Consider the following 121,896-nt stretch of genomic DNA (forward strand, 5'->3'; position numbering starts at 1 on the left):
AGTGAGAGTGTGTGCGTGCAACATGGAGTTAAACTTTTCAAAGTGCCATGGTAATCTTCACAGCAACTTCACAGAAAGTTTAACTCCATGTTGCACACACTCTCACTTTTAATTTCTCGATAGCCTTCCACTTTGTTTATGTTTACAGCTGTAGTGCAGATGTATTAGTGAGGAGCAGTGGGGAGCATTCGAAAATCACGTTACGCATTCTGCCTTTTCAGCACCCAGAATCAAACCTATCATATTTTTTGATTCAAATAAAAATAATTATTGATAACACGTTTTCGCCATCCGTCAAAATAGAATTTTGTAGTTTGTCGGATAAAGTTTTTCGCATAAGAAATCCTTTTTTATCTTTCCGTACATTTATTTCCCTGACAATAAGAATTATTCGTGTGATTTGTATTGTACAACCTGTGGCCTGTCAGCTAATCTTGAGTTTGTGGATCTCGTGAAGTTTATTCACGAGATTCTAGACGCATCCGCCACCCTCCAACGGTAATCAAATTGCACAATGTGCAATGCACATGTACACAACCCGAAGAGTCGCAACAATGACATATTCGCTTAATCCGGCTTCCTTCAACGGTATTGGAACCAAGACCATCGTAACCGGAATGGACTCATCACCGGCACACCCGAAAAAGTTGGAAATTCAGTGGTACTGGCATCGGTGGAACTCTGCTGCCGGGCCAACCTTCTCGGTTTTGCTGATTATTCGCGATTCCCCAACCTCTTGGTACCCGATGGAAAACACTCGGTAAACGCCTTAACCTACTACATCAAATGACCGCATTCCTAAATGCTTTTTCCACATTTGCAGATCGCTACGTTCAACATGAGGCGGTGTTTACATCAGGTGCCATTCGAGCACTGTGAAGCTGTACAGGAACCGTACGTGCTGCAAAACTTGAAGAAGCAAAATAATGTTTTTGTGCTTATTGAAGAAAAATTAGGCAAATTTCAATGAATAAACCCCATTATTATTTCGATTCAAATATTAGTTGATTCAATTAAATTGCAATCTCAATCCGAATAAAAAATGAGTAACTTCAACAAAATAACGGATTTGTTTCAACAAAAATCCGCACTTTCTACCAAATTTTGGTCAGCAAAACTGAACGTAGGTTCAACAAATCCCTGATTCGAAACAACAAATTATCACATAGATGGAACTCCATACAACCTGTTAGCTCAAAAAGTGGGACGATTGTTCAGTTCTGTCACTGGTATAGTGGAAATTTGTCCACGCTTGTCACAGCCTACTCAGCATCAACAACTGTAAAATTTGAATCCATTATACCTCTTGCAAATTGACAGATCAAAACACGTATACCACTTGTTTGTTGACAGAAGCTTAGATTACAGCGATCAATCGTACGGAAATATCTGGAGCAACACGAGAAAAGGGTGGATAAGCATTTTAATAGCTGGAACTATTTCGCAAATTCTGAGCCAACAGTTAACTTTTTCTCAAAACTCGATGTGTAAAACAATAGCTCGCCTTCCCAGCTACCTTCTAACGCTGCGGGTTTTGTTAAATAGTGAAATGTTATCTCGGAATTTGCAAAATAGCTCTAGCTCTCAAAATGCTTATGAGCCCTTTTCAAATGTTGCTCCAGAATATAAAGTTGGAAAATCATGAGAGTATTCAGTAAAACTCGCACAAAAGTACCATGCGTAATTCAAGCATTCATTCATTAAATGACGGAGTTTATGCTGCTTTGGTGACGCGATTTCTTTGCTAATGATTCAATTTGTATGCTCTTCCTCAACAATTAAAGCTCTCCCTCGTGATTCACTGATAGACGATGGGTTAATGACGTCGTTGATTTGAAAATTGAGAGGAACAGATTTTAGAGCTGCGAATCCCCTCCTCTTCCCATATGTTTGTTCGATGTCAAAGAATTCAAGCCATGCACTACCTAAATACCTGTTTGCAAGCCATGATGAGCCATGATATTTGAAAATGCAGTTTTTAATGCACAGTTTTCCGGCATTTTTGAGCAGGAAAGGTTAAAGAATCGCAAAGACAAACGGCCAACACGAGAGGCAAAACGAAAATTCAAATCATGGAGTGCTGCGATTTTGTTTACTTGAGGCAATGTTTCAGTATACCAGTTTTGATCGGACGAGGGATCAATGCATATTTCATGTAGCCGGTGCATGATTAAATAAAATTATCAACGAAGATTTAACTTAAAACATTAGAAGCATGATTTAAAAAAATGATCGAAAAAGGATAAAATTTGGAATATAAGAAAACTAGCTAGAAAATTAAAATTTGGTTGTGAGTGATACAAATGCATATTCCGGCATTGCAACGTCACGAAATTTTCCACTTTTTGCGAAATATGTCTCGTATGATATTAAAACCAGTTCCAAATATAAATTTTATTACAGGTTCGGATTGGAAATTGAATTTTCTACAAGAAGTGAATATGGAAGTCTTTTTTAAGTTGAACTTTTCATTTGCCACATCGATCACTCCGTGACGATGCAACGGAGTGAGAAATAATTAAAATGTAAGTCCTATCAGTCAAAACGGGTCGTTTTTGTCGGTAGAGAGCGTGTCATATGCATGTAGCATAACATTATGAAAAATATTTCGAATAATATTATGAACAACAATCGAACAAATGATATTCTGCGCTACTATAAGCGTTCTTAAGAGATTGCGCACAGAAAAAGAAAATATAATTAGAATAAAATTGTGATCAACAAATGGGACCAGATTTAAATAAAATAAGGATTACTCACTATCTACATCTACTGACAATAATTATTAGAATCTACAGAACAACGACAACATCAAGGGATGTGTACTGCCGTTCTACGTTCTATGTCAGTTTTGGACGATTTTGACTTTATGATATTTTTAAGTTTAGTTTGAATAACACCAAATAACACCAAGTCTGTTGGTCCCATCGTAACACTTCTACGCATAATTGTCCCACCAAGTATGTTCTTACACGGAATCATTAGTTTTACTAAGCATTATGTCTTGTTTAACTGTTGTATAGCAAGAGAATCAAAAATCTGGAGTTTTTTTTTTGAAAAAGTCCTATAAACCAAATTTTCATTTTTTGCTTTTTGGGTGTTTTTGAATACCCCTGATTTAAGGCGGTTCTAAAAACACCCAAAAAGCAAAAATTGAAAATTTGGTTTATTGGACCTTTTCAAAAAACTCCAGAAATAAGGATGATAAAATGCTAATTGGGGTGATTAGGGACACACAGGGCGAAAAGGAACCCACGGGACAATTATGCGTAGAAACACAGAAATCCGTCGAAAAATTTCAATCGCGTTTTTTTCAGTTGCCCTTTTTTGAACATGGGACAGTTATGCGTAGAACGGCAGTGTATGTGTGTGAGAAATTGTCCAAGGCATTGTGCACATTGAAATCAATAATCGTAATCGGCTATGACATTATTTGGCTGGCCGAAAACATTGTTTTCAAATGAGGCAGATTTTGTAAAAAGAGTTCTGTTGAAAATGCTGCATAAGTTTAACTGCACGCCAAATTACTGGTAAGTCAAGATTATGTTCTCGATGGAAATAAATGCTGTTATCATAATTAAAAATAATTTTCCACTTTTTATAATTTTATGAAAATCGAAATATTCTAATTACATGCACTATGGACGACCCGCTGATGCAAAACTGTCATAAAAACTTGTCGAAAAGTTGTAGCTCTCCACCGCTAGAGGCAGCACCGTGCATATCCTCGTTTTTGAACCTGAAGTTCCACGGATGTGAAATTATCCACATTTACAACAACAAAATTCAAGGGTTGATGCAATACAAAGATTTTGCTGATTATATTCAACAAAATATTTTGTTGAATCAAACCTCACCCAGGCTGATTCTACAAAATATTTTTCTGCGTGTATATGTAAATTTTTATGTACAACACCCTTACCAAAAATCATGATTTTTTGAGTTCCAAATCCCACTTTTCATACGATTTTTTGAGTTCAGGTACTACAACCATAAAAATGGTTATATGGGTTGAACTGAAAAATTTGTATGAACAGTGGGATTTGGAACTCAAAAAATCATTTTTGGTAAGGGTGAACCGAGTGTAACGTCATGATTCGAATTCCCGGACGCTTCGAAACCCGGACACCTCATCTTGTTTTATCAATTATTTGGATATAAGTTCGCATTATGAATGTCAAAACTGTGTTATTTGATGAATTCTAACATCAACTTGCATTTAAAGTTTGTTTGAACGCTGTAGTAAATGTCAAAACAATAAAATAAAATTTTAAGATTACCGAACATGCGAAACATTTCACGTGAAATATTTCATAGGCGTCCGAAGTACCAGGAAGGCAAAGCAGAAATTTATGTTTTTGATTTTCTTAAATTGCAGCCATTTTTTATTTAAAATATCGATTGTTTTGATGTTAACAGCTTATTTCAGACCTATTCATAAGCAAAATCGAGTGTCCGGATTTCTAATCAGCTTTCAACAGTGTCCGGGATTCGAAGCACAACAAGTCATCTTAATTTTTAAATTCTAATGAAAAATTGTCAGAAAAGACATATTTTGCATGCATTCTCTTAAAACTGACTGTTAATACTACATCCTGATGATATTTCTACATTTCCAACTTATTACATGATTTTTTGCCAGCTATACTAAAAATAATATGGTACTAAGTGTCCGGATTTCGAATCATGACGGTACAACGGTGAAAAAAACAATTAAAGACCATAGACAAATCCAGCGAAAGCTCAACGCTGCTTTTTGATGGTGAGAGATTTGACAGCTCCCATACTAAATATCTCGATTTTCATACTTTTTGTTAATTATCTTTTAAAATAAAATACTTAACATATGAAAACTATATATTTTTGGTGCCCAAAATTCCTGCTGAATCGAATGGTGTACTTATCTCGATTGCAAATTTTTTGAGCAGTTTTCATTTTAATAATATTCTAGACACATTTTGTGCACCTAATCAATCAATACTTTTATCATAAATAATCATTTTATTGCTTAAAATTGAGTTTTCCTGAGCTCCCATATGCTAATACATGGAAGCTGTCATTTCTAACACCATTGGCCACCTAGCGGCCATTTCAAACTGCATTCATCTATTTCTTTGAACTGCAAAAGTGTAATGCTGATTCTCCGTGTGATCACTTTTTTCATTTTAATGCAATTTTTTTTGACAAGACAACATTTTTTCGATGGATCAACTATGGTCCTTTTATCTCTCCGGGTTTAAATGCCGTTGGAGAAAAGTATGGACCCAGATTTTTAAGTGAAGATGGCGGTACGAATGATGCACGCCTGAAATGTCAAAATCACGTACTGCCACTGTATCACATAAATATCCCATATGCATTTTCATCGCTTTTGAGTCAATGATGCAATTTGGCTGAAAATCGTGTGCTCTTTCAGAAACATCCAGTTCTTTGTTCTAGAAATCAGGAGAAAAACCAGTTTTTTAGCGAAAACTTAACACGTAGCCTAGTATGGGGTGGCACGTCAGTTCATCAGTGCATTACTGAAGTAACTTTTGCTCATTTTTGGTGGAGAGGTAGCTTATTAGAAGTACTTCCAAAATATGCAATAACCCAGAATGTACCAAAATGTACATGATGAATTTTGAAATGTTGCCGTCGATTTATGCGAACATGGGTTCAGGACCCAATGGAGCACCCGATTCGAATAGAGACCCTGAATAGGGAGTTTGCTAAATCGATCTGGCAACGTATGTTTTGAGCTTGGCAACACTGATAAGTTTTGCTGGGCGTTAAGGCAGCAGATGCTCATTAGGATACGTCAAACTCGTGTCTGTTTGGGTACGACAAATTCACTTCGACCAGTCTCCCTATTTCGGATCTCTAGATTCGAGTGGTAGAAATGACAGTTTTCCCATAAGGAATACATTGTAGAAAAAGCAAAAACTGCTCGCATGGAAATCTGGAGTTTTTTTAAAGGTCCAATAAACCAAATTTTCAGTTTTTTTGCTTTTTGGGTGTTTTTTATACCCCTGGCTCAAGGCGATTTCAAAAACACCCAAAAAGCAAAAACTGAGAATTTGGTTTATTGAACCTTTCCAGAAATCTAGTCATGGCAGAAATGTTCCATTATTATTATTTCTCAACTTTTGAACAAGTGGCCCACCATGCCCAACTTTGAGTATACGCTTTGAACAGATTACAGATTTGACATACATTCAACCCAAAACTGGGTAGTATTACCGTTCGTGAGCTACCGCGCGCGTCGCGTGAGTACCCTTGATTTTTTGACATTCAGACACTCAACTCTACCCTTCCTCCCATCATCCATCAGAAAAAAGTCATCTGAGGACGGACACGCAGCGTCAAAATTGCAATATTTTTCCGTTTTATCGCACATTTTTCGGCAAAATCCGGCCCGAGTAGTGCAAAATTCGTTCCGGCACGACGTCCGCATCATTTTGCTGGTACGGACACCCACCACAACCTCCGGAAAAGGTAGGAAATGAGCGTTTAAAGTTGGTCGTCGAGGCGTTTTCACTTTTTTCTCTTCCTTCGCCGGAGACATTTTTGTTTCCCGTCGTTGTCTTTTCTCCCCCGTGCCGTGCCACGGGATTGGGAAATTTTAGTGCGGCAATCTTCCTCCGGGGCACACGTCGCAAACCATTATGGTTAACAACATTATTTCCCCTTTTTGTTTCCCCCCAGCCTTGTTCGCTGGTTACAGGCCGCAGAACCGCTTTCCGAAACCCTCCTCCCCGGGGGAGAAAAGAAGACCTCGCGGGAACAAAGAAGCCACCGACTCCTCCATTTTTGCCAAAAAGGAACACGACCGTGCAGAGAAAAGAGGGCTGAAACTAGTTTTTGTGCATTGTGGAAGCCGGAGGCCATCGACGGAAGAAAAGGGTTTGCTGTTCCTTGGTGAGTGCGAATAAGAGTGAAAATCTGTCCAGAAGTGCTGGTGCGCCTCCCCCCTTCGGAGTAACGGGATTTCTGCCGTGGTGTGAATACAAAGTGCGGTGAAGCGCAACAGATTGTCAGCGGCAACAAAATGACGACGTGGGAACCGCAACCGGACGGACTGAACCAGATCATCACACTGCTGAAGCAGTCCCAATCGACGGACAATGCCATCCAGCGGGCCGTGCAAATGGTATGTTTTGTAATGAATACGTGATGCTGTCGATTTTTTGTTCTCTCTGCTCTCGGACAAATATTTGCATTCAATTGGATGATGGCTAATTTATTTACCTGCTCAGATGTTGTTGGAGCAAAAGATATGGTTCCTTGGCAAAATAACACTGTTTCAATTGAAATGCCTTGTTTTCTATTGCCTATTACAAATTCCACGGTATTTATGGATGATCCCATTGGTCCCTATACAGAACACTTTGTTTAACACCTTTTCAATCATTATTTAAAAGTAAATGTAAAAAATTAAAAAAAAAATAAAATGAAATTACAGGCCATGGTTTCACCAGTTGAATGAAAACCTAGTTTTTATTATACACCTGTCCAGTTGTTTTGCAATCATAAGTTTCCAAAATTTCTAAATATTGACGATTTTGTTTTGTGAGAAAAAAATGTTTTTGCGGTGCTGAACATTTAAATTTCATAAAAGTTTAAGCAAAAACAGCTAAACATGATTATTAATGCAGAAAAAGACGTTTAAAACTGTTTCGATTTGATTAGACTTTTATTTCCATTTTTCCATAGTTCAATTATCCGAAGGAAACATTTCCCAAAGCTTCAGATAATCCAAATCGTAGAGAACTACTCAATAGAATATCTGGATAAAGCATTTTGTAATATGTAAATCAGGCTTGCTTTTTTTCGAGAGGGATTATTCTCCTAGAGGACTCCTAGAGCCTTCTCACAGTAGTACTTTCTAAAGGCTGATACGGAAATCGGAAGGAACGCAAAACTCCATTAAAACGCTCAAGAAACGGTCAAGGAAGAGGCCGCGAAAAGATTTTTCTAAAAACGGTACAGTCATCCCACATATTCGGAACACCCACAAATTCGGAACACTTTTATGATAATTTGTCAATAACATGCCAAAAGTAGCTTTTCTGTCGACCTTACTATTTTTAGAACCCTCATTTGGACATTATCTTGCTATTTCACTAGTAAAAGTAGTACTTTTTGAATAAAAAACTTCATTCCAAGACTATTTTGTCCAGAGCAGCAAAACACTGCCTTCAAATGGCCTGTTTCATAATTGTGGGATGTTATTGTGCCTCCCACAATTACACAGTCCAACAAGATTTTGTCTCTGAGACGAGTATATGTGTTCCTAGTAGAATTTTGCCTGCTGAATCCGAATCCGGGTCCAGAATTGCTCCAAATGGTCCCAATTTTGAGATACACCCGTTTGAAATGTTAGTTTAGGCCAAAATTAGCTACTTTGTTGACTATTTTACAAAAGAACTATTGAATAAACAATTAAACCAATACATGTATCTTGAAGTTCACGTTTTCCCCTTTCTGAAACACCCCTGGTTTTTAAAATTTGAATGTTTCTACACATATTTATAGCCATTTTAAAATTAGAATTTGACTTGCATGCAAGTTGGAAAAACTTGAATGAGAACCAAATAAAAATATAATTTTAAAATGGCTATAAATATGCGTAGAAAAAATCAAATTTTAAAAACCAGGGGTGTTTCAGAAAGGGGAAAACGTGAACTTTAAGGTACATGTATTGGTTTAGTTGTTTATTCAATAGTTCTTTTGTAAAATAGTCGACAAAGTAGCTAATTTTGGCCTAAACTAACATTTCAAACGGGTGTATCTCAAAATTGGGACCATTTGGAGCAATTCTGAATCCGGATTCGGATTCAGCAGGCAAAAATCTACTAGGAACACATATTCTCGTCTCAGAGACAAGAAACATTTTATTTTTTGTTGAACTGTGTTATGGAACACCTGAATTTAACTGATATTTTCACAAAAAAAAGTTATCAAACCATGTATAAAATATCACTAAGCTTGAGTTTCATTGGTTTCAGTGTGTACAGTCATTATTTGGTAATAAATATGTACTCCTGGACAGATCCAAAGTTTGTTTACATTCGTAAGAAAACGTGTTCCGAATTTGTGGATTTCAAGAGTCAAAGTAATTCTTCAAAATCTTCATATAAAAGTTAAAATTTGCAGATGTTCGATACAGCATTCGAAAGATCGCAAGATAAGCTTTCAAATAAAGGTAAAAGCGAATCATTAAGTTCAATTATTGATTTGCTATGATTTTTTGAACATTGGCCGAACTGGAAACCGTTCCGAATATGTGGGATGACTGTACGCAGCTTAAGAACAGAAACGGAAAAGGCGTTTTACTTTTCTGCGCGCGGTGCTTGTTTGCAATATATTTTGCTAATCCGTTATTGACCAGGACCTCCAGAAGTTACATCCACGAGCCGTGGAAGATGATTGGGAGCTCAAAGGTCCCTATCATGCTGATCAATACCGGCGCCGGCCACGACCAGTGGTAGGGTCACGGGGAAGTTGATGGGAATGTTAGTCCGATACTTGAGTGATAGAGACCGCACAATTGACTGCATCTCTGACAAAGTATCACATGAGTTTTGAGGGGGTTTGTAGACAAGGGGTTGGAAACTCTTAGATCTATAATTATTTTGTTAACCAGTATATCAAAATATATGTTAGTATACTTATTATTTCCTTCCAATCGCCAGTATACTTACCAATATACTGAGAGTATCTTAATATACTAACAGTTTATTGCTGTTCGGTAAGTATACTAACAAGTATACTGGAATATCGTTAGTATACTCAGTATTCTTAAGTAATATTAGAGTTTCCAGCCCCTTGTTTGTAGATGGGTGTGAGGTCAGGATTCACGAGTGGCAGTGATGTGACGATGTGAGATTTAAAATTTTCAACCTATAATCAAAATGCTTGAAGCCAGGACCGTGGTGTAGGAGTAGGCGTGATTGCCTCTCACCCAGTCGGCCTGAGTTCGATCTCAGACGGTCCCGGTGGCATTTTTCGAGACGAGATTTGTCTGACCACGCCTTCCGTCGGATGGGGTAGTAACCTAAAGGGTTAGGTTGATATCTCAGTCCAGGTGAAGGAGTCGTCTCCCTGGGTCATGTCTCGGTGGAGTCGCTGGTAGGCAGTTGGACTCACAATCCAAAGGTCGTCAGTTCGAATCCCGGGTGGATGGAAGCTTGGGTGTAAAAAGAGGTTTGCAATTGCCTGAACAATCAAGCCTTCGGACGCCTAGTTTCGAGTAGGAATCTCGTAATCGAGAACGCAAAGGCAATGCTTTAGAGCGAATAATTTGATTTTTTGATTTGAATCAAAATGCTTATCGGTTGAAAATTTTAAATATAAGGCAGCCGGCCGCGGAAAGACAAATAATTGATTATATAAAAAGTTTTTGAATAAAAAAAGCCACTTTTTTAGATTTTTTGTTTTTTTTTTTTTTTTGTGGAAATAGCTTAAGATGTTACAAAAAAAATCACGAAACATAAAGGATGGAGCTTGGATATAGCAACTCTTCTAAAAAAATACAAAAAATCATTTACTAAAAACATTTTTTTCAAAAGTGCTCTAAACGTTAAAATTTTTCAAAAACCGAATACGGGAATCGATTTTTCAGTCATTTTTTAATAAAAGTTTCCATATTGACCACTGCACTAAGTCCAATCCTTGTGGAGTTACAGCGGTTTTAAAAATAAAAAAAATATATTTTAAAAAAGGTTGTTGGTGGTTTTTGCCAATTTCTATCAGCCTCGAAAATATTTTTACCGGAAAGCTCGTCCAATTTTTTAAATGCAAAAATATTTAAAACACTTAAGCCCTTCTCAAATGTCATTATCGGGTGAAACTGGTTGCATATACACAAAAATTGCTAACATGTATACATTTCATTGAAATCGGAGAGGGTCAAGAAAAAAGTACCAAAAAAAATCCTGTTTTGGGCTGGAATTGCTCATTAATAATTTTGAAAACTCTTAAATGCCTTGTGATTCTGTATCTCAAAATGCAGAATCATAATATTAAAAGGACGGACTTTGTAAAATGCTCGAAATGAAATAAACTAGAGGGAAAGCCCAACAATTATCATTAATTGTCTGGCAGAAAAAATTCAAACACAAATTTAGGAATTAAGAAATTGTGACATTTTTCGATTTAAATTTAAAAATTGAAAAATAAAATAAGATCAGAAATTCATAAATTTTAAAATACTAACAAACATAATTTAAAAAAAAATAAAATAGGTTAGAAAATTAAAAAAACCTATCATTTTAAAAACACAAAGAAGCAAAAATTTAAAAATCCAGGAATTGAAAAGTTTCAATGTTTAAAATTAGTTTATTCAAAATATTAAAAAAAAACTGAAATTCAAATTTTAAAGTAAAAAAAAATAAAAATTAAAAATTCTTTATTTGGAAAAAATTGAAATATTTTCTATACAGCAATTCCCCACGAAAAGAGCATGATTCGAAGAAAAGTTCTCCGATCGGGCTCACATTTTTTTTGGGGTTCCTTGGCCGAAATAATTAGACCCGTATTTTTTTTGTTTGGCCATTAGGGTGACCTATGCCGTGTTAGGGTGGTCCAAAAAATGGCAATTTTCGTCGATTTTCGCAAAAACCACTTTTTTTCCAAAAAATCATATCTCCGCGCCATTTCATCCGATTTTAGCTGTTTTAGACGCAAAAGAAAGATGATAAGTTTGGCTATTTGGGAAAAATAGTAAGAGGTTTCAAAAATCTAGCTTAACATCTGAAAAGGTCGTATGAAAACTTAAAATGCTGTTTTGAAGGTTTCGGGCCTATGTCTGAAAATATTTTTACCTGATCCCTCGGAAAATTTTATAAATATATCGAAAAATGGTGAAGTTATGTTTTCAATACTCTGAGATACGATTTTTTGCCCTGGGCCTTGTAAAGTCAAGGGGCATGATTTGATCCTAGTGCATTAGTTAAAATTTGGGTATATATTCTTTTTTATAAGCACTATGGACACCACTTCATGCTACGAGAACTCGCTTTGCCGCAGTCCCAGGGCTTAAGCGTTGGCCGATAAGCTGTCTTCGTGAACTAGGTAGTTCTCCGATAGTGAAAATATCACAATTGCACAAGACACCGCTGCTTCTGTGACTTTTTCACTATCACAATGTGGGATTTAGGTTGGGACTTCAGGATAGTACAATTGATTAGTTGCTTAGCATTAGCATTTAAAATAAACTAGTATCCTTTCCAAATCTATTTGACGTTGAAGTTAGTTGCAATTGTTAAGTAAGAGTAATGCTGTCAATAAACTTTGATTGATGTAGAATACTAGGCATTCTTTTATGTCCAATTTTCCATAGAGTCTCGATCAATCAATAATGTAATGATGTCGGGCAAAATTCGTTGATCTGTTGAACTAACGATTTTCGGATTATGGTTGTATCGACCATTGTTGCGAATCAAGGAACTACGGATCTTTTGACGTAAATGATCATTTCTTTTTCAAATCGCGATTTCTATCCTATTTGTATATCAGTTCATAATTTTCTATTGTTTTTGATAGAAGTAGTACTACAACAGTTAAAGGAAGGTTTAGTTTTGAACATTAAGTTTAGAGGATTTTAGATTAAAGTTTAGACTTTCAATCCAAAGTAGCAAATGAATATTTGGACCTAAAAATAAAAACTGAATAAGTTGGATTTATGAATAACACACAACTGTGCATTTATTCTAGAGTCAGGTCCATACAGCGTCAGTGCTTATTTGGTCGAAGTGTACTAATTCATTGGCAGATCTGATTCTAGTTGTAATGCACGACAAGACTACTGACGGACGTGACAGGACGAGGGCCCAGTTTAGAGGTTTCAACATCAAAGAACTTTTTTTTTCGAATCATGCTCTTTTCGTGGAGAATTGCTGTATAATTTTGAATGATTTTTGTTTTAAATTCTAAAATTAAAAATTCGAAAATCAAGCAATATTTTTTGATCGAAAAGAATGCGCAACTTTTATTGACCGCGTTCCGTCCGATCTCCATACCGTACTTAAATAAAAAAAATTGTTTTGGCCGGATGTGCTCAATGATCATATTTCGAGATGGATCTTTTAGAGGCCCTCCAAGCTGTTTTTTTTGTGGAGTTCGTTGAAAATATTGTGCACTAATAGCTGTTTCTTTACTTTCACAGAAACTGGAGGAACTAAACCAATATCCAGACTTCAACAACTACTTGATTTACGTGCTGACCAAGCTGAAGACGCAGGATGAGCCAACGCGCTCGCTGTCGGGATTGATTTTGAAGAACAACATCCGCATCCACGGAACGCACCTGCAGCCGGCCATCATCGAGTACATCAAGCAGGAATGTCTGCAGGCGCTGGGCGATCCTTCGCCGTTGATCCGTGCGACGGTGGGAATCCTGATCACGACGATTGCCAACAAGGGCAGTCTGCAGAGTTGGCCCGAGCTGTTGCCGACGCTGTGTGACATGCTCGACTCGCAGGAGTACAGCGTGTGCGAGGGCGCCTTCGGGGCATTGCAGAAGATTTGCGAAGATTCGGCCGATACGCTGGACAGCGCCGCGTTGAACCGGCCGTTGAACATCATGATTCCGAAGTTTTTGCAATTTTTCCGTCACTCTAGCCCGAAGATTCGGTCGCACGCGATCGCCTGTATCAATCAGTTCATCATCAATCGTACGCAAGCGTTGATGCTGCACATCGACACGTTCATCGAGAATTTGTTCCACTTGTCGTCGGATGAGGACCGGGAGGTGCGCAAGAACGTTTGCCGAGGGTTGGTGATGCTGCTGGAGGTACGAATGGATCGCCTGATGCCGCACATGAACAACATCATTGAGTATATGCTGGTGCGGACGCAGGATCCCGACGAGACCGCGTTGGAGGCGTGCGAGTTTTGGTTGTCCCTCGCGGAGCAAAGCATTTGCAAGGAGGTGCTGACGCCACACCTGAACCGACTGGCGCCGGTACTCGTGCGAGGCATGCGATATTCCGACATTGACATCATTATCCTGAAGGGTGACGTTGAGGAGGACGAAATGATTCCGGATCGCGAGGAGGACATCAAGCCGCGGTTCCACAAGTCCCGAACGCATACCCAAAAGGCCGGCAGCATGGGCGCGCAAGATACGGGTGCCCGCGCGATGGAAGGCAACGAAGAGGAGGAAGATATGGATGATCCCTACGACGATATGGACGATGACAGTAATCTGTCCGATTGGAATTTGCGCAAGTGCAGTGCGGCGGCTCTGGATGTGCTTGCGAACGTGTTCAAGGACGACTTCCTTCCGATTTTGCTGCCCATCTTGAAGGAGACGCTTTTCCACCAGGAATGGCAGGTCAAGGAAAGCGGCATTCTGGCCCTGGGTGCGATTGCCGAAGGTTGTATGAACGGCATGACGCCCCACCTGCCCGAGCTGATTCCGTACTTGATTTCGTGTCTGTCGGACAAGAAGGCGCTGGTCCGCGCAATCACCTGCTGGACGTTGTCCCGTTATGCCCACTGGGTCGTCAGCCAACCGCACGATCAATATCTGAAGCCGTTGATGGAGGAGCTGCTGAAGCGTATTCTCGATGCTAACAAACGCGTGCAGGAGGCGGCGTGTTCTGCGTTCGCAACCCTCGAGGAGGAAGCATGTACGGAACTGGTGCCGTATCTGGGATTCATACTGAAGACCCTTGTGTTTGCGTTCGGAAAATATCAGCACAAAAATCTACTGATTCTGTACGACGCCATTGGAACGTTGGCCGACTCGGTCGGAGTTCACCTGAACAAACCGGAGTACATTAGCATGCTGATGCCACCGTTGATCCAAAAGTGGAACATGCTAAAGGACGAGGACAAAGATCTGTTCCCGCTGCTCGAGTGCCTGTCGAGTGTGGCCACGGCGCTGCAGTCTGGCTTCCTGCCGTACTGCGAACCGGTCTACCGGCGGTGCATCTCGCTGATTCAGCAAACGCTGAACCAAGATCTGGCCAGCACGGCCAGCCCCGGACAGTACGAGCTCCCGGATAAGGATTTCATGATTGTCGCGCTGGATTTGCTGTCCGGTTTGGCGGAAGGTCTGGACGGGCACATCGAGTCACTCGTCGTCAGCAGCAACATTATGCAGCTGCTGTACCAGTGCATGCAGGATTCTATGCCGGAGGTACGACAGTCGTCGTTTGCCCTGCTCGGGGACCTGACGAAGGCATGCTTCCAGCATGTGCACCCGTTCATCGCTGACTTTTTGCCCATCCTGGGCCAGAATCTGAACCCGGAGTACATCTCCGTGTGCAACAACGCCACCTGGGCAATCGGCGAGATCAGCATAAAATTGAGTAAGTTTTTGTTTGTGCTTGTTGCGGATGATCCCATTTGCTGACCATTTCTTACTTTTTACAGGGGAAGACACAAAGACGTACATTCCGCTGGTGCTCACCCAATTGATCGACATCATCAACAATCCGAATACGCCCAAGACGCTGCTGGAGAATACAGGTAAATTTGTAGCAATATTGTTTAGTTTAGTTTAGGAAATAATGTAGGATATATTTGTTAATTGTTGTTACTTTTATGAAACATTTGAATCTGTTTGTTGTTATGTAATTTTTGTAAAGTTATTTACCCGTCTGAAAACGAATAGAAAACAACATGTGAAGCGACTTTCACGTTCCGTTACTAGTCTCAAATAATTAGTTAGATCTTTTGTTCAATAGATAGCAGTTCGCTCAGTTTAGGACCTTTATATTAATTTACTTTACTTTTATATAAGCTGGTGTATTATAACCAGCGTTACGGTTGAATGAAAAGTCTATTTGCCGGAAGTAAGAATCGGGTAATTAAAGCTCGGCTAGACAAAGGACCAGGAAGAATTACTTCAACAGTACAGCGGACAGGGGAACATGTCTTCCACGGGAAGAAACGTCAAGCCTTCCATTTAGAACGTCAAGGACAACATCGGAGCCAAGATCGTCGAAACCATGCAAAACGGTGTGCAGATGTTGAGGATGAAACTTTCCAGACCCATTCCATCGTACATCACCGTTTGTCAATACGCAGTGAATTTGATAACACTAATTTCAACTCGAAAAAAAATTTGACAGGTCCGAATGGTTATTCTCTAACATTTGTTGGAAAAATTAGGGCGGTTGGTCGTTGTAGCAGACAAGCAAAAATTGCCTGCAACATGTGGGAGTAGCGAACAGCAGGAAGTCGCACGGCAAGTGACAGCTCGATCTTTGTTTGCATCAGGACACTGTGGTGTAGTGGTACGCGTGGTTGCCTCACGCCCAGTCGGCCTGAGTTCGATCCCAGAAGGTCCCGGTGGCATTTTTCGAGACTAATTTTGTCTGATCGCCTTCCGTCGGACGGGGAAGTAAATGTTGGCCCCGGCTAACCTAGAGGTTAGGTCGAAAGCTCAGTCCAGGTGGAGGCAGTTCGAATCCCGAGGTGGATGGAAGCTAAGGTTAAAAAGAGGTTTGCAATTGCCTTCGGACACCTAGTTTCGAGTAGGAATCTAGCAATCGAGAACGCCAAGGCAATACTGTAGAGCGAATAATTTGATTTTTTTAAATTTTTTTTTTACTGTGCCAAGAAAAGGTATTGACTAATATAAAAAGGATCTTCGGATGATTGGCTGCCACTAATCATTTTTGATTCATTGTTTAACTTTAGCTGATCTGTCAATAACGGAGTAGCAACTCATTTGGCAGTCAACTATGCTTATTTATTTCACTGGACCTAGAAAGCCTTACAGGGTGGTTAGTAAAGATTAACATAAAAAGTGCAAGAATAGGAATAACCTCTATTTAGGAACATTTTTCTGCAATTGTAAAAACAAAATATAATCATATTTATTTTTCTAGAATCCCAGAATCCCCGTCTTTTCCGTTAAACCATTTGTATTTTATCTCTCTCTCTATTTTTGTTTATTTCTCTGTTTAGCAATAACAATCGGTCGCCTCGGTCTTGTGTGCCCCCTTGAAGTGGCTCCATCGTTGCAACAGTTTGTTCGACAGTGGTGTGTAACTAAATAATTTTTACGTTTTTGTTTTTCTTGAAACATAAACAACTCGGATTGTGCAACGCCGGCCTTTGTCACAATCGGAATTGTTTCTGTTTTGTTGTTTTGTTGTGTTGTCGCACCTGTTTACTTGTTCCTTTTCATTCGTGTAACTACCGTTCGCTGTGTTTATATATTGCCGTTTGTTGTTTGTTCCAACATGTAAATCGTCAAACCGGAAGTTAAATTAAATCCCTATTCCGTTACACTACTGAAAAGAGAGTCTTGTATGGCGCGTGCTCAACGCCTCTTCCTCGGGTGCCACTTTGCTGATAGTGATGCGATCGTTCACAGGTGCTCCTCTCTGCGCAACATCCGCGACAACGAGGAAAAGGATTCGGCGTTCCGGGGCATGTGCCAGATGATTACCGTCAATCCGGTCGGCGTTGTGCCGGACTTTATCTTCTTCTGTGACGCGGCGGCCTCCTGGATGAACCCGAAAACGGACCTGCACGAGATGCTGCAGAAGGTGGGTGGAATTTTTTTGTCACTACCTATTTTGGCAATAACTTCTTTTCAGTTTTGTTTTCTCTTCATACATTTCCCGTTTAGCCTCCCCCTCACTGAGGAAATGGCGATTTAAGCCGTGGCGGGATGAAATTCTCTTTAAAGCCTCATCAGGAGTTTGAAGAGAGTTTTGTCCTGCCGCAGTCCGGATTGATGTGTTGTGGCTTCCCTGAAGAGCTCTTGTAGAGCTCTTACTTTTAGATGTCCAATTTCCCGGAGTTACAAATTTCCCGGGAAACGGGAAATTTTCAGCAAATTTCCCGGGAAATTCTAAATTTATTGAAAATTGTTATGGTCTTTATTTTAATTAATATTAAGCAACGAAATTGTATAAGACATCAACATTAATGGTTTAAATAAGTGTGAAGATCTATTCACAGATTGACTGCATGTAAAAAAACATTCTACGACAAGAAAATGTATTTTGGTGTTTTTTGATGAGAAATTTTAAACATGCCTCTGTGACCAGTTTATTGAAATGAGAAAAAAAACATGCAGAAATTATGTTTTTCATGACAAATACTGGTTACAGCTCTTGAACAAATGGTAAAGCTTTTTACCTTCCTCACCTTACTGAGGAAAGGCTATAAAATCACTCGGAAAATGAACTTTTTAATTAGACCTCCTAGACCTACCTTCATTTGTACATATCGACTAAGAATCACCAGCTGAGCAAATGTCTGTGTGTTTGGCTGTATGTAGACATGTGTACCAAATCAATGTCACTGGAATATCTCGTCACAGGCTCAACCGATTTTGGCCGGAATGGATTTAATCGATCCGTCTTAACATTCCCTAAGTTGCTATTTAAATTCATGCAGTTTTATCATGTATTTAAAAAGTTATGTTGAAAAAACTGCTTCATATTAAATTAAAATTATGGTAAAAAGGGTGGTTTTTTCATGAAACCCTCACATGTTATATATTTTTAGAAAGCATATGAGAAGACCTTTTAGGTGGAGTAAGAATTTTCAAGATCTGACTTACCTATCTTAAATTACAAGCAGTTTAAAAATGGTCTGAATTCACATAACCTCAACTGGTCGGGTCTGATCGCCACGAAAAAGCCGTGTAGAGGGATGCCTTTTTCCTCAAAGGCCGTGTCTGTATAATCTTGACAAAAAGTCTGTAGGTAGTCAATTTTTTTACTCATCACTTATTTTTATTAGGGGAGATCCATCAACATGTGGACACTTTAGGGCGGTTGGAATCACTATAAATAAGAGGAAGACACAAACCACCTAAAGCGGTATACGCACTTCGGAAGGAACCGGTCAAGAAAAAAATCAAATGGGCAGCAGCGGCAGCGCAAGCAAGTCAGAGAGGGTGAAGAAAAGCCCCAAGAAATCGTTCCCTCTCCTTTGTTCTGCTGTTCGTGAAGCTATTTCTTGACCCCTTTCCTTCCGATCTGCATACTAGCCTTAAAGGTGGATTAAGTAACGTTTTAGTGTTGGTTTTACTCCAAACAACCCAATGTTTTCAAATATTTGAGCAAGCTTTGAATATATTCTTGCACGTAAAAAATCTAAATTTTAATTTGGAGGTAAGATGTTAATATTGTTTTGATTATATTACATCAATCTGTTGAAAGCTTACCGAATTGTAATAATTTAATACTCATTAGGCAAGATCTATTCCAAGTTGCCTTAAAAATTAATATTATCAGAAATAATTCTGATGTCATAATTTCTGATAATCTGATTAATTATATATAAACCAAACAATACATTTAATTTAACAAAATCATGTTGAGTTTGTTCATTTATTATTTTTTCGGGACCTTTAAAAAAAAAGTTCAAAGAATTTAAGAAATATATACTGCCCATGTTCGCATAAATGTCCCATATGCAAAAACAGCAAGCTGAGAAAAACGCATTTGAAGTTTGTCCCATAAATAAGGCTACGTGTTAAGTTTTCGCGAAAAAACTGGATTTTCTCCTGATTTCTAGAACAAAGTACTGGATGTTATAGGCTCTTTTGAAAGAGCACACGATTTTGAACCAAACTGCATCAAAAACTCGAAATCGCTGAAAATGCATATGGGACATTTATGCGATCAGGGTTAGTATACTTCCGCTTAAATTTCGGGAATTCCCGGGAAACATTTTTTTCGGGAAATCCCTGGAATCCCGGGACGGGAAATTGGATGCTCTAGATTGAACAAACCCGTCAACTGTATTCATGTTCCAGCATCTCCCAAGGAAAATGCACCAAATACCATAGAAAAACTTACAAATTTATGAATTCAGTATAAGCCTACTATGCTTTGGGATGTACCCTTCAATGTTGGTTAAAGAAAATTTTTAGCTTAAAACTATTTTTGATGCAATTTAAAAAATGTTTTTTTCAACTACTTTTTCAGAGTGCGTCGTTTTTGGTATGGCGATGTTATTTGACGTCCTTTATAAGACCCTTTCCTTACAATTGGTCGAAATCCATTCTAAAGCCCAAAACTAAGGGTGGCCCATTCTGCCCCCTGCCCCTGAATGTTTTTTTAGGTTTATTTCGATAAATAAAACATCGGTAACTTATGAACGTTTGTCTATCAATTATTTAATTCATTTTTTCATTAAATGATAAATTTTACCCTTTCAATCAATTCTGTTATGCATTTTCAACCCACAGATTCTGCACGGGTTCAAGACCCAGGTCGGCGATGAAAACTGGAGCCGGTTCGTGGAACAGTTCCCGCAGCAGCTCAGCGAACGCCTCACGGTGATGTACAGCATCTAAGTGGCGAAAGAACAGCGTTTCGGTATGTACGGAATTTTACAGCGTCGATTGTGCCGTCGCGAGACCAGCAAAAGACGGCTTAATTGTTCTTAAAACAAAACACAAACAAATCGAGGTAACGAAAACAAACAGTGACTAGCAAGTATGATGCATTTGTTTCTCAAAGTGGCTTAATTTAATTACTAATTGTGGTAATATCGAATTAATCGATCGCAATTCTGAGCTGTAGTTTGCCCAATCAAACGATTTCGATCGCAGAGGTCGAAACCGTTCTCGAGCGAGAGAAGGCTTTTCTTTTTACTATTTGGAGATTTAAAATTTGATACTGAATTAAGGAGTTTTCACTTCTTGTGTATTATTAGTTTATTGGTAAAATTTTCATCTACGTTGTGAAACACAAAAGAATAAATAGCAAGTTTTAAGCCACAAACAAACACATACACATAATCCAATCGTAAATATGGTAACACCATCGTTGTCTGCCGACACTCGATACATTTTATTACTACTTGTATTCTACTTTTGGTGTGGCGAGCATTACAAAAGAGATAACGATTCAATATCCTTCCTTAGAGTCCAACAAACACACACAAAAGATCCCCTTTTCCCCCCAACCTCAAACTCATCATTGTGAAAAATGGGAGCGACTTCTGGTGCTGCTTTCCGGCGAAAGAACAAAACTAACCAACAAAACAAAAACAAAAAACAATGGATTATAATTTTCATCACAATTCGACAAGAGCTTATAAACGCCAATGGTTTATATTGTGGTATATTTAAACAAAAAAAAAAAAATCGTGGAAAGCGAGAGAGATAAACACTTTTATAAACAATCCTATATGTTCCGTACAACAGTACAGTTCTTGATCTGTGTGACAAGAAAATGGGTGATTGCGAATGAGTGCATGAGAGTAATTTTCAGTTGACTAAATTAAACAAAAAAAAAAATCATAAAGGTTTGTCTCAGAATTTTGATGGGGTTAAATTTTGCTCAAATTTGTCCCTTGTCAAGATTCTGCGGTTAAATGTATGCAGTTTTAGGCCGAAAAATCGAAGCCTTCTAAAGAATATTTCAATTTCTCGGTTTTCAACGGTCCGAAACAATCGCTGAGTGAGCTTTCAAAAGGTGACATTTGAGCAGAGTGACGGGGTTTAAAGATTACCCCGTAAAAAATTTTACTGTTCTCGATCTGACGACACACCCTACGAAATCGGGTAATCAAAAACAACCAACCAGATTTAGTTGGGATGCGTCAGGAGTAAGATTTTTAGTCTCCCTAAGAAAAAGACCGATTAAATCGGGTTGAGTCAGGTTTTCTTTTAGTCACAGACTAAATCGGTAAAAATCGATTTTTTTAAACGATTCCGTCAGAATTCGTCGGCCGATTTTGAACACCGATTTTCCAGCAGACGCTTATGTCAAGATTACACAGAAGTCTGTTGCCTGGTCGGTCGATTCGTTTTTCTGGATTGACACTTCATCAGAAATAGAGCCCTTATTTAAGACAAAGTTCTTCGAAAAAAAGGAAAAAGTAAAAGTTATTGGTCTATTTTGACAATTGTTTGAGCTATCAAAAAAAAAAAATCGTATTCAAATGCATGGCTAGCTGTGTTTAGAGGTTTTGGTGAGCACCATCACTCGCTGGCTGCGGTTTGGTATAGTATTCGTTCACAATTCGTTTCGAGTTTATGAATCGGATAATTTGATCGACAATTGGAGATTGATCAGTACGTATTAATAATGCCTTTAAACTACCCATCACTCTGAAATCAAAACAATAACATCGTACAACCTTTTGAAAACTCTTTCTAGATAAAAGTGATATTTTAGTATGTATTCTTTGCCTTTGGAAACGTTCTGGTTATGTTACAAGAAAAAAAAACAAGTTTGGTGTATAAACTATCTATATAAAGGAGTTCTAAAATAAACAAATGCCCAAGACAACTAATAAAATAAAATAAACGGTAAGTTAAAGAAGCAGAAAAACATTTTGTACGTATCGGGAAATCGGGTCGCGTTCGCGTTCGTCGGGAAAATCGTCGTTGTTCGTCGTCGGGTCGGGTCGGGTCGGGTCGTCGGGTTTCGTGTTTTTATTAAGTTTCTTTTTTTCGTTTTCTTTTCGTCGATTTGTAAAAAAATCCACCAGAGACCAATCTATTTTTTGAACAGATACTATTTGAACAAGAAAGTTCCTGCACAGCAGCTGATTGATTGATTTTTTTTATAGAAGGAAATTAAACAGATAACCAAGAGATGCTATTATGAGAGATATGGTGCCATTAGATAGTTGAAATATATCATGGTTTAAGGATATAATAAAACATACACACAGAAACTGGAGAAACAAAACATTAAACATACACAAGGTCAAGCAAAAACTAAGACTAATCAAATTTTAAGAAATCGCCACAGAATGATATGCTGTAAACGGCGAAAACTAACTAAAATTGACTGACAGCTGTGCGTTAGTCACCAATGATTAACATTAGGTTAACAAATAAAAAAAAAATAACAAAGACTGAAAAGAGAAAACATATTTCCTCAATTTGAAACAACAAATCTCTTTGTGTTACTTATTTTTGATTAGTAGCTGCGCCAAAATTTCTACTTGTAATTTACAGACGAAAAACAAATCCGCACACGTTGAATAATATCTGTTCAATACACACAAACACTCACACAAACAAATTGTAACTGTTTATACAAGTATGGAGGTATCTCTTTTTGTTTTTCGTTCCGTATATTACAAATCGCGCGCCGCGTATCGTGTCGTTGTCGTCGCCGTCGTCGTATCGGAAATCGTCGCGTCCGTCGTTCCGGGAATTTAAAAAAAAGTGCGAGGTAATGGGCGATTATTTGGGCAATCAAAAACTAAACTGATCTTTTGGCCCCAAATGATAACCATCATTACCCGCTAGAAACAAATCGTCGCGCTCGGGAAATCTAAATATTAATATAGTAGGAAACAAAAAAAAAACAAATTTCGTATTCGCGAATCGTTCCGCCGAAAATCGTTGTGATATATTATCGTGTTCGTTCGTTGTTAGGAGGTTTATAATATTATTAGTTTCTTTTTTCTGTTTTATAGGTTTCAAGTTAACAAGTTTTAGTTTTTTTATACTCTTGTAGGGAAAACAAGTAAATCGCGCGTCGTCTATACAAAATCGGGTTCGTGTAACTTTGAGCATAAGCCCTGGGTTGTTGGTCCGTCGCGTTTACCACAATGAAAGGTGCTCTCGTAAATAATACTGATTTAAGATTTAGGGTTTATATCATGAAATGATTGTAATTTATAGCTAAAAACTTAAATGAACACGTTAGTTGATTTGTATGGGTCTGACAGTCTTTGAAATTATTCATCTGCTTAAAATTGTAAAACGCAAAATTCATCTTATTCGTTAAAGTAACATTAGGTTTAAAACCAGTTAATCTGTCAGACCAGATCATTCGTTTTATTTCTAACAGTTCGCTGCATCCTTTATTATATTTCATTTCACCATTTAATTCAAATAGCAAAAGTCACACTCAAAACTGCACTAGTTACTAATCCAGGATCAACTGTAGAAAATGCCAGAGATATGAGACATTATATTGATTACTTCACATAGTCTATACAAAAAAAGCAAACCAGCAGAAAGAACTCTTAAATCGTACGTACCTTAAATCAAGAACAAACAAAAAAGAAAACGGAAAACCAATCCACGTGGATTTGGTCGCGTCGCGTTTAATCGTCGCGGAATCGTGTGATCGCTAACTAAAAAAAACAAAACGTTTAAAAATGAAATAAAACTACTTATACAAGACAAAACAAACCAAGATTTATACACCCAAACGTGGGATCAACCACAAATATGCAAAAAAAGAAAACCATTGAATACAGTTGAAATTAAGCGCAAATTCGGGACCGCACCGTTTGCCTTGTGTCGAACAGTTAGCTTCGCCCTCCTATTGGTTCGCGAAGCTCTACCCGTTCCACACACGGCAACTGTTTTCCCGCAACAACAAAAAAAACCTAATTTTGATTGCTTGCAACGTTTTCTTGCCGCGCCTGGCGTGGTGAACGAAAATGGAGCAGCAAAAAAAAAAACACTGGCTGTATTGGTTAATTTGAGTATTACCAGCATCACCTCTTCGAAATACAGGCCGAACTATACTTAAATGAAGAAGTATAAATTGCTATTATAATGTAGTTAATATTATTACGAGAATCTAAGTGATGTAAACAAACCAAGTGTGTGCGCGAGATTGTGTGTGTGGACGAATAAATTTGCGAAACTGGAAACAAAAAGAAAAACAAAGTGCTAAGATTTTAACAGAAGTCTCTCAATAGTCCTTAAAACTCCCCAAATTCCTACCCAACTTGTGTAATCTACCAAATGTCCTGCAAACACCCAAAGAGAAAATGTTGCTCCTTTTATTCAATACTGTAGTAATTATGTATCAAATAATCAAATCAAAATCACACCTCGAACGGTTATAATAAATTCTACATTGTCACACATTGGCACTCACATCAAACACAATTACGCAGTGGTAGTTTCAAAATTAGATTGAATAGAGTGTAGAAAAGAAAAAAATACATCCGCGTTGAATTCATTTAAGTTCAGCAAACAGGTTAAATGGAAGATATCAAATAGAAAAAAGATGAAAACTTGCATGCTCAGTTACAAATTCAATCATAAATAATAGCTCTTCTCACTAGAAAATCAAACAGGTAGAAAAAAAACAATAGAAATTTTGTCAACTTCAACCGAAACTTGTTTAAAAATTTGGATAACTTTTAGAAGTAAACAAGTTCTGAGAATACATTCTAAACAAAACATTGCTAACTGCTTTTAATTTTTGGTTATGGATGACAGTCCCATCTTTGTTAGAGTTGAAAAATGTTCCGCGTATTTTACCTTCATCGCTGAGGAAAGGCTATTAAATAACGCGGAAAATAAATAAATTTTGCTTTTTAGATCCATCATCACGTATACACTTCTCAAATGGTAGATAATCATGTTAGAAACAACTCTTCCATAATTAAAACTTTCGGAAAAATCGTTTGCCAAGTTCCCTGGGTGTTTTTTTCTAAAAAAAAATGTTTTTTTTTTCCAGAATTTCACACAGTCTGCTCAGGAAAAAGGGAAAAATTTAAAATTTCAAATGGCCTATAGCATAAAGTGATGGTCTGTGGTCCAATAAACAAGTTAATGTATCGATTTGGTGTTTTAAAACCTTGATTTCACTTTCCCGGCAGCTTTTATGTCGAAATATACGAGTTTTTGTTTCACTTTTTTTTTCAATCTTTTCCCTCGGTATTGAACACAAAAAAAATCTCATCTGTGAAGATACATGCATCTTGTAGTAAATTTTCCACGATTGTCCATGCTCCATAGAAAAAAGTGTTTTTTCCTTGAACAATTGTTCATGCTGAGTGCTGACATGTTAAAAAAAATCCACGCGGTTAATTATTGGTCCTCTATAGTCAAAATGCTAAGTACTCAGTGTCATTTTATAAATTAATTTGAACACTGGAAGCGTTACCACTTCAAATTAGGCTTAAACTGCCGTTCTACGCATAATTGTCCCATGTTCAAAAAAGTGCAACTGAGAAAAACGCGATTGAAATGTTTCGACCGATTTCTGTGTTTCTACGCATAATTGTCCCGTGGGTTCCTATTCACCCTATGTGTCCCTAATCGCCCCAGTTAGCTGTGTATCACCCTTATTTGTGATCCTCTTGCTATACAACAGGTAAACAAGGCATAATGCTTAGTAAAACTAATGATTCCGTGTAAGAAAATACTTGGTGGGACAATTATGCGTAGAATTTCAACGATGGGACAAACAGACTTGGTGTTGTTTTTGATGAGTTTCCGATCAAAGTACCAGATTTTATGTGTTTTTCTTAAAGTACACATCAGACTAAACTTAAAAATGGCATAAAGTCAAAATCGTCAAAAACTGACATGGGACAATTATGCGTAGAACGGCAGTAAATGTCACAAAAAAAAAAAACAAAGAATGCTATGATGATTAAGATCAACTTTTTCAAATATTCAATTTATTTCTTCACAAACTTCAAGTACCTAGAATGTACAAAATTGCATCTGTGTTAGATGAGTGCTATACTTACTCTTCTAACACAAATGTGAACCTAAAGTGAATAGAATGTTTAATGACTTGGCACGGGCGAGACTACTGGAAAGTATGCCTCAAAATCCTCCACGTCTTGTCCCATTATCTTTAACATTTGCTACGATCGCTTTGGCATAAGAATAAGCCATTTCTGTCATGTAAACTAAACAGTTCCTTTTGAAAAGTTCGACTCTCATAGAACTGTGCTATGTATTGAGCAGTGTTGCGTTCCTCACGCGCTCGTGAGCGCTCACTTTTCGCTCATTCGTGAGGAGGAGCGCTGCGCGAGCTAGCTCACGTTTGCCCGCGCTCACGCTTGCTCCGATTTTTTTCAGCTCGCGTTTGCTCCACGCTCGCGCTCACGCTCATATTTCGCTCACGGAACGCTCATTTTGGACGTGTCGCTAAACATTTAACGTTTTTGAGAAAGTTTTTTTTTCAATTCTAGATGGAATTTTTGCGTAGCGCTGTGGAAATATGACTTTGTGAACAAATTTTATGATATATGAATTGGAATAGCTTATTTTCATCAATCATGTTTTTACATAAAAGGTTGGATTCGCAAGGGTCAAATAATTTTTTAGACATACAGTTGAATGTATACATATTTTAGAATTTAAAGGCCTTATTGTAGCAGAGAGGGGCGGAGGGGTATAGACGCCTAAATAAAAGGACCTGTAAACCTTAGAAAAACTTACAAAACAATGATCTGATTCAAGAGGATTTATGCTTTGGTAAGTTCGATTCAAGGTTAAATGTTTGGTTGATTAAAATATAACATTAAACTGTTTTTATGTACCTAATCAGTGTTTTGACTACATTTCCAGATTGCGAGTCAGAATGAGCTACCATTAAAAAAAGTTATTCCGTTTATCAAATCTTTCAGTGATTCAGTGATTAGAAACGGCTAATCATTTCTATAAGGTTAGTCTTTATTTAAGAAACATTTTAGAAAATAGGGTAACATTTTTGAAACAGTTCTATTTTAAATATATGCCTCAAAATTCCTAAGGGTTGAAATAACCCTTTTGACTCAAATCAAATAAATTGTCAATATTTTTCACCACGAAAAGGTTGGCTCGTCTTCCAATAAGTGGATTTTATTCAACATTTTCGCAACCAAACCTCTGAAAATATTCAATTACAAGTTATATATGATTTTTTGAACATGGATGATTGTAAAGGTAAGAACAAGATTGTCCGTCAGGCCTGAACGCAAACGCAAAATTTTGCGCCTGTCATCATAGCCTGCCAGTCATCGGCCATTGAACAAAGCAACCCCTGCAGATTGTTCGACTGATGGCCTATCTACAATCAATTAGCTTAGAACATCTAAGTAAAGTAGTTACTTAGGAAATTCTGCAACTTACGTTCGTCATCCACAATCAACTTAGAAAACTTGCTGGGCTGATATACGTTGCTATGCAGTTGTTTGTTTACCTTTGATATGGAAACGTCAACTTACCGTAGATTTTGAAATTTTCCAAACAAAACGTCAGTTTCTAATTTGATTACTTTTCCATTGTAGAAACTCAGATTCATTTCCATTGATTCAAATTCCTAAGCTAAGTGAAATTTTCTAAGCTAAGTGATTGTAGATAGGCCATGACAGTTGATGGAAAAATCGAACTGGCACAGCGTTCTGCGTTCACCACTGCGTCGAACGGACAATCTTGTTCTTAGCTTAACTGTTTAAAAGATTATTTAAAAGTAAATAAAATATACATAAATTGTCAATATTTTTGTGCATAACAACAATACAATATAGCCCAATATGGATTTGATTTGTGAACAAACAGTGCATCTCTTCACGTTACATTATGAATTTAGTTTTTTGTTCCTTGTTCGAAAAATGTCTGGATTTTAAATAGAACGTAAATTTCGGTTCGCTGATCAAATCCATTTCATTGCCTACTTTTGTTTGTTCGACCTCTTTCATGTTTGTTTTTGCTGCCTGTGCTAAGATAGTTCTAGAAACTTCGTTTCAAACAGGCAGATGCTTCAACAGGAAAAAAAGCTACCTACCAGCTCACCAGCTCACGTGAGCGCAAAACGCTCCGGTGAGCGTGAGCGAGCACGAGCTACCTGATAAAAACTCACGCTCCAGCTGGAGCTAGCAAGCCTTCCGTGAGCGCTCGCTAATTCGCAACCCTGGTATTGAGTGACACGAATAACATCAATCAAGGAAAATATTCTTTGATCCTGCAAAAGTATATCATCTGCATATGCAGGGCAGCTTGTTTCGTCCTTGCTGATGGAAATAAGCTTCCGGCATGCAACCTTTGAGTGTCATTAATGCGTGATGTGTGGAGGGAGGATGGACAAGGTAGGACATCCTTGTTTGACTCCCTGTGTTCAGTAGTTATTACTGTTTTTGGAGGTCGTTTCGGTGAGGCAGGCCGTTAGAATGCGGTTTATTAGAGAGGCATGCTTCTGACCACGGTACTGAACGCCTTTTGAATATCCAGGGACACCAAAATAGATAGCCTTCGTCTTTGCCAATGTATGACATACTTTATTCGCGGCCAAATGGATCTAAACATTTACGCGTCTTTTTTCTTCTGAGCAACAACTGTTGAGTCGCAGGAGCTTTGCAAACTATAAACCCATTGTCTAATCTAATCTAATCTAATCTAATCGAACACAAGCGCAGCCAGTCCGAAGAAAGCATCCGGGAAGAACTTATGGCTAGATTACGCCTCAAGTTCATTGCAGTACTTTCAAGTAATGATTGCAGTACTTTCGAGAACTCCCGAAATGTATTACACTCACTAAAGCGGCCCGGCCTACTGCGTTGCATTAACCGCAAGAGACAGATTCTATGAACGGAACCCACATTTCATGGAATCATCAGGGGAAGAAGAAGAAGTGAGGACATACCGTACCAACCACTTCGAGTTATTTATAGAGTATGATGTGTAGTGTGTGTAAGGGAATCGTTGGGAAAGGGATTGTTGTATTATATAGTAAATGACATTGTTACATTATTTCATCACTACGGATTAATTCACTCAAGGGTGTCAACCCCTCTGTGGCCGAGTGGCCAGAGCATCTGACTACCAATCCAAATCCAAAGGTGTGAGTTCGAATCCCACCTGATTCCATGTGTTTTTTTGTTCATATTCAAAGTTCAATTATAGTCGAAAAATTTCAAGGAGACCGGTCGGGAATCGAACCCGGAACCTTCCGCTTATGAGGCGGGAGTCGTAGCCATTAAGCCACGGTCTTTTGCAAACTATAAACCCATTGTGCAGAAAAAGTTAAAAACCAACCCAAAGATGTTTTGGTAATTTGTCAATGCTTCTTGCCGACATAGCAGCGGGCAGCGCTGCAGAAATTCGTCACTCTTTTGCGAAGATGTTAGCCGGTGTATTTCAGAACGCGTTTATCACTGATAGTGGAATAGCTGGTCTTGTGTCTCAATTTATTTTACCATTGGTGTTCCATAGCATAGCAGTACGCAGCCAAGGCTGGGTCTGTACTAAAACATGCAGTACGCAGCCTGTTTTTATATTTTTTATGGCTTCCAAAACGTCAAAACAATTCCACATATTTGTAACAGCAGCACTCTTTGTCTGTCACATCCAGTGTACTTCAGTGTCAGTAAATGGTTTCGAAAGAAAACAACAGATGTTGTGCAAGCCACCTTCGCCAGCTATGAGCGACAAATTGTCACAAAGTGCAAAAGTTTCGTAAAATATCGTTGGAGGTTTTGGATTTTCACTCGCTTTGCAAGTGATTTGGTAACGTTTAGGAGTAAAGACGAGCGTCGTCGATCAGCGGAAGCCCGATTCGTGAGCTGCTGGATGACACCTGCCTGAGCGCGATGTCCGCAACTCGCAACCCAACTACGCTGATGATCAGCAATGAGGAAAGCTTCGATTTCCTGTTCAAGATTGTTCTGATAGGAGATTGCGGAACGGGCAAGACCTGCATAGTTCAACGCTTCAAATCCGGAAATTTTATCGAAAGCCACGGCAACACCATCGGGGTGGACTTTTCCATGAAGGCAGTCACCGTGGATGGAAAAAAGGTCAAGGTATGTACAGAAATGTCCGCTGCTCGGTTTTTGTCTCTTTTCCTCGTAGTCATTCTAGCACCCTCTAATACAAGGGAGAAAGCATTTTCTGCTGTTGCTCTTACACCTTTCCCTCCCATCAGCAGCGCCACCAGTTTAGGTCGTAGAAGCGCGATAGTTAATTAGCATGATAATCGAGATGGCTCCCAAAGCGACCTGGGGTCATCGCGGGTTTATGTGTTCTAGGCATTAATTATGCAATTCCTGGCGGAACAGTTAGGGCATCACATCCAAATGGAAAAATCCATCATTTTGGTGGTTCTTTCTTCGTCTTTTTCACCTTGCAAACGCGATAAGATTCTGCTCTGCAACTCTCTGTTTACTTGTACCACCTATCTATGTACCAGAGGTTTGCGTTTTTCTGGTGTGCTTCTTCACCACGCGTGACGACTATTTGCACACAAAGGAAAAAAAACTCGCTGCAACGCTCCTCAAATCCCCCCTAAAGCGCAACCCAAACGCGAAATCAGGCGCGGATTAGCCGCGTGATCGCGTTCGTCGATTTCGAGATTTTCCCGCAAAAGCCGTCAGCGAGGGGCGGGGGCGGCTTGGAGGCCGTTGGACTTTGAGCCGTTGTGTTGCGGTGGAAGCAAAAGGATTTACTTGGTCGAAAAGTAGTCGTTGAGTCACACTCCTTTGAGTTCTTTTTATATTTTTTGGTGGTTAGTTGTTTTTTTGTTACTTACCGTGTGTTGGTCGATAATTGACCTAAGTGCATGATTTTATTTCATTTTATTTTTTAAACCTATGTGGTTGATGTGTACCGCACTTTTCTGTTCAATTGCAACGCCCAAACCCATGAGTGCTGTAAAGCGATGCGTTGGCATTGAATTGTAGTTCTACTGCGAATTGTGATGAGACCATCTTATCATCCTTGTAGTTCAGCCGTCCACAAAGTCACTACCAGAGGGAAAGGAAAAGGCACTTTAAGAAGATGACCTTTGAATAGAATGTTAACATTAGTTTAGTTTAGCCTTGTAAATGCCGGCCGGGGTCCTACATTCTCTCGGAGGACGCTGCCTTATTGTAGGTGTACCGACTTGAGCGTCAGGTTAGGTCGGTAGGTCATTCCCTGTATAGAAGTCGTCTCGCTGGATGTGGTACAGACACAAAAAAGCCGGACTAAAGCTTGCTTCGGTGGAGTCAACGGTTGGACTCGTAATCCAAAGTTGGTCCGAGGAAGAAGGATCCTTGGTGTAAAAGCGGTTTGGGTTCTCTTCCCATTCAAAAATTCTGAAATTCAATGGAGACCGCCAAAACCTGTGGGCTGTAGTGTTGTTTTTTCGCTTTATACATTTCTTTTGATTATACTCTCAATGGTCCGGTGCTTTGATAGAACGATTTGACTACGAGTTCCTAAAAAATGTTTTAATTGATCTAATGGATTTTTTAGCTTCAAATTTGGGATACCGCAGGTCAGGAGCGATTCAGAACCATCACCCAGAGCTACTACAGATCCGCAAATGGCGTTATCATTGGTAGGTTTTTCAGATTCCTACATGGTAGTAATCACAGAGTGTCTAGCAATAGATTACAAATTCATTGCTGATTACCACTGTGAAAGGCAAAATGATGTTGACCGATAGTTACAAAACAAGCTGTAATTGCAAGGAAAATGTCATGACTTTGAGTGTTTTTCAGTGTACGACATCACCAAACGTTCCTCCTTTCTGAACCTGCAACGATGGATCGACGAGGTGCGCCGCTACACCGCAACCAACGTGATGATCTTTGTCGTGGGAAACAAGAGTGATTTGGACGCCATTCGTGAGGTGGAGTTTGCGGAAGCCCAAACCATGTGCCAATATATTCCAGAGATCATGTTCGTGATGGAAACATCCGCAAAGGACAATCGAAACATTGAGGATGCTTTCATGACGCTGGCGACCGAGCTGAAGGTAGTGTTTTAAGATGTTAATACATTTTAGTTGTTGTTTTTATGAAAAACTTAATTTTAGCGGCGGCATGATAACATTACCACAGAAGATGTTCCTGATGGAATTACGCTGGGACAGGGGATGACCCTGTCGGTCAGCAATTGCAGCCTGTGTAGTCGGACGTGAATAGAAGTGGTGTTTTATCTTCTATTGTTGAATCTCTTGATGTGAAGTATGTTGGTATCACAGGTATAATTAGTGTACATAATTTAATTCTACGATGCTTTATAATATGAAAGTTGATATGTGACAGTTATATAAAAAGTTATATTTTATAAATAATCTTAGTTTACGAATCCATTTACGGTAAATCGTATGCCACATAGGAATAAGCAATTCAGTAAGCTAGAGGTGGACCTAATTAGACCAATCTTAAAATCATAATATGTAATTTTGTTCATTACGCATATTATTCACATCGGCTTTAGAGTGTTTAATGTGATATTTATGGCGAGTGTGACGCTACACGATTGGTGACTATCGCAACAATACAAGTTTATAATTGTAGAACAAAGCAATTTAATGAAATCAATAGCACTACTTACATCACTTCGAAATTAATAAAACGTTTTTTTTTTGTAACTAAATTTTCACAACCCTTATAACATTGATTTGGTCTCAAAAATCTGTTTAAAAAAATCTCAATAAAAATTACGTAATTATAAATTTCGGATGAACGAGCTCTAATCAAAATGTTATAATTTATTCGAAATTGTTAAAAAGAGCTATTTCAGCACGATATTGGTTTCTTGCTTAAATATGACAAACCACAAGTTAACTGTAATCATTATATTTTACTTATTTTGGATCCTGGCAAAACACTAATAAACGCGCACCAATCTTCCCGATAGCGACGCCGTTAGCTTAGTTCATCTCTAACAAAACACCTGCACGGTATGATTTTTGTTGTCGCTGATGATAATCTCACGATCCTTGCCCACAAACAAGCCCGTCAGCCAGTTGAACTTTCCCGGGGAATCACCCCGCGAACCCATAGCCGTTACAAACTGTCCACTCGGCTGGTAGACCAAAATTCGCGCATTTCCTCCGTCGCCCACCAGAATGAATCCACTCGGGTCCACGGCCATCACCTCCGGGTACTGGAACTGGCCCGGCAGCGAACCAATCTGGCCAAACTCGCGAATCTGCTCGCCCCGTTTGTTGAAGATTTTCACCCGACGGTTTCCGCTGTCCAGAACTATGACCGTGTCGTTGTAGATGGCCACGTCGGTTGGGCACTTTAGGTCAACGTGACGCGTCGGGGTTTTCGTCTGAGACGCCTTCAGTAGCTGCTCCTTTTGGATTCGTCCAAACTGGGACAGCATTCTGCCGGTCGTCGAGCTGATACACTGTGAAATCGAGAATGATTGAAAATAAGTATACACAATTAAAAATCTTTAGCTTCCCGGCCTGCAGCGAAATTATGTGAAATTATAGTTTGAATCAGACCAGGTATCAGGTAGGTGGTGTTAGCCCTCACACAGCTACCAATGACGGTTTCAATTGACGGTTTCAAATATCAATAGAAAATGAAAATACCTGAACTCGATCATTTCCAGTGTCACAGACAAAAAGCGTCCCACTCGGACCAGTGGCAAGTCCTTCCGGTGCTCTGCAAACAAATAAATTTAACTTTTGTGAGAAACAGACAGTTCTATCGATTGTATAGTTAAAAATTACCTCAAACGTCCCTCTTGATCACCCTTTTCGCAAAGTTGTCTAAGGAATGTTCCTTCTGCAGAAAATACAAAAATACAGTGCTTCCACTTGTCAGAGACAAAAACTTCCTTGGACTTTTGGTCAAACGTGATTGCGTTCGGGTACACCATTTTATCGTAAGAAACTCGTTGCATTACATCGCCATTAGTCCTGGAACGAAAAAAATACATTTTGTAAGACGAATCACAACATTCCACGTTACATGTATACTAACTTATTAACAACGAACAACATTTTGCTTTCTGCTCCTGCAATATAAAGTGGCGCTTCGTTTGTCTCGCCGTACATCCAAGGAGCCATTCCAACACCTGCTGGTCGGTGACACTTGTTCCACACCATTTTAGGTTTGAAAGAATGATTCCTAATTTAAGAATAAATGTGTTTTTGATAGTTTACTGATTGAATAATCATACATTGATGGAACTTACTTATAGAATGCTGTAATTGATTCACGCGTATTCAGAGGTGCACATTTTGACGAAATAACTTTGGAAGTCCCTTCAATCGTGCTGACTGTATTCGAAGACGTCCCATCAGCAATTGTATTGATAACTTCTATTTTAGAATTTTCCTAAAATGATCATGCATTTTGATATTCGTTTAAAAAAGTTATTCGTACCAACCTGATCGAACAAAATTATCTCCTTTCCCCACTGTGAAATTTCCTCAAACACAATCGAGACTTCCTTGTGGAAACTGAGAAACAAATCCACAAAATTATCATGCGTGTCCACTGCGCCATTATTGCTGCCCTCGATGGACGTTTTCAGGTGACGTATTTTCTCCATCACCAATTCGTGGGCACAAACGGCATCATTCATCACTCGGCGTGATTCGCCTGGAAAGTGAAATCAAACATAGTTTTTGATTCGTAATTGGGCTACTATTTGAAATGTACCTAGTAAATTTTGTTCGCACTGGCGCAGTTCTGTAATTTTTTCCTCATAATGCTCCTTGATACGCAAATTGATGTCGCTGAAACGAACCTGCAAAAGTAACATAGAAAGTGATTGTTTGAATAAGAAGGTATAACTTTCACTGTCGTGTTCTGAAATCTGGATGGAATGTTTAAACAACGCCATGTCTCGCTTTATCCTTTATGTATTTTTTTTATTATAATTTGGTAACACTTTTATCTTAGAGATTCGCAGTAAGACGCCTAATAATTCATAGTGTGCCATAAAAATTAAGGAATTAAAAAATCTATGGTAATTTCCACGTTCTACACAAAAAAAAAAAAATTTTTTATGGGCTGCTGTCCACAAGACGAGAGGGTCTGAAATTTCCTCAAAAAGTGTCCACATGGTTTAAGACCATCCTACGGTCACATGAAAAAAACACTTTTAGGATAATCAAAACTTTGGATAATCGAATCACGAAATAACAAATTCACACTGTCTTATTTTTTATCGTCGAGCTTAAGTATGACTCCTAAACTACTCTTGAGTGATTCCGAATTTTGAAAACCAAGATGGCTTCGAATAATCAGCTTGTTTTCATCGTTAATCTGTTAAAAAACTTTCTCTCACATGGACCGTTAAGTCAAAGCCTTCTTCGATGATTAGGAATCGCAACCACTGTTCTACAGGTATGAATTACGTCGGATCATTATGAGTCCTGGCATCTCTAAAATCTACGCACGCTAACTTTTGGAACAGCTCGAACAAAATCTTGGTGACGTTCCGAATTACCAACATGCATACCCTTCTGTGAACTGGCTTTCGCAATACCCAAGGAATTAAGCAGGGTGTCCTCTATCATCTGAACTTTGCGTACGCTCCAAAGAAATAAAACTTTGTCAGATCGTGTCCATCGAGCACTACGCTCATCACATGGCATTATTTCGTTTGTTGAACGTTACCATGAAAGATAGCCCGCCGTATGTATCACACCGTCATAGTACCGATTGTGTTTTATGGGCTAAAGGTGACGACTCTGGACAAATCATTGGTCAAATTGGGGTCACGTCCTTGTGGATGCCTAATGAGACACACATTTGAGACTAGTCGCTGGATTCTCCAAACTTTGGCCATTCTAGATTGGACGACACTGCTACAACTGGATGCATTGCATTACGCAGGGTATTATGCTTGTGCAGGTTATTCTGCTGAGTAACTCCGGTGAAGAAATGCTAGTAGAAAATAACGATAACGATGCAGTGTCAATCCAAATTATTTTCATAGATTTGCGCGTTGCCATCGCATGCCCTCGGCGTGACATTCTAGGTTCTTGAATCTTACGTCCCAAGTAGAGATGATGTCTACAAAGCTAAAGTTTTCTGTTGCGTGGAAGTAGCAACATGCCTATTTAAAAACCATTTCTGATCATTTTTTCCCATTTTAATGCAAACAAAAATTGACAAGACAACTACGAATGAACTGCCAAGTAGGATCTTTTCTGTCAAAAAGACCGTAATGCGAAGGTAATTTATAAAAAATTGAATTAAAAATCAATTTTAAAACCTTTGCGGTCGTACATAGGGTTATTATGCTTAGAAAAATAAGCTGTATCGCTGTGACAATACTATCCAAAATTAAGGCTTTTAAGAACCCCATTACTAATTAAGGTCAATGCACTTCCAGAACGTGAGGAACAATCTCCAAACCAAGTTCGGTCTTTAAAATATGTATGATTTTATGTGCATTACAATTGAAGATACGACCAATTTGTTTAAATCAAAAGTAACCAATTTTGATCAAATTTTACAAAAATAGCAAATGTTGCACACGGATGTAAAAAAAAAAAGTAATGCTCAAAATAAAAAGGCCAACATTTACCGTTACGTGTAAAAACATTTAGACAGACCAAAACTTATTGGATATTCAGGGCTTTCAAAAATTTCGCCAATAACTTTTCGGCTTTTTATTTCCATGCATTTGCTCGTCAATCAGCCTCAATTTCGTGCCGCCACCACCACCTTCGAATACGCCCAAAATTGTCCACGGGTTGCAAATACTGGTATGTCGTGGGACCAACTACAACACTCTTTGCGTTATATCCTGAGGTTTGAAATTTGCATTCGTAACAGAAAATAACGTCAACTTTGGACACGTGCTTCATTGTCCAGTCCAGACACGTGCCTGAGCGTGTTTGAATGAATTGGCTTTCGACAAAAACGGACCTGTCGCGATGAGCACAAACTGAAAGCTGATCATTTTTGATTGTTGGAGTTTTTACTAGAGGGCCTTTCCGGCGCTGAAACCAGCAACGAAATTAGTGCGAAAATATTTGCTAAATTATGTAATTAGTCTTTGTTTATAAAAACGTGTCAATTTGTGACAGAAATAGTTGAAATTATCTCACTCGAACAGTTTCACGATCGCGCACTGATAAGAATTCGCACACGTTCATCAGATTTGATCGGTTGAGTCTCTCAATCTCGAGCGCAAAACCGGAATCAACTCTCGCTTTCATTGGAGAGTTATTCAGTCGTTGATCAATTTGGCCACGGCGACTTTCGGAATTCGAGCTCGACAGACCCACAATCCATCAGAATGGTTTGTTTGATGTCTTTAGTCAGTAAAGTGGCGCGCGATAATGATTGATGGCAATTTTAGCCTTTTAGAGTCATCCGGATGATGGGTGTTTTAGCCAAGGTTATCTCTGCTCTCCTCGTCTCTTACCTTATAGTCGGTCATTTTGCGATCCATTTTTTCGCTGGCCGAGTTTAGCTGGACGTTCAGTTGCTGGACTTGTTTGGCGAGCTCGCCCATGTGCGTCTGCCAACAGATTGCGCATAAGGTCTGGAAATAATTAATTTGACAATGTTAATGGTCAGGGAGGACATAAGGATAAGTGATATAAAATAGTACCTCATCACTTCTCTCTCGTTTAAAAAAAATCATGAAAATATTCCCAAATTTCTTATAAATAATTGTTAAAATATTCACATTTTAGCTATTTGGGTGAAACTGTGCAAAAGTCCTAAATAAACAAATACAACTGTATCTTGGAAAAATTGCTCATCTTACCTGTTTGCAGTGGCCACAGTTTTGCATCCTTATGTTTCCAATAGTAGCACATTTGTAGCAAGACAGGTGCACTTCTTCCTTGGGAATCGACACAAGATTTTTTTAATATAATCGAAAAGTGATGTCACCTTGTTATCAATTCGCTTTTTCTAAATGGCACATACCTTTTCAATTGCAGCAGCAACAGCTGCCGTGGAAGGCATGCTCTGGTTTGATAAGGTTTGGCCGCGGCTCAAGACCTGCAGCACCGAATCGATGTATAAATTTGGTGGCAAATCTGTCACCCGACCGGAAGCGGACATCAGTTCGTGCTTTTCGTTGCATGTAGAACAAGTAATGTAATCTGGCGCAGTTTTGGTCATTAGTTGAGAAAAAAAACTTTCAGTTTTTAAAGCAATCCATTTGAATTAACCTACTTTTTTGTTCATGTTGCTGGACCATCGCTTCCAAACACGCAAGGCAAAACGTGTGCTGACACTGAAGCATCCTCGGCGATCTAAGCCGATTTTGGCAAATTGAACAAATTACCAAGACTTCCAGGGCACGCAACGAGTCACTGCGAATAAGTATTGTAAAGTGTTGATTAGCGCGTCAAATTTCCAACGATCAGCGGTTTATTACTCAGGTGAACTTCCGGGAGCGGATTGCTGTAGCTGCTCTGACGGATATTTGTTGTTGGCCGTTGTCACTTTCGATGGCTCATCGCCGTACAGTATAAGTCTGGTTGACTGTTTTGGAAACATGCTGGACTGAAATAGACCTCACGCGATCGCTGTTTGAAACACTCTGGGGTGGTTGAGGTAATGTAAGGGTCCAATTCTGGATGGTGATGTTTTATCTTATCGATAGCCATGTCGTTGAGGCTGTTTGAGTGTTAAAACACGAAACAATGTGTTAGCCACGGTATCAAGTTTTAGAGCAAAATAAATAGGTACTAGTAACGTCCATGAACTCGTTTTGTATAATTTAAAATATTCCAATTATAAATTCAAAAGGTTGACTTTTTCAACAATCAAAAACAAAACCGAAATTCGGAAAAGAATCAGAATAACCCTATCAGAACTTTTTTTGCGTCGTACTCTAAACTTTTGACTTTTTCGTAAATTTCCCAAGTAACCACGGGACACTAACAAATAATATTAAATCAACTCTATATCAAAATATAGTGTAAGCTTTTTACAGTCACATAACTCTATATCTCCTTATAAAGTGGGATAAAAGCTAAAAGTGGCGACGTATAGAGGTTATATACAGTAACACTGGAAATGTTGATATAGAGTAATGCTCCCAAAAATCAACAAAATACTACTTTACAGACTCTTGGGCCGTGTGATCAAAAAGCTTTTTCCAACCTCACACCATTCTCTTATCCTTTCTCTTACTTGGAGGAAGCTTTCTCAGCATGTTACAATGTTTTTTTTTTTGATGAAATTCTCCTCTGTAAAGGATCGAAATCAGTTGTTGAGTGTTCTCACCAGCCGATGCCATGCGCCAACCATCTGCCCTGTCGAAATGTATTTCTTGAGAGGAGATTGTAATCGAAGTGCTTCTAACGGACTACACTATATATTTTTGTTTCGTTAAAAACAATTCTGATTCTTCAGACCACTTTTGTTATTTTCGGAGCATTCAAAACACAACATTTTTAACATCAAAATCATGATTAAAATTTATTATTTTCAATTCTTCACTTTATGCACTAGTAACTGTACACTTTTAACACATTCACACCTTTATGCTGTTCCGCTCCCATCACGCGTTGGCCGGGAAAATCTGCATCCAGCGTCCCGTGTTTCCAGCTCGCCAACACAATTGTCTAATTGACATCCAAACATACCGAATCTGTGAAATGTTCGGTTATATAACTAATTAATGAAATAACATCATTATTAAACATTATTAACTTACAAACAAGCAGCACTACACAAATTTCCGCAATGTTTATGTTTTGCGAGTGAACGTTTCATAACACTGCTTCTGGCTGATTTAGTGGTCCAAAACATTTAAAGAAATGTCAAAGTTTCGAAGCATTTCTAGAAGTTGATTTAGAGTTATGGTACTTTAAATCTTACTCTATATTACCATTAATAGTGTTCTTTAATGTTTTAAAACATTATTGTGCTTAATGCTTTGGAGCTCTAAATGGCTGTTCTAAATGTAATTATACAGTTAGCTTTAATGTTTCAAGCCATAAATGTGTCAAAGCATTTTAAAAGACTATATAAAGTGTCTTAGCATCGAGAAAGCTTAGTTAGGGTGGATTTAGAGTTTTGATTTAGTGCATATGGTTACTTGGGTTGTGAAAAACCTCAATTTTCACTCTGGTTTATATCTCAATAAGACAGGAACCGCAAGTCGTTAAAGGTTGAACCATTGTAACACATTGTAAAGAAAATTGGATGCAGAGTTGATTGACACTATCCATTTTTTGATTAAAATAGTGTTTTACTGTATGTTGTGCAAATGAAAACTTACTGTACAATTTTCACCCTGAGGGCACATATTTATGCTTAATTTGGTAATCGCTTCTGCGTGCAAAAATAGGTCGATGGCCGAAATGGCGTTGCATTTCTAGGCGTTCAAAGGTTATGTGTGGTGAGTCACCCAAAACCTCTTTTAGGCAAATGGACCGACGTTTTACTTCCCCATCCGATCTTCTATCGTGACCAGGCAAATCTCGTCTCAAAAAATGCCACCGGGTCCGTCTGGGATTGAACACAGGCCTTACTGGGATAAGAGACTACCACGCTAATCACTAAACCCCCTCCCTTACATGCTACCGTCAAATGGGGTGAGTCGAGAATACAGTCTTAATAGCAGCAGTTTTTAGAGCACTTCAAAAGAAATGAAACTTGAAAACGAAGCACTGTTCTATCCGATACCAGTAATAAGGCTACAACAGCTGTTCCAATTCACCCCAGATAACGGTAGGAGAGAGTAGGGAGACTTGATCCCCTTTTTTGTATCGCATATAACTTTCTTAATTTCTCACTAAACTATGAAATTTTGCTTAAACATTCAACTATGTTTGTCCGATTAAATACCCTAATCAGATGAACTCTAGAATACTTTTTCAAACCCACCAATGCGCCGTGGTTTTCCTATGTAAATAAGACCTTTGAAAAAGTAAAGGCTAGTACGCAGATTGGAAGGAAAGGGGTCAAAAAACAGCTTTACGAACAGCAGAACAAAGGAGAGGGAGCGATTTCTTGGGACTTTTCTTCACCCTCTCTGACTTGCTTGCGCTGCGCTGCCGCTGCTGCCCATTTGATTTTTTTCTTGACCGGTTCCTTCCGAAGTGCGTATACCGCTTAAGCGAGAACTCTTCTAGTCATGCCAACATTAAAAAAAATGTTTCAAATCGGCATTTCTGAAATGTTAGGACTAACTTGATCCATCTTTCAACATTTTGAAGAAATCTTAATCAAAATGTTTCTTATACATCCAAACTATTGATTTTCTATAAGTTACAGCAATTTCACATAAAGCTTGTTTGGTTGTGTTAAAAACATAACAAGTTTAGTATGTTAAATATTTAAATATAGCTTTTATGAGGATAAATTTAACGTCTAATGCGTGAGGGTTTTGTAGTTGATAAGTTTATCAAACAATTCATATACAGTAGACTCTCTGCCTATCGATCATCTCGATGTCAATATTGCCCCAGCTGTCAATAAATTTTTCAGTCCCTTCAAGTAGCATGCTTTGATTTTTCGTTCTATAATTTGATACCTCTCGCTCTCGACGGTCCATTAAATATCGACAACAAAAGAGTTCACTGCATAAAAAAAAACATTTTTATGAATAATTCTTACGTGATTTTTATGCACATCACAACACAGAAAAAAGATCTCTTGGAGATTTTTTGCAGCACTTTTCAGAAAAATGTGTGTAACTCAATCCGAACATTTTTTTTTGGATTTTTTGTTTGTTTTCCACAATGAGTTTGAGTCAATTTCGCACAAAATTCTAAGCTATTTTTTACCCACATGCTGACGAGATCCAGTCCATGCAGGGATCAAGTCTCCCCACTTTCCCTTTCGCCATAAGTTGAGCACATTTTTGATATTTTGATGGCAGCGAGATACAGCCATTTTTAGATCACTTTAATGGATGAAATTGCACTTTTGTTGTTGCTTTAGGTCTGATATATCCGAAACCAATCAAAACATACCGCCCGTGTGGATCAATCGGACCGCGCACTGGGTTCACAATCTAGAGGTCGCCGGTTCGAATCCCGCGGCGGGCGCTCAAAAATTCTTTGTGTAAATATGGGTATTCGGCGCCGTCGCTCCGTGCCATACTTCCATACACTTAGGAGCCCAGGGCGGCGAAGTCCTTGATGAAAAGGAAGACACTAGTGGTTGGTTCTAGCAATGGTGGCCGACAGCTTTAAAGTCAACTTCGTTTTAATCAAAACATCCAAATGTTTTGTAGATTGGTTGAGCTTTTTAGCAGAATACATTACAATAAGGGTTGCCAGATAAATCTGGGAATGCCAGATTTTTCAAGTATCAGCCAGAATAAAGATTCATCCTTCTTTGTGCCAGATTTTGCCAGATTTTTCACCCCATTTTGACCATTTTTTTTATTAGAATGAACGAATTTAATTGAAAATAGAAAGAAGAAAATGTAACTTAAAGATTTTTAGGCTATAACATCAGTAAAACCATCTGAGTTTTTTTTTTATTTATTCATATCCTCTCTTCCCTTCACCATGCAGAATTGTTAGATTTCCTTCTGCCAGATTTTCCCAGATTTTTATTCGGCATTTTGGCAGATTTTTCATATTTTGACCTGGTAACCCTGATTACAATAGACGAATACAATGAGAATGAGACGAGTTGTCCCTTATACAGCGGAATTAAAAGGAATAACTCTTCTCTTTGTATTCACATCCAAATGTTGTGCAGTAACAAGGCTAAAAAAAGTGTCCCAATTCGCTCCATGTGTCCCAATTCACCCCAGATGACTTAAAATCTGAATTGTTACTAGGGTTGTGTAATCATCGACTTAAAACCGTGCTCTAAAATTCTTAAACGCGCCTGCCGACCTGCAGAAATTTTCAACCGTCTCTGCGCGGAACCACGCTGCTTTTGGCTGCGTACTCTTAGTCGAGTCTCTCCTTCTCTCTGTGCTCTCTTCTTATTCTCTGTTTAACTCTCTTTTGCTTTTTTATCACTGGCTTGTTTATGCTCCAACAGCATGCTTTTTCCTCCTTACATTTATAATCATTTTTATTCCCTCATTGATTTTAGTTTAGCTTTGATCGTTTAGCAGTGCGGTTGCATTTTTTGCATTGTCTCTCTTCTTGTGTTTGTTTGTTTTTCCTGGCGTGTGTGGTTTGGAGCCTTCTTGGTTTTTTTTTGTGGTGGTTTGGCGCGTGCGTAAACGGTTAGGCAGCAGCAGCCAGTTTCAATCGATGCGCCTGGGGCTGTAGCATTTATTATTGATGGATAATTTGCGATAATTCTTCTCGTGTGCAAAAAACAAACGAGAGTTTGGTTCCGGTGTAAGAATCGATAACTTTTGTATCGCCAGAGGTTGGCAATGTGGAGTGAAGTTTAAGGTTTAAAAGTGATCGCATAATTACATCGTGTGAGAATTCTAGCTGGTGATATTTTGTGAAGAAAATTCTCCTCAGAACGTCGCATCCAGGAATAGATGAAATCGTGCTAAAAAAAAGTGTAAGTGAAAACTGGATTTTCCGAAAGTCTGTCGCGCAGCACATCATGTCGTCTAAACGCATGGTGGCGAAAACGACGCGCGTGGTCTGTGCGCAAAAGAAAGTAAAATCTTCGCGCGCGGAATACCTTCTGCAGCCTGTCAAACGCACATCCGCGTGTGTTATCAGTTGTGACTTGAGTCTTCTTTTTTTTCGCTCTCCTTGGACATGAGACACCGATGGCCGATGGCCGATGGACACTGCCACGGGATGTTCGATCGAGAAGAAAAGTGAGACCATTATAGCATTGCATTGCAATTTCTTCGCTGCAGAGAAGAAGAAGAAAAAATCGCCGCAGCCGCAGCAAACTTTTACAGTTGATTGTCGGTGCGTTGAAACTAGAATGACGAGATAATTTAGACTCGTGCAACGGATTATCCAAAGATGCACTTGGTGTGAAGCAGATGAACTGACAATTTGGAGGACTTTAACATAGAGAGCCTGGATCTTCCTTTCCTTTGTCTTATGCTCGTTTGGTACCTCCGTTTGACAGTTCTCGTGCTTCGATTGGTACTTTTGGTTTGAGATGTCCGTTCTCTAATAAGATCCAGGCTCTCTACTTTAACACCTAAACCACGGGATTGAAACTCGTCTGAAAAATCTGTATCATTTTCTCATTCGGAACAGTGGCGCCACGTGGTGGTAGCTGCCCTGTTTATTACTCTGTGAAATTATCCATGGCCAATCCAAGGAACCAGAAGGTGACAACAGAAATGTCCGTCCAAAATAAGTGCTGCAAAAAAAATATTATTTTTAACAAATTTTCGAACAAATCAGCAACGAATTACAAGTTTGACAGTCGAACTACACTTAAAAGTTGGTTTTGTTATTTGTTTTTGCAAAACCGAATATTTTAAACGAATGTGTCAAAAAATATTCGTAATCCCTTTTTGTCTCTTGGTGGCGCTTTGTGTTAGTATGTGTGTGGTCTATGTTTGCGGACGTGCACGCAGAACACAGAACTGTGAGAACTAGCGGAAATGCTTCACTTTCTTCTGATACAAGTCGCCATATTGAAATTGCTTGTAGATTCATACCCGTGCCTAAACTCACAAACTTTTGCGTTAGAAAAATTCTTACAGTAGATTTGAATAGAAATGTGCAAACATAAGGATTTTCAAATTTGAATCAAACTTTTGGCTGGGAAATCACTCGTCTATGTATAATAGGGTGTTTCATCAAAACAAAAAAGTTCTCAGAATCAGGCAAACCGCGGTTCCCCAAGTAGAGGATACCCATAAGGACTCTCATGCCAAATATCAGCCCATTTGGTTGAGAATTGGCCTGTCCCCAGCGGGTTAAAGTTTACATGGAAATTACTATGGGATTTTTGTGCTTTTCGTTCAATCGTTCCTACAGGTCTGGGGACAACATGGATTCACTCGGAATAAAGACAGGTGAGCAATTTTCTACGGAATCGGTATTTTTTCTTCAATTTTAATTTTTGTATTTTTTAATCCGACTGAAACTTTTTTGGTGCCTTCGGTATGCCCAAAGAAGCCATTTTGCATCATTAGTTTGTCCATATAATTTTCCATACAAATTTGGCGGCTGTCCATACAAAAATGATGTGTGAAAATTAAAAAATCTGTATCTTTTGGAGGAATTTTTTGATCGATTTGGTGTCTTCGGCAAAGTTGTAGGTATGGATATGGACTACACTGGAAAAAAATAATAGACGGCGCTTTATCGAAATTTCAGTAAAGTACTTTTTGATTGCAAATTTTATATTACATTGAAAAATTAAGTTGAAACATTTTTGCGACCAAAATTTCGATTTTAAAAAAAATCAGTATTGATTAAAAAATTAATAACTCGGTCAATGATTTTTTGCACAACCTGGAAATTTCTGAAAAGTTGGCATTTTATGTCCTCTAAAACATATCAAAAAATAAAAAAATTAAAAATAGTGTTTTTTTGCAAATCAAGTTTTAGTGATAAAAAGTTAAATGAAAAAATCACCAATTTTTTTTTACCGTGTATTATTTTTTTCTAGTGTAGTCCGTATCCATACCTACAACTTTGCCCAAGACACCAAATCGATCAAAAAATTCCTTCAAAAGATACAGATTTTTGAATTTTCATACATCATTTTTGTATGGACAAGGCCAAATTTGTATGGAAAATTATATGGACAAACTAATGATGCAAAATGGCTTCTTTGGGCATACCGAAGGCACCAAAAAAGTTTCAGTCGGATTAAAAAATACAAAAAAAAACGAATGACCGAAATCTGGGAGAACTGCTCAGGTGTGTAGGGGATGGTCCAATGAACAAATTCCAGAAGGAATTATGGTTGTCCATTCTGTCCCCAAGGTGCGCATTGGACCGACGTCCGGTGTCTCCAGAATCAACGATTCACCCTTCAAATGTACGCATTGTCCTTAGTATGCTATGACGGCTAGGTGAAAATTACGACGCCGCATGTCAGACGGTGAACACGTGGCAGAGCATTCACTCATGTTTTGGCTCAGAAACATTCTTTAATGTAATAAAATTATAATTATTGATGTTCCTGTAACAATTTGAACTATTCTGAATAACGTAACATGATGATTTTGTAATAATAATGTAATCGATGCTTCTCCGCGCTGCGCGCTTTGGACAGGCCAATTCTCAACCAAATGGGCTGATAGTTGGCATGAGAGTCCTTATGGGTATCCTCTACTACACAGCTAAAAAAGTAATAATCCAGCTGCGTGTAAAAGGCCTGGGTGTAAAATAAATATTGCATTATTTTATGCAATTTTATGTAATTTTACACCCTGAAATATGTAGCCCGTCACTATGGGAAACCTACTTGACCGAAATGTCAAGCTGATATATGTGTTTATCCTTAGGGACCCCCAAAGTGTCCACGTGGTTTATGGATGGTCCCTTACTGCTTTTCATCGGTCTGATGGCCGAGTGGGCTAAGGCGCCAGTCCTTACTGTTGGTGCTGGGTTTGAATCCCATCGGTTGCAACTTTTTTTTTGTGTTTGCGAAAATTGTACATGCAGTGTGTAATATTAAGTGTTTATTTTGACGAAGGTGATGTGCAAGTGCATGCTTTTGCATGCGATTTTACCATCGGATTTTTTGCTGTGTAGGAGAACCTCGGTTTGCCTGATTCTGAGAACTTTTTTGTTTTGATGAAACACCCTAATGTATAATCCCAATTGACATATGGGTCATTCCCCCTGAAGCGGAACAGCATTTGAAAATTACCCTCTCCGATTATGCTCAAATTTGGCAGGGCTGTTGATACTATCAAAACATGCAAGAATCCCGAATTTCATCCAAATCGGACCACCCTCTCCATTTTTGTACCTCCCAAAAATCGACTTTTTGGTGATTTTTGAGCGAACCTCCTTGTTTCAAACGGCGATAGCTCAGGAACCACAAATCATAGAAGGTCAGTCTTAGACTAAATTTTGAAGGAAATTGGACGTAGAATCTATTTCCGTGATCAAAATTTTGGTCGTATCCCAAAACACACCAACTATTTTTTTATTTGACTTCATTTGACGAACAATTTTACATAAGAATCACAAATCGACAGAAATGAATATGTTTTGTTCCAGAGATATCGAATTTTAAAGTTTTTAGTTATTGAGATTACCTACATCAGCTTCATTCGCCGCATCTGCTAGAAGCACACAGGCGGGCTGATCAATAACTGCTACCTGGTCATTGATTGACATAATTTTTATCATAAATAATCTTTATCGAATTGGGCAAAAATTAACTTAAAACATTGTAGGAAACTGGTGTTGAATCACAAATGCTCAAAAAAATGAAGTGAATTTCTTTGCTAACCCACAGGGCATGAGCAAAAACTACACCCAGTAAAGGGCAGAATTGCATTCCGACCGAGCGAGCAGGAAAATGCAATTGACACATTCTCCGGCAATGTACACCTTAGGATGAAATTTTGAAAAGCGTGTATGAGCTATTTGGATATTTTTCCTCGATTCTAGACTACTTGAAGCTTCAAAAATCATGGTTTTCATTAATTGATCATTTGAATATAATTTTGTACAAGTTGGTTAAGTTATGCATCAATTCGTGATAAAATCATCGTTTTAAAACATTTTCCTAAAAACTCCTGGTTTTTAGCGAAATAAAATCCAAAAATTATTCTTTTGATTGCATTTTGTAGGTTTTTAGTTGTACTTAACGGAAATGTCATGGGTTTGCAGTTTATCTTAAGTTAAGATTTTTTTCAAACTAGTGTAAGTTTACCATTTTTTTGCGTTGCAACGTCACGAAAAAGGGACATTTGTTTATGTCAACAAAAAACTAAACATTCAATCATTTTGATATTTCGGATGCTCTTTGTACTTGAAAAGAGCTTTCAAATGCAACATAGAGCGACTTAATTGGTTGTCTAGATCCAAAGTTACAACAGGTTTAAGTATGCGTTGCAACGTCACGAAATTTTAAATCATATTGGTCACATGACAAAAAAGGTGTATGCGAAGTTGGTTGTTGAAGATAAAAGGGTACTAAATATTATATGTTTGTTATATAATGTTTCCGAGCATATTTACAGAAGAATTGTACATGGGTCATTCACAAATTCCGTCATTTAAGTTTGTATGCAACTCGAAAAACAAAGTATTTTATGAAACTTGTTGAACAAATCAAAATAGACCGATGTTCACAAGAGGGAAAAATTCTAAAACTTTCAAAAAAGTAATCACGTGGTTACTGGATGGCTCCTTTATGATAAACTGATTTACGTGAGGGTTCATTCTAATACAACGCAACGATTTTTTTTATCCCACACCCTTATGTAAGTCAAATTACAGAGAACATGGGCGGGCCAATCAATTCACATGTCCTTGTACTGTCTATTAATGTCTTATAATCAAATCTTAACCTACATTTGTTCAGCCTAACAAAAACTATGATTTATTTTGAAACTATAATTTCGTGACGTTGCAACGCAACGAAAAACCCTGTTTGCAAAAACAGAGCGTTGCAACGTCACGAAATGTAAGCGGTCTTTAAAAATCGAGGTTTAATTTTTTCGAAAAACTAATGATTGCATTCGATTTGTTGGCCAATTTTACACTAAAAATGGAAGAAGAACTCCAAATTTGCCGTTTAACAGAGCAGAGTTAATGGCGAAACATGAATTGGGTCAGGATTGAGAAAAAGTCACGCGTTGCAACGTCACGCTACATATCCCCTTCTCAAAAATAGAATATTCGCTTAAAATAATCTTTCAACATTGTTTCTTATAGGAAATTTAATGTACTTTCCGAATCTGTAATAACATATGTACCTACCTTTTCAATGTAATTTTTGAGTTACAGCCGAAATACTGAAAAAAGAAAAGTCAAAGCGTTGCAACGTCACGGCGGAATGTGTCAATTGATCTTGTAAGTAACACTAAATAAAAAGTGCACGATACATTATTGAGTAAAAACTATGAATTAAAATGAATATAATTGGTTGATACGTTGTATTCAAGTGAAGGACGATCACAAGCAGTAGGAAAAGGATGTCTGGAAAGTATAAAACTGAAAAATGTAAGAATATCACAAAGTTTGATCTGCAGCGAAGCGACTAATTCCGAATTATTTATTCGAATTATTTCGGTTGAGCCCGATCCGAGCTCTTTGGTTTTAGTTTGACCTTTTTTAAGTGAAACTGCTGGATAGTAAATAACTAAGAACTTTTAATTTATTTTATTTTTTCACATCTGAATAGCCTATGCTTGAATAATTTCAATTCTTATTTGAAATAATTGAATATTGCTCCTAATGCTTTAAAAACTCAACTTAGAATGTTTACTCTCAAAGGTTGATTTTCTCTATAACCAAAAAGTCATCCCACTGTAAAGATGAATGAGGTGGTTCAAAGTAAGAGGAGGATTTTTGCTATTTTTTTTCCAAATAGCCAAACTAATCATTTTTCTTTTTCGTCTAAGACAGCTAAAATTGGATTGAAAAATGACGAAAATGGCCATTTTTTTGACCACCCTAACACGGCGTAGGTCACCCTAACGGCCAAACAAAAAAAAAAATACGGGTTCATTTATTTTGGCCAAGGAACCCTCAGAAAATTTTTGAGCCCGATCGGAGAACTTTTTTTTTGAATCATGCTGTTTTCATGGGGAATTGCTGTAAAACAATTAAATTGAAATTTCGAGCAACGTGTTCCGAAGATTCGTGAATGATAAATGACAGGTTTTGGAAATGTGGAGTAGTAAGATCGACTAATTGTAAGGTCAGTTGCACCATAAAAATGGCCCATATCTGTGTGTCGTCCTGCTGCTTTTATAACCAATTTAAAAAATGTCTTTTAAATCTTTCCAAAAATTTTATTTTTCTAATGTACCAAACCACTGTTGTCCTGTTGTCACAGTTCAACGAACCGCCCTCCAGTCCGGAGAGATCCATTAATAACTTTCGTGTACTCGGAATCTGCACGTATCGTCACCATCCTTGGCGCGGCATCCCCTCTGTGACCTAAAAAATTTCGAGCCTCATTCCATTCCATGCAGCATGTAAGTACCATGAAATCGAAAAGGCATCTTCTTCCCCCGCCGAGCCTCGGTCCAGCCCGGTCGGAAGTAATTGAAAGCGCGTTTATATTTCTTCCCATATAACGTTTTGTTGTCGATCATGCTCACATACACGGTACATCTTCTCCTTATACATATATTCCTATAGACACATGCAATCATGGGTAAAATGATACATACCGCGTTGAACAAACGTTGCTGGCGCTGAACTCAAACCAGGAGGAAGGCTCAAGAATAGAGAACCTGTATATTAAGGAGATGGAGACTTGCACACTGTTGATCTCGGAATTAATTGTAGAGAGATTTTTTTTAAATAAAAGTTTTATTATTTTGGTTTTTGTTTTCGTTGTACTCTAAAAAAATACCTGAAAACTAACTTATAAAGCAACATTGATTTACACCAACCTTAACTTTGAATATCTTATGATTTTTACTATTTTCTTCCAAGCCATGTTTCATTTCCTTTTACCAGAGCCATAAAGGAGACGCGCAAAATTTGCTATGAAGTAAAACAAGTTTTATTACATATGAGACACTTGAACAAGCTGGACCCCAGCATCCAGTCCTTCCCTTTACCTTTCCCAACCCCCTCCGGATACCCAAGTACCGCCGGTCAGTGACTGGAAACCTTGACCCACCAGCAGTGGTGGCGGTGAGGCTTTTCTCCTGGCTACGTTAACACTTAGTCAGTCAGTCAGTGGGTTTTAACGAGACACCTCACGAAGCAAGAAGAAGAAGAAGGAAGCTAAGGAAGCTGTCGATGACGAAGAAGAGATTTAATTGATAGATCAGGAGACGAGCGTGGAGCTTCATAGAGAAGCGAAAGTGAAAAAGAAAGAAGAAAAAAGATAGAGTTGGGTGCGTCGTTTTTATTGATCTTCCTTACGCTTGCTCATTAGACTGACCGGCGGCAACGCATGTCAGTCCTGTTGATTCAAGGCCTCTCGCAGCAGTTGAATGACACCACAGGGGGTGGTTTATCCTTGAATTTAGGAATATTAGAAAGTCAATAAATATGGCAGATTTACTTCCGACTCTGTTCTTCCGACTTCTGTTTTGAAGTTTAAATGAGGTGCTTTTTTATTTTTGCCATTTTGTCTTCCTCACTGAGATAATCCTGCTCGAAAAATGAACTGTTTATGTGAACTTCGTAGAGCCACCTTCTTGTATAAAGAATCGAAAACTGAACAAATGTGTGTGTATTTAGGATGTAACAAAAATTACTTTTTGGCGGGCATTCAGTAGCTTGTTGCGGCAACGCCCGAGAAGTCACTTGAATATGAGTCTTTCCTTACCAAGTGACCACGCATCCGACATTGACCTTCACCAAATCTGCTCATATTTGGCATGAGGTTATTTTTCCCTTAAAACAAAGAATCCCAAGTTTGGTGACATTTGGTCAATCCCCGCTCCCGTGGCACCCCCTCTTTTCTAAGATTTTAGATCCAGATCTGATATTTCTGAAGTAGTTATGGGCCGAGGCTTATGTTTAATAAAAGTTAAAAAAGTAAACATTTTTTCATAAAACCTATTTTATCAGGTTGTTTCAATTAAACTAATTAATAAACAATTTTTGCAAATATGATTCATATACATCTTAATTTTAAGAAAGAAAAAGATGTGTTTATTGGATTTTTTTGTTTTGGGTAAAATTGTATTATAATATTTTTTGTCGATTGAAGTTGAATACGTTGATTTACTAAAAATAACATTTAAATTTCAAGTTTTTTTTAATTTGAAAAATCAACGAGACAAGATAAAATATATTGAAACGAAATGTGGATTCAAATCTTCTGTACAATTAAAAAATATTTTTACGTTGTACCTTTATTCACCTTAATTCAAAGATTTTACAAAATTGAAAAGTTTTACGATTGATGATATTAAAGACACATAAATAATTTTTCGTATTTCTTAGAATTATTGACGTTTATGAAAATAGTTTTTTTTGCTCTTTGATGTTATGACTCATTTTGAAATATTTTTTTATCTTAAAAATATTTGCAGCGATTTTTATTTCTAATATGATTAATTTGCTTTTTTAAAGCTTTTTTCCAGCAAAACATTATCACTGAAAAGTTGTTCGGAAAAAATAAATTATTTTTGCCTATCCATTTACGAAAAATCAATTTTAATCAAAATCCTCAAAAAGCTATATTTTAATTAAAAGTAAAATCAGCCAAAACTTAAAGAAATTTTAATTTAGTATTTTTTTTTGCAATCTTTTTGCAAGGATGACAAGAATAAAATTCAAAGAGTGTTTAAATGTGAAATAAAATCATTTAACAAAATAAAAAGGCAAAATCCAAACAAAACTTTGAATTGGCAACATTTTATGTCAAAAGCAAAACAAAAACAAAAAAAAATGTTTTGTTTTAAGGGTACACAGCAACCAAGGAAGTTGTTGTCTTCTTATTCTAAAATTGTTGAACTTACGGACCCAATCCTGAAATAATTTGATTGTAAACTATGACAAACGTTGTTGTAAATTTTTATGGAAATAGTAACTAAGGGAATGAATAAAAATTTAGGTCGAAAGTTCCCGTAGTTTTGAAGATACTAAAATTTCTGTAACAAAAATCGGGGTGCACAAGCTCTGTTTGATGTGCACCGTTAATATCTAAAAGATTGATCTCAAGATTATTTTTAAAATTAAAAAAATAAATATTTATTGAGTTTTTCATGAAGAGCCTTAAGGGCCGGTTATAGAACTATTTTGAAAAGCCGTCGCGGGCCAGATGAAACGGCTTCACGAGCCGGACGTTGGACAGGCCTGTTTTAGAAAAACCTGATATTTAAAAATGCATTATCCTACAAGAGTTTTCTTAACAAAACATAAACTTTTGCATAATCAATTTTGTAGAATCCTTTAATGTTTTATAAGTTACCGCAATTTCACATAAAATCTGTACGTTTGTGTTCAAAATATAACAAGTTTAGTATGTAAAATATTCAAAAACGTAAAATCTTCTATATGATTTTGTTTTTGAAATTAAATGTACCTATTGGAAAAAACATCAATTATTCAGATGAAACTGGCTCACGATATAAAAAATCGGTTTAATATGATCAATCTTTCAAACTGTAAGGCAAATTTTGTTGTTTATGCTGAATGTTACTATTTCGCTACCGCACATGGCAAAAGCTTTAGTACTCATGAGAATTATTTCATCTACTACAACCAGTTCTACAATTGTTCTCGCTTCAAATAAAAGAAGAAATAAAAGAAATAATTTGATAAAGTGGGAAGAAATGAGGAATAGGGAAAAATATAAAAATGATAAATAAATAATGATAATTTTTTGAAAATTTTATTGTAAAAACTCTATAGCATTTGCAAATAAACATTAAAAGTTCAAATTTTACTTAATATGGTTCAATGACACGGAGATCGGGAAAAATTAAAAATTGCCCATTAAATATTCCTTAAACAAAAAATAGATTGTTTGAGGTATTCATTATCTCAAAATCGTATAAACACCAGGTAGCAGTAACTGTTATTGATCAGCGCGCCCGAGTGCTTCTAGCAGATTCAGCGAATAAAGCTAATTTAGGTAATCTCAAATACTTAAAACTTTAAAATTCGATATCTTGGCAACAATAAGTGAATCTTATGGTAAATTGGCCGGGGAATATGATGATGAGGTCAAATTTAAAAAAATAAATAGGGCTGTTTTGAGATACGATTATTGAAAGTTTTCAATTGCGCAATACAGGTAGAAAAAATATTTTAATCTAAATTTTGATCACGGAAATGGATTCTACGTCCGATTTCCTTCAAAATTGAGCCTAAGAAATTGGTGGTTCCTGAGTTATCGTTGTTTTGCGTAAAAGAGGTATTGGGCGACTCACCACACATAACCTCCGGACTTCTAGAATGAGCAGAAACTTACAGATACCACAAAAGACCCGGGGGTCGTTGGATTGCTTTTTTTTGAGTTATCGTCGTTTGAAGATAGGAATTTCGAGGTCCGATTTGGATGAAAATCGGGATTTTTGCATGTTTGGATAGTCTCAACAGCTCTGCCAAATTTGAGCAGAATCGGAGATGATAATTTTCAAATGCTGTTCCGCTTCAGATGTAATGACCCTTAAGGTGTTAATAGAAGCATTCTACAAATCGTGATTATTTTTTAATTTCAATTTACTATTTCTGAACCATGAAGGACACTTCTAAGACCTTAAAATGTAAAGGGTTGACCTTTCGACCACCACTTACGGGAAAACTGACAAATACAAATCTCGTTTTTAAGTTGGAAAGTCCGGTATTGCTTAGCAAATGTTTTAGTAATCCATCATTTTTTTTTTTTAAATCAAGTCTTTCCTTTATCATCCTGAATCAAGAGGAGTTAAGACGGGTTGCGGGTCGGTCGGAATAGAAATATTTATTTTTAAATGTTTTACGGCAAATCCAATTGAAGTAACAACTCGTCGCGTCGCTAGTTTTTTTTTTACACATGACAAAAATATGCTTCCAACGGGACACATGACTTGATTAGTTTGATGTTAATATATTGAAAACTAATCGGGATATACCTCAGAACAATCAATGCTTTTGATGTTCTGAGTTTAATATGTTATTTTTCATCTAATTATCTTTCATCATGATTCAATCTTTCCACAGCCGGCTGTCTAAGAAAGAATCCTAAGCAAATTTTAAAAATCCATCAGCTAATCTAAAACAGTCTCTACGGCAGCATCCGATTGTCTGGCTTGTGAATAAGTCTTATAAAATAATAACCTTCATTTGAAATAAACGGGAACTGTCTCGACAGCAGCATCATTTCATTGGTCGCAACGCTTACTTAGAGCGTATCCTAGACCTTTTACCTTCCCAAAAACCGTCCTACTCCAAGCGAAACTAACTTAGGGGAACCGTGGAGATTTTCCCTTGTCCCCTAAAAAAGTGGTTCAGGTGGAGTAGGTTCTTTTCCCAGTTATCAATTCCTAGGCGACTTGGGCTTTGACAATCATCACACAACATGGCGAAATCCAGTCTGCAATCCGCTAAAATCACCGTCTCCTAGCGAAGCGAAAGTCCGGTATTGCTTAGCAAATGTTTTAGTAATCCATCAATTTTCTACAATGTATTGCGTTGGAGCCCAGTAGGCCTTGAAACCTGAAAAAAATATTTTTTAAATTTCATAGCAAAAATATGTGACTGGCCCAAATTAAAAGCATGCCCCCCCCACCAAAAAAAGAAAGGACAGTAACAGCAAAAATATGTTGCTCTAACAACTAAATAAATTAAATGAATACATGTTTTTGTTTTCAATTATAGTTTTATATCCGGCTTAATCAAATTTGTTCGCAAAACCCTAAGTGATAGCATAATACCGTCTTTTTGATACCCGTAACAGCAACTTTCTTTCCAATCCCGAATGTTTTCCATCATTGATAATGATAAATTTGCATGCCAATCACCTTCTAGGTAATTTGTGGACCCAACCCAACCCAACAGTTATTGCACGACGACACCAACGCGACGCGACGACGACAAGTGCGCCACTTTGTGATGTGAATAAATGATAGCATCACCCCCCGGCAGACAATTTGACTGCCAATCAGAGGCTCGTTGAACCGCGGAGTGTGGATTTGTATGTGACACAAGTGCCACCTTGCTTGATTTGTAACAATGATTGCCCGTTCACGCTGCAACGGGCACCTGTGTGTCTTTTACTTTTTAAATTTAAACGAAGGAGGTGAAAACTTTCGTTTGTCGCAAGATGGCATGCATGATGAATTTTAATCGATTTTTTGGTGAAATTGAAACCATAGCAAATTGTATGCATAACGCTTTTTAGCGATTGATTTTCAGATATGTACTCAAGCCAACCAACACTTTAAAAGCGATACTATGTCCGATCGTAGCGTCTCCATACATTTTGAACCCTAGATATATTTTCAGAATTTTCTCCAAAGGTTTCAGTCAATTTGGTGCATTCAGAGTTCAGATATCTTATAAGTATATTTTCTTTTAAAGAAAGGCGATAAGAAATTTAGGCATCTCTTAGAAAAAAAACGTTACTTAATCCACCCTTAGGTGGTTGGTGCCTTCCTCACATTCAGAGGGTAATGCTATCCAAAGAGATACAAAAGGGCGGACCTTTCAGTGTTCTATCAACTTGATTCATTATTCATACCATCAGATTGGGTAGTCAGATCTTCATAATTCAGGGCACTTATGTGCTTATAACTTTTGATAGGGTTGTCAGATCTTCAATCTTTTGAACTCGTTGGAAAAATCTTTTGATCACCTATCCATCGACAGGTCGCATGATAGATCCAGACAACGTTTTCATTGAAATATATGAGATCCGGCCTCTAAAAGTGCATAAATAACACTTAAGTGCGCATAGGGGAAGGTGGGGCAAGACGACCATATGGGGCAAGAGGAACAATCGCTCGTACGGCCGTAATTTTTACAATTTTGATTATTTCCAGTATGAGGAATTGTTGCTAGCAATGCAATTAGCTGATTCTACTACCACATAACCGCCAAAACGACGTAAACGCCACGGGGCATGAGATTTAATGAAGTTTTTTTCAAAACCTTTGTTTTCTTATAATATTTGGAAAGTACAAAATAAGGCTTAGGATTCGATTTAAGGCTCATTTTATCAAAATGCTATTTTTCCTAGATCAGTAGTGTCCCTACCAATGACTTGCACTTATTATAAAGTATGATTTAACTTTTGGCTATTTTTGTTGAGAGCTTTTAAAAAACCTTGTCCAGGTGGGGCAAGTGTACCATATGGATTTTTATTATGGAAAAAATACGAATTGCTGCAACATCATATTTTATTGGGAAATAAAGTACTTAAAAACTGATAAACAATTGATAAAAAAAATTCCGTACAAAATATAGTGATATTATGAAAATTTCCTTTTTTCATCTAAGTAATAATTTGTTTTTGTATAAACGATCAATTTTTTAGTAAAATATTATTAATTAATCTAAAAATTAAAGAAACGTTTCAAATACATTCTAATCTGATGTACCTAAGTGATAACAGTTCAATTGTTAGCAAATTAACATGTTATTTCATGCATTGTTCCTCTTGCCCCAACGGGTTGTTCGTCTTGCCCCACTAGTTGAGAAGAACGTACGGAAAATCAATTTTTTTTAAATCATTTTTTTTACATTAAAAAACAGGATTTTTTTAAAAACTTCTTCTATCAAAGTCTTAGTCAAGACCTGGAATAAGATGATTATAAAAAAACCGACAGATTTTTAACGTTTTTGATGGGTTATAACGAGCATTTCCTTAGCTTGTTACACTTGCCCCACTTTCCCCTCACTTTTGATAGGGTTGTCAGATCTTCAAACTTTTGAACTCTTTGGAAAGGTCTTTTCAATACCTTTCTAACAATGTATAACATGCCGGTTTTCAGTTTTCTTACAAAAACCACCTTTTTACAATCTTCCGGACTTTGGTTAGAATCGTTTTTTTAGCATAACTTTTGAAGTACTTTACTAAACTTTTTAATTTTCAATAACGACTTATGGGACTCCAAGACGGATCGAATGAGACCAATACGGTCCAAATCGGTTCAGCCAGTGCTGAGATAATCCAGTGCAAATTTTTTTGATCAACATCTCACCAAACACACAGACATTTGCTCAGAATGTGATTTTGAGTCGATAAGTATACATGAAGGTGGGTCTAGGAGGTCGAATTAAGAATTTCGTTTTTAGAGTGATTTTATAGCCTTTCCTCAGTAAGGAGAGGAAGGGACCATCCATAAACCATGTGGACACTTTAGGGGGTGTATGGCGATTGTCCACGATCTATACAAAAAAGTTTTTTGTGGTATGAACAATTGTCCACGATGGGGGGGGGGGGGGTAAACAGTTTTCCAAAAAAGTGTCCTCGTGGTTTATGGATGGTCCCGAAGGCAAAAAATGATTTAGAATGCATCAATAAAAAAATGGTTTTGTATATTTTGTTTGAAGAACCAAAATTAACAGTTATTTACATAAACATGGGTTATTTCACGTGAAGCGGCACGCCACTCGAAAACGACTTTTTTGTGATCATACTTTAAATTGGTGGAGCTTTTTGCCTTCCTCACCTTACTGAGGAAAGCCTATAAAATCACTCAGAAAATGAACTTTTTGATTAGACCTCCTAGACCTACCTTCATTTGTACATATCTCGGGTGAGTTTTCAAAAAAGCCACCGTGACCTATGACACTAATTTTCATTTATCTCCAAAAATAAAACAAAATTTCATTTATTTTTAGTTTGGGGCACTTGAAGGACGTGTAGATGAACAATCTCAAGCATTTTTGATATTGGTTTTTCGTAAGTAAGTCGAATACCGATGCAAAAAGTACTTTGTTTACCAATGGCTCTTACGACTTTTTGAAAACTAAATACGCAACTTTTGGTACCCTAACATGTATAGACCAACGCTGAAATTTTCAAGTTATCGCAGTTTTAGTGAAAAAAGTAAATTTTTCCCGTTTTCGTCATTTTCCCATTTTTGTGCGTGGCGCGTCGAAAACCCCAGTTTTTATTTTCAAAAAATCGTATATCAGAGTATTGAAAACATAACTTCACCATATTTTTTTATATGTTATGTGAAATTTTCCGAGAAATCCGATAAAAATATTTTCAGACATAGGTCCTTTGGTCCCGAGACCTTCAAAACAGCATTTTAAGTTTTCATACGACCTTTTCAAATGTTAAGCTAGATTTTTAAAACTTCTTACTATTTTTCCCAAATAGCCAAACTAATCACCTTTCATTTGCGTCTAGGACAGCTAAAATTTTTGCGAAAAATGACGAAAATTGCCATTTTGCGGACCACCCTAACACGGCGTAGGTTACCCTAATGGCCATACAAAAAAATACGGGTCTAATTATTTCGGCCAAGGAGACCCCAGAAAATTTTTAGCCCGATCGGAGAACTTTTTTTTTCGAATCATGCTGTTTTCGTGGGGAATTGCTGTATTATCGAATCTCGATTTTTGAAGCCCCGAAAAACTATACGCTCTAGTCAAAAGTTAACAAATAGGGTAAATTCATTTAGTTACAGCATATTTATCGGTGCGAAATTACGTAAAAACCTCTAAATTCGTAAATTCACGAATGTGTAAATCTTCTTGGCAGATAAAATTACTCGAATCTCACTACATTGTTGTGGAGTTCGTCGCTTGTTCTTAGAGCAATCTTTACAGTTGACGAACCATCATAACAACAGCCAGTGCATTTTTACGATTTCGCGGATCGCGTGATATCGGTATAATTTGTGTCTTTTCGAGAATCTTTAATTTGTAAGTGTCAAAAAACCACCTCTCATCATAACTACCCCCTGGAAACACTTTTAATTATTAACGTCGATTCTTTCGTGAAATCGATCGGTTGTGTTGTGTTTCCATCGGCACCTCTCAGAAGTCCTCATGTTTACGGGAAGAGTGAAACTATATGCAAGGTGTAATTTACCTTTCGTTGTTCGTCTCCTAGGATGATTCAGCAGGTTTCAACGACCACAACCACAGTACAGTTCAAAGGTGATGTTCCGTCAAACAACACGTCTCGTAAAATTTCACTAATCACAATCGACGTCATTTGGGGGAAACATTCGTCGTAACTTTTCATAACCCGGAACCACCCCGTTAAAATTTCACTTTTTTTTCACTGGCAAACAAAATCGCAAGTTCAGTCAATATTGGTGAAGAAGATCCTTACAGACAGTGAAATAATGGAAATCCGATAAACATGTCACGTCGCACGGTGACCTAAAACGTAAATCGAAATTTAACTTGTCCCCGCCCAGCCCGAAACATCCTTGCCGTCCGACTTTAACACACTTTTGGCCGGTTCTGGACGGAGGATGCGCTGCAGCATATAAGTGAAATTTGCAATAATTTTGAGGTCAACGACGGCGAGGACTTAATTTGCGTCATACGCATGGAGAACGCATCGTCCCAAATATTTATTTTCAGTTTTTTTTTGTCAGAGGCTGAGCGATGTCCAAGATGCGCATGGTTGTTGCACTTTGCCGCGGTATGTGAAGCTGAATCTGGTTTTTTTGGCTTCTTGCTGGGATATTCCGGACGAAACCACACATTTTCTGTTATTTATCACTGAAACTGGGCAGAATTTTGTATAAATGACTGGTCGACACGTACCTGGGCAATTTATTTTGGAAAATCAACAAGTACATGTACGCAAATACGCAAGGTTGTCTTCGCGTCCAGTTTCAAGTGAAAACGAAACCGATCAAATCGAGGAATGAAAATAAAGTCGAACATTTCTATAAATGAAACCTGTCTCTCCCGTACACGTTGGTGACGCGATAGAAGAGTGTCACGTGAGTATTGAAGATGAAAGTGGTTTTTCCAGTCTCGGGACTCGGTGGAAAAACGAAGGAAAATTCGTTTGCCATCATCCGGCTATCATCGTCTGGTTTTGGCGCGAAAGAAATGCCGGTTCTTGGGTTGGCGCGCACAATATTAGCTAAAGAGCTTTGGGTCGCGTCGTGACTGGAAAACTGGTTTTCCACCGTATAGGTTAGTGGTGGCAAGAGAAGCAGTGGCAAGTTCACCACCAAGATGAGCCTTACCGATAGTGCCTTCACAGTAGCTGTGGGAGTTTTCGGTTAGCTCGATAGCGTCCGTTCAATCATGCTCGTTTGAATGAAATGTTGGTGAATTCAACGCCAGCTGTTTAGTCGTAATTAGTTCTATGATGCATGCTTTGAAATATTATTTGGGTAATTCTCTACCAACTCACACGAAATCGGGAAAAGTTGCCCTGACCCCTCTTCGATTTGCGTGAAACTTTGTCCTAAGGGGTAACTTTTGTCCCTGATCACGAATTCGAGGTCCGTTTTTTGATATCTCGTGACGGAGGGGCGGTACGACCCCTTCAATTTTTGAACATGCGAAAAAAGAGGTATTTTTCAATAATTTGCAGCTTAAAACGGTGATGAGATAGAAATTTGGTGTCAAAGGGACTTTTATGTAAAATTAGACGCCCAATTTGATGGCGTACTCAGAATTCCGAAAAAACGTATTTTTCATCGAAAAAAACATTAAAAAAGTTTTAAAAATTCTCCCATTTTCCGTTACTCGACTGTAAAAATTTTTGGAACATGTCATTTTATGGGAAATTTAATGTACTTTTCGAATCTACATTGAGAAGGGTCATTTTTTCATTTAGAACAAAATTTTTCATTTTAAAATTTCGTGTTTTTTCTAACTTTGCAGGATTATTTTTTAGAGTGTAACAATGTTCTACAAAGTTGTAGAGCAGACAATTACAAAAATTTTGATGTATGGACATAAGGGGTTTGCTTATAAACATCACGAGTTATCGCGATTTTACGAAAAAAAGTTTTGAAAAAGTTACTTTTTGCGTTTCTCTTTGTTTCGTCGTCCGTGTCTGTCGCGGGTGACGATGAACGGCCATGATCGACAACGACCAAGTTTTTCAAAACTTTTTTTCGTAAAATCACGATAACTCGTGATGTTTACAAGCAAACCCCTTATGTCTTTATATCAAATTTTTTGTAATTGTCTGCTCTACATTTTTGTAGAACATTGTTACACTCTAAAAAATAACCCTGCAAAGTTAGAAAAAACACGAAATTTTAAAATGAAATTTTTTTTCCTAAATGAAAAAATTACCCTTCTGGGACAATGTAGATTCGAAAAGTACATTAAATTTCCCATAAAATGACATGTTCCAAATTTTTTTACAGTCGGGTAACGGAAAATAGGAGAATTTTTAAAACGTTTTTAGTGTTTTTTTTCGATGAAAAATACGTTTTTTTCGGAATTCTGAGTACGCCATCAAATCGGGCGTCTAATTTTACATAAAAGTCCCTTTGACACCAAATTTCTATCTCATCACCGTTTCAGGCTGCAAATTATTGAGAAATACCTCTTTTTCGCATGTTCAAAAATGGAAAGGGTCGTACCGCCCCTCCGTCACGAGATATCAAAAAACGGACCTCGGATTCGTGATCAGGGACAAAAGTTACCCCTTAGGACGAAGTTTCACGCAAATCGAAGGGGGCAACTGCTGTGTGAGTTGGCGGAGAATTACCCATTTACCAGATGCATTATTTAAAAAAACTTGTGGATTTTGTTATAAACAATTTAAATTTCATGTGAAAAAATAATAGTTTCAAGAAATTGACTGCGCAGACAAAACTCGAGGGAAAGTATGAACTTTAGGGTCCAAATTTATTTGCTAGTTTTGTAAAGTGATTTAAGATTTTTTTTTTTGCCACTTTGAAATATTTTTTTTTCTCCCTAAAACGCCCTGTCATGCCCAAACACAAGCTTTTTTGGACTATGCCTGTACAGGAATTTGTTCAGGAGACATCAAACTATAACTTGAAGCCCAAGGCTACCAAATTTGAATGAGCTTAGTATGTTTCTTACGCTCATTTCTGAAAAAATACTCGAAAATGCACTTTTTTCATTCATGCTCGGCTCGCGAGTTGTAAACCATTTTTGGGTTTTTTTTTGTTGCATTGAAACATTGTTTCTGAAATCCGAATCTACATATCATTCTAGGGGTGAGCATCAAAATTTTGACCTATTTTAATCTTTTTGGGACACCCTATTGTCCATGTATGAATATGAGAAATTAAAATTTTCTAAATATTTTGCAATCAGCCTTAATTATTCAACATTCAACTGACGATATCCATACGATAAACTAAACGGATAGAAATCATGTACGCTAATCCGGTAACTCTATGTTGTTGAAAATTCACTTCTTTACAATGTACCGCTTAACTCTGATCGGTCACGTGACATGTCATTGAATAATTTTTCATCCTTTTGACCATATTCGAAGGTGAAATTTAATGTCCAGGTGTCGTCGCTAATCACTGCCATTAACGCTCATTCATCTCCTTGTTCGGCTTCTTCCCTCCCAAAAAGGGGTCTCGGGAGACGATTTTATGGTTCACCTGTTTCATTCAACTTTTGCTAATTGATTGTTTCTTTCGTGTGATTTCAGCGCTCGACGATCAACTACAATAGCCTCGCCCTAAGAATAGGATGGAAATACGATGGTGCTGGGCAGCGTTCATTCTGCTGACCGTGGTAACACACAATCCGGCCAGTTCCACCGAGGACAGTCGGCAGCGGACAGCGAGTGCAAGTGCCGATGACAGCACTTTAGAAAAGCGTCGGGACTGGGACTCGTTGAAGTCTTCGACAAACCTACCCAAGTCATCGTCGATTGAGTCCAATTATAATTTGGATGAAATAATTGCCAACCGAGAGACGGTTGCAGCCAGCAGCGTGAAAAAATATCTGAAGAAGGAATCCAAAAAGCACAGGAAAAAGTACGTTTCAAACGATGACTATCGGACGACGCCGGAGTCGGAGGCGATTCCCGAACACAGGGAGGAATCTCCGGAAAGTGGTGGCAGTAAGGCAGATTCGGAGAAACCGCACAGCCGCAAGAAGCGGTTAATTTGGGTGACGGACGATGGTCGCTTGGCACTTCCCCCGGGCACCTCGCTAACCATTGCACCGACCATTGCGTTGCCATTTGTGCGTTACCCGCCGACGGGTTTTCTCTCCAACATCTCAATCAGCTTGCCGGTGACCAGTAAGTACACGAGCCATGCATTCATGATGTGGTTGCAATTGTCGATGGTTTGTAGTTTGAAATATTAATTAAACAACAAGTGTCTGCTAATTGAAATTTATCTTCAGGCCTGATTTTTTCTGACCTATGTTAAGCTAAAATTTTGGTATCAGTAATTTAATTTTTCATATGACTAAACAGAAACAGACAAAAAATACTTACATTTCATTATTGGACGTTCTGGGTCCTCCAAAGTGTCCTGTAATACAGATCTTGGAGTCTATCGCCGTAACAGCACGATTGTACCAAGTTTTCGATTATGGTTCATATTCAGTGATGTTCCTGGGACCCTTTGGCAACAATATGAGCTATGTGGATCACTGCTGGGATGTTCTGGGTCCTCCAAAGTGTCCTGGAATACAGATCTTGGAGTCTACCGCCGTAACAGCACGATTGTACCAAGTGTACGATTATGGTTCATATTCAGTGATGTTCCTGGGACCCTTTGGCAACAATATGAGCTATGTGAATCACTGCTGGGATGTTCTGGGTCCTCCAAAGTGTCCTGGAATACAGGAGCAATTCTCTGAGATTTCAGTCATTCGATTTTTTTTGTATTTTTTAATCCGGCTGAAACTTTTTTGGTGCCTTCGGTATGCCCAAAGAAGCCATTTTGCATCATTAGTTTGTCCATATAATTTTCCATGCAAATTTGGCAGCTGTCCATACAAAAATGCCGGGATAAGGACGGAGGCATCTTGACGGACGAGCGTTAGGTGATCGAAAGGTGGAAGCAGCACTTCGACGAGCACCTGAACGGCCCAGAGACGGAGTACCAGGGCGACGGGGGAAACGACGTCAGCGGTATGGTGGACGGCGAGGACGAGCCAGCACCCACGATGAGGGAAGTTAAGGATGCCATCAAGAAGCTGAAGAACAACAAAGCAGCGGGTAAGGATGGTATCGGTGCTGAATAGCGTGGTTCACGTTTCTATGAAAAAGACAAAAGATGTTATTTTGTCTTGCATCAACCGGAATTTCGTTCTTTTATGTCCCCAGAAGCACTCCTGAAAATTTGAGCCCAATTGGTAAGGTCTAGGAGCTCCAGTTTTAATTTGAAATTTATATGGGATTTTGATTTATTTTCCATGGGAAACTATCTTTTTTTACATTGTATTAGGGTTTTTTTCTTATAAATCGATGAAATGACTTGATTCTTATAGTAGGAGATAGGTTTTGAACTGGGGAACAACTTTGTAGAACATACCAACATGCTAGGAAGTGACCCTTTAAAGATACAGATACTTTTAGATGGTGGCTTTTGAAGGGGCTTTACTGTGTGGGCCACCATCTAAAAGTATCTGTATCTTTAAAGGGTCACTTCCTAGCATGTTGGTATGTTCTACAAAGTTGTTCCCCAGTTCAAAACCTATCTCCTACTATAAGAATCAAGTCATTTCATCGATTTATATAAAAAAATCCTAATACAATGTAAAAAAAGGTAGTTTCCCATGGAAAATAAATCAAAATCCCATATAAATTTCAAATTAAAACTGGAGCTCCTAGACCTTACCAAATGGGCTCAAATTTTCCGGAGTGCTTCTGGGGACATAAAAGAACGAAATTCCGGTTGATGCAAGACAAAATAACAACTTTTGTCTTTTTCATAGAAACGTGAACCACGCTAGTGCTGAACTCATCAAGATGGGCCCGGACAAGCTGGCGGCCTGTCTACACCGGCTGATAGTCAAGGTCTGGGACACAGAACAGCTACCGGAGGAGTGGAAAGAGGGAGTAATATGCCCGATTTACAAGAAGGGGGACAAGTTGGAATGTGAGAACTATCGAGCCATCACTATTCTCAACGCGGCCTACAAAGTGCTGTCTCAGATCATTTTCTGTCGTCTGTCGGAGCGAGCAAAGAATTTCGTAGGGACGTACCAAGCCGGTTTTGTGGAGGGAAATCGACGACGGACCAAATCTTTTGCTACGCCAAATCCTCCAAAAATGTCGCGAGTACCAGATCCCGACGCACCACCTGTTCATCGATTTCAAAGCCGCGTACGACTCGGTCGATCGCGAAGAGCTATGGAAGATCATGTACGAGAACGGCTTTCCCGGGAAGCTGATCAGACTGGTGAAATCGACGATGGACGGGGCGCGGTGCAGCGTGAAGATTTCGGGAGCGATGTCCGACTCGATCGAATCGCGCAAGGGACTGCGACAAGGCGACGGTATCTCCGGCCTCTGTTTCAACATTGGGCTTGAAGGTGTTATGAGGCGGGCGGGCTTCAACATGCGGGGCACGATTATCAACCGGTCCAACCAGTTCATCTGCTATGCCGACGACATGGACATTGTTGGCAGAACGTTCGAGGATGTGGCCAGGCGGTACACTGAATTGAAGCGGGAAGCGGATAAGGTTGGATTGAAAGTAAATGTTGCGAAGACGAAGTATCTGCTGGCAGGAGGAACCGAGTCCCTTAGGGCTCGCATAGGACCGAGCGTGGTGATCGACGGGGACGAGTTCGAGGTCGTGGAGGAGTTTGTGTACCTCGGATCGTTGGTTACGTCGGACAACAACTGCAGCAGAGAAATTCGGAGGCGCATCATCACCGGTAGTCGTGCCTACTACGGACTCCACAAGACCTTACGGTCTGGTCACCTTTCCCGGCGTACAAAGTGTACCATGTACGAAACGCTGATAAGACCCATCGTCCTCTACGGGCACGAGACGTGGACGATGCTCGAGGAGGACCTGCAAGCACTTGAAGTTTTCGAGCGACGAGTGCTTAGGACGATCTTTGGCGGCGTGCGTGAGAACACTGTATGGAGGAGAAGGATGAACCACGAGCTGGCGCAACTCTACGGCAAGCCAAGTATTCGGAAGGTCACCAAGGCTGGCCGAATTCGGTGGGCCGGACACGTCGCGAGAATGCCGGACGCACTGGATGCGCGCCAACCGATCCAGACAATCAATCCGGTGAAGTTGGTGTTCAATTCGGAGCCGGTTGGAACGCGGCGGAGGGGGGCACAACGTGCAAGGTGGTTGAACCAGGTGGAGAAAGATCTGGAAAGTGTGGGAGTTCCGCAGCGGAATTGGAGAGTAGCAGCCCAGGACCGAGTTCAGTGGCAGCGCATCTGGAGACAGCTCATGACCCGGAGGTTGTACGAGCAGTAAAAGTAAAGTAAAGTAAGCATACAAAAATGATATGTGATGATGATTTTGAAGGAATTTTTTGATCGATTTGGTGTCTTCGGCAAAGTTGTAGGTATGGATATGGACTACACTGAAAAAAAATGATACACGGTAAAAAAAATTGGTGATTTTTAATTTGGGCGTAATATTTAATGTTTGGCCCGTTTGAAATGTTAGTCTTGATTTGAAATTTCTAAAAATATTTTTTTCGAAGAGATCGGAAAATTTCACGAAAGTTTCATATTTTAACATTGTAAATCGGACCATTAATTGCTGAGATATCGACTTTAGAAAATGGCGGGTTGTTTGGGTGAGACTTAGAAAACATAAATTTTTCTGTTTTTTAGCCTTTGCATGGCAATATCTCAGCAACTATGGGTCGTAACAACAAAGTTCAGTAATGCAAAATATAGAGAATTTTCTCAGCTTTTCAAAAATATTTTTTTCAAAGGTGGGCAAACATGGGCACCAATTTAAAAAAATGAAAAACTGAGACTATTTTCAAAAAAGTTACCTAAAAATGGTTATAACTTGAAAACGGTGCACTTTATCAAAGATTCACTACTTTTCGATTGCAAATTTGATTTTACATCGAAAAATGAAGTTGAAAAATTTTTGCGACCAATATTTCGATTTTTTGAAAAAATCTGTATTGATTCAAAAAATCATAACTCGGTCAAAGATTTTTTGCCCATTCTGGAAATTTCTGAAAAGTTGGCATTTTATGTCCTCTAAAACATATCAAAAAATAAAAAAAATTAAAAAATTGTTTTTTTTTTTGCAAATCAAATTTTAGTGACAAAAAGTTAAATTAAAAATCACCAATTTTTTTTACCGTGTATCATTTTTTTTCAGTGTAGTCCATATCCATATTTACAACTTTGCACAAGACACCAAATCGATCAAAAAATTCCTTCAAAAGATACAGATTTTTGAATTTTCACATATCATTTTTGTATGGACAGCTGCCAAATTTGTATGGAAATTTATATGGACAAACTAATGATGCAAAATGGCTTCTTTGGGCATACCGAAGGCACCAAAAAAGTTTCAGCCGGATAAAAAAATACAAAAAAAAAATTAAAGAAAAAAGACCGATTCCGTAGAGAACTGCTCACAGATCTTGGAGTCTACCGCCGTAACAACACGATTGTATCAAGTTTCCGATTGTGGTTCATATTCAGTGATGTTCCTGGGACCCTTTGGCAACAATATGAGTTATGTGGATCACTTTTGGGATGTTCTGGGTCCTCCAATGTGTCCTGGAATACAGATATTGGAGTCTACCGCCGCCGTAACAACACGATTGTACCATGTTTCCGATTATGGTTCATATTCAGTGATGTTCCTGGGACCCGTTGGCAACACTCTGAGCTATTTGGATCACTTTTGAGATGTTGTGGGTCCTCCAAAGTGTCCAGGAATACAGATCTATACTTTAATTCCCTGCAAAAAGATTTTAAATAAGTTCAAATGTGTGCTCATACCTCTGACATTTTTGACGATTTACATGTATGTAACCCCTTAAATCAAATTCTGCAAAGTTTAAGGATCATCTAGACATCCATACAAATCACTGAAAAAAAAACGTCCCGATTGGTTGAGTTATGCTCGAGATCCAGCTAGTTGAAATTACCTTTCCAACTTTTTTGAGAGGTTGAGAGTTGGAATGCTAAGCAAAAAAAACCGCAAATGTCCCCGTTTTTAGTTTTTCAAGCATAAGCATAGGTGCCCACCCACAGTTGCTACTCCGTTATTGACCAGGACCTCCAGAAGTTACATCCTCGAGCCGTGGAAGATGAGTGGGAGCTATCTTTCCTTGCTTCGCAACTTCTCAAAAGCCCCTATCATGCTGATCAATACCGGCGCCGGCCACGACCAAACCTTTCGAATTAAAAACAACTTTGCAACAATCTATTTCGTGTTGTAATCGAAGCATATTGAAAACTTATTGTTTCCATTGTTGCAACATGTGACTTAGCCCGATTTGTGTGCTAAGAACAATATTGAAATCAAAAATCCTTAGATACAGTTCGACCCAACCATTCGCCCTTTCATCAATTCATCCGTGGCTCAGTGGTAGAGGCAAGGTGTGAAGATCTGAGGGTATCAGTCCAGAATCCCGACAGGGGCACTTTAGTTTTTTTTGCTTAAAAAGTTTTTTTTTGTTTTGCTCAAATTAAACGACAACATAATGGCAACATCAAGCAACACAACAAACTACTTTACCTACATATTTAGACAAACAAATTGTTTCTGGAACTTCGTCGTAACAAAGTTAAAACAAGCGGCTAAATGTTGCCAACACAACATTTTCGTGCGCTTTTTAGGGCACCACGAGTGTTCTAACTATGTTGTGATAGCATATTTTGGGTGTTACGAAATAGTTGCATTTAAGGTTCCGCAACAAAAAAATGTTACTTGGGGAGCGGCAGTGATGTGACCATGAGCATTTTGTTTATCGGTTAAAAATTGGAAATCTTAGGCAGCCAGCTGCGGAAAAAAATGATTATTTAAAAAGTGTTTTAATCGAACGCGTACCAACCGAGCAGTAGTGCTATGTGCTGGACTTATCAGTATTTTTTTACTGTTTGTAATATTTAGATAACGCTAGCAAATTTCAAAAATAGTAAATTAAAGACGTTTTACTCTACATAAAATTGATAGTTTGACGAGTTTTTACTAAAACTGCCAGTTGGAATAAATTATTACGATCAACGAATATAAACGAAAAGAAAACAGCCTCAACGAACTAAACCGACGGCGTGCCTTCCAATCAACGATGATAAAAGAAGGACTTATGAAAAATAAAAGACTCCGAAAACACGTTCCGCGAGGTCCCACTATTCACAATCGAATCAAAACATTCCTCGTTTTTAGTATTTTCGCAACAAACTTACAAAAAAAAAAATAACATGCTTTAAAAAAGCCTTTTCATCTTAATTTAGAAAAAAGAGCGAACGACCCGCTCAATAATGAACGAGTTGAAATTAGCGAGGAAGCAAAATATTATAAATCGAGAACACGAATGGAAGATTTATACGTAGAAAGTGCTGTTTCAACATCCTGATTAAGAATTTGTTGATTCGGTGAAAATTGCGTTTTTCAGGAAGAAAAATTTCTCATATACAGTTCCATGGGAGGAAGCGCATGGTGGCTCAAGTAAATTGTAATAAGTTAGTCGATAAGCCCTGTCGTGTTTTAATAGTAGTTTATGCAACAAGTTGCAAAGAGGATTTTTCAGCACGAGTCGTACATTTATCCAACGAGGTTCACCGAGTTGGATAAATACGAAGAGTGCTGAAAAAAACAAGTTTTGCAACGAGTTCCATACAACATTTTTTGCAATTCCAAAAAATACACGCTGAGTGAAATTTTATGTCAAATTTTCATGTATTTTGTCAATAAATCGATTAAATCAAAAAAATGTTGAAAAGTGTTACTTTTCGAAACAAGTGCTGAAAAGTTCAACTTTTTAGCATCCATTTGAGTGCTGAAAAGTAGAACTTTTCAGCATTTATTTTGAAAAGTGTTGCTATTCGATTCTGTTATTTTTGGTACAGAAAAGTAGGCTATTTCGTCGTTCAAGAATGACAGGAAAAGTAAATAGTTTCACGACGGAATTGCAAAAAAATATTTAACATTTATTTTACCTTTAATTTGCACGAGCTTTCGAAAAAAGGATTTTTAAATCATTTTTTTTTTTATTTATACATGGTACCAGCTAGCAAAATCTAACTTAGAAATATGTACCCTCTCTGCAAAGGCTTATGAACTAATCTCAGTTGAAAGGTTCTCCGAAACTCTGAATTGCCAATGTAACATCCTGTAGCAGAACTGTTGTAATTTAATATAAACACTAATTAAATTAAATAATAATAATAAATCTCTTTTTCATTGTTTATTTAGCACCACAAGACTCCATTAGTATGAAAAAAAAAACATTTTTTTTTCTAAAAAACGCAATTTTTACCGATATAATACTTTGAATTGAACACACCTTTAAAAAAGCTCGAGAAAATGGGAAAATTTCCAAACTAACTCCCTCTTCCTTTAAGCTAGGTCTAGGTCTAGGTGCCAATATTATCCTATAACGAACTGCTTTTCTTCTCCAGTTGACTTCGACAAGCTCGGCCTAACGGACAACCAGAACCCGCTGGGAGTGCTTCCGCCGTTGTTTGCCCGCTCAATGGGCCGTGCCGCGGGCAGCATTCTGGCGGACTATGTGTCTGATTACATGCGCATCCGGCGGCGACGAAAACGGAGCGCCACGGCCTCGACAACCTCGTCGACGCAGGGCAACGCCAACTTCAAGATCATCACCAGCACGCTGGACGATGGCACCGACCCGACCAAGTTGCCAGACCTGCCGGAGGAGCACAAACATGCGTTCCACGGGGGAGAAAGGTAAGTCGTTGGCGTCGTCCACAGGGTAAATTCTTTTTCATGGCCATTTTTTTCCCCGCAGGGCGTTGCTTTACTCGGTGGTTGAAGACTTTATCGCCAACTTTGGAGTGGACGGAAAAGCTTGCATGTTGCGCGCCATTTGTGAGGTCCACTCGAAGCCGATGGAGAAGTTTGGATTGGTTGGCGAGATTTTGAAACTCTTCTTCACGTTAGTAATTTTGTCATTTTGGTCATGTGGTGCAACATGATTTATAGTTGCGCGACATTATTCTGTCTGAAGTGGTGCCTTAAAACTAAGGCTATATGGCTGATGCACGAAGTGATTTATTTACCGTTTTTTGATACCCTCCGCAAACGTCAAACCATACAAAATTGCTGCCGGATCTAAGATCTAAGATCCGGCAGCAATTTGTATTGATTTGACGTTTGCTGAGGGTGCGGAAAAGTTTGGTTATGTTCTGCTTGCAAAAGACAATATTATAGGAAGCCAAAGCCTTAAATTACTTTGGCTGCGGCAAAATTGAAACGACGTTAAGGTACTTGTTAAGGTACCACTCCGGTTAAAACAATGTTGCGCAACATGCATGGATGTTGTACATATTTAAAAAAAAAAATAACTATTTCTTAACTTTAGCGCATCACTGTCTCCCTACTCGGAGCATCTGGACGAGTACGTTTCGGCGGAACAGATTGGCAAGGGAACCGCTGGCCCGGGTGAATGCTTCCCATACTACAAGGATTGTCCGAAAAGTTTGTTTCGCGTGGCGAATAATTTTCAGAAGCAACAGCAGCACCACTATGCGGAGGCGGATTCGACGGTGGCAGACAGCGAAGGGCTTTACGACGAAATCTACGAAAACAGTATAGACGATCTGGAGCGAAAAATTCGCAGCGCAAAGGCGTCGCAAGGCCACGGATCGTCGTCGTCAGTAGATTCCAAAGAAGAAACCGTCGTACAACTGGACGGTAACATAAGTAAGTTGGTGATGTAGGAGAGGATGCTGTTGTTAGTAACTATGAAATTAGCTTTGTGTGAAATTGTTTTTCGCTTTTCGAAATGTTTGCTCTTTTCAAAAGGAGATCACAGACAAGCAGATGCATAATGTGGTGGGTCGAGAAGTCTTTTGATGGTCAGTTGCAATTATGATGAAGAAGGAAAGATTGTAATAGAAGACAATGAGAGTCATTTTTAAGCGATCTAACACATTCGATCTGCTTATCAACTGATCGAGAGTAAATATCACGATTAAACTCAGTGCATTTACAGTTTAGGATTTATTTATTTAATTTATGCTTAATTTATATGTACGGTAAGTGCGATACTGTGTACGACATTGAGATTTCATAATGATAAGCGGGAATATCATGTCCATCAATAAATCGTTCTCAGCTGCTGTGTATTATGTGTCCATATTGTGTAAGTTTGAGTAACTGATGTATATAGCCTAATAAAAAGTCAGATAGTTTCTACAATGTTTTTTTTTTTCTAGTGCCATGTAGTGTAGAGATCCTAAATAGGTCCTAAACTGGTCGAAGTGAATTTGACGTACCCAACCAGACACGAGTTTGACGTATCCAAACGAGCTTTTGCCTTTACGCCCAGCAAAACTTATCAGTGTTGTCAAGCTCAAAACATACGTTGCCAGATCGATTTGGCAAACTTAGACCAGTCTCCCTATTTAGGGTCTCTAATTTAGGGTCTCTAATGTAGAGATGACAAATCTCCCAGGGGTGCCCAAACTTTTGGCCTTGCGGGCCAGATCTGATTTTTCTAAAATAGAGGCGAACCGGATTTTTTTTTGGGTAAAACTTGTAATTAAAACAAATTAATAAATCAGTATGGCAAATAAAATTAATGTATGTGTCATGATTTTGAGTAAGCTTATTTAACTAATAATATAACGAATATAATCATGCTGCCGGCACACAGTGCGGTCAAGCCGACCATCCCAGCCTGCTTCTCCGTCCTGATCCTGGCTAGTGGCTTCGTGAGAAGGTCCGCCATCATGTCCTCCGTTGGACAGTACACGCAGCTTACCTCCCCCTTCTTGATCTGGCCCTTTCGTGAAGTGGAATCGCGTGGCAATGTGCTTCGTCCTGGTTGGTGAACTTCTCTCGGTAGACAGCATCTTCAAGCAGCTTTGGTTTCTTCTTGGATAACGATTTTCTGCTCGTAGTTCAGCTTTCGCAGAAGAGCCTCCTGCACCGCTTCGGAAAGCGATACAAACTCGACCTCGGCGGTTGATAGTGACACACAGCTCTGTTTCCTGCATGCCCAGGTCACCGTTCCGCCGTTGACCTTCAACACAAACCCGCTGTTGGATTTTCTGTCCTAACGATTCTCTGTCCAGTCGGCGTCGCAAAATCCAAGGATCGTTCTAGTCGTCCTGCGTTGGCCTGCTGGTCTTCCCATACAAATTCTGGTACTTTTTGTTGTCCGGAAGAGGCTCCTCCTCCGACTCGCACTTGATGAACTCCGGATCCAGGGGAACGGTGGACACCTTCGCGTCCGCAAGTCGGCTCGACTCGACGACCTCTCCGATGTACTTCCGTTGGCTAGGAAGTAGTCACCTTGTGCGTTCAGTGGACCCTCCGTCGGATTCTCATGGTGCTCCTTAAGTGCATGTCACATAGCTCTTGCACGACCACGAACTGACTCTCCTCCAGAAACAGTTCAATTTTCGTACGTGCCTTCTTATCCCTCCGCTGCTACGACGGGGTCACTGGCTCTGGCTGACCATCAACTCTGCCAAGACCAAGTATCTGGTTGCTGGCAGAGCGCGTGGCAGTGCAGGTGAAGGTTTTTCGGAGGTGGAAATAGATGGGTAAAGATATGAGGTGGTGGATGAGTTTGTATATCTTGGTACACTCTGCAAATAGAGCCTTCTACGGTCTTCGTGGCCAGCTAAGGTCCCGCAGCTTAAGGACGCCTACGAAAATCACGATGAAAAGAACCTTGATACTCCCTGAAGCTCTTTACGGTCACGAGCCGTGGACGCTAAAAAACCAGAGAGCACTTGGGGTTTTCGAGCGGAGAATCGCGTTCTATCTTCGGCGGCAAGCAAGTAGGAGACCGGTGGCGCATGAATTTCGAGTTGTACCAAGACTACAAACATGCTGATATCGTAAAAGCCATCAAGCACGACAGGCTGAAGTGCGCTGGACAAAGTAGCCAGAATGTCGGATGAGCGGGCGGCTAAAACGATATTCAGCAGCGAACCTGGACGCGGTCGTCGGCTTCGTGGAAGGCCTCGTACGCGTTGGCTGTGTGCAGTCGACGAAGATGCAAGAGCGGCCAACATTGTGGGCGACTGGAGACGAGCGGCCCAAGATCGAGCATCCTGGAAATCTTCGATTAGTTCAGCGTTGGATCGATAGACCTGTTGCTGATAAAGTAAAGTAAAGTAAAGAAAACTCTAGATTTGTAGGTTGGACAATGGTCGTTTATATTTTACCAAAAAAAGTCCTTTGTCAAAACTATATGAATGTGAGGAAGGCATCGACCACCTTACAGTGGATTAAGGAACTTTTTTTGTATGCGAACGTAGATAAATAACTACAATGGAGGAGGGAGAGGCGACATAAACCTTTAAAAAATATGTACAACGGTCTCACTGTAATTTTGAATACATGGATCAATAGAATTATGTTGATACTCTCAAAGAGTCAGGTTTTTTTTCTAACTAGATATTCGGATTCTTTGAATAATTTTACACTGATTTTAAGATTTTGAACTATTTTTTTAGGGTAAGTCTATATTTTATTTCATGAATCGTTTTGTATCTTTAAAATTAAACAAACAGAACTGAAACAGCTGGTCACGCCAATTTCAAAGAATTGCATCTGTAAAATATAAACAATTATAAAGCAAAGTTTACATAAACCTTGACATAAACGATTTCCACTCACCATCGAAATCGATCAGTTCATCTTTCACCGCCAGTGACTCGGCGTCACTGTTCGCTTCGAGGAGAACGTATTCCGTGTCCGATGAATGGTCCTCGCTGCTTATGCTGCTGATGTTGGCCACGTAGGGTTGCACGAACTTTCGGTAAAAGAACCGGATGATGCGCTCCTCGCGGGTTAAATTGGCCAAGTCGCCGTTAATTTTCCGCATCGTCACGGGTCCGATCATGTCAACGGCCTGCACGATGTCCTCTACCGGGATGGAAACGTGCTCGCGCGAAGAAGTCGATGCTAGCGGTTGTTCGGCGGATGGGGGCAGGGTTACTTTAAATGGTGCGGCGGGATCGAGTATCTTTTCCTGTTTTGGTGGTGGTTTCGTTGTGTCGGGAAATTCTTCTGCAAAGATGGTTGGTTCGTCGTTGGGGATGTCGTCCAAAATGCTTGGGAAGAGTTTCCATTCGCCGAACTGATTTAGAATTGATTCGTGAACGATGTTTTGCTCCATTAGCTTGGGGAGAATTTGGCCAAAGTATGGCAAGGTGAGTATCTCGTTTTGATGTTCCGATGTCCACTTGTCTAATTGTTGCTCTAGTTGCGTGATTTGGGTGGCGTTGTGGTAAAGTGAGAATAGTATTATGCCTAAGGATTGGCAAAACTCGGTCAGCTTCATGGCTTCTCTCGCTATCACGTGGTTTACAAATAGCAGAACCGGGCGTTTGACTTTATTCTGAACCAGAAATGGATGCAATTTCTTATCGATGTACTCATACAGCAGCGTGGATGTTACCCTGCCAAGCACGCTTTCTTTTGTTGACCAATTGAAGGGTAGTTCTTTAGCGATTTTGTTGTATTTTAATTGGTCGTTGGGTAGAATTACTTCGGGTGGAACCAATGATCCCGACGCACCGTAAGTGATCAGTACGGTCACATTCGGACCGCTAGGCGAGTCCTTGTTTCGTAGCGCTAGTTGGTTTGTCTTGGACTGTACTTGGAACGATATTACGTCTCCAATAAAGACACGTGTAGGATCGAGCATGATATCGGCGCGAGAATGCTGTTCAATCCAACTCTTTGCGGAAGCAAACCATTTGTGAATATCTTCAACAGTGGTCTTTTTTTTACCGTTTGACTCGTAAAAGTACTCCTTTGGAACTTGGGAATTCCGTTGAAGAAAACCATCAAACCACTTACGCGCTGCAAAAAATATGTTTTCATAATGTTCATGTTACCCTTTTTAAAATACAAACTTACCCGGCACTCCATTTATGAACGGATTCTTCCTCTGAGTTGCGGCCAGATTGTCCGCCACCTTTTCCTTCACGGCCTGCCGGCTGACCGGAGGGAAACCTCGCTGCTGCAGATCCAGAATCCAGGATACAATCGATTTTTCCTCGCTACCCGACAGCGCACAAGATGCTCCGCGCGTGCCCTTCTTGCACTTGCCGCTTAGTCTGTAGCGGATGGTATTTTTAGGAATTTTGTATTTCTTGCTCGCGGCGTATATCGTCATTCCATTTTTGATGTCCTGGACGCACTGCTGCATGTCCTCGGGACTCCAGTTGCGGCTGGAGGGTTTCATGGTTCGATTTTCTTAAAATATAATATTAAAATTAAACTGAAATTGCAAATCAAAACATTCTTCAGGAATCACAAAATTTCTCTACTGAGACAAAAACAAACTCCAAACAAAAACAAACCAAGTTACACGAAAAGCAGGATTTACCTACAATTCACAAATTTTGAGGTTTTCGCAACCCCTTGTCACGGCAACCTACACTCAAAGTCAGAAGTATCCCTCAAAGGGTACTTTCAATCCTCAAAAAGTATACTTTCTATCCTTTTTTAAAGTTCACCCGGCGTCACCCTTTTAAAAGGGTATGTCAAATTCAGTACATTTTCGATACCCTTTTAAAGGGTGACGACGGGTGAACTTGAAAAAAGGATACTTTTTACTTTGAGTGTATAGTTTGTGGATTGTGGAGCTACCTAATAACAAAGGGTGGTCACCGAGATTTCTAAGCATAATTAGGTTTTACGCCGACTTGATTTGGAGGTTAGAAAGAAGTGCACTGTTTACATGGACTTAGCAAAGTTCGATGCGGTCGTCGATTTTTTTCGGGGAAATTCGTCGAAATCGACGAAGACCATGTAAACAGTGCACACGAGCTGTCAAATGACGACACGGTGTAAAACTGACACCAAGTCTGTTTGTCCCATCGTTAAACTTCTACGCATAATTGTTCCACCAAGTATTTTCCTACACGGAATCATTAGTTTTACTAAGCTTTATGTCTTGTTTAACTGTTGTATAGCAAGAGAATCACAAATAAGGGTGATAAACTGCTAACTGGGGCGATTAGGGACACCTAGGGCGAATAGGAACCCACGGGACAATTATGCGTAGAAACACAATTATACGTAGAACGGCAGTTTAGTACCCGATTGTTTGAGCGATTGACTTTTTGGTATTTTTTGACACGTTATTTTCATTCGGGTGGCTCAAGCTTTTCAAGTGTTTTGCTCATGAATTTGTTCCACTGTCTTAAACTATTTAAAGTGATGAGGAAAACACTTGAAATTGATCTTAAGATCTACACAAAACAAGCACTGTTTAAAGTCAACGTGATTTTCCACTTGAATTTAATGTGTTTCATTCATTGATTTTAGCGTGACTTTTATCGATGGCTAGAAGCGAGGCTAGAACGAGTAGATCAAAAAACTCTCCCGTTTTCAACTGGCCGGCCGGCGCAGGGGTAGCGTTCAGGACTAGCAAGCAAGAACATGTATATCGCTTGTACGTACTATTAGTTTTCAACACTATTTAAAATTCATGTGTTTGGCTATTACAACTATTTCATAGCCAATCACCGCAATTTCAAGTGTTTTGCGATTGATATTTGAGTGCTCTGTACTGCAGGGCCAGATCATGTGCGAAACACTTCGATGCGCTGTGTGAGCTTTGCTCAGTGTGTGTCAGATTGCGCGAAATGACCCATTTATTTTTTCTTGTCTCATATACAGATTGTCTAGGGAACAGATTGGCCAATGTTTCTGGACACCAAACGCGCTGGACACCAACCGCCCTTTACGCCCAGCAAAACTGGCAGTGCTGCAAGCGCAAAACATACGTTGCCAGTGCCTGTTTATTTTGCATTGGCCAGTCTGTTTCCCTAGACAGTCTGTAGTCTCATAAATAAAATAGTGCTTCCACAGAGTAATCCAGAGGACGCAGTCCCTACAAAAGACATCGAATTTTGTGGCTGCGTTACGGTTGTTGTTGTTGGATTTTCCTAAGGGTAGCAGGCGTTATGTTTTTTTTCAGGCGTTATGTTTTTGTACGGATATTTAAATTAAATCAAGTAGCCAATATTTGAAAATGTCCTGCCAAACAATCCATCGTCGGGACCGATTGGGAAAAAAAAATGAAAAAGTGTCCTGTTCTGGTGCGAGAAAAAACAACATCGTGAACTGTCCCCGTCTACGGGCCGTTGGAAAGTCAGAATGCGAATAAGTATTGTGCCGTGGGAGAAAGCCCGCCTGACGACCTTGTCTACGGGTCGTTAAAAGAAGTCGGATTACGAAGAGGTTACCTGTTGTGTCGTGGAAGGAAGTTCAAGTTGGAAGATGTTTGTTTACTTATTAGTTTACTGCTGTGCCGTGGGAGAAACCACGAAAGAATGTAAAGCAAGCTTGAATCAAAGGGCAAATAAAATTGTAAGCGGCAATAAATGTATTTATTCAATGGGAATTGTTTACTATTTTGGAAAAAAAACCAAACGAAAGAAGTATAATATTTTTTGCTTGCGAGAAGCGATCGCGATCGCCACCGGACGGGTGCGATCCATCTGATGTCCTCCATCTGCATCTGACGCACTTGGGCATTCTCCGCAATTCGCACACACGCACGCACTCAATCTCGACACACACACACACACACACACACACATACACACACACACACACACACACACACACAAAAGTGTACGCAATTTTATCGGGTGACCAGGACTCCGCAGTACCATCAACATCCTGTTGAAGCCACTCAGGTCGCGTTACCTTGCGCTACCTATTTCGCCACCGTTGAGAAACGCAGAGCTGCGTGATCATCTCCTGCACGTAGTCATCTGACGACAAGTCGCCGTACAGCAGACGGCGTACGCAGCTGTGGGGTTCATCCGCATTCCTGCCAGCTGCTGCACTACCGTCAAGCGGCCACGTAACATCAGCATCACGAGCGGTAGCGAGAAGAACGACAAGCGACACAAATCAAGTCAGATCAGCTAAATTAAGTCCTTGATGTATTTTGCAAGGGCAATAAAAATTATGTTCATTCCCCCTGAGCAGAACTAGTCGGGCTCGTAACACACCTTTCGGCAATCGAGGGCAATCGGGGCCACACTGGCGCAAAAGCGGGAGTTGGGTATTTTCTTCCTGCTAAACCTGGCCGAGGAAGGTTTGCATTTATTTGTGGGATTGGTTCTCCTTCACCTCGGCTGCACATAGTACGACTCCCAAACTGTTTAAATCATTAAAAGTTGTTAACCTCACCAAGTTGGTAAAAAAATATGAATTTTTAACTGATTCAGTAATGTTTTGAATTTCTGACAAGGAAAACTGTCATTGAAAACCGTAACGCCTGTGAAAATCCAGTGAACTAAAATATCCAAGAAATAACTTCTCATGCTAAGTTTTTCCTGAAGGGGCGATGTACCACGATGTACCGCGTAACGCAACCATAAATTAAATGCCAGTGCTCCCTCTGGATTACTCTGTGGTGCTTCCTTGAGCACCTCGACGTGACGGTCTGTGGGGACCCGAGGTTCCATCTGTTGAATACTTTCAACACAAATTTGAGTAAACGATTACACAGCCTCACGTTGGCCTCACGCGTCCCTTTGCTGTCAGTTGTTGCGCTGCGTTGTCAACTGTCAAAAAGTAAAAGAACCGAGAAAAAGAGAGGCTGCGAAAGGAAAACATAAAAACAACCGCATAACGAAAGTTGAATCGACGGCGACGGTCGACTGGGAAAGTGGCAAATTGTCGAACCCATTAGTGCAGTTTTATCAGTTTTACCGTTATCAATCGCGGCGGTGACCAATCGCATTCGGGCGGTGATTTACGAGATTCGTGCGTGCGTGTTTGCTGGGATTTTTTTTCTTTTCGGTTCCGTTTGATGACCCTGGAGGATGAGTGTGATTAGTGTTGTGTTCCACGTATGGTTCTGTTTCTGATTTTTGGGCCCGCAGTGACCAATATTGAAAGGGGAGCTTTTACCGAGGAAAGTTCCACTTGTAGGCGTTTCGAATAGTTATTCAAGTGTTATCAAGTGTACTCAAAGTGTTCAAACAATTAGAAATGGCCGACGAATATTATCTGCAGAATAATGCTTCCAACAGTGACGATTCCGAATCGGAACTGAACCTGAGCATTCCCGAGCTGAAGGGATATCTGAGCAAATGGACCAACTACATCCACGGCTGGCAGCCCCGGTTTATCGTGCTAAAGGATGGCACTCTGTCCTACTACAAGAGCGAACAGGATAGTGACTTCGGATGTCGGGGAGCGATCAGTTTGCAGAAAGCCACGATAAAGGTGAGTTGGAGGGATCATCGGAGAAATGGGGGAGGCCAAAAAAAGCCACACAAATCAAGTGTGTGTGGTGAGCTGCGCTATCGCTTGAGTTGATGTATAATTTCTTCTTCTTTATTGTACACTGTATTCGTTTGTACGAAATGGTCCGATGTTTCGATTTGCCTTGATGCAGTAAGGGCAACTTGTTCAGTCAAAGTTTCACGCTTTTCATATTTGTAATCTTTTTACTTTGTTGACTCCAATGATCTGAATCTTACAAATGATTGATATTTTTGTTTCTTTTGGCATTGCCTATTTTTTTCTAATAGTCGTATCGACGTGCTCCGATTTGGATTAAACTTTGAACGTTTGTTTGTCTATACATGAGATGATCTTATGCAAAATATGAGCATTCTACGATGACATAAAATTACCTGTGTAAAGTTTGGAGAGGATTCTGAATATATCAAAGTTGTGATTAAAGACTATCGTCTATACGACATGTGACACACTCTAAAAACGCTATTTAATGTTTTTTTATAAAAGCTAAATTATTCTGCAGACCAAAGGTGGATGGTACATCTTTGGTTTTCACTCAGGTAAGGAACAGCCTGCAAGGAGCGTAACTGACTACATCCGTAGTCCTGTTAGATCATTCTAATTATCTTGATCAGAACATTAGAGCTCTGGTTTATTGCAAGTGTCCTATTTTCTTACCTCCACGTTGGGTTGGTTTCGTCATCATGCTGACAAGGTGTGACCTAGCTGTTGGCCTGTGGAAACGTCCCTTAAACCTTTGACCACCGCGGGTCAGAGTCGAGACGGCTAAAAGAAAGGGGCGCGACAATGTGGGAAAGGGAAGTAATTTGTGATTGTAGACGGCATTGTTTTGATTCGCAGTATGTTGAGTCAACTGCTGTGAACCTGAAACATCGCACAACGGGGTTTCTCTTCTCTTCATTCTCAGCTACCACCTATCTCCTGTTTTTATTTTGCTCTTCTGATTCCTAATTCTTCACTGATTCTTCTATTTAATATCCAACATTTGATTTCAATTTTACTAACTTTTGATTCTCTTATCTCTCAAAGCTTTTCCACTCTTTTCTATCAATTGATACTGCTGTAACAAACTTTGTTTTGTTTTTTTTTCCTTAAAAATATACTTTTCCTCAATGTACTAGTAATATCAAGTCTATTTATCATTCGCCTAATCTTTTTTGATTTATTGCGAATTTATTTATTTGAATAATTCTTTATCTGTCCTATAAATTATCATTACTATAATCTAAGCTTGTTTTGTATCTCTATTTATTAACTATTGTCTAATTTTACATCTAATACATCTAGCTTCTCATTTTTATTCTTAAAAATACGCTCATCATTCTCTTACTATTGATTCTTGATTTTTATAAAATAAATTCTCACAATATAAATGGTTAGGCGCTTATACTTACATCAAACCCTACTTAATGTACCACCCCCGGCCGAGTTAAAATGCGTAACCGGAAAAGAAGGTGTGCATGCCTGGCACGAACACTCAAAGCGTGTTCTAGCGTGCTGCTCGTACTGACTCAGAGCAAGGGTGAGATGTAGGTGTAAGGGCAGTGCGTGTTCGTCGGGAACCTTGTGCATAAGATCGGTCAAGGCCCGTTCTTCCACTGAAAATTGCGAATTGCGAATATTTGCAGCATGTTGAAACAATTATTTTGGAACGGGGTTTCTCTCCTATAAATTTCCAACTGCCATCAATCTTCTGTTTTTATTTATTTTACTGATTTTCTAACGCGGGTTGTGTTTGTTGTCCACCATTTGGTTTCGATTTGTTAACTTTTGATTCTCTTATCTCTCAAAGTTTTCCATTCTATTTTACAAATAACGATGCCAATTTGCCAATTTTGTTTATCATCTGTTATTTGCCTATTCTTTGATGATTTAGTTCTTTATTATTTATTTGAATATTTATTTACTTGCTCTATAGCAGGGTTGCCAGGCTAAAATTTAAAAATTCTGACCAAGTATCAATACAAATTTGAAAAAAAATCTGCAGACTAAAATATATTAAGCATTAATGGGAAAGGGGAAAAAAGATTTGAATAAATTAAAAAGATTGTAAAATTCAGGTTTTTTAAGCCTCAAAAAGGTTGCATTTATATTTTCATTAAATTGAGCATTTACAATTTTTGCGATTTTCTATAAAACTCATTCATATTAGTCGAATAGTTGTTCAAAATTGTCAGAAAAATGAAAAATCTGTCAAAATCTGTCTAAATCTGGCACAGATAAAGCAAATATTTCCCAGTTTTTGAGGGGAACACCCGTGAAGAGTAGCGGCATTTAAAAAGCGAATTCAGTGACAGTTTTTTAATCAACTTAATGTTAACATGTTAAGGTTAATGCTAACATTCTATATGTTGTCTTCCTAAAGTGTCTTGATAAGGTCCAGTTTGTGACAATACACTACCTTCCCTTTACTAAGCAATCGAATCCAGAAGGGAAAAGATCACCAGTTGTGTTGGCCGGGATTTGAACCCCGATCTACTGCTTACGAGACGGAAGCGAGACAGAGAAATAGAACCAGATAATCACGATCCAACACTAGGGAAGATTTCAAGAGAAAAAAATACACAGTTAAAATAACATTTAGATGTTGAATTCAAACAATGGATGGATGGATAAAAAATCAGAAATGTTTATCATAACTATAACATGAGTTATTAATTTGTATGACACCAAAAAGGGTCGAAATTTTGTTATTTCTGTGTATAAGAAAGGTTGCAAATTCCGAATTTTACCTAGGTATTGTTATTTTGATATTTCAACAAAATATAACTCCTTTAATAAATCAAAACAACAATTCACAGACATATCTGTTCTTAACTTTTATGGCCGTGAACTCAGTTTCGCTAGAGCTCAGATAAATACATTTTTTTGAAGTTGAAGCTGAGCTGCCTGCCAGCAGTGCAATTACAGTGAATCAATTGTTGATAAGCGAAAGCGAATGGTTTCTTCCTCTCGGATCTTGCTTGTTTTGGTGTGTACGTACGTGATTCATCAATTTCACTCGCCGTTTGTTATATACCTATATCTAGGAAACGGCGGCGGTTATGTGCACGAAGTCTTTGCCAAATAAAAGCGATCAAGTGCGATAATCTGGGCAAGTCATAAATCTCCCAGTTTTTAGAATTTGCGATACTTTTGATATGATCAGAACTCTCACTTTGACATGTGACTCGAATTGATTGTCTTAATTGGCCCCCGTTCATCGCACTACAACATTCTTGACAAATTGAATCAAATGGCTAACTTTATTGTCATTTATCTATTCCATTACAGTCGCATGAATTCGACGAGTGTCGGTTCGATGTGTCCATCGGGCAGAATGTTTGGTATCTGCGGGCCGAAACTCCCGAGGACAAGCGAAACTGGATCGAGGTTCTGCAGTCGTACAAGACGGACTACCCGGAAACGGTTAGTCTGCGGCGCCATGGCAGTACCATTTCGCTGCAGTCCAACACACTGTCCACGGCCAGCGGAAGCAGCATGAAGCGGGTCAGCCGGGGTTTGCGGGAAAAAATGCACGAGATCGAAACGTACCGTGACATTCTGTACGGCCAGATCGAAACTTTGCAGCGGTGGGTTTGCGAGAATCATTTCGATCCCTAAATAACACAATAAACTAAATACTTATTAATGATTACAGTTATTTCGACTCACTCCACCTGAAAAGTGGAGAAAACAATCCGCTGGACCTGGGGGACGGATTGAAACCGATCGACTTCAAGGGTGAGGCGATAACATTCCGTGAAACGACGGCCGGTGTGATCACCACGCTGCAGCACTGTTTGGACATCATCTCGCAGAAAGAGGAGAGTTTTAAGAAAAAGTTCGATCGGGAAGTGGACAGGCGTAAGAAAGCAGAGGATCTGTACAGGTGCGCAATAAAAAAATGCTTCATATGAAAGCGTTTTGTTACAAATGTTTTTTGTTTACCTTTCAGGCAATGCAAAGACGAAGTGATGAAAAACAGGAATACGTCCATTCCGGGTCCAGATTTAGAGGTAAGTTTATGTTAGAGATAGAGTCAAGGGAAAGGTCAGGCAGCTAAGAACAACAAGGCTGCTGGCGCCCCCTCAGATGCTACGTAAACAAATCATTAATATTTAATCCGTGATCTGTGCACCCACATGGTTAAAGTTTTTTGCTCAAATTTCAATGCTACAAACACCGGCGCATAGAACAAAGTTGATTCTCTCTTTTCTCCTCAAGCACTGGAAATTTGTAGCGGGTGTAGGGACACTTCGCATAGACGCCCTTGCGTCAAGGATTTCTTGGAATTTCAAGGAATCCTTCGCGTCCATTGATTCCAACTTGTATGAAAGTATTATTGAATTCAAGATCATTGTTGCAAAAAATCACTGGTTAAAAAGCGGAATTGAATGTTCCTTCAAACTAAACATCCTTTAGAACAAAGTATTTGTCGAAATAATTCCTCCAGTTTTTTTAGAGATTTTGAAGTATTTCATATGATTTTACACCTACTACTAATGAGAGTGAAGTCGGCTATGATACACCAGCTGTAGTTGAGCGTTGCGTTTGATTCGATGGTACATTTGTCGAATATCTTCTTAGATTCAAAAGTGATGTAGAATATTCACCCTTGTTTTTTCTTTGTCTACGAAACGCTGGTACTACAGAGTCTCCTGCATTTTTACCATCCTTGTTTTTGACGATCTTTAAAACATTAGTATGGCGTGACGTTTTGGAACATGTTTGTCAAATACCGTAGACTCACTTCGTTTTTTGACTTAGTAGCCACCCGGTACAAAGTTTGGTTGTGTGCGTCGAGTTGTAGTCATACATTATGTTCACAAACATTATTGACATAAGATCAGACAAGTAAATAGAGCAATACTATTGAAAAATTGTAATATGGATCAAAAATGATACACCTCTCGTGATTTCTTGGTAACAAAAACAATTTAAATAACAACGAAAATCTCTTAACGTAGAAGTGATCTTAGATAGTTTACTAACATTTTCTCAATATATGGTGGAATTTGATGAACTCTCCCTTATATGCCAATCGTTTGAAAATTGACCCAGTCTCACCCCTTGAAGGGGCTGCTCAAATATTAATATATGATAAAAACAAGACTTCCAACAGTGTTTCTTATTCGAGGGAATCGAATTGACATGCTACAATGTATGAAGTAGAGATTTTCAAACATTTGGGTACTTTTCGAGAAACAGCTTTCAAAATGATAGGACTTATTCTAGGAACGAGATTCAGCTAAGTCATCTTAAAATATCCCCAACACAATCATTTAAACAGAATTGAGAAGAACCTAAGAAATGGTAAAAGTAATTCACATACAGTAGGCTGGCGTTCTACGCATAATTGTCCCATGTTCAAAAAAGAGCAACTGAGAAAAATGCGATTGAAATTTTTCGATCGATTTCTGTGTTTCTACCGGGGGGATGGCAACCCTATTCCGACCAAAGCAAACTGACAACAGTCGACATTAGCACGGTTGTCAAATGAGAGCCCACAACAAAAGCACTAGCTGTCAAATGGTAGCCCATAACAAACCATTGTTTGGGTTTTTGATTTTCAATTTTCTCGCAATTCAAACGATAAATACCTGAATAAACACGTGAATTGTGTTGCTGATGGCAAATTCTATCATATCCTTGGAGATTCCATCCCAATATTGGCTGAAAATTCATATCGAAAAAAGTGATTTTTCTGTTTACCTTTTTTTGCTTTTTTTCTTTTGGTCGATCAAACAGTGCGCCCGTACACTGTGAATCGGCATTACACATTTTTCAGTTTGGTTTTACACATTTGCATGGGACTTTTGAGTTTAACCAGGATAACACAATTCGTGTTACCAAAATAATATGAATAATACTGATTCTGAGTGTTTGTTTTCTGAACTTCCAAGATGGCGGCTTCTTCGCTACCCCCTGGTTTCTACGCATAATTGTCCCTTGGGTTCCTATTCGCCCTATATGTCCCTAATCACCCTGGTTAACATTTTATCACCCTCATTTTTAATCCTCTTGCAGGTAAACAATATAAAATGCTTTGTAAAACTCATGATTTCGTGATAGAAAATTCTTGGTGGGACAATTATGGTAGAAGTTCAACGATGGGACAAACAGACTTGGTGTTGTTTTCAATGATTTTCTGAACAAAGCACTAGATTTTATGTTTTTTTTTCTAAAAGTATACGTATAACTAAACTTAAAAATGATAAAGAATCAGAATCTTCAAAAAATGACACGGGACAATAATGCACAAGTGGAAAACGGTTTATTGGCATCTGTGCCAATTTTGTTTAAGCATCTGTGCGAAATTTGTTGAGATTAACCCATTGATACTTGAGCCTGAATTTGGTGAAAAAAATGTTTTTTCATACAAAATGTCTTTTTTTAAATCGCTAATAACTTTTCAGGATCAAGTACTACAGCTTTGGTATGCTCTACAAAGTTGTAGAACATTAAATTTCCAATGAGAATCTCGTTTTTGTGAATATTTGGATTGAAGTAGCGCACCGTGCAGACCAAACTGTATGAAAATTTAGTTTTTCATACATTTTTTCGATTTTTACTCATATTTGGCTCAGAGTCCTAAAATAGCTCAAGGAACAATATTCAGATTGTGGAGGGAGGTTTTGAAAAAAGTCTCATATTTGGGCACCCTAACATACAGTCACCAAACTTTATCAAAATTACACTTAAGTACTTTTTGATTGCAAATTTGTTTTACATTGAAAAATGAAGCAGAAAAATTTTTGCGACCAATGTTTCGATTTTTTGAAAAAAAATCACCGTCCTTGAGAGTTCTGTAAAGTTGGCATTTGATGTCCTCTAAAACATATCAGAAAATAAAAAAAAGAAATAGTTTTTTATGCAAATCAAGTTTTGTGACAAAAAATGAAATTAAGAGGCAGTATTTGTAGATTCTGCTCGGTTTGTTCTAGAGGTCGTATCGAGGTGCTCCGATTTGGATGAAACTTTCAGGGTTTGTTTGTCTATACATGAGATGAACTCATGCCAAAAATGAGCCCTCTACGACAAAGGGAAGTGGGTTAAAACGGGCATTGAAGTTTGAGGTCCAAAAAACATGAAAAATCTTAAAATTGCTCGCATTTACGTAAAACTTCATCAATTCCAACTCTCTTAGATGCATTCGAATGGTCTTTTGAAGCCCTTCAAAATGTGCTATAGACATCCAGGATTGGTTTTACTTTTTCTCATAGCTTTTGCAAATTACTGTTAAAAATGGATTTTTTTAAAACCTTAATAACTTTTCCCAACAGCCACCAACACCCATACTCCCATAGGTCAAAAGTTAGGGAATTTCATGGACTATAAGCCTACGGTACTAACTTTTTGGCCAATCGCAGTTTTTCTCATAGTTTTACGGTTTTTCTAGAACAAACATTTTACAACGTTAGTTTTTGCCCTGTAGACCGAGAAGACGGCACTTTTGGTCTCAATTTTGTCATATTCGAAATCCTCGGACAATTTCACGTAAGTTAGAAGTATTGGAGTTGTAATATTTCTTTAAAAATAATTAAATAAAACATTTTTGAAAAAGAAAAAGATCTTATTAACCCTATGACCAATACGTCAAATGCTGTATCAAGTAGGCGAAAACCTGTTTTACCCCAATCCAACAAATTGTTAAAAAATATTTTAATTCATTCTAAACGGCAATTTTTCCAATCAAATTTACAACTCCAATACTTCTAACTTACGTGAAATTGTCCGAGGATTCCGAATATGACAAAATTGAGACCAAAAATGCCGCTATGGCGGCCTACAGGGCAAAAACTAACGTTGTAAAATGTTTGTTCTAGAAAAATCGTCAAACTATGAGAAAAACTGCGTTTGGCCAAAAAGTTAATACCGTAGGCTTATAGTCCATGTAATTACCTAACTTTTGACCTATGGGAGTATGGGTGTTGGAGGCTGTTGGGAAAAGTTATTAAGGTTTTAAAAAATCCATTTTTAACAGTAATTTGCAAAAGCTATGAGAAAAAGTAAAACCAATCCTGGATGTCTATAGCACATTTTGAAGGGCTTCAAAAGACCATTCGAATGCATCTAAGAGAGTTGGAATTGATGAAGTTTTACGTAAATGCGAGCAATTTTAAGATTTTTCATGTTTTTTGGACCTCAAACTTCAATGCCCGTTTTACCCCACTTCCCTTTGTCGTAGAGGGCTCATTTTTGGCATGAGTTCAGCTCATGTATAGACAAACAAACCCTGAAAGTTTCATCCAAATCGGAGCCCCTTGATACGACCTGTTTCACATCGGTGAAAAACTCGCTCTTAAAAATCACCAAATTTTGTTTTACCTTGTATCATTTTTTTCAGTGTAGTCCATATCCATACCTATAACTTTGCCGAAGACACCAAATCGATCAAAAACTTCCTTCAAATGACACAGATTTTTGAATTTTCATATATGATTTTTGTATGGAGAGCTGCCAAATTTGTATGGAAATTTATATGGACAAACTAATGATGCAAAATGGCTGGATTAAAAAATACAAAAAAAAACGAATGACCGAAATCTCAGAGAATTGCTCGTATGTACATAACTTTGGTTCTCTCCAGGAGTGAATACTTAAAAAAAATGTTGACTTCAAGCAATTGAACCAACGTAACTCGAACCGTAACCGTAACCCTTGTGATGCTTCTTTGAATTGTTTTCCCATGTCATTTTTGGTCGATTCTGACTTTTTGTTAAGATTGACGTTTTTTCCGAAAAAAACACATAAAATCTACTACTTTGTTCGGAAGCTCATTGAAAACAACACCAAGTATGTTTGTCCCATCGTTGGACTTCAACGCATATGTCCCACCAAGTATTTTCTTTCACGAATTTATCAGTTTTACGACGCATTGTGTCGTGTTTACCTATTGTGTAGCAAGAGGATTACAAATAAGAGTGATAAACTGCTAACTGGGATGATTAGGGACTTATGGGGTGAATAGGGACTCACGGGACAATTATGCGTAGAAACACAAAAAACGGACGAAAAATGTCAATCGCGTTATTCTCAGTTGCACTTTTTTGAACATGGGACAATTATGCGTAGAACGGCAGTACAATAACATCTCACAATTACGGACGTGTTGCTTACAACAGTTTTTGAAATTCCAATAAACGCTTTTTGACTGAAATTTTATATCAAACATCCATGTGTCAAGTGAATTCACCGTCCAAAACAAAACAATATTGAAAAGTGTTACTTTTCGTTATTTTCGATGGGATTGCAAAAAATATTTTTATAGTCGCTGCCATTTTCCGTTACTCAACTGTGAAAAAATAGAGAGACACGTCATTTTAAAAATTTGCAAATACCCTGAGAAGTAACTTTTTAACAAAAATAATCATTTAAAATCTACGTCTAGAACAGGGGTGCTCAAAGTTTTTAGAGGCCGGGCCAAATTTTAAGCTCAAATGAGCTTGTGGGCCATATTAAACAAATAGGCTATTTAAAAAAAAAATAAATAACGTTATTTCAATTCAAAGGACAATCCATCAACTGTTTTGCCTCCCTCACCTTACTGAGGAAAGACTATAAAATGATAAAGCACATCAAAAGTTATGCTTAAAAAACTGCTGCATATAAATTTCACAATTTGCAAAATAGAGTGGTTTTTTCATGAAAACCTGCCATATCATATAGTTTTAGAAAGGTTCTGAAATGACCTTTCTTGTGGATTAAGAATTTTTAAGATCTGACTTGTCTAAAATTACAAGCAGTTTAAAAAATGCTCAATCTATTTTCCCACGGCGGTGTATGTACAATCTTTACAACAAGTCTGTAGGCAATCTGTTTTTTTACTCATTACTAATTTTTATTAGGACCTATTTGGTGCTGCGATCACGTTAGGGGCAAATCACTTAATAAATAAGAGGAAGGCACCAGCCACCAGTGATGTCAACAATCGCGACGCTCATTTTTGGTTCGCGGCACATTTTTTGTTTGTAGTGCTTTTCGGTTACGGAATTTGACAAAGTTGTGTATGAAGGACTTATAGAACACACCAAATTGTACAACTTTGCTGAACATAGTGTTAATTTTTGATGAATACAAAAAAAGTTACAACCAAAAATGCGTTAGGCAAACAAAAGCATCGCGAACCATTGGTCCTGAGGTCTGAAATCTTCTTGTAACTTTTTGCGTAAGAATTTTACAGCTATACAATGTTCCGAAGAAATGTTGCTGTTGATGAGTTCTACAAATGCTTCGAACACAATTTTGTCGAATTCCGTAACTGAAAAGCACCACAAACGAAAAATGTGCCGCGAACCAAAAATGAGCGCCGCGATGGTTGACATCACTGCCAGCCACCTAAAGGTGGATTAAGTAACGTTTTTTTAATTTCTGTTATTTTTTTGGAACTATTTCGTTAATTAAAAATTGTAGAAATTTTTACATGATCATTCAAAATGGGTCCGTAGGTCACAAAAAAACACCTCGCGGGCTATACTTTGGTCACCCCTGGTGTAGAGTGTACAAATCTGGAGTTTTTTTGAAAAGGTCCAATAAACCAAATTTTCAGTTTTTGCTTTTTGGGTGTTTTTTAATACCCCGGACTCAAGGCGGTTTTAAAAACACCCAAAAAGCAAAAACTGAAAAATTTGGTTTATTGGACCTTTTAAAAAAAAACTCCAGAAATGTTCTACAAAGTTTTTTTTTTTTTTAATTTTGATGATATGCTGTGTACGTGTCATAACAAATTTTTTGTCATTCTAATGCAAAATTAGTTGAACTTTCCGGACAAAATATCTTCAAAAGCACACGATTGGGTTTTAGGTGTTGTTTACGCTCGGACGTTCAAGCTACAACACACGTTATTGAGAGCGCTCTACAACCAAGTCGGTTCGTGTTCGACACACTTCGTGTGTTCATAACCTCACTTCGCGGAATCTATTCAAGGAATAGATAAAAATGGACAAAACCCGTAAAAACACCCTGAAAATTGTTTTCGCCAACGGAGCAAAGATTCCACTGCACCTGGACGTGTTAAAGTTCACTGCGCAGGTTTTGAAGATCCCGGCACCTGACGTACATTCCATCTATCGCGATGAAAATGACCGCTGCTTCTACATAAAGTTCATCGACGAGCCCACGTTCAACGAGTTCACCGGAAGAATCGACGACCAGTACAGGTTCAAGTACAACGATGGAGAAGGAACAACCGTCAAGCTCGAGGTGGCCAGCCGCCTCTTCAGGTATGTCAGAATTTTCAATTTACCGCCGGAACTGGAAGACAAGGACATAGCTGCGGTTCTATCGCAATTTGGAACCATCAGACAACACGTGCGGGAGCGCTATCCCACTGATTACGGCTACGCTGTCTTCAGTGGTGTCCGCGGCGTGCATATGGAAATTGCCAAAGAACTTCCGCCGAACCTGTTCATCGGGCATTTCAAGGCACGACTGTATTACGATGGCCTCAAAAACAGATGCTTTTTCTGTAAAATGGAGGGCCACGTCAAGGCAAACTGTCCCAAGGCTGCCAGTACAAAGACCTCGGCGGCTCCTGGCTCGTACAGTGGTGTAGTCGCTGGTGCTATTGTCAACAATCTCGCTGATCTCTCGCTCCCGATGACGCTAACTCCGCTGACCTTGAAACCCAAAGACACGCCGTTTCCAGATCTCTCTCGCGAGATTTCGCCGACTCCAATCGGACCGTTTCTGAACAACAACGACAACAACGAAGACAAAACCGACGACATCCGAATGGAGAACGACGAAGCAGCCGACGCGAATGTGGTGGTAGAAGCTGGAACAAGCCTGCTGAAACCGCCACAGCTGCCACCGGCTGACCAAGCCGGAGGAGAACGCAAGCCACGAGCACCCGAGCGGAAGCAGGACGGCGTTCTTGCCGAACTAGAAAACCGATCAAGATCACGTAGTCGCATCGAGATTCCAGGTAAAGAAGAAAGGGGGAAAGGGGGAAGGGGAGAAAGCCAAAGTCAAAGTAAACGATAATGGGGTTGCTGGGTATTTGGTGGGAAGAGGAAGGGATTTTTTTCTACGGGAAGAAACGAATCAGTTCGCTTAAAAGGGAAAATGGGTATGTAAAAGGAAAAACCGGATCTCAACTCATGATTATCTCACTGCAAAGTCTAACCATCAGAAAAATCTCGCTCACGTTTAGCTTTAAATTTGTTAGGGTGTCCCAAACATTGTTCATCGCGGTATCGGTGACGAATTGATTCTACTACTCTTCTCGCATCTGTTAAGCAAAAAATGCCTTTTATTCGTAAAATAGCCACGGTTAATCTGAATGCCATCAACTCTGACGTAAAAAAATCTCTGCTTAAAGATTTCATTTGGATAAACGATTTAGATATTGTTTTTGTACAAGAACTTGCTTTTGAAAATTTTTCTTTTTTGAATACACATGCAGCAATCGTCAACATTAGTGAAGACGGTAAAGGAACAGAGATCCTTCTTCGGAACAATATTCAGTTTTCAAATGTAGTTTTAAACACAAATGGTAGAATTTCATCAGTTTGTGTGGATTCTACGAATTTTATAAACATTTATGCTCATAGTGGTTCAAACCAGAAAAAAGAAAGAGATGAACTATTCAATGATACAATACTTATTCACTTAGCTCATGGAAAAGAAAACGTTTTATTAGGAGATTTCAATTGTGTACTTCTTCCAGATGATATGAATGGCACGACGAAAAACTTCTGTCATGGATTGAATTCATTGATAACTTCTCTTGAATTGAAAGACGTGGAAAAAACATTTTTGAAAAATAAAACAAATTTTACATTTTTTAGAGGAACTTCATGTTCCCGTTTAGATAGATATTATGCCTCAACTGATTTTATTACTCAAGTATTGGATGTGCACACTGTACCATTATCATTTTCAGACCATCATGGTGTTATTTTGAAATTAAATATTTTGGATTCTACAAACATAATTTTTACTGGAAGAGGATTTTGGAAACTAAACTCATATTTTTAAAAAAACGAAGATATTACGGCAAGATTCATGGAAATGTACAACGGACTCAAGAATAGGAACTCTTTTATGAATATAAGCACCTGGTGGAATAACGATTTTAAATCAAAAACGAAATACTTTTTCAAAAAAGAAAATCAAGAGCGCAATCAACAAGTCTGCAGAGAAAAAAGCTTTTATTATCAGTGTCTAAATGAACTTGCCCAGAAACAGAAAGATGGAGAACGCACATGCGACGAAATGAAAATAGTGAAATCTAAAATTATGGAAATTGAACAAAGAAATATGATTTTTTACCGTTCAACTTACAAAAGTAGTAATATTTTAGAAAATGAAAAGCTTAGTTTGTATCAAATAACATCACGGATTAAAAACTCTACACCATCAAAACTATTAAGCCTTCGAATAAACGATGAAATAACATCTAAAGTATCAGCTCTTAAACACGTTTTATATGAACATTTTAGTAATATTTTTAGTAAACAACCAGATATTGACGATAATTTTAGAACGATTTTGGATAACATAACAACTACGCTAAATGATGAAGACCGAGATAACTTATCAAAACCAATTGACGAAACCGAATTGAAATCTGCAATCTACTCTGCGTCCAACAATTCGTGTCCAGGGCCAGATGGCATAAATTATGATTTTTATAAAACTTTTTTTGAAATGATAAAAGATGATATGCTTAAATTATTTAATTCATACTTAAGAGAGGGCGAATATCCACCAGCGCTTTTTTCAGCGGGAATTATTACTCTTATTCCCAAAAAAGGAGACATCTACGATCTTAACAACCGGCGTCCCATAAGCATGTTAAACACGGATTACAAAATATTTTCGAAAATATTGTGGATTCGATTACAACCTCTGATGAAAAAAATGTTAGGTCCTGGTCAATCTGCATGTATCAATGATTCGTCATGTGTTAACAATTTACGAATTTTACGAAATATTTTAATAAAAGCGAAACAAAGTAAACACTTTAAACGCATGTTGCTTAGTATAGATTTAGAAAAAGCCTTCGATCGAGTGGATCATGAATTTTTATGGAAAATTTTAGAACAATTTGGGTTTCCAGCCAATTTTATTGATTGTTTAAAAAAGCTGTATAAAAACGCAACTTCGAAAGTTTTATTTAATGGGTTTTTCACTGATTTCTTTCCTATCAACAGCTCAGTACGTCAAGGCTGTCCATTGAGTATGGCACTATTCTGTTTGTATATTGAACCACTGATACGCATGCTATATGCGTGTGTTGATGGGTGCTTGATAAGCAATTGCTTCGTCAAAGTAATTGCATATGCAGACGACATCAACATGCTCATCCGAAACGACCATGAGTTTGACACGGCCCTTGAACTAGTCAACTATTTCAGCATTTATGCTAAAATTAAGGTGAACATCGTTAAATCTCAATTCTTGAGGTTTAACAACTGTCGTTCAGGGCCCCATCAGATCAAGGAAGTTGAGCATCTAAAAGTGCTGGGAATTGATTTCTACCGAAACTTTGATTTGACCGTAACTTTCAATTATGATGATTTAATAAATAAAATAAAATATGCAATCTCTTTACACTCCCGCAGAAAACTCAATCTCTACCAAAAAGCATTTGTTTTGAACGTATATGTACTTTCTAAACTTTGGTATATTGCTCAAATCTTTCCACCGAATAACAAACACATAGCTTTAATAAGGCAAATATGTTTCAAATTTCTCTGGCAAGGTTATTTTTATAGTGCAGCAAAAAATGAACTGTATCTTCCGATTTACAAAGGAGGTCTGGCTTTACAAGATATCGAATCAAAAACAAAAAGTTTATTTATCAAAAATTTATTGTTCACGACAAAGGATCCCAACCCTACCTGTGACGACTTCATGCTTAATCAAGAAAATAACCGGATATTAACCCGCAACGGACGTGAATGGATTAAAAATGCTATTGAACTGAAGCCGAAAACGAATTTAAATACATGTAAACTAATTTATAATTATTATATTGATCTACTAAACATAAAACCACGAATGCAAAATGAATTACCTAACCTGCAATGGGAAACTCTTTTCGAGAATATAGACAAACCATTCATATCAACAAGTACAAAAACAATACTATTTATAGTTTATAATGATTTAATATCAACTAGAAGTAAAATGTTCCGTCATAAAATAGCAGGAATCGACTCTAACAACTGTATTTTGTGTGGAAATATTGACACAATTGCGCATCGCATTAGATGCTGCGGAGACGCGAAACTAGTTTGGAAGTGGATCACTAATATAATAAAAAATCGTTTTAAATTAAGTATTGTCGACCCAGAAGAGTTGTTGGCATTGCAGATAAACTCGAATAATTTTAGATACAATGCGGGTTTATGGCTAACCACAAGAGCAGTCCAATTCAATTTGGAAAATTTTGGAAAAAGTGACATAGATTGGGTAACAGATTTCAGAAGCAGTATTCGGGACGAACGATGGAATAATAGAATTTGCTTTAGCAAATTTTTCAAAAATGTTTTGGACATCTGTTAGGTTACAAAATTGTATTAATACAGCGAGTTAAGAAGGCAGTGAAACAAGTTTTAGCTTTAATCAAATGTAAAACGTATTCATGAGTAAATAAACACGGTGTAAAATTAAAAAAAAAAATTAAAAAAAAAAAAAAAAAAAAAAAAAATGATTCCATTATTCAAAGTCCTATATTAAACCTGCGGATAGTCAAAATTTCAGACAATTGAGTCTGGACTGTACAGTATCGCCAAGAGTTTTGGGTTTGCAAAAAAAAGCCTTGAAATTTCGTTTTTAAAGTAATGATAACAAATCAACAAGTGAACATTGTATTTGTCAAAACTTAAAAAAAAAAAAAAAAAAAAAAAAACGGCGGTTTTAAAAACACCCAAAAAGCAAAAACTGAAAAATTTGGTTTATTGGACCTTTTCAAAAAAAAACTCCAGAAATGTTCTACAAAGTTTTTTTTTTTAATTTTGATGATATGCTGTGTACGTGTCATAACAAATTTTTTGTCATTCTAATGCAAAATTAGTTGAACTTTCCGGACAAAATATCTTCAAAAGCACACGATTGGGTTTTAGGTGTTAAAACTTTTTTCAAACTTGTCAAAAATGGCCCAAATTATCACTTTTCCGGAAAACTTTTTCGCTAATTTCGGATAACTCGTGAGAACTTATGTTAATACATCTTTTTTTGTCTGTTCAACAACTTTATAGAACATTGGTACACTCCAAAATGTAACCTTCCAAAGTTGAAAAAAACACGTCATTTTCATTTTTGTTGTTCTAAATGGAAAAATAGCAATGGTTATAGCAGATTCGAAAGTACAACAAATGACTGTTTTTATTCGAAACTTTTTTCCACAAAAAATATATTTTTTCGGAATTTAGATCACGCCATGAAATCGGACGTCCAATTTTGTGTAATATCTTGTGACACTTCTTCTGTAAAAAGATATATCACAAGATACCACACAAGCAAAAATTAATTAGAAGTATTTATTTTTATCGGAAAAAATCAGCAGCTTTGACATTCGATTACAGTGTCTAAAAGACGTTTTGAATAGATATCAAGTAAAAAAAATAGGTAAGAAACAATCATGTTAGTTTCTATCAATATCGCAATAATGTTATTATGTACACCCAAATGGTGGGCCAATAATTTTGCTGCAAACCTGCATAAAAGTATATCAGAATCAGCATGAAAACTGTACCCAAACCCAAACAAAAAAGTTCTCAGAATCAGGCAAACCGAGGTTCCCCTAGTAGAGGATACCCATAAGGACTCTCATGCCAAATATCAGCTCATTTGGTTGAGAATTGGTCTGTCCCCAGCGGGTTAAAGTTTACATGGAAATTACTATGGGATTTTTGTGCTTTTCGTTCAATCGTTCCTACAGGTCTGGGGACAACATGGATTCACTTGGAATAAAGACAGGTGTGTAGGGGATGGTCCAATGAACAAATTCCAGGAGAAATTAGGGTTGTCCATTCTGTCCCCAAGGTGCGCATTGGAATCACCGATTCACCCTTCAAATGTACGCATTGTCCTTAGTATGCTATGACGGCTAGCTGAAAATTACGAAGCCCCATGTCAGACGGTGAACACGTGGCAGAGCATTCACTCAAGTTTTGGCTCAGAAACATACTTTAAAGTAAAAAAAATATATTTTTTGATGTTCCTGTAACAATTCGAACTACACACTAAAAAATTATGAATTATACATCAAACGGAATTCAAAACCAATTATAATTTCTTCTGGATTTTGTTCATTGGACCATCCCCTACACACCTGTCTTTATTCCGGGTGAATACATGTTGTCCCCAGACCTGTAGGAACTATTACACGAAAAGCATAAAAATCCCATAATAATTTACATGTAAACTTTGAACCGCTGGGGACAGGCCAATTCTCAACCAAATGGGCTGATATTTGGCATGAGAGTCTCTATGGGAACCTCGGTTTGCCTGATTCTGAGAACTTTTTTGTTTGGATGAAACACCATAATAAATATGTATTGATAAGAACTATAGATCGCTGACATATTTACACGCGGCCAAAGTTTAACCTACAAAATCTGTTGTAACAGGTAACATTTTTTTTTGTAGCAAATCTACTATTACAGATTTGATATATTTTTTTTCTGTGAGTGTAGTAAGGATACGCAAACTGAATGGATTACCAAATTCTTAACCTGCCAAATATACGGGAATCTCCCTACAACAAGTTTAAAAACAAACACAAGTCGAATAACAAACAAACATGCCACCTTGTGCGTCGCATTTTCCGAAGGTCCATTTCGCTCTTTCATGAACATGCTGTTTGTAATGAGCAATCGTAAACAACACGCGTGCTTCTCTATTGATGCAGAATTGCTGTTTTGCCATTGCGCGCTCAAAATGGCACCGAGCGGCAGCAAAGATGGCAATGGAAACCACAATAAATAAGACGCTCGTAAAAGTTCATCATCCTCCAAAATTTCATTATCAACTGTTTGAAATTCCATTCGGGTCGTTTCGGCGCTCTTCAAGACATGTCTTTCGATCGATTGCATCATGACAATGCCAACTTTTCAACTCTTTTTTTTTCATTACATTAACGCGTGTGTAAACCACAACATGTATTGCCCGCGGTTCAGTGTCAGCCGCATGTCAAATTAGTAGGCCTGGGTGCATCTTTGAACGAGAGGCGCGAAATCGCTTGTTTCAGTAGTCCAATTACTTTTTGCACTGCTTTTATCTGGAATCACATTGAAATTGTGCTAAAAATGTACTCTATTCAAAAAAATATTATAAAAAGTTCATGTTCAAATTTTGTTATAAAGGAACGCAAAGCCAAAACAAGCACAGTTACCCTTGCCTGAGTAGGCGTTCCAAATTTGCCGCAACTATGACCACCTACTTGGACCCACCAAACAATCATCATTACAAGCGCAGTGCGCGCACGCCGATGGATTGAATTGGGTGTGTAGTGTACGTGTGTGAGTCCGCGCGACAGAGAGAATACGAAATTTGAAGGCCTCACGGTATGGTCATCGGGCCACCATCAGGCCTAGGGGCCGATTCAAGTCCACGGTTGCCCTTGTGCGCTGTAACCTTTCTTGCACGAAACGTGCGCAATTCGTCGGTGACGGTCGACGACGCCGTTTTTCAGCTGCGCACAATATTTGACAGACTGTTGATACCGAGGGGCGTGACAAAGGCCTTAATATATTAATTTTTGGCATTTAATACATTAAGGAATTAAATTCCTCATGTCATTTGAGATTTGACAGCGCCACACCTGCTTTGAAAACTTTGGTTTGCTTCGTGTCTCTTTCGCACGCTCGGCTGTCAAGCTTGTTTTGGTTTCGTGTAAAAATGAATGACGACGTGGAGCTGAAGAGATTTTGGAGGAGGACGATCCAAACGTGCATTGACGGAAAAGTTGCAGCCGGCGGAGTGGATTACTTTAACCAGTAGATGGTTAAGTGCGGTTTCACCTATGACAAGATCCTGGAACGCGCTTTGCCGGAGTGTTATGGTCAAATTCAAGAATAGAAATCAGACGTTAGACAAGAGCAAGATTTCGTTGCAGCTGGTGGTGGCTTGCGACAGCGATGCCTTCAACAAATCGGCATCGGGGGAAATAAATTGCAACTTCTGTGCAACCGTAAACTGCACTACGAGCGCTGTGATGACAACGCCGCTCTGCGGTGCACTAGAGCTAGGGTGCTGGACTGAGGCAGGTTCGGGAATTGGTGACACGGAAAAGCATTCAGGAGTAGTCCATTATAATTTCATCAGAGTAACCTACTTGGAGTGGCTTTTATCTACGTTAGGTGGCACTTTTTGGTAGATTGCATTGAAAAGAAGAAAATAAAATATCTCATCTTTGTTGTTTCATTTATTTCAATAATAATCCCGCCATGTTAAGTTGGCCAGTTCTTGAGTGTCTGGAATAACGGCGCCACTTTGCCGATCGCCAAGGACCCAGGCGCAGAAGCTGGGGCTGAGGCGCAGCTGGTGGGCCGCATTCAACATGCCCAGCTGTTTGGCGCGAGGGCTGACGAAAAAGCCAGACCAAACCAACTGGACCATGTTTGCGAAAATATGTGGGTGGAGAATTGGAATCGAGGATCCGTTTCAACAAACGCAGCATCGAGGTGTGTCTCAATGCGCCGCTCGGTGGCCTTCTCCAACAAATCTTCCGGCTGGACCAGCTTCGATATCGTCCAAAACGTCGTTGCTACCGCCTTGGATGGCGCTGCGCAACTTTTCCGGTTTGCCTGTGCCGCGCTGGCACCGCTGGCTCTTTCCTCCTCAACCTGCTTTCCGACGACACAAATTTTGCGCCAAACACAACAACAAACACGCGCGGTGTCAAACTGTCAAACCAATGTAGTGTAAGAAGAGGTGGCGTTGTTTTGAACGTAAACAATCGTTAATGTATTTAATTCCTACCGTTAATTAATTAAATTATTTAATTTCTTACTACTGTCCCGCCCCTCGGTTGATACGGTTGTTGAGGCTTGTTTAAAAATTCGATTAAAATTAGATAAACCAAAAAAGTATTTTTTAAAGTATTACAATGTTTTTTTTTTTTTGGAAAATTGTAAATAAGTAGCTGTTAGATGTTTTTTTATATATTGAATAGTCATGAGGAGCATAGCGTTTCAGACCTATCGTCGCTTGTGCGCTATCTTGTGACACTAAGATTCTTTCTTGTTACAGCAGTTGGTCACAAGATAGCACAAAAGCGAATGTATAATAACCACTTTATCAATAATAGTTATAACAATACTTTGTGTAAAATTAAAAATTCCAAAATTCTTTTGAATTAGTGTCAATAAATTTAAGAGGCAGTATTTGTAGATTCTGCTCGGTTTGTTCTAGAGGTCGTATTAAGGTGCTCCGATTTGGATGAAACTTTCAGCGTTTGTTTGTCTATGCATGAGATGAACTCATGCCAAATATGAGCCCTCTACGACAAAGGGAAGTGGGGTAAAACGGGCATTGAAGTTTGAGGTCCAAAACACATGAAAAATCTTAAAATTGCTCGCATTTCCGTAAAACTTCATCAATTCCAACTCTCTTAGATGCATTCGAAAGGTCTTTTGAAGCCCTTCAAAATGTGCTATAGACATCTAGGATTGGTTTGACTTTTTCTCATAGCTTTAGCAAATTACTGTCAAAAAAGGATTTTTTTAAAACCTTAATATCTTTTTCCAACAGCCTCCAACACCCATACTCCTATAGGTCAAAAGTTGAGTAATTTCATGGACTATAAGCTTACGGTATTAACTTTTTGGCCAATCGCAGTTTTTCTCATAGTTTTACGATTTTTCTAGAACAAACATTTTACAACGTTAGTTTTTGCCCTGTAGGCCAAGAAGACGGCAATTTTTGGTCTCAATTTTGTCATATTCGGAATCCTCGGTCAATTTCACGTAAGTTAGAAGTATTGGAGTTGTAATTTTGATTTAATAAATAATTAAATAAAACATTTTTGAAAAAAGAAATAGATCTTATTTACCCTATGATCAATACGTCAAATGCTGTATCAAGTAGGCGAAAACTTGTTTACCCCTAATCCGACTATATTCGCAATAATATTTTAATTAATTCTAAATGCCATTTTTTCCAATCAAATTCAAAATTTCAACACCTCAATCTAATGTAAAATTTTCTGAGGATTCCGAATATGTCAAAATTGAGACCAAAAAGTGCCGCTATGGAGGCCTACAGAGCAAAAACTAACGTTGTAAAATGTTTGTTCTAGAAAAATCGAAAAACTATGAGAAAAACTGCGATTGGCCAAAAAGTTAATACCGTAAGCTTATAGTCCATGAAATTACTCAACTTTTGACCTATAGGAGTATGGGTGTTGGAGGCTGTTGGAAAAAGATATTAAGGTTTTAAAAAAATCCTTTTTGACAGTAATTTGCTAAAGCTATGAGAAAAAGTCAAACCAATCCTAGATGTCTATAGCACATTTTGAAGGGCTTCAAAAGACCTTTCGAATGCATCTAAGAGAGTTGGAATTGATGAAGTTTTACGGAAATGCGAGCAATTTTAAGATTTTTCATGTGTTTTGGACCTCAAACTTCAATGCCCGTTTTACCCCACTTCCCTTTGTCGTAGAGGGCTCATATTTGGCATGAGTTCATCTCATGCATAGACAAACAAACGCTGAAAGTTTCATCCAAATCGGAGCACCTCGATACGACCTGTTTCACATCGGTGAAAAACTCGCTCTTAACTTTTCAATGCCCACCATGGAGACGTCTATAAAACTTGTAACATACATAAATTGTTAACTATTCAGAGTGGAAATTGGTTTGTGTCATTGAAAAATCATATTTAATTGATGTTTTCGAAATTGCAAAGAAAATCAAACAGTCGTCAAATAGTTTGGAATTTTATTTCATCGGGAGAAACCAAGAAAAACTCGGGCACAAAATATATATATATATATTTTTGCAATTCCGTCGTGAAACTACTTACTTTTCCTGTCATTCATGAACGACGAAATAGCCTACTTTTCTGTACCAAAAATAACAGAATAGAATAGCAACACAAGTTCTACTTTTCAGCACTCAAATGGGTGCTGAAAAGTTGAACTTTTCAGCTCTTATTTCGAAAAGTAACACTTTTCAACATTTTTTTGATTTAAACGATTTATTGACAAAATACATGAAAATTTGACATAAAATTTCACTCAGTGTGTGTTTTTTGTAATTGCAAAAAATGTTGTATGGAACTCGTTGCAAAACTAGATTTTTTCAGCACTCTTTGTATTTATCCAACTCGGTGAACCTCGTTGGATAAATGTACGACTCGTGCTGAAAAAATCCTCTTTTTGCAACTTGTTGCATAAACAACTATTTTAAATAAGGACTAAATGATTTTTTCAGAAAGTTTTTTTTATGTTAAAATCGGTAAGGATGGGCCGTTGCTTTCGGCTTTAAAGAGGATTTAGACCAATTATAAAACTGAGCAATTCGCTTCGAAATCAGCCGATTTCGGCTATTTTTATTTTTTTATTTTTGAATTGGCTTTTTTCAAACTTCCCTATGCCCAAAGAAGCTATTTGGTGTCATTGGTTCACCCATACAAGTCTCCATACAATATTGGCAGCTGTCCATACAAAAAATCAAAATCAAATCAAATTATTCGCTCTACAGCTTTGCCTTGGCGTTCTAAATTGCGAGATTCCTACTCTTTTACACCTTAGCCTCCATCCACCTCGGGATTCGAACTGTCGACCTTTAGATTGTGAGTCCAACTGCCTACCGAGGCAGGACCCAGGGAGACTACTCCTACACCTGGACTGAGCTATCGACCTAACCCTTTAGGTTAGACCGGGGCCAACATTTACTTCCCCATCCGACGAAGGCGTGGTCAGACAAATCTCGTCTCGAAAAATGCCACCAGGACCGTCTGGGATCGAACACAAGCTGACATACAAAAATGGTACGTAAATATTAAAACAGCTGTAACTTTTGAGTGAATTTTCTGATCAATTGTCTAAGAGATATTAAAGATTGGACCTCTGGTTGCTGACATGGGACCATCCATAAACCACGTGGACACTTTTTTGGAAATCTCGAACCCCCCCCTCCCCTTCGTGGACAATTGTCCATACAAAAAAATCTTTTTATATGGAGCGTGGACAATCGCCATACCCCCAAAAGTGTCCACGTGGTTTATGGATGGTCTCCATACAGCGGCTTAAACAAAAGAAACAGGAAAATTGTTGATGGAAGGTTGGAGCAGATGGGAATCGAACCCAGAATCATCCGCTCACAAAGCGGACAGCGTAACCATTCGGCCACGCACTGCCATCAGGAATCAATGTCTACACATACTAAAAACTCAGATTCAGAAAAAACCCATATTACAGATTTCTTCAAAGCTTTTACAAACAATGAACAGTTCGCTAAGAAATCCGGAAAGGTCTTTACCGTTCCTTAATATTTTTTTCTTTTTCAAATATTAGGCGTGTTTACAAAATCTTGAAAACAATTGCGAGTACAAAGATTTAATTATTGAGAGTTTTCTTACACATTAAAAAATTATGGTAATATCTCTTAGAGGTAAGCGAATGATTCTGGGTTCGCCTCCCATATGCTGCAACCTTCCATCGGATGAGGAAGTAAAATGTCGGTCCCGGCCTTGGTTGTTAGGCCGTTAAGTCATTCCAGGTGTAGGAGTCGTCTCCATGCCAGAAGTACAAACAACACACCAAACCAAGCCTACTCCGGTGGAATCGCTGGCGGCGGTTGGACTCGCAATCCAAAGGTCGTCAGTTCAAACACTGGGGTGGAAGGTTCCTTGGAGTAGAAAGAGGTTTGGGTGCTCTCCCCATTCAAGCCTTCGGACTCCTAGGTTCGAGCAGAAACTTGCAATAGAGACCACAAAAGACCCGGGGGTCGTTAATGTGGATGGTTTGATTTTTTTTATTTGATTTGTAATATTACATCCGGCAATGGATTCATCCTTAATGTCAGAAAAAGGGTAATTTTACCTCTAAAAACGTTACTTATTCCACCCTTAGGTGGTTGGTTCCTTCCTCACATTTAGAGAGTAATGCTATCCAAAATAGATACAAAAGGGCGGACCTTTCAGTGTTCTATCAACTTGATTCATTACACATACCATCAGATTGGTTAGTCAGATCTTCATGTATTTTGCAAAAAGTCATAACTTGGTGAAAACATGTTGCCGTGTTTGGACTTAACAATTGAATTTTATGTCTTCGAACATATTTACAAGAAAAATATAACGCGGTGTTTGGTATTTAACTTTTTTTGAAGAAAAAATAATTTAAAATTTAATAAAAAAAAATTATTTAATCTACTTCAAGGTTAGTACCTTTCTGTCATTTATATAGTAATTTCGTCTGAAATAAGAAAAATGCAAATTATGTGTCAAGAAAATACAGACACTTTCTTTGAAGAAATTTGAAACCCTCTACACGGCTTAGCGTAAATGTAATGTTCTCTACTTAGATTTTAATATTGTTTTACCTGTGCAGATCTATGTTTGTTTCATTTTTTTAAACATCCTAAAAGTCATCACAGTCATTAAACTTATTTGAATGTTTCCTCGCAATAAAACAGGGCCCCGGCGATGGCCAGATATAAAATAACGAACAACATTGGCAATATGGCGTCGTTTGTTTACCAACATGAGATTGTTTGTGGACGAACCAAAAAAAATCATTTTGTGTAAAATTTTCTATAATCGTTGCGTACTAATTTTAAAGTCATACATAATAAACAAAATTACGTTTAATTCTAGAACAGAAAAAAAAAATATTTTTTTTTTCAATTTAAACCGCTTTCATCGCAATTCTAAGCTAGATTACGCAACAAATCATCGTGCCTTTATTTTATCTTTAGTTTTTAAACAAGTTTGCTTTAGATTGTTGTTTAAATTATGAAATTTAGCATAAATTAAGATAATTTGCAAAATTTCCAACTTCAGCCATGTGCAACAATTTTCATTTCACCCGTGCGGGAAACCGATAATGGGGTAATTCATGCGTTCCAGACTGTCAAAATTCCAAAACGTCACGCGAATCTTCGGTTCGCCGCTTTTGTTCCTGTATGACGTTTCGAGGCGAGGCCCTGCAATAAAACGATTTTTGTTTTACTTTGTAATAATTAAAGGGCAACGAGATAAGCAATACACTCAACCCCCGGTGGTTGGTCCCTTTTTCGTTTGACACTTTTTTAGTTTGTAACCCGTTGGTGGGTCAAAGTCAAACTAAAAAGTGACGAACTGTCATTTTGTACACGGCGCTCATTTTTTTTTCAGTCGTCGTTCTATACAAAAAATGCTTCGATTTTTGTGTATAAGTCTGTCAATACTATCCAGTGATATTACTTAGCCTTAAGTGACAAATAATGTTTTAATTTTGAAGGTTAGGCAAGATCAATACTTTCTGTTTTCATTCCAAACACATGTTTGCAATCCTCAAATAAACATTTATCACCGAGAGGTTGTCACACGCGAGGTTCAATTTACTCGACACACGTTCACTTGCGCACCTCTCTCGATATGACCACGACTTGTTGAAGCGACCTTGAACGAATTTTGGCACTACCGACTCCTTCCCACACACAACACTGTCGGAGTCGAGGCTCTTACATCTCGTGAGTGCGTTCTCTTGTGTCCACCATCTACCAGTCTGGCGGTCGGTCGGTGGCTCCAACTTTCATTATGTAATCGCCAACTGAACGGTCGTCGCACCGATGACCTGTTTTCAGGAGTTTCGGCAAGACCTTAGTCGGTTCGACAATGTCCGTTGACGACAACAACGGTGTGAGGTGGGTTTTTTTTCGTCTTTGTTTTGGTCCCAAATTTGTTGAATCTGTGAAATTTTGCTCTCTTTTACTCGCTGCTGCTGGAATGCCATGAAATAGTTTTGGTTTGTAAGATGTGCTCTAGTGATACAGTTTTGTTTATTTCTCTTATTTTTTATTTTATGTAAGGATTCATTGACGATGTAGTTGACAATTTGATCGATTGCGTATGATTTTGTTCATTTGATAAACTTTAAATCAATGTTATCAGTTTAATTTAATTTTTAATTCCGAAAAATTATATTTTATAGGGTGTCTCCTTTTCATATATATATTTTTAAAACAGAGTAATTCCAGCTCAAATCGGGAATTTTGCTGGTACTTTTGTACCCGGCCCTTTTCCGATTTCAATGAACTTTTTAGACATGTATCTTAGACCTATATAAGCCATTTTTGTGTATATGGAGCCAATTGGACTCAAAAATGACATTTGAGAAGGGCGTAAGTTATTTAAATATTTTTGTATTTTGTAATTTAAAAAATACTGTATCTCGAAGCCGTTGCATTGTATCAAAAAGTGGTCAAAGACAAACTTGTAGGAAATTTGATGGGCTTTCTGAAAAAAAAATACACTGAAAGAAAAATACACGCCAATTTTATGAGAATTTTCAATTTTTAAGCTTAAAAGTTAAATTTTAAGATGATGTCACGATTTTTTTTCGTTCAAAATTTTTGTGAAAGAAGCCTAAAATGTGACAAAAAGACTAACGAAAAATGCGGGGTGGTATGTCTCTCCTACAAAAATACAAAAATCATTGACTAAAACTGTTTTTTTGAAAAGTGAAAAAAAAAACAATAGTGAGAATCAATTCCCCAGACAATTTTACATATAAATCTCAATATTGACCATTGTCCTACGTCCAATCTTCGTGAAGATACAGCGGTTTTAAAAATAAAAATGGTGAAAAAATAGGTATTTTTTGTGGTTTTGGCGATTTCTATATGGCAGACTTGATTTTTCAGTCTCGTAAATATTTTTACTGGAAAGCCTTTGACAGTGTTTCAATTGGATGTATGGGCTTACAGATATAAGCTTTTTTACATTGCTCATAACTGAAAATTGAATATTTTTTTCAGTGTGGTAAAAACCTGGATAATAAGAAATATTATGTAAATAATAAAACGAGTCATATTGAAAAGTTGTCAGAGGCAAACTTATGGGAAATCGGACGAGCTTTCCAGTAAAAATATTTACGAGACTGAAAAATCAAGTCTGTCATATAGAAATCGCCAAAAACCACCAAAAAACATATTTTTTAACCTTTTTATTTTTAAAACCGCTGTACTGCCCATGTTCGCATAAATGTCCTATATGCAAAAACAGCAAGCTGAGAAAAACGCATTTGAAGTTTGTCCCATACATAAGGCTACGTGTTAAGTTTTCGTGAAAAACCTGGATTTCCTCCTGATTTCTAGAAGAAAGTAGTGGATGTTATAGGCTCTTTCGAAAGAGCACACAATTTTAAACCAAACTGCATCAATAACTCGAAATCGATGAAAATGCATATGGGACATTTACGCGATCAGGGGCAGTGTATTTTCAGAAGGATTTGACATAGGCCAATGGTCAATATGGAGAGTTTTATGTAAAATTGTCTGGGGAATTGATTCTCTCTATCGGTTTTTGAAAATTTTGACGTTTAGACCACTTTTCAAAAAACAGTTTTAGTCAATGATTTTTTTATTTTTTTAGGAAAAACATACCATCCTGCATTTTTCGTGAGGCTTTTTGTCACATTTTAGGCTTCTTTCACAAAAATTTTGAACGAAAAAAAATCGTGACATCACCTTAAAATTAAACTTTTAAGCTTAAAAATTGAAAATTCTCTAAAAATTGCGTGTATTTTTGTTTTAGTGTATTTTTTCAGAAAGCCCATCAAATTTCTTACAAGTTTGTCTTTGACCACTTTTTGATACGATGCAACGGCTTCGAAATACAGTATTTTTTAAATTACAAAATACAAAAATATTTAAATAACTTACGCCCATCTCAAATGTCATTTTTGAGTACAATTGGCTCCATATACACAAAAATGGCTTATATAGGCCTAGGATAACATGTCTAAAAAGTTTCATTGAAATCGGAGAGGGTCGGGTACAAAAGTACCAGAAAAATTCCCGATTTGAGCTGGATTTGCTCAACATAAAACATAAAGAGTTGCTGTAAATAAAAGTATTTGTAGGGGATTGCATAGATGGAGTCAAATCTTTAAGAAAAGCTGGTTGTAAAAGATACTCGACTCCACAAAGATTGTTTGACTGTTATACAGTCCACGCGTGAATGAATCGGTATCCGTATCATATCATATCATCCCTTTATTAGTGCTTGTTTTTCTTGAATTCTAAACATAATATCAAAGTCACCAAATCCCCCTTGGTTCGTTGCCATTTATTTACATCAGGTATGTCTATAGTAGGGAGCAACAAAATGGACTTTTGTTTTTGCATTAAGGTAGTCTGTTCCGGTGACAGCTTTGAGTGACGGAAACCATGAACGTTCGCATACAAGTCAATTTAGTTACACCCTAGTCTATAGACCATCATCATCGTGAACCGTCCCGCCGTGATTTGTGTCGATGATTTCGTGCTGCAACTCCATTCCAGCTGAGCTGAGACGAGCTCTAGCAGGAGGTTCGCCGCCGGCAGAGTACAATTCAACCAGTCAGTCTGTTGATTTACTCCGCCAAGTCGGTACGCACGGTCGCATTCGTGTCGTCGATGTCGTCGGAATAGTGTATTTGTTTTATTTTGCTGTTGCTTTCTCACCTATCCATTTAGCTAATTGAAGGTCCTTTCCTCCATTCGCCCCAGTCAAGTCGCGTCCGTTGCAGGATCAGTTGTCACCTGTTTGGAGTGGGTGTGTCCTGAGATAGAGATAAAGGACACGAACGGACGCTTTTGCTAGTGCTAGTTGTGCAATATTGGAACCGGGATCCGGTGGATAGTCAATCAACTATTTGTGAAATTGTTTCCGTTCTATAGATGCTTCCAGGATTTTCCCTGTTCAGAAAACTGTACAAATATCGCTTCGATAAAGTTGCATTCCATATATATGAGTGATTTATACTGTATGCTCCGAATAAGACGATTTTTTGTGAAATATTAATCCTGATTAAGTTATTGTTAAACTAGGAAACCAGAAATATGTGCTCAAAAACAGTGATTACAAAAAAGCATAGAAAATAGTACGCCTATTCATAAAATTAAAAAAATGTTTGGCTCATCGAAAAAAAAATTAATCTGAATGCTGTTTTTAAATGGTATGGAATCATACTGAGCTTTGCAAAAAAAAAATGTTCAAGGTTTATTTATTTATTTAATTTCTAAATATTTACAAATTTGTCACCGGTCGCAGTACCATAATTGTTAAGGCGGTTCAGTAATGTTATATAACAAGTTCTATGAGCATTTGATTTTTTTTGTATAAGTTTTCAAAATGTATAGGCATTTTTTTAAAGTAGGGGAACAGCATCTAATTCCAGCGTGCCTCTAATGTTGCCATTTCAACACTTTGACATTCGATTACAGCTAATTTAAAGCGTTTTCAACTAAAATCGAGTGATAAATAGCTTAATAAGAAGTAAGCAAGCAAGTTTTTAGCAAAAGTTGTGCAAAATTAGTTTAAATGTGTTATGAAAAAAATAAGTTTACAGGTTGATTTTGACCAATCTTGACTGCTTACAGGACTCTGAAGTGCACATGACTTGTGTAAATGTTACTTACACAGAAGGTATCAACAATCAGGAGAAGTTATCAAAAAGCAAATCTGTTTAGGGTAAAGAGAACTTGAAAGATTTTTTTTTATCGGCGATCGAGTAACGTTTCAATGTCTACAAGAAACAATGCTTGTCTTGATGCATTTGTGTCTTCATTTAAAAAAATATATTTGATTTGATTTAGTTGATTTTGCCAAAATCATACCTAACACCTTTTTGATAGACAGAGGCAAACAGTCAAACGTTTTGTTAACATCGAATCAATGTGAAAAATGCATCGAGTCAGTGTGAAAAATGGTACCGTTACATACCACTAGACATTACGAATATTTTTGTTCAAGAATATTGTTTTTAGCCGACTTTAAAAATCACTGAAACCTTTTGCGCAAATTGTAAAAAAGTGAAAAATATTCAGCCATTTTTGCCTTCCTCACCTTACTGAGGAAAGGCTATAAAATCACTCGAAAAACGAAATTCTTAATTTGACCTCCTAGACCCACCTTCATGTCCACATATCGACTCAGAATCAAATTTTGAGCAAATGTCTGTGTGTGTGGTGGGACGTTGATAAAAAAAAATTTGCACTGAGTTATCTCGGCACTGGCTGACCCGATTTGGACCGTTTTGGTCTCATTTGATCCGTCTTGGGGTCCCATAAGTCGCTATTGAAAATGATAAAGTTTAGTTAAGTACTTCAAAATTTATGCTAAAAAAACGAATTTAGCAAAAGTCCGGAAGATTGTAAAAAGGGTGGTTTTTGTGAGGAACCTCGTCATGTTATACATTTTTAGAAAGGTATTCGAAAGAACTTTTCAACGAGTTCAAAAGATTGAAGATCTGACAACCCTATCAAAAGTTATAAGCACTTAAGTGTTATTTATGAAATTTTTGGAGGCCGGATCTCATCACAAGCGTTAAAGCGGCCAGGCCTACTGCGTAAAGCCGTATCGCAGAGATGACTCGTAATTGGGTTGAGTTTGAGCACTGAGTGTTCGAACAACAACACAATTCTGAATCGACAGGGGAGGAAGAAGCGTGGGGACACACCACCATACCAAGATTTGGTTGTATTCGTTGGGAGCACCATGCTAAGAAGATTTGGTACTCCGGGACCCTCTGGGATGGGACATTGTATTTCCACGAATGCCCTGGACACTATTTGCGTGGTTATAGCGCCACAACTCGCTCTCTGTAACAGTATTCCTAATTCCAGTTCTAGCTTACCAAGTCGTCATGGCCTAGTGGTTAGCATTTTTGCTTACCAACCCAAAGGACGGTGGATCGAACCCCGCCTCGAGCGACTTTGATTTTTCGTTCATATTCATCATTTCAAATTTATGTGTTCTTAACTTTCTCGTTGGGAGCAGATGGGAATCGAACCCAGAACCATTCGCTTACAAAGCGAACACCGTAACCAGTCAGCCACGGCCGCTCTCTCAAGGCAACATTTGCAGTCATATTAAAATTTTACCAAAAGTTTATGAAATGTCTAAACTAATTAATGTGATAGAATTTCAACAAACAATAAAGTTCTCTTCCCAATAAGTAGGGTTGATCACAAAAAAATGCCGTTTTCGATGTCAGTATGACGAAATTTAAAAATGCACAATAAAAATCAAACATATTTCTCCTAATTCTCGATGTCATGAATTTTGTTTATTTTAACTTGAATTCATTTGTTTTGCGTGCATGTAGATTCTAAAAAAAAATTGTTGGATATTTATGACAAAAAAATTGCACTGCAAATTAAACGTCACTCGTTGGTTGAATTCAAGTTGAATTAATGCACAGTTTCTAAAGGGTGACGTTTTGCGGAAGTAAATGAAAGAAACAAAACACTAATTTGATCGAGCGATATTTGTACGGTTCTCTGAAGCGAATTCGATTAGAGCCAACTATTAAACGCCAAACCCAACAAATAGCACCTACCAAATCGAACTAATTGTTAACAGAGTGCTGAAGTAGGTCAGGTGGTTCTGCTGGTTCTCAACAAGGGCACAGCCGTCAAGAAAATTACCCCGCCGAATTTCCAAGGGTTGGTCAGTTCGTCATCAACATGCCCTCGTTATCCGCTGCAAGACTGTTCAAAAGCTTCAGACACAAGGAAATTGTACGTATTTTTTGCTGAACTTCTTTGCCCAAAGCATTTACAACCAACTCATTCTACCTTGTACTATTTATAAACCCTTTGTCACAATGGTTTTAGTTCGTTATCGTATTAACGTTTTGACTAAACTGAATGCATAATTGATTTTACGCCCAAAAAGGGTGAATTGTTTACGCATTTGGTTGGAATTTCTCATAGGGTTTAGATAACAAGAAATGAAGGGTCCTTGAAGTTTTATTTTTTCAGTCGTCATCACCTGCATGCCATTCCATTAGCATTCTTGACCTTTAATCTTAAATTTGATTACATTTATCATTCATGATAAAAGGAATACAAAATTTTAATGTTTTTTGCCAAGTAAAACTTGTTGATTCTCAAAAGATTCATCACAATTTTATATTTATTGTTTCGTGAATCATTCATGGTTAAATTTCAGTTCACAAGTTGGGGCTCTATGCAAAATAAAACCAAATAGGTATACAAATAAACGAACCTATCCATCATCACCGGGTCAACAGTCACCGGTTGAAAGATCCCCCTCCCCCTCTAACCCGCTTGAACTTGACATCGTGTCGTTGGTTTTAGTGAGTAGCATTTCCGAATTTCGTGTGACGACCGGTGCTGACCTAGACCGACCACGTTGCCGTTTGCGGCGTGTGTTAGCATCGTTCGAAGGTTTTGGGCGTTTATTTTTTATGTCTGTTTTGTTTATGTTTTTGCATTTTTATCGTTGCTAAAGTTGTGTTTAGAAATAAAATTGGTGTCTTTGTCTAGCTGGGGGGTAATTCTTCAAATATTAAGCTAGACTTTCTGGCACTTTTGTTTGAAACAATATTTCTTAGAATTATCCAACTATTTTAGCTGAATAAATGATTTGCGATGCGTCGGGAATAAATTACTGGAGCCGGCTTTTTTTAGTGATGATGAATTGGAGACTCTCGTCTCATTATAATTCAAAAAACAGTAATCAAATATGAGATAATATCAAGCACGGTAGACAGCAAAATTGAGCAGTGCAGAGTTGGAGACAAAGTAAACTTTGGTTTGTTTTCAAAAACAGAAAAAAAATGTTTTTATGTAGTGCAGGGGTGCCCAACCTTTTGGCCTTGCGGGCCAGATTTGATTTTTCTGAAACAGTATCGGGCCGGATGTAATGAATGATAATAATTGAAAAAGTAAACATTTTTTTCTCATGAAATAATTTTAATTCGGTCCTGTCAAGTACACACATTAATAATCTAATGTTGCAAATATGATTCATATATTTAGATTTTAAGAAAGTAATACAAATAAAACTTTTGAAAATGTTTTTATTTTATTTATTTCTATTTTAAATTGCTTTAAACTGTATTGTAACTGTCTTGGTCGATTGTAATTAAATATCCTAAAACAAAAATTATTTGCGCATCTTTACTCAAATATTTTAAAAACTTAAAAATTTAAAAACACAAAAATATTTATTGAATTGTTTTCAATTCGATATTCTTCGAAATTCGAAGTTTATAAAAAAATATATTGTTTGTTGCTAATCAATTTCTTGACCATTTTAGGACTTTTGTTATGCTAAAAAAAATTGCCGCATTCTTTATAATTAACTTGCTTTTTTTTAACCTTTTTTTTTCAAACAAAACTATATCACTACAAGTAGCTCTGAAAAAAAAAAAGCTTGCTCACTCATTTATTTCAAAAATCAATTTTAATCAAGCTCCTTATAAAAAAATTTATATTCTATATAAATATTTTAAAAACTGATTAATATTTATATTTATTGACTATCTGTTCATTTTACGATAACAAACCAAGTTTTTTTTCTCATATATTTCACATTTTTACAAATGTTTTCTTGCGCCATTTTTCACTTTACTAATTGATTATGAAATCAACATAGAAATGATAGGAATTAGATTCAAACATAAATAATGATTGAATTTAAAACAAAAACATTTTTAAATAATACAGTAGCAGAATACAAATAAAAAGTTAAATAAGCAATATTTTATTGCTAAAGCAATAAAAAATTAATGCCTATTTTTCTAAATTTGGACACTGAATTTATTTATTCAATATTTCATGAACAGCCTTAAGGGCCAGTCATTTTGAAAAGCCGTCGCGGGCCGACGTTGGGCAGGCCTGATGTAGTGCTTAGAACTGAACATTTGTTTTAGTTGAAATCATGCAATAAGTAAACTCTATCAAATTACTTTATTAAAAGGTTTTACATTTATACGACTTAAAGAAGTTTTCAAATTATCTTCTTCACAGTAAGTAGAAACTTTTGGTGAGTAGGGGGGCATTTTTTTATTACAAATTGTCATCATATTGTTGTCTGGAGAGCCCATGCATGCAAATTAAAATTCTGTTTAATCTAATCTAATCTAATCAGACCCTAGCGCAGCCAATCTTTCGAAGGGATCCTGGAGAGTGCCTTAGGTTAGATGACGCCTAGCACTCTTCTTGTCATTTATTAACATTTGTAGTGCGCCATTGCATTAGAATGCATTGAAACATCACAAGCGTTAAAGCGGCCAGGCCTACTGCGTAAAGCCGTATCGCAGAGATGACTCGTAATTGGGTTGAGTTTGAGCACTGAGTGTTCGAACAACAACACAATTCTGAATCGACAGGGGAGGAAGAAGCGTGGGGACACACCACCATACGCTCCGAGATTTGGTTGTATTCGTTGGGAGCACCATGCTAAGAAGGTTTGGTACTCCGGGACCCTCTGGGATGGGACATTGTATTTCCACGAATGCCCTGGACACTATTTGCCGTGGTTATAGCGCCACAACTCGCTCTACAAATTAAAATTCTGTTTAAATTCAAAATCGGGCAGTATTGTTCAATTTAACATTCCAACGCCCAAGGCTCCAAAAAAGTTGGAACGGTAACTTCAACTCAATGGTTCTTGGGCATAACTCAACCAATCAAGATGACTCTTCTTTGCAGTGATTTTTTAGGATGTCTAGATGATTCTAGACCTTTGCAGAGCTTAATTTGATCAAATCTGTAATTTTTGCGATCAAAAACATCGTTCCAACTTTTTTTTTCGCGTGTAAAATAAAATTCGCCGAAAATTTCGCGGAGGCAGTCGTTTAAAAAAAGTTGGAACGATGTTTTCGGTCGTAGAAATTACAGATTTGTTCAAATCAAGTTCTGCAAAATTTTAGGATCATCTAGACATTCTTACAAATCACTGGGAACAAGAATCGTCCCGATTGGTTGAGTTATGCCCGAGAACGGGCGTGTTAAAGTTACCGTTCCAACTTTTTTGGGAGGCTTGGGCGTCCGTGTAAGTTGGACATGCGTTGGGCGTTCCAGTGTTAATGAAAATTTTTGTGATACATAATGAACATAACAAGACCGGATGTTTTACATTTGTTAAAATTATCTTTAAAAAGTAGCTTGTGGTGCATCATTGGACAAGTATCGAGAAATTAATAGAGAGATGTGTGCTAATGACATGGAGAAGAAACACAGCTGTCAATGTAAACTTTACATTAGCTTGACAGAAAGTTTAACTAGCATTTTTTTATCTAATTTTTGAAGCCGAGTTTTGCTATACAATGTTGGAAGGTTGAAAGAAATTTTGAACACTTTCCTATTAGTCATAAGTTCAATGATCTGAAATTTTATCATATTCTAGAATATAAATGCAAATACAAAATAAGAGTGAGTATCAATTTAAGGCATCACATAATGTGCCTTGAAAATTTAATAAAAATATGAATGAATGTTTCAGAAAAAGCTTGTTTGTTTGTTTGTTTTATAAATTAATAAAATTAAACTTAAAAAAGTGGCTAAATATTGATCCTGGCACCATAAATAACTTGGATTTAACCCTTACTTGTTATTTGTTTTAACTTTCCAGTCTTCCTTTCCACAAAACTGAAAATTCGCACTTTAATGGATGAAATTGATCTTTTAAACAAAAAATATATAAAAAAAAACGTTTGTCGATTCCGTTTTGTCATGCTCAACAACCGTACATCCGTAACATCCGCTTTTACAAGTTTCATCTGAAAAAACGCGTCACCTTCTCAAATATGTCTTGGGCTCGCTTTGATTATTATAATATTCCGTCTTACTGTTTGACATGTGGCGTCGCGGAGTTCGTCAAGCTTTCATGCCATGCTAAGGAAATTGAAATGCTTTCTAGTAGAAAATCTTTGATTCCGACAAACACGGAAGATTGTCTTTTAGTCCGGCGTGTTCTCCTCGGGAAATCTGTCTCCATACCAGTAGCTCTTAAAGAATAAAGAAAAATCCTAGTTTTCAATCAAATAAGCTGACACTTGCGTAAAAGTCTCTATGGGCATGCCATATCAGAAATGAACAAAAAAACCTATTCAGAACAGGTCTTCTTTACACCGTAAATTTTATGATTTTGGGAGGGCGTTTTCTAAAAGGGTTAAAGAAGTTAAAACCATAAATAATAAAGTTTTGTTTTGTTCATCTTCCAGGAAGGGCCACATTCGACGATCCCGGAGGATGAATTTTTCGATGCCGTCGAGACTGGCCTGGATAAGATCGAGGAGGATCGGCAGCTGCGCGTACGGCTCAAATTCCAATCTCAACAGGTGACTTTCAACCTAATCGTTCTTCAGCAAGAACTTTATAAAATATTTTTTCCCTGTTTTTGTGCAGTCTCAAATCAGCACGACCAGTTCCGTTTTCACCGCCAACCAGGAGACTGACGATGACAAGCAACAGTCGGAGGACTTTGGAACCGGCGTGCAGGCCCGAACCCACAAGCTGTGGCCGGAAATCGACCGAATCTGCACAGAGCAGCTGGACCAGGCCCGCCAGGGCGTAGGCGATGGAGGCAACGGGTGGCAGCTGTTTGCCGACGAGGGCGAAATGAAGATGTACCGGAGGGAGGAGGAGGTCGACGGAATGGTCATCGATCCGCTCAAGTCGTGCCACGTGGTGCAGGGCGTCACGGCACGCGAGATGTGTCACTACTTTTTCGATCCGGCCTACCGGAATGACTGGGAAACGACGCTGGAGGACGTACAGCTTGTGGACAATGTCGCGCCGGACACGATGGTCTTCCTGCAAACGTACAAGCGCATCTGGCCCGCGAGCCAACGTGACGCGCTGTTTTGGTCGCACATGCGAAAAATCAGCGACAACGAGGACCAGAGCGCGCACGACACGTGGGTTGTGTGCAATCATTCCAATCAAAATGAAGAGTATCCGGTGAGTAGAGACTTTTTTTGCTTGTTTGGTTGAGTTTTGCATGACTATTGGTCACAAAGATCATTTCTGAGATTGGTCATGGTCGTGTTCTAGGGTTGTGATGAGATCGTTTTTTGCAAAGTCAATCTTGTTAGTGGCTTTTAAATTAGCAATTGGCGCAGTTCAAAACATCGGACATTCATCTAGGCCATCTAGGCCATTGGAATTTCCCGCCAGAAAAAAATAGTCACACGTAGGGTACTTAGGTCTTTCTTGAGCCAGAAATATTATTCAATTCCAAAATTTGGAATCTTAACAGATTTTGGATCTTTTTGCCGTATATGAAAGGTAAGAATGTACATTTTGGGGTTGCGATCCGGAGAACTGCCTTTGGGCACGATGGCCACAAGGAATCTACAACCTTTTTGGTTCACGTCATTGCCGTTCTTTATCTTTGAAACGGTTTCATTTGACGGATAATTACTTCACCGTAAACCCGGAACATTCAAAACAAAATTCTTTGAAATTTGAGCATGGTTACGCTACAAAATACCCGTGACTGTTTGACAGCGGTTTCGACCTATTGAAACCGGTTCCAGGGTACCATAAAACGGTATGAAATGATGATCTCGCTGGAAAGTTTCTAGTTTCTAGTAGAAAACCTTCGTGTAGCACATCATACTTCATAAAATTATAAGTAATGATTATCTGTTATTACACATGAAGCTAACCAAAATTTCAGTTCACTGCTAGCATCTGATTGTAAGCCTACTGTGTCTGTTCTGCCACTGCCGCCTGACTCGTGCCGGCTGGAGAATGAGAGATGTGATAAAAGAGATACACTCATTCAATTCGTGTCATATGACTGACTCGTAAAATCCTCTTTAAACACTATTTTGACTATTTTTAAACAATTGAATGGTTCTAGATTGTGCAAAACGTTTTAAAATGCCGTTGTTTATGTTCAAAATCACATTTCCACGCATAAATGCAAACTTTTTGTGTAAAAACTTGTTTCTTTATGTGTGTGCATGCAACGTCGAATGAGCGTTGGTCGACTACTGCCATGCATTGCAGCTGCTCAATGAGCTAGATTTTCGCGCCATGACCCCTGACATTTTCAGCACCGATCGTAATATCGTAATTCCCTTTCAATCAATTGGAGAATGTTTGGTGAAAATATGATTTTTTTTCCATAAAAACTAGGTGGTCAATAGAGGACGTACTTTTGGTATTTTGTTAACCCGTAACTATCCAATTATTGGCGTCAGAGCTCGGTTTTTAGTTATTTTTGGTTTACATAATTATAAGGAAGGTACCCACGTTAAGTTTTATTGAAACGAAATCAAATTCATGTTTCCGTGTAACAAATTTCAATGTAAACTTTCAAATTTCCAGCCCGCAAACCAAGGCAAATGCGTCCGTATCTATCTGACCGTGATATTGCTTTGTCAAACATATCTGCCCCCCGGAAAGGACGCCAAAACGGCAACCCGTGACGACCTGACCTGCAAAATTACGTACTGCTCCACTGGTATGTTATCCCTCGCCCTTTCTCTCTCTCCCTCTGTTGGGTCAGATATTTGTTACATTTTTGGTGTCAATTTTAGTGAACCCTGGAGGCTGGGCGCCCGCGACAGTGCTTCGTGCGATCTACAAGAAAGAATATCCAAAGTTCCTTAAACGCTTCACGGGATATGTTATTGAACAGAGTAAGAATAAGCCAATTATGTACTAGTTGTTGATGTTGCGAGCGAGAGATGGGTGGAACGAGTTGTTTTGTGTGCATGCGCTTGAAATAGTAAATGATGAATGATTGCGAAAACGTGTTGAACTAGGACCATAGGATTGAGAGTTATATTAGAATGTAAGGACTTTTTTTGGCAGTGTAAATTTCACCTGTAAATTGTTTTCGATTAGGATAAATTTTTGATTGTTTAACTGACAGGAGCTAGATTTCGTTTGGACGTAAACATTGGTTAAATGAAAAATAAAGATTACATGGATGAGCTTTTGTGTGGACGAGTTGTTTGTGTTTTATAGAAATAGGTTACCCAGTAAAAGAAACCAGCTTTCTTCACAAAATATTATATTTGCGTTTTGTACTCCATGTTATAATAAATGAGAAAAAAACATTTAAAAAAACAAATTATAAAGATTTCATCTTAACGTCCGAAAATTTCCTTTTATTTCGTCGTTTAAAAATACGGTGTTAAAGATTGCTACTTAAGGTTGAAACCGGAGGTATTTTTTAATTAAACTTCGGTTAGTTGGGTCCTAAAATTAAGTTAGGATCAGACATGCATCGGGACTAGGAGCTCTTCTTCGGGAGCGTTAAAGATTAGCGTAATTAGTGTACTCTAAATACTGGTACAACATGCTGGGAATCATCTATGCGAAATGGCAAACAAGTTCTACTAAAAGAGGAGTTAGAGCGGATGCATGTCTGGTTAGGATTGTTTATTTCATTACACGTTTTATTACGTTCATTACGATTAAGCTTTTTTTAATGAACATAATTACACTTTTTACATGAGTAAGATTTTTAAATTTAAAAAATTAATTTAGTTTTAAAACCAAAAAATGATCTAAGCCATCTTAATTTATCACATTTTTTTAATGAAAATCAAGAAAACTGATCAGAAATAGTTTTCTGGCATGCCTGCAATTGTTGTATATTAAACTTAATAGAAGGCTTTATGACCCATTGCTAAAGCAGGTATTGTATAGTCTTTAGACTATGACTATAACAAACAAACATACACTTTTTCGTGTTTGACGGTTTGCCTAACTCGCAAAACTTGTTTGAGGCAAACTCGCAAATCAAGCCAAATGTATGCATGCAGGCTGACGTTTCTGCAAAAAAATGCAAGTAAACAAATAGAGCAGGTAAACTGCTCAACTGTCAAAAAGTGCAAGTTTGATTGTTTGATTGTCTGCGTTCAATAAATTTGCTCAATATTCTTTTATTACGGAACCCAAAAAATTTGATTTTGTTTCCCCTCTCCACCCTCATAACGAAATGTCCATACAAATTTATTTATTTATTCTGTCTGTGCGTTTGTATGGCTGTAAATCCGTGCACCGAAAAATATGCACACAATTATCTCCGCTATACTAATTTGGACCGTTTTGATCTCATTCGATCTGTCTTGGGGTACCACAAGACCCTAGTAAATATTAAAGTATTTCAAATGTTATGCTAAAAAACAATTTCAGCTGAACTTCGGAAGATTATAAAGGGTGGTTTTTGTAAGAAAACCCGTCATGCTATACATTTTTAGAAAGGTATTTAAAAGACCTTTAAACGTTGAAGATCTGACATCCCTATCAAGAGATCTTTCCAAAAAATCTAAAAGTTTGAAAATCTGACAACCTTATCAAAAGTTATAAGGACTTTAGTGTTTTTAATACCCTTTTTTTGAGGCCGGATCTCAGATATTTTAATAAAATTAAGTGTTTTTGAGGCTGTGTAGTGTATTAAATTTATGATGTGAGGAATGCACGAACCACCTAAAGGTGGTGTAAGTAACGTTTTTTACCGAGAGTAAAACATCGCTTTTTATTGTTTTTGTTGATCAATTGCTCCACTAGCGTTTTTTTTAGTTAATTATTGAACAAGCGTCATACAATTTGGTCAATTAAAAAACCATTGTTCAACATGGTTGTGTAACACAAATGCCAAATCTAGCAACGGATTACGAAAACAGTCGACTCTCTGGTTGTCAATATCCAAGGGACCGTCGAGGAAGAGAAGCATCAGTTTACAGAACGCTGCAAAATGAAGACTCGATTGAAATTTGTTTTTTCTTGCTAACCAGCTATGGGAGAGAATCATGGCAACGTCCAGCAAACAAAAACAAAGAAATGTCAAACACCCTTCAAAGCTTCGTTTCTCAAAGAATCTACGCAAGCCATGAGAAAGTGAAATTATTGACAACCGAAATAGATGTTTAAACCAAATTGAATCCAAGGGACCGTCGAGGAAGAGATCCTTCAAGCAAGAGAAAATATCGA

General features: G+C 38.1%; 6 protein-coding genes across 9 annotated transcripts; 4 read left to right on the forward strand and 2 right to left on the reverse strand.

Moving 5' to 3' along the window:
• The first annotated feature begins 6,286 nt into the window (after positions 1 to 6,286).
• On the forward strand, positions 6,287 to 24,892 carry LOC6030890 (transportin-1). The gene is made up of 7 exons (XM_001841714.2): positions 6,287 to 6,477; positions 6,688 to 7,132; positions 13,151 to 15,302; positions 15,367 to 15,462; positions 16,909 to 16,984; positions 17,321 to 17,495; positions 20,159 to 24,892. Exons 2-7 carry the CDS (start codon positions 7,031 to 7,033, stop codon positions 20,264 to 20,266), a joined length of 2,709 nt encoding a protein of 902 aa, XP_001841766.1. The 5' UTR covers positions 6,287 to 6,477; positions 6,688 to 7,030; the 3' UTR covers positions 20,267 to 24,892.
• A 5,052-nt stretch (positions 24,893 to 29,944) lies between these two features.
• Positions 29,945 to 33,284, forward strand: LOC6030889 (ras-related protein Rab-43). The gene is made up of 4 exons (XM_001841713.2): positions 29,945 to 30,429; positions 31,862 to 31,946; positions 32,110 to 32,366; positions 32,427 to 33,284. Exons 1-4 carry the CDS (start codon positions 30,217 to 30,219, stop codon positions 32,529 to 32,531), a joined length of 660 nt encoding a protein of 219 aa, XP_001841765.2. The 5' UTR covers positions 29,945 to 30,216; the 3' UTR covers positions 32,532 to 33,284.
• LOC6030888 (RING finger protein nhl-1) lies at positions 32,905 to 38,868 on the reverse strand. The gene is made up of 12 exons (XM_001841712.2): positions 38,717 to 38,868; positions 38,512 to 38,651; positions 38,260 to 38,438; positions 38,096 to 38,173; positions 37,748 to 37,867; positions 35,023 to 35,110; positions 34,748 to 34,962; positions 34,553 to 34,695; positions 34,339 to 34,485; positions 34,086 to 34,274; positions 33,945 to 34,017; positions 32,905 to 33,754 (listed from the first exon to the last, which is right to left on the reverse strand). The coding sequence occupies exons 1-12, from the start codon at positions 38,836 to 38,838 to the stop codon at positions 33,281 to 33,283; spliced, it is 1,968 nt and encodes a 655-aa protein (XP_001841764.2). The 5' UTR covers positions 38,839 to 38,868; the 3' UTR covers positions 32,905 to 33,280.
• A 4,502-nt stretch (positions 38,869 to 43,370) lies between these two features.
• On the forward strand, positions 43,371 to 72,985 carry LOC6030884. Of its 3 annotated transcripts, none has more exons than XM_038265634.1 (5): positions 43,371 to 43,782; positions 63,328 to 63,927; positions 71,221 to 71,512; positions 71,574 to 71,720; positions 72,147 to 72,985. In XM_038265634.1, exons 2-5 carry the CDS (start codon positions 63,369 to 63,371, stop codon positions 72,502 to 72,504), a joined length of 1,356 nt encoding a protein of 451 aa, XP_038121562.1. In that variant the 5' UTR covers positions 43,371 to 43,782; positions 63,328 to 63,368; the 3' UTR covers positions 72,505 to 72,985. The 3 variants fall into 3 exon arrangements, with proteins under 3 accessions (XP_038121562.1, XP_038121563.1, XP_038121564.1); XM_038265635.1 differs by lacking the exon at positions 43,371 to 43,782 and adding an exon at positions 59,849 to 60,661; XM_038265636.1 differs by lacking the exon at positions 43,371 to 43,782 and adding an exon at positions 59,849 to 60,093.
• A 2,246-nt stretch (positions 72,986 to 75,231) lies between these two features.
• LOC6030882 lies at positions 75,232 to 77,123 on the reverse strand. Its single transcript, XM_001841707.2, has 3 exons — positions 76,670 to 77,123; positions 75,422 to 76,612; positions 75,232 to 75,355 (listed from the first exon to the last, which is right to left on the reverse strand). The coding sequence occupies exons 1-3, from the start codon at positions 76,995 to 76,997 to the stop codon at positions 75,342 to 75,344; spliced, it is 1,533 nt and encodes a 510-aa protein (XP_001841759.2). The 5' UTR covers positions 76,998 to 77,123; the 3' UTR covers positions 75,232 to 75,341.
• Positions 77,124 to 80,350: 3,227 nt separating this feature from the next.
• Positions 80,351 to 120,012, forward strand: LOC6030881 (ceramide transfer protein). Of its 2 annotated transcripts, XM_001841706.2 has the most exons (8): positions 80,351 to 81,010; positions 84,323 to 84,621; positions 84,690 to 84,920; positions 84,987 to 85,047; positions 117,162 to 117,278; positions 117,346 to 117,900; positions 119,278 to 119,413; positions 119,490 to 120,012. In XM_001841706.2, exons 1-8 carry the CDS (start codon positions 80,774 to 80,776, stop codon positions 119,615 to 119,617), a joined length of 1,764 nt encoding a protein of 587 aa, XP_001841758.1. In that variant the 5' UTR covers positions 80,351 to 80,773; the 3' UTR covers positions 119,618 to 120,012. The 2 variants fall into 2 exon arrangements, with proteins under 2 accessions (XP_001841758.1, XP_038117872.1); XM_038261944.1 differs by lacking the exons at positions 80,351 to 81,010; positions 84,323 to 84,621; positions 84,690 to 84,920; positions 84,987 to 85,047 and adding an exon at positions 112,458 to 112,704.
• Positions 120,013 to 121,896: the final 1,884 nt, after the last annotated feature.

This window comes from Culex quinquefasciatus, chromosome 3 (genome assembly GCF_015732765.1).
Source record: "Culex quinquefasciatus strain JHB chromosome 3, VPISU_Cqui_1.0_pri_paternal, whole genome shotgun sequence".
Lineage (NCBI taxonomy): Eukaryota > Metazoa > Arthropoda > Insecta > Diptera > Culicidae > Culex > Culex quinquefasciatus.

Bases quoted from the DNA above. Each gene is read 5' to 3' on its own strand.
- LOC6030890 (XM_001841714.2), top strand. From the start codon at position 7,031: ATGACGACGTGGGAACCGCAACCGGACGGACTGAACCAGATCATCACA. The intron at 15,303-15,366 runs GTAAGTTTTTGT...TACTTTTTACAG, and splicing joins CGAGATCAGCATAAAATTGA to GGGAAGACACAAAGACGTAC. The intron at 15,463-16,908 runs GTAAATTTGTAG...TTCTCTGTTTAG, and splicing joins GACGCTGCTGGAGAATACAG to CAATAACAATCGGTCGCCTC.
- LOC6030889 (XM_001841713.2), top strand. From the start codon at position 30,217: ATGTCCGCAACTCGCAACCCAACTACGCTGATGATCAGCAATGAGGAA. The intron at 31,947-32,109 runs GTAGGTTTTTCA...AGTGTTTTTCAG, and splicing joins CGCAAATGGCGTTATCATTG to TGTACGACATCACCAAACGT. The intron at 32,367-32,426 runs GTAGTGTTTTAA...ACTTAATTTTAG, and splicing joins CGCTGGCGACCGAGCTGAAG to CGGCGGCATGATAACATTAC.
- LOC6030888 (XM_001841712.2), bottom strand. From the start codon at position 38,838: ATGTTTCCAAAACAGTCAACCAGACTTATACTGTACGGCGATGAGCCA. The intron at 35,111-37,747 runs GTAAGAGACGAG...TTACTTTTGCAG, and splicing joins GCAAAATGACCGACTATAAG to GTTCGTTTCAGCGACATCAA. The intron at 34,018-34,085 runs GTAATTTTTAAC...ATTTGTTTGCAG, and splicing joins GATCAAGAGGGACGTTTGAG to AGCACCGGAAGGACTTGCCA.
- LOC6030884 (XM_038265634.1), top strand. From the start codon at position 63,369: ATGGAAATACGATGGTGCTGGGCAGCGTTCATTCTGCTGACCGTGGTA. The intron at 71,513-71,573 runs GTAAGTCGTTGG...TTTTCCCCGCAG, and splicing joins GCGTTCCACGGGGGAGAAAG to GGCGTTGCTTTACTCGGTGG. The intron at 71,721-72,146 runs GTTAGTAATTTT...TCTTAACTTTAG, and splicing joins ATTTTGAAACTCTTCTTCAC to CGCATCACTGTCTCCCTACT.
- LOC6030882 (XM_001841707.2), bottom strand. From the start codon at position 76,997: ATGAAACCCTCCAGCCGCAACTGGAGTCCCGAGGACATGCAGCAGTGC. The intron at 76,613-76,669 runs GTAAGTTTGTAT...TATTTTTTGCAG, and splicing joins GTTCATAAATGGAGTGCCGG to CGCGTAAGTGGTTTGATGGT.
- LOC6030881 (XM_001841706.2), top strand. From the start codon at position 80,774: ATGGCCGACGAATATTATCTGCAGAATAATGCTTCCAACAGTGACGAT. The intron at 81,011-84,322 runs GTGAGTTGGAGG...ATTCCATTACAG, and splicing joins TGCAGAAAGCCACGATAAAG to TCGCATGAATTCGACGAGTG. The intron at 85,048-117,161 runs GTAAGTTTATGT...TTCATCTTCCAG, and splicing joins TTCCGGGTCCAGATTTAGAG to GAAGGGCCACATTCGACGAT.